Here is a 141,806-nt window from a genome sequence, read left to right on the forward strand (position 1 = left end):
GAACATGCAGCCTACCTCCTTGTGATTTCTACCAAGTAAATATACACTCTAGCTACACACTGGTCCCTTCCTTGAATAAAGTTTATTTGGCACGGAATTCTGCGTGTAGCCAACCGCCTCCCCTCGGGAGCGCTCTGGGTAGGCTATCGGGCTTAGCTTCTTCTAAAACTCTGGAGTGTAAGAGGAAGAACTGTGCTTTGGTTACAGCAGGAACGCAAGCTGACTTTCTCCTGTAAGGATGGGGTCTTAAGGTTTGACTTTAAAGAAGGAATGCGTTGCAGTTTTGGTTTCTCAGTGCCGCTCAGCCTAGGGCAATGAGGGAGATTTGCATGACATATAAGACTTGAGAGAACACATTTCTTGGAGTTGTTGGAGAGCTGAGGAAATCTAGCCCTTCCAAGGAAGAGTGTAATGTGTTGGCCTACACACAAAATACAAAGAGTGACTGGGAAAAGTTTCCGGGCCTGGTTGTTTCTTAGTAGCCCAGTGGAGCCTGCCGGTACTCGGTGTTCTTGCAGGGAATAGGGTGCCCACGCGAGGTCCTCGGGGTCTTGAAAAGCTTACTAACCTTAAAAGAAAACAGACCTGAAACTAATGCCTCAAGGAAACTGCTCCAACCTTAGCTTCGGCAGGGCTATTCCAGGCTTTACCTTTAGGAAAAGACTCACGACATGTTTCCTTTTATCTCTAGAGTGTCTCAGGAGAGGCTCCAATCAGGCTATGAAAACACCCTGTTCATGTAGAGAAAACTCGTTCCCTTTTGAGAGCCCTGCGTAGAGTGACTAGAGACCCGTCCTAAAATTGTTATTTACTTAGCTTCAAGGCAGCATGAATGGAGCATTCAAATTGGGAAAGCAAGGCTTGTGCCATAAGGTCCCCTTTTCCAGCGAACCCGCAGCCTACCTCCTTGTGATTTCTACCAACTAAATATACACTCTAGTTACACACTAGTCCCTTCCTTGAATAAAGTTTATTTGGCAGGGAGTCCTGCGTGTAACAACCGCCTCCCACAAGGAGCGCTCTAGGTATGATATCGGGCTTAGCTTCTTCTAAAACCCTGCAGTGTAAGAGGAACAACTGTGCTTTGTTTCCAGCAGGAACGCAAGCCGACTTTCCTCTGTAAGGATGGGGTCTTAAGGTATGACTTTGTAGAAGGAATGCGAAGCAGTATTGTTTTCTCAGTTCTTCAGCCTAGGGCAATGAGGCATATTTGCATGACATGTAGGAATTGAGAGAACACATTTCCTGGAGCTGTTGGAGAGCTGAGGAAATCTAGCTCTCCCAAGGAAGTTTGCAGTGTGTTGCCCTACACTCAGCATACACAGAGTGACTGGGAAAGGTTTTCGGGCCTGGAAGTGTCTTAGCAGCCTAGTGGAACCTGGCGATACTCGGTGTTCGTGCAGGGAATAGGGTGCCCACGCGAGGTCCTCCGTTTCCTGAAAAGCTCACTAACGTTAAAGAAAGCAGACCTAAAGCTAATGCCTCAAAGACTCTGCTCCAAGCTTCCACTTCGGCAGGGCTATTCTAGGCTTTACCTTGAGGAGAGGACTCACGTCAAGTTTCCTTTTAGCTCTAGAGTGTCTCAGGCGAGGCTCCTACCCAGTCTATGAAAGCACCCTGTTGATGTAGAGAACACTCGTTCCCTTCCCAGAGCCCTGCCTACAGACACTAGAGACCCGTCCTAAAATTGTAATTTAGGTAGCTTCAAGGCAGCTTGAATGGAGCATTCAAAAGTGGTAAGCAAGGCTTGTGCCATAAGTTCCCCGTTTCCAGCGAACATGCAGCCTACCTCCTTGTGATTTCTACCAAGTAAATATACACTCTAGCTACACACTGGTCCCTTCCTTGAATAAAGTTTATTTGGCACGGAATTCTGCGTGTAGCCAACCGCCTCCCCTCGGGAGCGCTCTGGGTAGGCTATCGGGCTCTGCTTCTTCTAAAACCCTGGAGTGTAAGAGGAAGAACTATTCTTTGGTTACAGCAGGAAAGCAAGCCGACTTTCTCCTGTAAGGATGGGGTCTTAAGGTTTGACTTTAAAGAAGGAATGCGTTGCAGTTGTGGTTTCTCAGTGCTGCTCAGCCTAGGGCAATGAGGGAGATTTGCATAACATATAGGAATTGAGAGAACACATTGCCTGGAGTTGTTGGAGAGCTGAGGAAATCTAGCTCTTCCAAGGAAGAGTGCAGTGTGTTGCCCTACACACAAAATACACAGTGACTGGGAAACGTTTCCGGGCCTGGATGTTTCTTAGTAGCCCAGTGGAGCCTGCTGGTACTCGGTGCTCTTGCAGGGAATAGGGTGCCCACGAGAGGTCCTCGGTGTCTTGACAAGCTTACTAACCTTAAAAGGAAACAGACCTAAAACAAATGCCACAAGGAAACTGCTTCAAGCTCAGCTTCGGCAGGGCTATTCAAGGCTTTACCTGGAGGAAAGAACTCACGTCAAGTTTCCTTTATCTCTAGGGCGTCTGAGGAGAGGCTCCCACCCAGGCTATGAAAGCACCCTGTTGATGCAGAGAACACTCGTTCCCTTCCCAGAGCCCTGCCTACAATGACTAAAGACTCGTCCTAAAACTGTTATTTAGGTAACTTCAAGGCAGCATGCATGGAGCATTCAAAATGGGAAAGCAAGGCTTGTGCCCTAAGGTCACCGTTTCCAGCGAACACGCGGCCTATCTACTTGTGATTTCTACCAAGTAAATATACACTCTAGCTACACACTGGTCCCTTCCTTGAATAAAGTTTATTTGGCACGGAGTTCTGCGTGTAGCCAACAGCCTCCCCCAAGGAGCGCTCTAGGTAGGCTATGTGGCTTAGCTTCTTCTAAAACCCTGCAGTGTAAGAGGAAGATCTGTGCTTTTGTTACAGCAGAAACGCAAGCTGACTTTCTCCTGTAAGGATGGGGTCTTAAGGTATGACTTTGTAGAAGGAATGCGAAGCAGTTTTGGTTTCTCAGAGCTGCTCAGCCTAGGGCAATGAGGCAGATTTGCATGATATGCAGGACGTGAGAGAACACATTTCCTGGGGCTGTTGGAGAGCTGAGGAAATCTAGCTCTTCCAAGGAAGAGTGCAGTGTGTTGGCCTACACACAAAATACACAGAGTGACTGGGAAATGTGTCCGGGCCTGGATGTTTCTTAGTAGCCCAGTGGAGACTGCCGGTACTCGGTGGTCTTCCAGGGAATAAGGTGCCCAGGCGAGGTCCTCGGTGTCCTGAAAAGCTTACTAACCTTAAAAGGAAACAGACCTGAAACTAATGCCTCAAGGACTCCGCTCCAAGCTTCCACTTCGGCAGGGCTATTCTAGGCTTTACCTTGAGGAAAGGACTCACGTCAAGTTTCCTTTTAGCTGTAGAGCGTCTGAGGAGAGGCTCCCACCCAGGCTATGAAAGCACCCTGTTGATGGAGAGAACACTCGTTCCCTTCCCAGAGCCTTGCCTACAGAGACTAGAGACCCGTCCTAAAATTGTTATTTAGGCAGCTTCAAGGCAGCTTGAATGGAGCATTCAAAATGGGTAAGCAAGGCTTGTGCCATACGTTCCCCGTTTCCAGCGAACATGCAGCCTACCTCCTTGTGATTTCTAGCAAGGAAATATACACTCTAGCTACACACTTGTCCCTTCCTTAAATAAAGTTTATTGCGCACGTAATTCTGCGTGTAGCCAACCGCCTCCCCCAGGGATCGCTCTGGGTAGGCTATCGGGCTCGGCTTCTTCTAAAACCCTGGAGTGTAAGAGGAAGAACTGTGCTGTGGTTACAGCAGAAACGCAAGCCGACTTTCGACTGTGAGGATGGGGTGTTAAGGTATGACTTTGTAGAAGGAATGCGAAGCAGTTTTGGTTTCTCAGAGCTGCTCAGCCTAGGGCAATGAGGCAGATTTGCATGATATGTAGGACGTGAGAGAACACATTTCCTGGAGCTGTTGGAGAGCTGAGGAAATCTAGCTCTTCCAAGGAAGAGTGCAGTGTGTTGGCCTACACACAAAATACACAGAGTGACTGGGAAAGGTGTCCGGGCCTGGATGTTTCTTAGTAGCCCAGTGGAGACTGCCGGTACTCGGTGGTCTTCCAGGGAATAAGGTGCCCAGGCGAGGTCCTCGGTGTCCTGAAAAGCTTACTAACCTTAAAAGGAAACAGACCTGAAACTAATGCCTCAAGGACTCCGCTCCAAGCTTCCACTTCGGCAGGGCTATTCTAGGCTTTACCTTGAGGAGAGGACTCACGTCAAGTTTCCTTTTAGCTCTAGAGTGTCTCAGGCGAGGCTCCTACCCAGTCTATGAAAGCACCCTGTTGATGTAGAGAACACTCGTTCCCTTCCCAGAGCCCTGCCTACAGACACTAGAGACCCGTCCTAAAATTGTAATTTAGGTAGCTTCAAGGCAGCTTGAATGGAGCATTCAAAAGTGGTAAGCAAGGCTTATGCCATAAGTTCCCCGTTTCCAGCGAACATGCAGCCTACCTCCTTGTGATTTCTACCAAGTAAATATACACTCTAGCTACACACTGGTCCCTTCCTTGAATAAAGTTTATTTGGCACGGAATTCTGCGTGTAGCCAACCGCCTCCCCTCGGGAGCGCTCTGGGTAGGCTATCGGGCTTAGCTTCTTCTAAAACTCTGGAGTGTAAGAGGAAGAACTGTGCTTTGGTTACAGCAGGAACGCAAGCTGACTTTCTCCTGTAAGGATGGGGTCTTAAGGTTTGACTTTAAAGAAGGAATGCGTTGCAGTTTTGGTTTCTCAGTGCCGCTCAGCCTAGGGCAATGAGGGAGATTTGCATGACATATAAGACTTGAGAGAACACATTTCTTGGAGTTGTTGGAGAGCTGAGGAAATCTAGCCCTTCCAAGGAAGAGTGTAATGTGTTGGCCTACACACAAAATACAAAGAGTGACTGGGAAAAGTTTCCGGGCCTGGTTGTTTCTTAGTAGCCCAGTGGAGCCTGCCGGTACTCGGTGTTCTTGCAGGGAATAGGGTGCCCACGCGAGGTCCTCGGGGTCTTGAAAAGCTTACTAACCTTAAAAGAAAACAGACCTGAAACTAATGCCTCAAGGAAACTGCTCCAACCTTAGCTTCGGCAGGGCTATTCCAGGCTTTACCTTTAGGAAAAGACTCACGACATGTTTCCTTTTATCTCTAGAGTGTCTCAGGAGAGGCTCCAATCAGGCTATGAAAACACCCTGTTCATGTAGAGAAAACTCGTTCCCTTTTGAGAGCCCTGCGTAGAGTGACTAGAGACCCGTCCTAAAATTGTTATTTACTTAGCTTCAAGGCAGCATGAATGGAGCATTCAAATTGGGAAAGCAAGGCTTGTGCCATAAGGTCCCCTTTTCCAGCGAACCCGCAGCCTACCTCCTTGTGATTTCTACCAACTAAATATACACTCTAGTTACACACTAGTCCCTTCCTTGAATAAAGTTTATTTGGCAGGGAGTCCTGCGTGTAACAACCGCCTCCCACAAGGAGCGCTCTAGGTATGATATCGGGCTTAGCTTCTTCTAAAACCCTGCAGTGTAAGAGGAACAACTGTGCTTTGTTTCCAGCAGGAACGCAAGCCGACTTTCCTCTGTAAGGATGGGGTCTTAAGGTATGACTTTGTAGAAGGAATGCGAAGCAGTATTGTTTTCTCAGTTCTTCAGCCTAGGGCAATGAGGCATATTTGCATGACATGTAGGAATTGAGAGAACACATTTCCTGGAGCTGTTGGAGAGCTGAGGAAATCTAGCTCTCCCAAGGAAGTTTGCAGTGTGTTGCCCTACACTCAGCATACACAGAGTGACTGGGAAAGGTTTTCGGGCCTGGAAGTGTCTTAGCAGCCTAGTGGAACCTGGCGATACTCGGTGTTCGTGCAGGGAATAGGGTGCCCACGCGAGGTCCTCCGTTTCCTGAAAAGCTCACTAACGTTAAAGAAAGCAGACCTAAAGCTAATGCCTCAAAGACTCTGCTCCAAGCTTCCACTTCGGCAGGGCTATTCTAGGCTTTACCTTGAGGAGAGGACTCACGTCAAGTTTCCTTTTAGCTCTAGAGTGTCTCAGGCGAGGCTCCTACCCAGTCTATGAAAGCACCCTGTTGATGTAGAGAACACTCGTTCCCTTCCCAGAGCCCTGCCTACAGACACTAGAGACCCGTCCTAAAATTGTAATTTAGGTAGCTTCAAGGCAGCTTGAATGGAGCATTCAAAAGTGGTAAGCAAGGCTTGTGCCATAAGTTCCCCGTTTCCAGCGAACATGCAGCCTACCTCCTTGTGATTTCTACCAAGTAAATATACACTCTAGCTACACACTGGTCCCTTCCTTGAATAAAGTTTATTTGGCACGGAATTCTGCGTGTAGCCAACCGCCTCCCCTCGGGAGCGCTCTGGGTAGGCTATCGGGCTCTGCTTCTTCTAAAACCCTGGAGTGTAAGAGGAAGAACTATTCTTTGGTTACAGCAGGAAAGCAAGCCGACTTTCTCCTGTAAGGATGGGGTCTTAAGGTTTGACTTTAAAGAAGGAATGCGTTGCAGTTGTGGTTTCTCAGTGCTGCTCAGCCTAGGGCAATGAGGGAGATTTGCATGACATATAGGAATTGAGAGAACACATTGCCTGGAGTTGTTGGAGAGCTGAGGAAATCTAGCTCTTCCAAGGAAGAGTGCAGTGTGTTGCCCTACACACAAAATACACAGTGACTGGGAAACGTTTCCGGGCCTGGATGTTTCTTAGTAGCCCAGTGGAGCCTGCTGGTACTCGGTGCTCTTGCAGGGAATAGGGTGCCCACGAGAGGTCCTCGGTGTCTTGACAAGCTTACTAACCTTAAAAGGAAACAGACCTAAAACAAATGCCACAAGGAAACTGCTTCAAGCTCAGCTTCGGCAGGGCTATTCAAGGCTTTACCTGGAGGAAAGAACTCACGTCAAGTTTCCTTTATCTCTAGGGCGTCTGAGGAGAGGCTCCCACCCAGGCTATGAAAGCACCCTGTTGATGCAGAGAACACTCGTTCCCTTCCCAGAGCCCTGCCTACAATGACTAAAGACTCGTCCTAAAACTGTTATTTAGGTAACTTCAAGGCAGCATGCATGGAGCATTCAAAATGGGAAAGCAAGGCTTGTGCCCTAAGGTCACCGTTTCCAGCGAACACGCGGCCTACCTACTTGTGATTTCTACCAAGTAAATATACACTCTAGCTACACACTGGTCCCTTCCTTGAATAAAGTTTATTTGGCACGGAGTTCTGCGTGTAGCCAACAGCCTCCCCCAAGGAGCGCTCTAGGTAGGCTATCTGGCTTAGCTTCTTCTAAAACCCTGCAGTGTAAGAGGAAGATCTGTGCTTTGGTTACAGCAGAAACGCAAGCTGACTTTCTCCTGTAAGGATGGGGTCTTAAGGTATGACTTTGTAGAAGGAATGCGAAGCAGTTTTGGTTTCTCAGAGCTGCTCAGCCTAGGGCAATGAGGCAGATTTGCATGATATGCAGGACGTGAGAGAACACATTTCCTGGGGCTGTTGGAGAGCTGAGGAAATCTAGCTCTTCCAAGGAAGAGTGCAGTGTGTTGGCCTACACACAAAATACACAGAGTGACTGGGAAAGGTGTCCGGGCCTGGATGTTTCTTAGTAGCCCAGTGGAGACTGCCGGTACTCGGTGGTCTTCCAGGGAATAAGGTGCCCAGGCGAGGTCCTCGGTGTCCTGAAAAGCTTACTAACCTTAAAAGGAAACAGACCTGAAACTAATGCCTCAAGGACTCCGCTCCAAGCTTCCACTTCGGCAGGGCTATTCTAGGCTTTACCTTGAGGAAAGGACTCACGTCAAGTTTCCTTTTAGCTGTAGAGCGTCTGAGGAGAGGCTCCCACCCAGGCTATGAAAGCACCCTGTTGATGTAGAGAACACTCGTTCCCTTCCCAGAGCCTTGCCTACAGAGACTAGAGACCCGTCCTAAAATTGTTATTTAGGCAGCTTCAAGGCAGCTTGAATGGAGCATTCAAAAGTGGTAAGCAAGGCTTGTGCCATAAGTTCCCCGTTTCCAGCGAACATGCAGCCTACTTCCTTGTGATTTCTACCAAGTAAATATACACTCTAGCTACACACTGGTCCCTTCCTTGAATAAAGTTTATTTGGCACGGAATTCTGCGTGTAGCCAACCGCCTCCCCTCGGGAGCGCTCTGGGTAGGCTATCGGGCTCTGCTTCTTCTAAAACCCTGGAGTGTAAGAGGAAGAACTGTGCTTTGGTTACAGCAGGAAAGCAAGCCGACTTTCTCCTGTAAGGATGGGGTCTTAAGGTTTGACTTTAAAGAAGGAATGCGTTGCAGTTTTGGTTTCTCAGTGCTGCTCAGCCTAGGGCAATGAGGGAGATTTGCATGACATATAGGAATTGAGAGAACACATTGCCTGGAGTTGTTGGAGAGCTGAGGAAATCTAGCTCTTCCAAGGAAGAGTGCAGTGTGTTGCCCTACACACAAAATACACAGTGACTGGGAAACGTTTCCGGGCCTGGATGTTTCTTAGTAGCCCAGTGGAGCCTGCTGGTACTCGGTGCTCTTGCAGGGAATAGGGTGCCCACGAGAGGTCCTCGGTGTCTTGACAAGCTTACTAACCTTAAAAGAAAACAGACCTAAAACAAATGCCACAAGGAAACTGCTTCAAGCTTAGCTTCGGCAGGGCTATTCAAGGCTTTACCTGGAGGAAAGAACTCACGTCAAGTTTCCTTTATCTCTAGGGCGTCTGAGGAGAGGCTCCCACCCAGGCTATGAAAGCACCCTGTTGATGCAGAGAACACTCGTTCCCTTCCCAGAGCCCTGCCTACAATGACTAAAGACTCGTCCTAAAACTGTTATTTAGGTAACTTCAAGGCAGCATGCATGGAGCATTCAAAATGGGAAAGCAAGGCTTGTGCCCTAAGGTCACCGTTTCCAGCGAACACGCGGCCTACCTACTTGTGATTTCTACCAAGTAAATATACACTCTAGCTACACACTGGTCCCTTCCTTGAATAAAGTTTATTTGGCACGGAGTTCTGCGTGTAGCCAACAGCCTCCCCCAAGGAGCGCTCTAGGTAGGCTATGTGGCTTAGCTTCTTCTAAAACCCTGCAGTGTAAGAGGAAGATCTGTGCTTTGGTTACAGCAGAAACGCAAGCTGACTTTCTCCTGTAAGGATGGGGTCTTAAGGTATGACTTTGTAGAAGGAATGCGAAGCAGTTTTGGTTTCTCAGAGCTGCTCAGCCTAGGGCAATGAGGCAGATTTGCATGATATGCAGGACGTGAGAGAACACATTTCCTGGGGCTGTTGGAGAGCTGAGGAAATCTAGCTCTTCCAAGGAAGAGTGCAGTGTGTTGGCCTACACACAAAATACACAGAGTGACTGGGAAAGGTGTCCGGGCCTGGATGTTTCTTAGTAGCCCAGTGGAGACTGCCGGTACTCGGTGGTCTTCCAGGGAATAAGGTGCCCAGGCGAGGTCCTCGGTGTCCTGAAAAGCTTACTAACCTTAAAAGGAAACAGACCTGAAACTAATGCCTCAAGGACTCCGCTCCAAGCTTCCACTTCGGCAGGGCTATTCTAGGCTTTACCTTGAGGAGAGGACTCACGTCAAGTTTCCTTTTAGCTCTAGAGTGTCTCAGGCGAGGCTCCTACCCAGTCTATGAAAGCACCCTGTTGATGTAGAGAACACTCGTTCCCTTCCCAGAGCCCTGCCTACAGACACTAGAGACCCGTCCTAAAATTGTAATTTAGGTAGCTTCAAGGCAGCTTGAATGGAGCATTCAAAAGTGGTAAGCAAGGCTTATGCCATAAGTTCCCCGTTTCCAGCGAACATGCAGCCTACCTCCTTGTGATTTCTACCAAGTAAATATACACTCTAGCTACACACTGGTCCCTTCCTTGAATAAAGTTTATTTGGCACGGAATTCTGCGTGTAGCCAACCGCCTCCCCTCGGGAGCGCTCTGGGTAGGCTATCGGGCTTAGCTTCTTCTAAAACTCTGGAGTGTAAGAGGAAGAACTGTGCTTTGGTTACAGCAGGAACGCAAGCTGACTTTCTCCTGTAAGGATGGGGTCTTAAGGTTTGACTTTAAAGAAGGAATGCGTTGCAGTTTTGGTTTCTCAGTGCCGCTCAGCCTAGGGCAATGAGGGAGATTTGCATGACATATAAGACTTGAGAGAACACATTTCTTGGAGTTGTTGGAGAGCTGAGGAAATCTAGCCCTTCCAAGGAAGAGTGTAATGTGTTGGCCTACACACAAAATACAAAGAGTGACTGGGAAAAGTTTCCGGGCCTGGTTGTTTCTTAGTAGCCCAGTGGAGCCTGCCGGTACTCGGTGTTCTTGCAGGGAATAGGGTGCCCACGCGAGGTCCTCGGGGTCTTGAAAAGCTTACTAACCTTAAAAGAAAACAGACCTAAAACAAATGCCACAAGGAAACTGCTTCAAGCTTAGCTTCGGCAGGGCTATTCAAGGCTTTACCTGGAGGAAAGAACTCACGTCAAGTTTCCTTTATCTCTAGGGCGTCTGAGGAGAGGCTCCCACCCAGGCTATGAAAGCACCCTGTTGATGCAGAGAACACTCGTTCCCTTCCCAGAGCCCTGCCTACAATGACTAAAGACTCGTCCTAAAACTGTTATTTAGGTAACTTCAAGGCAGCATGCATGGAGCATTCAAAATGGGAAAGCAAGGCTTGTGCCCTAAGGTCACCGTTTCCAGCGAACACGCGGCCTACCTACTTGTGATTTCTACCAAGTAAATATACACTCTAGCTACACACTGGTCCCTTCCTTGAATAAAGTTTATTTGGCACGGAGTTCTGCGTGTAGCCAACAGCCTCCCCCAAGGAGCGCTCTAGGTAGGCTATGTGGCTTAGCTTCTTCTAAAACCCTGCAGTGTAAGAGGAAGATCTGTGCTTTGGTTACAGCAGAAACGCAAGCTGACTTTCTCCTGTAAGGATGGGGTCTTAAGGTATGACTTTGTAGAAGGAATGCGAAGTAGTTTTGGTTTCTCAGAGCTGCTCAGCCTAGGGCAATGAGGCAGATTTGCATGATATGCAGGACGTGAGAGAACACATTTCCTGGGGCTGTTGGAGAGCTGAGGAAATCTAGCTCTTCCAAGGAAGAGTGCAGTGTGTTGGCCTACACACAAAATACACAGAGTGACTGGGAAAGGTGTCCGGGCCTGGATGTTTCTTAGTAGCCCAGTGGAGACTGCCGGTACTCGGTGGTCTTCCAGGGAATAAGGTGCCCAGGCGAGGTCCTCGGTGTCCTGAAAAGCTTACTAACCTTAAAAGGAAACAGACCTGAAACTAATGCCTCAAGGACTCCGCTCCAAGCTTCCACTTCGGCAGGGCTATTCTAGGCTTTACCTTGAGGAAAGGACTCACGTCAAGTTTCCTTTTAGCTGTAGAGCGTCTGAGGAGAGGCTCCCACCCAGGCTATGAAAGCACCCTGTTGACGGAGAGAACACTCGTTCCCTTCCCAGAGCCTTGCCTACAGAGACTAGAGACCCGTCCTAAAATTGTTATTTAGGCAGCTTCAAGGCAGCTTGAATGGAGCATTCAAAATGGGTAAGCAAGGCTTGTGCCATACGTTCCCCGTTTCCAGCGAACATGCAGCCTACCTCCTTTTGATTTCTAGCAAGGAAATATACACTCTAGCTACACACTTGTCCCTTCTTTAAATAAAGTTTATTGGGCACGTAATTCTGCGTGTAGCCAACCGCCTCCCCCAGGGATCGCTCTGGGTAGGCTATCGGGCTCGGCTTCTTCTAAAACCCTGGAGTGTAAGAGGAAGAACTGTGCTGTGGTTACAGCAGAAACGCAAGCCGACTTTCGACTGTGAGGATGGGGTGTTAAGGTATGACTTTGTAGAAGGAATGCGAAGCAGTTTTGGTTTCTCAGTGCCGGTCAGCCTAGGGCAATGAGGCAGATTTTCATGATATGTAGGACGTGAGAGAACACATTTCCTGGAGCTGTTGGAGAGCTGAGGAAATCTAGCTCTTCCAAGGAAGAGTGTAGTGTGTTGGCCTACACACAAAATACAAAGAGCGATTGGGAAAAGTTTCCGGGCCTGGATGTTTCTTAGTAGCCCAGTGGAGCCTGCCGGTACTGGGTGTTCTTGCAGGGAATAGGGTGCCCAGGCGAGGTCCTCAGGGCCTTGAAAAGCTTACTAACCTTAAAAGAAAACAGACCTGAAACTAATGCCTCAAGAACTCCGCTCCAAACTTCCACTTCGGCAGGGCTATTCTAGGCTTTACCTTGAGGAGAGGACTCACGTCAAGTTTCCTTTTAGCTCTAGAGTGTCTCAGGCGAGGCTCCTACCCAGTCTATGAAAGCACCCTGTTGATGTAGAGAACACTCGTTCCCTTCCCAGAGCCCTGCCTACAGACACTAGAGACCCGTCCTAAAATTGTAATTTAGGTAGCTTCAAGGCAGCTTGAATGGAGCATTCAAAAGTGGTAAGCAAGGCTTGTGCCATAAGTTCCCCGTTTCCAGCGAACATGCAGCCTACCTCCTTGTGATTTCTACCAAGTAAATATACACTCTAGCTACACACTGGTCCCTTCCTTGAATAAAGTTTATTTGGCACGGAATTCTGCGTGTAGCCAACCGCCTCCCCTCGGGAGCGCTCTGGGTAGGCTATCGGGCTCTGCTTCTTCTAAAACCCTGGAGTGTAAGAGGAAGAACTGTTCTTTGGTTACAGCAGGAAAGCAAGCCGACTTTCTCCTGTAAGGATGGGGTCTTAAGGTTTGACTTTAAAGAAGGAATGCGTTGCAGTTTTGGTTTCTCAGTGCTGCTCAGCCTAGGGCAATGAGGGAGATTTGCATGACATATAGGAATTGAGAGAACACATTGCCTGGAGTTGTTGGAGAGCTGAGGAAATCTAGCTCTTCCAAGGAAGAGTGCAGTGTGTTGCCCTACACACAAAATACACAGTGACTGGGAAACGTTTCCGGGCCTGGATGTTTCTTAGTAGCCCAGTGGAGCCTGCTGGTACTCGGTGCTCTTGCAGGGAATAGGGTGCCCACGAGAGGTCCTCGGTGTCTTGACAAGCTTACTAACCTTAAAAGGAAACAGACCTAAAACAAATGCCACAAGGAAACTGCTTCAAGCTCAGCTTCGGCAGGGCTATTCAAGGCTTTACCTGGAGGAAAGAACTCACGTCAAGTTTCCTTTATCTCTAGGGCGTCTGAGGAGAGGCTCCCACCCAGGCTATGAAAGCACCCTGTTGATGCAGAGAACACTCGTTCCCTTCCCAGAGCCCTGCCTACAATGACTAAAGACTCGTCCTAAAACTGTTATTTAGGTAACTTCAAGGCAGCATGCATGGAGCATTCAAAATGGGAAAGCAAGGCTTGTGCCCTAAGGTCACCGTTTCCAGCGAACACGCGGCCTACCTACTTGTGATTTCTACCAAGTAAATATACACTCTAGCTACACACTGGTCCCTTCCTTGAATAAAGTTTATTTGGCACGGAGTTCTGCGTGTAGCCAACAGCCTCCCCCAAAGAGCGCTCTAGGTAGGCTATGTGGCTTAGCTTCTTCTAAAACCCTGCTGTGTAAGAGGAAGATCTGTGCTTTGGTTACAGCAGAAACGCAAGCTGACTTTCTCCTGTAAGGATGGGGTCTTAAGGTATGACTTTGTAGAAGGAATGCGAAGCAGTTTTGGTTTCTCAGAGCTGCTCAGCCTAGGGCAATGAGGCACATTTGCATGATATGCAGGACGTGAGAGAACACATTTCCTGGGGCTGTTGGAGAGCTGAGGAAATCTAGCTCTTCCAAGGAAGAGTGCAGTGTGTTGGCCTACACACAAAATACACAGAGTGACTGGGAAAGGTGTCCGGGCCTGGATGTTTCTTAGTAGCCCAGTGGAGACTGCCGGTACTCGGTGGTCTTCCAGGGAATAAGGTGCCCAGGCGAGGTCCTCGGTGTCCTGAAAAGCTTACTAACCTTAAAAGGAAACAGACCTGAAACTAATGCCTCAAGGACTCCGCTCCAAGCTTCCACTTCGGCAGGGCTATTCTAGGCTTTACCTTGAGGAGAGGACTCACGTCAAGTTTCCTTTTAGCTCTAGAGTGTCTCAGGCGAGGCTCCTACCCAGTCTATGAAAGCACCCTGTTGATGTAGAGAACACTCGTTCCCTTCCCAGAGCCCTGCCTACAGACACTAGAGACCCGTCCTAAAATTGTAATTTAGGTAGCTTCAAGGCAGCTTGAATGGAGCATTCAAAAGTGGTAAGCAAGGCTTATGCCATAAGTTCCCCGTTTCCAGCGAACATGCAGCCTACCTCCTTGTGATTTCTACCAAGTAAATATACACTCTAGCTACACACTGGTCCCTTCCTTGAATAAAGTTTATTTGGCACGGAATTCTGCGTTTAGCCAACCGCCTCCCCTCGGGAGCGCTCTGGGTAGGCTATCGGGCTTAGCTTCTTCTAAAACTCTGGAGTGTAAGAGGAAGAACTGTTCTTTGGTTACAGCAGGAACGCAAGCTGACTTTCTCCTGTAAGGATGGGGTCTTAAGGTTTGACTTTAAAGAAGGAATGCGTTGCAGTTTTGGTTTCTCAGTGCCGCTCAGCCTAGGGCAATGAGGGAGATTTGCATGACATATAAGACTTGAGAGAACACATTTCTTGGAGTTGTTGGAGAGCTGAGGAAATCTAGCCCTTCCAAGGAAGAGTGTAATGTGTTGGCCTACACACAAAATACAAAGAGTGACTGGGAAAAGTTTCCGGGCCTGGTTGTTTCTTAGTAGCCCAGTGGAGCCTGCCGGTACTCGGTGTTCTTGCAGGGAATAGGGTGCCCACGCGAGGTCCTCGGGGTCTTGAAAAGCTTACTAACCTTAAAAGAAAACAGACCTGAAACTAATGCCTCAAGGAAACTGCTCCAACCTTAGCTTCGGCAGGGCTATTCCAGGCTTTACCTTTAGGAAAAGACTCACGACATGTTTCCTTTTATCTCTAGAGTGTCTCAGGAGAGGCTCCAATCAGGCTATGAAAACACCCTGTTCATGTAGAGAAAACTCGTTCCCTTTTGAGAGCCCTGCGTAGAGTGACTAGAGACCCGTCCTAAAATTGTTATTTACTTAGCTTCAAGGCAGCATGAATGGAGCATTCAAATTGGGAAAGCAAGGCTTGTGCCATAAGGTCCCCTTTTCCAGCGAACCCGCAGCCTACCTCCTTGTGATTTCTACCAACTAAATATACACTCTAGTTACACACTAGTCCCTTCCTTGAATAAAGTTTATTTGGCAGGGAGTCCTGCGTGTAACAACCGCCTCCCACAAGGAGCGCTCTAGGTATGATATCGGGCTTAGCTTCTTCTAAAACCCTGCAGTGTAAGAGGAACAACTGTGCTTTGTTTCCAGCAGGAACGCAAGCCGACTTTCCTCTGTAAGGATGGGGTCTTAAGGTATGACTTTGTAGAAGGAATGCGAAGCAGTATTGTTTTCTCAGTTCTTCAGCCTAGGGCAATGAGGCATATTTGCATGACATGTAGGAATTGAGAGAACACATTTCCTGGAGCTGTTGGAGAGCTGAGGAAATCTAGCTCTCCCAAGGAAGTTTGCAGTGTGTTGCCCTACACTCAGCATACACAGAGTGACTGGGAAAGGTTTTCGGGCCTGGAAGTGTCTTAGCAGCCTAGTGGAACCTGGCGATACTCGGTGTTCGTGCAGGGAATAGGGTGCCCACGCGAGGTCCTCCGTTTCCTGAAAAGCTCACTAACGTTAAAGAAAGCAGACCTAAAGCTAATGCCTCAAAGACTCTGCTCCAAGCTTCCACTTCGGCAGGGCTATTCTAGGCTTTACCTTGAGGAGAGGACTCACGTCAAGTTTCCTTTTAGCTCTAGAGTGTCTCAGGCGAGGCTCCTACCCAGTCTATGAAAGCACCCTGTTGATGTAGAGAACACTCGTTCCCTTCCCAGAGCCCTGCCTACAGACACTAGAGACCCGTCCTAAAATTGTAATTTAGGTAGCTTCAAGGCAGCTTGAATGGAGCATTCAAAAGTGGTAAGCAAGGCTTGTGCCATAAGTTCCCCGTTTCCAGCGAACATGCAGCCTACCTCCTTGTGATTTCTACCCAGTAAATATACACTCTAGCTACACACTGGTCCCTTCCTTGAATAAAGTTTATTTGGCACGGAATTCTGCGTGTAGCCAACCGCCTCCCCTCGGGAGCGCTCTGGGTAGGCTATCGGGCTCTGCTTCTTCTAAAACCCTGGAGTGTAAGAGGAAGAACTGTTCTTTGGTTACAGCAGGAAAGCAAGCCGACTTTCTCCTGTAAGGATGGGGTCTTAAGGTTTGACTTTAAAGAAGGAATGCGTTGCAGTTTTGGTTTCTCAGTGCTGCTCAGCCTAGGGCAATGAGGGAGATTTGCATGACATATAGGAATTGAGAGAACACATTGCCTGGAGTTGTTGGAGAGCTGAGGAAATCTAGCTCTTCCAAGGAAGAGTGCAGTGTGTTGCCCTACACACAAAATACACAGTGACTGGGAAACGTTTCCGGGCCTGGATGTTTCTTAGTAGCCCAGTGGAGCCTGCTGGTACTCGGTGCTCTTGCAGGGAATAGGGTGCCCACGAGAGGTCCTCGGTGTCTTGACAAGCTTACTAACCTTAAAAGGAAACAGACCTAAAACAAATGCCACAAGGAAACTGCTTCAAGCTCAGCTTCGGCAGGGCTATTCAAGGCTTTACCTGGAGGAAAGAACTCACGTCAAGTTTCCTTTATCTCTAGGGCGTCTGAGGAGAGGCTCCCACCCAGGCTATGAAAGCACCCTGTTGATGCAGAGAACACTCGTTCCCTTCCCAGAGCCCTGCCTACAATGACTAAAGACTCGTCCTAAAACTGTTATTTAGGTAACTTCAAGGCAGCATGCATGGAGCATTCAAAATGGGAAAGCAAGGCTTGTGCCCTAAGGTCACCGTTTCCAGCGAACACGCGGCCTACCTACTTGTGATTTCTACCAAGTAAATATACACTCTAGCTACACACTGGTCCCTTCCTTGAATAAAGTTTATTTGGCACGGAGTTCTGCGTGTAGCCAACAGCCTCCCCCAAGGAGCGCTCTAGGTAGGCTATGTGGCTTAGCTTCTTCTAAAACCCTGCAGTGTAAGAGGAAGATCTGTGCTTTGGTTACAGCAGAAATGCAAGCTGACTTTCTCCTGTAAGGATGGGGTCTTAAGGTATGACTTTGTAGAAGGAATGCGAAGCAGTTTTGGTTTCTCAGAGCTGCTCAGCCTAGGACAATGAGGCAGATTTGCATGATATGCAGGACGTGAGAGAACACATTTCCTGGGGCTGTTGGAGAGCTGAGGAAATCTAGCTCTTCCAAGGAAGAGTGCAGTGTGTTGGCCTACACACAAAATACACAGAGTGACTGGGAAAGGTGTCCGGGCCTGGATGTTTCTTAGTAGCCCAGTGGAGACTGCCGGTACTCGGTGGTCTTCCAGGGAATAAGGTGCCCACGCGAGGTCCTCGGTGTCCTGAAAAGCTTACTAACCTTAAAAGGAAACAGACCTGAAACTAATGCCTCAAGGACTCCGCTCCAAGCTTCCACTTCGGCAGGGCTATTCTAGGCTTTACCTTGAGCAAAGGACTCACGTCAAGTTTCCTTTTAGCTGTAGAGCGTCTGAGGAGAGGCTCCCACCCAGGCTATGAAAGCACCCTGTTGATGTAGAGAACACTCGTTCCCTTCCCAGAGCCTTGCCTACAGAGACTAGAGACCCGTCCTAAAATTGTTATTTAGGCAGCTTCAAGGCAGCTTGAATGGAGCATTCAAAATGGGTAAGCAAGGCTTGTGCCATACGTTCCCCGTTTCCAGCGAACATGCAGCCTACCTCCTTGTGATTTCTACCAAGGAAATATACACTCTAGCTACACACTGGTCCCTTCCTTAAATAAAGTTTATTTGGCACGTAATTCTGCGTGTAGCCAACCACCTCCCCCAGGGATCGCGCTGGGTAGGCTATCGGGCTCGGCTTCTTCTAAAACCCTGGAGTGTAAGAGGAAGAACTGTGCTGGGGTTACAGCAGAAACGCAAGCCGACTTTCTACTGTGAGGATGGGGTGTTAAGGTATGACTTTGTAGAAGGAATGCGAAGCAGTTTTGGTTTCTCAGAGCTGCTCAGCCTAGGGCAATGAGGCAGATTTGCATGATATGTAGGACGTGAGAGAACACATTTCCTGGAGCTGTTGGAGAGCTGAGGAAATCTAGCTCTTCCAAGGAAGAGTGCAGTGTGTTGGCCTACACACAAAATACACAGAGTGACTGGGAAAGGTGTCCGGGCCTGGATGTTTCTTAGTAGCCCAGTGGAGACTGCCGGTACTCGGTGGTCTTCCAGGGAATAAGGTGCCCAGGCGAGGTCCTCGGTGTCCTGAAAAGCTTACTAACCTTAAAAGGAAACAGACCTGAAACTAATGCCTCAAGGACTCCGCTCCAAGCTTCCACTTCGGCAGGGCTATTCTAGGCTTTACCTTGAGGAGAGGACTCACGTCAAGTTTCCTTTTAGCTCTAGAGTGTCTCAGGCGAGGCTCCTACCCAGTCTATGAAAGCACCCTGTTGATGTAGAGAACACTCGTTCCCTTCCCAGAGCCCTGCCTACAGACACTAGAGACCCGTCCTAAAATTGTAATTTAGGTAGCTTCAAGGCAGCTTGAATGGAGCATTCAAAAGTGGTAAGCAAGGCTTGTGCCATAAGTTCCCCGTTTCCAGCGAACATGCAGCCTACCTCCTTGTGATTTCTACCAAGTAAATATACACTCTAGCTACACACTGGTCCCTTCCTTGAATAAAGTTTATTTGGCACGGAATTCTGCGTGTAGCCAACCGCCTCCCCTCGGGAGCGCTCTGGGTAGGCTATCGGGCTTAGCTTCTTCTAAAACTCTGGAGTGTAAGAGGAAGAACTGTGCTTTGGTTACAGCAGGAACGCAAGCTGACTTTCTCCTGTAAGGATGGGGTCTTAAGGTTTGACTTTAAAGAAGGAATGCGTTGCAGTTTTGGTTTCTCAGTGCCGCTCAGCCTAGGGCAATGAGGGAGATTTGCATGACATATAAGACTTGAGAGAACACATTTCTTGGAGTTGTTGGAGAGCTGAGGAAATCTAGCCCTTCCAAGGAAGAGTGTAATGTGTTGGCCTACACACAAAATACAAAGAGTGACTGGGAAAAGTTTCCGGGCCTGGTTGTTTCTTAGTAGCCCAGTGGAGCCTGCCGGTACTCGGTGTTCTTGCAGGGAATAGGGTGCCCACGCGAGGTCCTCGGGGTCTTGAAAAGCTTACTAACCTTAAAAGAAAACAGACCTGAAACTAATGCCTCAAGGAAACTGCTCCAACCTTAGCTTCGGCAGGGCTATTCCAGGCTTTACCTTTAGGAAAAGACTCACGACATGTTTCCTTTTATCTCTAGAGTGTCTCAGGAGAGGCTCCAATCAGGCTATGAAAACACCCTGTTCATATAGAGAAAACTCGTTCCCTTTTGAGAGCCCTGCGTAGAGTGACTAGAGACCCGTCCTAAAATTGTTATTTACTTAGCTTCAAGGCAGCATGAATGGAGCATTCAAATTGGGAAAGCAAGGCTTGTGCCATAAGGTCCCCTTTTCCAGCGAACCCGCAGCCTACCTCCTTGTGATTTCTACCAACTAAATATACACTCTAGTTACACACTAGTCCCTTCCTTGAATAAAGTTTATTTGGCAGGGAGTCCTGCGTGTAACAACCGCCTCCCACAAGGAGCGCTCTAGGTATGATATCGGGCTTAGCTTCTTCTAAAACCCTGCAGTGTAAGAGGAACAACTGTGCTTTGTTTCCAGCAGGAACGCAAGCCGACTTTCCTCTGTAAGGATGGGGTCTTAAGGTATGACTTTGTAGAAGGAATGCGAAGCAGTATTGTTTTCTCAGTTCTTCAGCCTAGGGCAATGAGGCATATTTGCATGACATGTAGGAATTGAGAGAACACATTTCCTGGAGCTGTTGGAGAGCTGAGGAAATCTAGCTCTCCCAAGGAAGTTTGCAGTGTGTTGCCCTACACTCAGCATACACAGAGTGACTGGGAAAGGTTTTCGGGCCTGGAAGTGTCTTAGCAGCCTAGTGGAACCTGGCGATACTCGGTGTTCGTGCAGGGAATAGGGTGCCCACGCGAGGTCCTCCGTTTCCTGAAAAGCTCACTAACGTTAAAGAAAGCAGACCTAAAGCTAATGCCTCAAAGACTCTGCTCCAAGCTTCCACTTCGGCAGGGCTATTCTAGGCTTTACCTTGAGGAGAGGACTCACGTCAAGTTTCCTTTTAGCTCTAGAGTGTCTCAGGCGAGGCTCCTACCCAGTCTATGAAAGCACCCTGTTGATGTAGAGAACACTCGTTCCCTTCCCAGAGCCCTGCCTACAGACACTAGAGACCCGTCCTAAAATTGTAATTTAGGTAGCTTCAAGGCAGCTTGAATGGAGCATTCAAAAGTGGTAAGCAAGGCTTGTGCCATAAGTTCCCCGTTTCCAGCGAACATGCAGCCTACCTCCTTGTGATTGCTACCAAGTAAATATACACTCTAGCTACACACTGGTCCCTTCCTTGAATAAAGTTTATTTGGCACGGAATTCTGCGTGTAGCCAACCGCCTCCCCTCGGGAGCGCTCTGGGTAGGCTATCGGGCTCTGCTTCTTCTAAAACCCTGGAGTGTAAGAGGAAGAACTGTTCTTTGGTTACAGCAGGAAAGCAAGCCGACTTTCTCCTGTAAGGATGGGGTCTTAAGGTTTGACTTTAAAGAAGGAATGCGTTGCAGTTTTGGTTTCTCAGTGCTGCTCAGCCTAGGGCAATGAGGGAGATTTGCATGACATATAGGACTTGAGAGAACACATTTCCTGGAGTTGTTGGAGAGCTGAGGAAATCTAGCTCTTCCAAGGAAGAGTGCAGTGTGTTGCCCTACACACAAAATACACAGTGACTGGGAAACGTTTCCGGGCCTGGATGTTTCTTAGTAGCCCAGTGGAGCCTGCTGGTACTCGGTGCTCTTGCAGGGAATAGGGTGCCCACGAGAGGTCCTCGGTGTCTTGACAAGCTTACTAACCTTAAAAGGAAACAGACCTAAAACAAATGCCACAAGGAAACTGCTTCAAGCTTAGCTTCGGCAGGGCTATTCAAGGCTTTACCTGGAGGAAAGAACTCACGTCAAGTTTCCTTTATCTCTAGGGCGTCTGAGGAGAGGCTCCCACCCAGGCTATGAAAGCACCCTGTTGATGCAGAGAACACTCGTTCCCTTCCCAGAGCCCTGCCTACAATGACTAAAGACTTGTCCTAAAACTGTTATTTAGGTAACTTCAAGGCAGCATGCATGGAGCATTCAAAATGGGAAAGCAAGGCTTGTGCCCTAAGGTCACCGTTTCCAGCGAACACGCGGCCTACCTACTTGTGATTTCTACCAAGTAAATATACACTCTAGCTACACACTGGTCCCTTCCTTGAATAAAGTTTATTTGGCACGGAGTTCTGCGTGTAGCCAACAGCCTCCCCCAAGGAGCGCTCTAGGTAGGCTATGTGGCTTAGCTTCTTCTAAAACCCTGCAGTGTAAGAGGAAGATCTGTGCTTTGGTTACAGCAGAAACGCAAGCTGACTTTCTCCTGTAAGGATGGGGTCTTAAGGTATGACTTTGTAGAAGGAATGCGAAGCAGTTTTGGTTTCTCAGAGCTGCTCAGCCTAGGGCAATGAGGCAGATTTGCATGATATGCAGGACGTGAGAGAACACATTTCCTGGAGCTGTTGGAGAGCTGAGGAAATCTAGCTCTTCCAAGGAAGAGTGCAGTGTGTTGGCCTACACACAAAATACACAGAGTGACTGGGAAAGGTGTCCGGGCCTGGATGTTTCTTAGTAGCCCAGTGGAGACTGCCGGTACTCGGTGGTCTTCCAGGGAATAAGGTGCCCAGGCGAGGTCCTCGGTGTCCTGAAAAGCTTACTAACCTTAAAAGGAAACAGACCTGAAACTAATGCCTCAAGGACTCCGCTCCAAGCTTCCACTTCGGCAGGGCTATTCTAGGCTTTACCTTGAGCAAAGGACTCACGTCAAGTTTCCTTTTAGCTGTAGAGCGTCTGAGGAGAGGCTCCCACCCAGGCTATGAAAGCACCCTGTTGATGTAGAGAACACTCGTTCCCTTCCCAGAGCCTTGCCTACAGAGACTAGAGACCCGTCCTAAAATTGTTATTTAGGCAGCTTCAAGGCAGCTTGAATGGAGCATTCAAAATGGGTAAGCAAGGCTTGTGCCATACGTTCCCCGTTTCCAGCGAACATGCAGCCTACCTCCTTGTGATTTCTACCAAGGAAATATACACTCTAGCTACACACTGGTCCCTTCCTTAAATAAAGTTTATTTGGCACGTAATTCTGCGTGTAGCCAACCGCCTCCCCCAGGGATCGCGCTGGGTAGGCTATCGGGCTCGGCTTCTTCTAAAACCCTGGAGTGTAAGAGGAAGAACTGTGCTGGGGTTACAGGAGAAACGCAAGCCGACTTTCTACTGTGAGGATGGGGTGTTAAGGTATGACTTTGTAGAAGGAATGCGAAGCAGTTTTGGTTTCTCAGAGCTGCTCAGCCTAGGGCAATGAGGCAGATTTGCATGATATGTAGGACGTGAGAGAACACATTTCCTGGAGCTGTTGGAGAGCTGAGGAAATCTAGCTCTTCCAAGGAAGAGTGCAGTGTGTTGGCCTACACACAAAATACACAGAGTGACTGGGAAAGGTGTCCGGGCCTGGATGTTTCTTAGTAGCCCAGTGGAGACTGCCGGTACTCGGTGGTCTTCCAGGGAATAAGGTGCCCAGGCGAGGTCCTCGGTGTCCTGAAAAGCTTACTAACCTTAAAAGGAAACAGACCTGAAACTAATGCCTCAAGGACTCCGCTCCAAGCTTCCACTTCGGCAGGGCTATTCTAGGCTTTACCTTGAGGAGAGGACTCACGTCAAGTTTCCTTTTAGCTCTAGAGTGTCTCAGGCGAGGCTCCTACCCAGTCTATGAAAGCACCCTGTTGATGTAGAGAACACTCGTTCCCTTCCCAGAGCCCTGCCTACAGACACTAGAGACCCGTCCTAAAATTGTAATTTAGGTAGCTTCAAGGCAGCTTGAATGGAGCATTCAAAAGTGGTAAGCAAGGCTTGTGCCATAAGTTCCCCGTTTCCAGCGAACATGCAGCCTACCTCCTTGTGATTTCTACGAAGTAAATATACACTCTAGCTACACACTGGTCCCTTCCTTGAATAAAGTTTATTTGGCACGGAATTCTGCGTGTAGCCAACCGCCTCCCCTCGGGAGCGCTCTGGGTAGGCTATCGGGCTTAGCTTCTTCTAAAACTCTGGAGTGTAAGAGGAAGAACTGTGCTTTGGTTACAGCAGGAACGCAAGCTGACTTTCTCCTGTAAGGATGGGGTCTTAAGGTTTGACTTTAAAGAAGGAATGCGTTGCAGTTTTGGTTTCTGAGTGCCGCTCAGCCTAGGGCAATGAGGGAGATTTGCATGACATATAAGACTTGAGAGAACACATTTCTTGGAGTTGTTGGAGAGCTGAGGAAATCTAGCCCTTCCAAGGAAGAGTGTAATGTGTTGGCCTACACACAAAATACAAAGAGTGACTGGGAAAAGTTTCCGGGCCTGGTTGTTTCTTAGTAGCCCAGTGGAGCCTGCCGGTACTCGGTGTTCTTGCAGGGAATAGGGTGCCCACGCGAGGTCCTCGGGGTCTTGAAAAGCTTACTAACCTTAAAAGAAAACAGACCTGAAACTAATGCCTCAAGGAAACTGCTCCAACCTTAGCTTCAGCAGGGCTATTCCAGGCTTTACCTTTAGGAAAAGACTCACGACATGTTTCCTTTTATCTCTAGAGTGTCTCAGGAGAGGCTCCAATCAGGCTATGAAAACACCCTGTTCATGTAGAGAAAACTCGTTCCCTTTTGAGAGCCCTGCGTAGAGTGACTAGAGACCCGTCCTAAAATTGTTATTTACTTAGCTTCAAGGCAGCATGAATGGAGCATTCAAATTGGGAAAGCAAGGCTTGTGCCATAAGGTCCCCTTTTCCAGCGAACCCGCAGCCTACCTCCTTTTGATTTCTACCAACTAAATATACACTCTAGTTACACACTAGTCCCTTCCTTGAATAAAGTTTATTTGGCAGGGAGTCCTGCGTGTAACAACCGCCTCCCACAAGGAGCGCTCTAGGTATGATATCGGGCTTAGCTTCTTCTAAAACCCTGCAGTGTAAGAGGAACAACTGTGCTTTGTTTCCAGCAGGAACGCAAGCCGACTTTCCTCTGTAAGGATGGGGTCTTAAGGTATGACTTTGTAGAAGGAATGCGAAGCAGTATTGTTTTCTCAGTTCTTCAGCCTAGGGCAATGAGGCATATTTGCATGACATGTAGGAATTGAGAGAACACATTTCCTGGAGCTGTTGGAGAGCTGAGGAAATCTAGCTCTCCCAAGGAAGTTTGCAGTGTGTTGCCCTACACTCAGCATACACAGAGTGACTGGGAAAGGTTTTCGGGCCTGGAAGTGTCTTAGCAGCCTAGTGGAACCTGGCGGTACTCGGTGTTCGTGCAGGGAATAGGGTGCCCACGCGAGGTCCTCCGTTTCCTGAAAAGCTCACTAACGTTAAAGAAAGCAGACCTAAAGCTAATGCCTGAAAGACTCTGCCCCAAGCTTCCACATCGGCAGGGCTATTCTAGGCTTTACCTTGAGGAAAGGACTCACGTCAAGTTTCCTTTATGCTCTAGAGCGTCTCAGGCGAGGCTCCCATCCAGGTATGAAAGCACCCTGTTGATGTAGTGAACACTCGTTCCCTTCCCCGAGCCCTGCCGACAGACACTAGAGACCCGTCCTAAAACTGTTATTTAGGTAGGTTCAAGGCAGCAGGACTGGAACATTCAAAATGGGAAAGCAAGGCTTGTGCCATCAGGTCCCCTTTTCCAGCGAATACGCACCCTAAACCCTTGTGATTTCTACCAAGTAAATATACACTCTAGCTACACACTGGTCCCTTCCTTGAATAAAGTTTATTTCGCACGGAATTCTGCGTGTAGCCAACCGCCTCCGCCAGGGAGCGCTCTGCGTAGGCTATCGGGCTTAGCTTCTTCTAAAACCCTGGAGTGTAAGAGGAAGAACTGTGCTTTGGTTACAGCAGGAAAGCAAGCCAACTTTCTCCTGTAAGGATGGGGTCTTAAGGTTTGACTTTAAAGAAGGAATGCGTTGCAGTTTTGGTTTCTCAGTTCCGCTCAGCCTAGGGCAATGAGGGAGATTTGCATGACATATAGGAATTGAGAGATCACATTGCCTGGAGTTGTTGGAGAGCTGAGGAAATCTAGCTCTTCCAAGGAAGAGTGCAGTGTGTTGCCCTACACACAAAATACACAGTGACTGGGAAACGTTTCCGGGCCTGGATGTTTCTTAGTAGCCCAGTGGAGCCTGCTGGTACTCGGTGCTCTTGCAGGGAATAGGGTGCCCACGAGAGGTCCTCGGTGTCTTGACAAGCTTACTAACCTTAAAAGGAAACAGACCTAAAACAAATGCCACAAGGAAACTGCTTCAAGCTTAGCTTCGGCAGGGCTATTCAAGGCTTTACCTGGAGGAAAGAACTCACGTCAAGTTTCCTTTATCTCTAGGGCGTCTGAGGAGAGGCTCCCACCCAGGCTATGAAAGCACCCTGTTGATGCAGAGAACACTCGTTCCCTTCCCAGAGCCCTGCCTACAATGACTAAAGACTCGTCCTAAAACTGTTATTTAGGTAACTTCAAGGCAGCATGCATGGAGCATTCAAAATGGGAAAGCAAGGCTTGTGCCCTAAGGTCACCGTTTCCAGCGAACACGCGGCCTACCTACTTGTGATTTCTACCAAGTAAATATACACTCTAGCTACACACTGGTCCCTTCCTTGAATAAAGTTTATTTGGCACGGAGTTCTGCGTGTAGCCAACAGCCTCCTCCAAGGAGCGCTCTAGGTAGGCTATGTGGCTTAGCTTCTTCTAAAACCCTGCAGTGTAAGAGGAAGATCTGTGCTTTGGTTACAGCAGAAACGCAAGCTGACTTTCTCCTGTAAGGATGGGGTCTTAAGGTATGACTTTGTAGAAGGAATGCGAAGCAGTTTTGGTTTCTCAGAGCTGCTCAGCCTAGGGCAATGAGGCAGATTTGCATGATATGCAGGACGTGAGAGAACACATTTCCTGGGGCTGTTGGAGAGCTGAGGAAATCTAGCTCTTCCAAGGAAGAGTGCAGTGTGTTGGCCTACACACAAAATACACAGAGTGACTGGGAAAGGTGTCCGGGCCTGGATGTTTCTTAGTAGCCCAGTGGAGACTGCCGGTACTCGGTGGTCTTCCAGGGAATAAGGTGCCCAGGCGAGGTCCTCGGTGTCCTGAAAAGCTTACTAACCTTAAAAGGAAACAGACCTGAAACTAATGCCTCAAGGACTCCGCTCCAAGCTTCCACTTCGGCAGGGCTATTCTAGGCTTTACCTTGAGCAAAGGACTCACGTCAAGTTTCCTTTTAGCTGTAGAGCGTCTGAGGAGAGGCTCCCACCCAGGCTATGAAAGCACCCTGTTGATGTAGAGAACACTCGTTCCCTTCCCAGAGCCTTGCCTACAGAGACTAGAGACCCGTCCTAAAATTGTTATTTAGGCAGCTTCAAGGCAGCTTGAATGGAGCATTCAAAATGGGTAAGCAAGGCTTGTGCCATACGTTCCCCGTTTCCAGCGAACATGCAGCCTACCTCCTTGTGATTTCTACCAAGGAAATATACACTCTAGCTACACACTGGTCCCTTCCTTAAATAAAGTTTATTTGGCACGTAATTCTGCGTGTAGCCAACCGCCTCCCCCAGGGATCGCGCTGGGTAGGCTATCGGGCTCGGCTTCTTCTAAAACCCTGGAGTGTAAGAGGAAGAACTGTGCTGGGGTTACAGGAGAAACGCAAGCCGACTTTCTACTGTGAGGATGGGGTGTTAAGGTATGACTTTGTAGAAGGAATGCGAAGCAGTTTTGGTTTCTCAGAGCTGCTCAGCCTAGGGCAATGAGGCAGATTTGCATGATATGTAGGACGTGAGAGAACACATTTCCTGGAGCTGTTGGAGAGCTGAGGAAATCTAGCTCTTCCAAGGAAGAGTGCAGTGTGTTGGCCTACACACAAAATACACAGAGTGACTGGGAAAGGTGTCCGGGCCTGGATGTTTCTTAGTAGCCCAGTGGAGACTGCCGGTACTCGGTGGTCTTCCAGGGAATAAGGTGCCCAGGCGAGGTCCTCGGTGTCCTGAAAAGCTTACTAACCTTAAAAGGAAACAGACCTGAAACTAATGCCTCAAGGACTCCGCTCCAAGCTTCCACTTCGGCAGGGCTATTCTAGGCTTTACCTTGAGGAGAGGACTCACGTCAAGTTTCCTTTTAGCTCTAGAGTGTCTCAGGCGAGGCTCCTACCCAGTCTATGAAAGCACCCTGTTGATGTAGAGAACACTCGTTCCCTTCCCAGAGCCCTGCCTACAGACACTAGAGACCCGTCCTAAAATTGTAATTTAGGTAGCTTCAAGGCAGCTTGAATGGAGCATTCAAAAGTGGTAAGCAAGGCTTGTGCCATAAGTTCCCCGTTTCCAGCGAACATGCAGCCTACCTCCTTGTGATTTCTACGAAGTAAATATACACTCTAGCTACACACTGGTCCCTTCCTTGAATAAAGTTTATTTGGCACGGAATTCTGCGTGTAGCCAACCGCCTCCCCTCGGGAGCGCTCTGGGTAGGCTATCGGGCTTAGCTTCTTCTAAAACTCTGGAGTGTAAGAGGAAGAACTGTGCTTTGGTTACAGCAGGAACGCAAGCTGACTTTCTCCTGTAAGGATGGGGTCTTAAGGTTTGACTTTAAAGAAGGAATGCGTTGCAGTTTTGGTTTCTGAGTGCCGCTCAGCCTAGGGCAATGAGGGAGATTTGCATGACATATAAGACTTGAGAGAACACATTTCTTGGAGTTGTTGGAGAGCTGAGGAAATCTAGCCCTTCCAAGGAAGAGTGTAATGTGTTGGCCTACACACAAAATACAAAGAGTGACTGGGAAAAGTTTCCGGGCCTGGTTGTTTCTTAGTAGCCCAGTGGAGCCTGCCGGTACTCGGTGTTCTTGCAGGGAATAGGGTGCCCACGCGAGGTCCTCGGGGTCTTGAAAAGCTTACTAACCTTAAAAGAAAACAGACCTGAAACTAATGCCTCAAGGAAACTGCTCCAACCTTAGCTTCGGCAGGGCTATTCCAGGCTTTACCTTTAGGAAAAGACTCACGACATGTTTCCTTTTATCTCTAGAGTGTCTCAGGAGAGGCTCCAATCAGGCTATGAAAACACCCTGTTCATGTAGAGAAAACTCGTTCCCTTTTGAGAGCCCTGCGTAGAGTGACTAGAGACCCGTCCTAAAATTGTTATTTACTTAGCTTCAAGGCAGCATGAATGGAGCATTCAAATTGGGAAAGCAAGGCTTGTGCCATAAGGTCCCCTTTTCCAGCGAACCCGCAGCCTACCTCCTTGTGATTTCTACCAACTAAATATACACTCTAGTTACACACTAGTCCCTTCCTTGAATAAAGTTTATTTGGCAGGGAGTCCTGCGTGTAACAACCGCCTCCCACAAGGAGCGCTCTAGGTATGATATCGGGCTTAGCTTCTTCTAAAACCCTGCAGTGTAAGAGGAACAACTGTGCTTTGTTTCCAGCAGAAACGCAAGCCGACTTTCCTCTGTAAGGATGGGGTCTTAAGGTATGACTTTGTAGAAGGAATGCGAAGCAGTATTGTTTTCTCAGTTCTTCAGCCTAGGGCAATGAGGCATATTTGCATGACATGTAGGAATTGAGAGAACACATTTCCTGGAGCTGTTGGAGAGCTGAGGAAATCTAGCTCTCCCAAGGAAGTTTGCAGTGTGTTGCCCTACACTCAGCATACACAGAGTGACTGGGAAAGGTTTTCGGGCCTGGAAGTGTCTTAGCAGCCTAGTGGAACCTGGCGGTACTCGGTGTTCGTGCAGGGAATAGGGTGCCCACGCGAGGTCCTCCGTTTCCTGAAAAGCTCACTAACGTTAAAGAAAGCAGACCTAAAGCTAATGCCTGAAAGACTCTGCCCCAAGCTTCCACATCGGCAGGGCTATTCTAGGCTTTACCTTGAGGAAAGGACTCACGTCAAGTTTCCTTTATGCTCTAGAGCGTCTCAGGCGAGGCTCCCATCCAGGTATGAAAGCACCCTGTTGATGTAGTGAACACTCGTTCCCTTCCCCGAGCCCTGCCGACAGACACTAGAGACCCGTCCTAAAACTGTTATTTAGGTAGGTTCAAGGCAGCAGGACTGGAACATTCAAAATGGGAAAGCAAGGCTTGTGCCATCAGGTCCCCTTTTCCAGCGAATACGCACCCTAAACCCTTGTGATTTCTACCAAGTAAATATACACTCTAGCTACACACTGGTCCCTTCCTTGAATAAAGTTTATTTCGCACGGAATTCTGCGTGTAGCCAACCGCCTCCGCCAGGGAGCGCTCTGCGTAGGCTATCGGGCTTAGCTTCTTCTAAAACCCTGGAGTGTAAGAGGAAGAACTGTGCTTTGGTTACAGCAGGAAAGCAAGCCGACTTTCTCCTGTAAGGATGGGGTCTTAAGGTTTGACTTTAAAGAAGGAATGCGTTGCAGTTTTGGTTTCTCAGTTCCGCTCAGCCTAGGGCAATGAGGGAGATTTGCATGACATATAGGACTTGAGAGAACACATTTCCTGGAGTTGTTGGAGAGCTGAGGAAATCTAGCTCTTCCAAGGAAGAGTGCAGTGTGTTGCCCTACACACAAAATACACAGTGACTGGGAAATGTTTCCGGGCCTGGATGTTTCTTTGTAGCCCAGTGGAGCCTGCTGGTACTCGGTGCTCTTGCAGGGAATAGGGTGCCCACGAGAGGTCCTCGGTGTCTTGAAAAGCTTACTAACCTTAAAAGAAAACAGACCTAAAACAAATGCCTCAACGAAACTGCTGCAAGCTTAGTTAGCTTTGGCAGGGCTATTCAAGGCTTTACCTGGAGGAAAGAACTCACGTCAAGTTTCCTTTATCTCTAGGGCGTCTGAGGAGAGGCTCCCACCCAGGCTATGAAAGCACCCTGTTGATGCAGAGAACACTCGTTCCCTTCCCAGATCCCTGCCTACAATGACTAAAGACTCGTCCTAAAACTGTTATTTATGTAACGTCAAGGCAGCATGAATGGAGCATTCAAAATGGGAAAGCAAGGCTTGTGCCATAAGGTCCCCGTTTCCAGCGAAGACGCGGCCTACCTACTTGTGATTTCTACCAAGTAAATATACACTCTAGCTAAACACTGGTCCCTTCCTTGAATAAAGTTTATTTGGCACGGAGTTCTGCGTGTAGCCAACAGCCTCCCCCAAGGAGCGCTCTAGGTAGGCTATCGGGCTTAGCTTCTTCTAAAACCCTGAAGTGTAAGAGGAACAACTGTGCTTTGGTTACAGCAGGAACGCAAGCTGACTTTTTCCTGTAAGGATGGAGTCTTAAGGTATGACTTTGTAGAAGGAATGCGAAGCAGTATTGTTTTCTCAGTTCTTCAGCCTAGGGCAATGAGGCATATTTGCATGACATGTAGGAATTGAGAGAACACATTTCCTGGAGCTGTTGGAGAGCTGAGGAAATCTAGCTCTCCCAAGGAAGTTTGCAGTGTGTTGCCCTACACTCAGCATACACAGAGTGACTGGGAAAGGTTTTCGGACCTGGAAGTGTCTTAGCAGCCTAGTGGAACCTGGCGGTACTCGGTGTTCGTGCAGGGAATAGGGTGCCCACGCGAGGTTCTCCGTTTCCTGAAAAGCTCACTAACGTTAAAGAAAGCAAACCTAAAGCTAATGCCTCAAAGACTCTGCTCCAACCTTCCACATCGGCAGGGCTATTCTAGGCTTTACCTTGAGGAAAGGACTCACGTCAAGTTTCCTTTATGCTCTAGAGCGTCTCAGGCGAGGCTCCCATCCAGTCTATGAAAGCACCCTGTTGATGTAGTGAACACTCGTTCCCTTCCCCGAGCCCTGCCGACAGACACTAGAGACACGTCCTAAAATTGTAATTTAGGTAGCTTCAAGGCAGCTTGAATGGAGCATTCAAAATGGGTAAGCAAGGCTTGTGCCATAAGTTCCCCGTTTCCAGCGAACATGCAGCCTACCTCCTTGTGATTTCTACCAAGTAAATATACACTCTAGCTACACACTGGTACCTTCCTTGAATAAAGTTTATTTGGCACGGAATTCTGCGTGTAGCCAACCGCCACCCCCAGGGATCGCTCTGGGTAGGCTATCGGGCTTAGCTTCTTCTAATACCCTGGAGTGTAAGAGGAAGAACTGTGCTTTGGTTACAGCAGGAAAGCAAGCCGACTTTCTCCTGTAAGGATGGGGTCTTAAGGTTTGACTTTAAAGAAGGAATGCGTTGTAGTTTTGGTTTCTCAGTGCCGCTCAACCTAGGGCAATGAGAGAGATTTGCATGACATATAGGACTTGCTAGAACACATTTCCTGGAGTTATTGGAGAGCTGAGGAAATCTAGCTCTTCCAAGGAAGAGTGCAATGTGTTGACCTACACACAAAATACACAGAGTGACTGGGAAATGTTTCTGGGCCTGGATGTTTCTTAGTAGCCCAGTGGAGCCTGCTGGTACTCGGTGCTCTTGCAGGGAATAGGGTGCCCACGAGAGTTCCTCGTTGTCTTGAAAAGCTTACTAACCTTAAAAGAAAACAGACCTGAATCTAATGGCTCAAGGAAACTGCTCCAAACTTAGCTTCGGCAGGGCTATTCAAGGCTTTACCTTGAGGAAAGGACACAGGACATGTTTCCTTTTATCTCTAGAGCGCCTCAGGAGAGGCTCCCACCTAGGCTATGAAAGCACCCTGTTGATGTAGAGAACACTCGTTCCCTCCCAGAGCCCTGTCTACAGTAACTAGAGACCCGTCCTAAAACTGTTATTTACGTAGCTTCAAGGCAGCATGAATGGAGAATTCAAAATGGGTAAGCAAGGCTTGTGTCATAGTATCCCCGTTTCCAGTGAACACGCGGCCTACCTACTTGTGATTTCTACCAAGTAAATATACACTCTAGCTAAACACTGGGCCCTTCCTTGAATAAAGTTTATTTGGCACGGAGTTCTGCGTGTAGCCAACAGCCTCCCCCAAGGTGCGCTCTAGGTAGGCTATCGGGCTTAGCTTCTTCTAAAACCCTGAAGTGTAAGAGGAACAACTGTGCTTTGGTTACAGCAGGAACGCAAGCTGACTTTTTCCTGTAAGGAAGGAGTCTTAAGGTATGACTTTGTAGAAGGAATGCGAAACAGTTTTGGTTTCTCAGTGCCGCTCAGCCAAGGGCAATGAGGCAGATTTGCATTATATGTAGGACGTGAGAAAACACATTCCCTGAGCTGTTGGAGAGCTGAGGAAATCTAGCTCTTCCAAGGAAGAGTGCAGTGTGTTGGCCTACACACAAAATACACAGAGTGACTGGGGAAGGTTTCCGGGACTGGATGTTTCTTAGTAGCCCAGTGGAGCCTGCCGGTACTCGGTGGTCTTGCAGGGAATAGGGTGCCCACACGAGGTCCTCGTTGTCTTGAAAAGCTTACTAACCTTAAAAGAAAACAGACCTGAATCTAATGCCTCAAGGAAACTGCTCCAAACTTAGCTTCGACAGGGCTATTCAAGGCTTTACCTTGAGGAAAGGACACACGACATGTTTCCTTTTATCTCTAGAGCGCCTCAGGAGAGGCTCCCACCTAGGCTATGAAAGCACCCTGTTGATGTAGAGAACACTCGTTCCCTCCCAGAGCCCAGTCTACAGTAACTAGAGACCCGTCCTAAAACTGTTATTTACGTAGCTTCAAGGCAGCATGAATGGAGAATTCAAAATGGGTAAGCAAGGCTTGTGTCATAGTATCCCCGTTTCCAGCGAACATGCGGCCTACCTCCTTGTGATTTCTACCAAGTAAATATATACTCTAGGTACACACTGGTCCCTTCCTTGAATAAAGTTTATTTGGCACGGAGTTCTGCGTATAGCCAACCGCCTCCCCCAGGGAGCGCTCTAGGTAGGCTATTGGGCTTAGCTTTTCTAAAACCCTGCAGTGTAAGAGGAAGAACTGTGCTTTGTTTACAGCAGTTACGCAAGCCTACTTTCTCCTGTAAGGATGGGGTCTTAAGGTATGAATTTGTAGAAGGAATGCGAAGCAGTTTTGGTTTCTCAGTGCCGATCAGCCTAGGGCAATGAGGCAGATTTGCATGACATATAGGACTTGAGAGAACACATTTCCTGGAGTTGTTGGAGAGCTGAGGAAATCTAGCTCTTCCAAGGAAGAGTGCAGTGTGTTGGCCTACACACAAAATACACAGAGTGACTGGGAAAGGTTTCCGGGCCTGGATGTTTCTTAGTAGCCCAGTGGAGACTGCCGGTACTCGGTGGTCTTCCAGGGAATTAGGTGCCCACGCGAGGTCCTGGGTGTCTTGAAAAGCTTACTAACCTTAAAAGGAAACAGACCTGAAACTAATGCCTCAAGGACTCCGCTCCAAGCTTCCACTTCGGCAGGGCTATTCTAGGCTTTACCTTGAGGAAAGGACTCAGGTCAAGTTTCCTTTTAAGACTAAAGCGTCTGAGGAGAGGCTCCCACCCAGGCTATGTAAGCACCCTGTTGATGTAGAGAACACTCGTTCCCTTCCCAGAGCCCTGCCTACAGAGACTGGAGACCCGTCCTAAAATTGTTATTTAGGTAGCTTCAAGGCAGCTTGAACGGAGAATTCAAAATGGGTAAGCAAGGATTGTGCCATCAGGTCCCCTTTTCCAGCGAACCCGCAGCCTACCTCCTTGTGATTTCTACCAAGTAAATATACACTCTAGCTACACACTGGTCCCTTCCTTGAATAAAGTTTATTGGCACAGAGTACTGCGTGTAGCCAACCGCCTCCCCCAAGGAGCGCTCTAGGTATGCTATCGGGCTTAGCCTCTTCTAAAACCCTGCAGTGTAAAAGAAGAACTGAGCTTTGGTTACAGCAGGAACGCAAGCCGACTTTCTCCTGTAAGGATGTGGTCTTAAGGTATGACTTTGTAGAAGGAATGCGAAGCAGTTTTGGTTTCTCAGTGCTGCTCATCCTAGGGCAATGAGGCAGATTTGCATGACATATAGGACATGAAGAACACATTTCCTGTAGCTGTTGGAGAGCTGAGGAAATCTAGCTCTCCCAAGGAAGTTTGCAGTGTGTTGCCCTACACTCAGCATACACAGAGTGACTGGGAAAGGTTTTCGGGCCTGGAAGTGTCTTAGCAGCCTAGTGGAGCCTGCCGGTACTCGGTGTTCGTGCAGGGAATAGGGTGCCCACGCGATGTCCTCCGTTTCCTGAAAAGCTCACTAACGTTAAAGAAAGCAGACCTAAAGCGAATGCCTCAAGGACTCTGCTCCAAGCTTCCACATCGGCAGGGCTATTCTAGGCTTTACCTTGAGGAAAGGACTCACGTCAAGTGTCCTTTCAGCTCTAGAGCGTCTCAGGCGAGGCTCCCACCCAGGCTATGAAAGCACCCTGTTGATGTAGTGAACACTCGTTCCCTTCCCCGAGCCCTGCCGACAGACACTAGAGACCCGTCCTAAAACTGTTATTTAGGTAGGTTCAAGGCAGCAGGAATGGAACATTCAAAATGGGAAAGCAAGGCTTGTGCCATCAGGTCCCCGTTTCCAGCGAATACGCACCCTAACTCCTTGTGATTTCTACCAACTAAATATAGGCTCTAGCTACACACTGGTTCCTTCCTTGAATAAAGTTTATTTTGCATGGAATTCTGCGTGTAGCCAACCGCCTCCCCCAGGGAGCGCTCTGGATAGGCTATCGGGCTTAGCTTCTTCTAAAACCCTGGAGTGTAAGAGGAAGAACTGTGCTTTGGTTACAGCAGGAACCCAAGCCGACTTTCTCCTGTAAGGATGGGGTCTTAAGGTATGACTTTGTAGAAGGAATGCGAAGCAGTTTTGGTGTCTCAGTGCCGGTCAGCCTAGGGCAATGAGGCAGATTTGCATGACATATAGGACTTGAGAGAACACATTTCCTGGAGTTGTTGGAGAGCTGAGGAAATCTAGGTCTTCCAAGGAAGAGTGCAGTGTGTTGGCCTACACACAAAATACACAGTGACTGGGAAATGTTTCCGGGCCTGGATGTTTCTTAGTAGCCCAGTGGAGCCTGCTGGTACTCGGTGCTCTTGCAGGGAATAGGGTGCCCACGAGAGGTCCTCGGTGTCTTGAAAAGCTTACTAACCATAAAAGAAAACAGACCTAAAACAAATGCCTCAAAGAAACTGCTGCAAGCTTAGTTAGCTTTGGCAGGGCTATTCAAGGCTTTACCTGGAGGAAACAACTCACGTCAAGTATCCTTTATCTCTAGGGCGTCTGAGGAGAGGCTCCCACCCAGGCTATGAAAGCACCCTGTTGATGCAGAGAACACTCGTTCCCTTCCCAGAGCCCTGCCTACAATGACTAAAGACTCGTCCTAAAACTGTTATTTAGGTAACGTCAAGGCAGCATGAATGGAGCATTCAAATGGGAAAGAAAGGCTTGTGCCATAAGGTCCCCGTTTCCAGGGAACACGCGGCCTACCTACTTGTGATTTCTACCAAGTAAATATACACTCTAGCTAAACACTGGTCCCTTCCTTGAATAAAGTTTATTTGGCACGGAGTTCTGCGTGTAGCCAACAGCCTCCCCTAAGGAGCGCTCTAGGTAGGCTATCGGGCTTAGCATCTTCTATAACCCTGCAGTGTAAGAGGAAGAACTGTTCTTTGGTTACAGCAGGAACGCAAGCTGACTTTCTCCTGTAAGGATGGAGTCTTAAGGAATGACTTTGTAGAAGGAATGCGAAACAGTTTTGGTTTCTCAGTGCCGCTCAGCCTAGGGCAATGAGGCAGATTTGCATGATATGTAGGACGTGAGAAAACACATTTCCTGGAGCTGTTGGAGAGCTGAGGAAATCTAGCTCTTCCAAGGAAGAGTGCAGTGTGTTGGCCTACACACAAAATACACAGAGTGACTGGGGAAGGTTTCCGGGCCTGGATGTTTCTTAGTAGCCCAGTGGAGCCTGCCGGTACTCGGTGGTCTTGCAGGGAATAGGGTGCCCACACGAGGTCCTCGTTGTCTTGAAAAGCTTACTAACCTTAAAAGAAAACAGACCTGAATCTAATGCCTCAAGGAAACTGCTCCAAACTTAGCTTCGGCAGAGCTATTCAAGGCTTTACCTTGAGGAAAGGACACACGACATGTTTCCTTTTATCTCTAGAGCGCCTCAGGAGAGGCTCCCACCTAGGCCATGAAAGCACCCTGTTGATGTAGAGAACACTCGTTCCCTCCCAGAGCCCTGTCTACAATAACTAGAGACCCGTCCTAAAACTGTTATTTACGTAGCTTCAAGGCAGCATGAATGGAGAATTCAAAATGGGTAAGCAAGGCTTGTGTCATAGAATCCCCGTTTCCAGCGAACACGCGGCCTACCTCCTTGTGATTTCTACCAAGTAAATATATACTCTAGGTACACACTGCTCCCTTCCTTGAATAAAGTTTATTTGGCACGGAGTTCTGCGTATAGCCAACCGCCTCCCCCAGGGAGCGCTCTAGGTAGGCTATTGGGCTTAGCTTTTCTAAAACCCTGCAGTGTAAGAGGAAGAACTGTGCTTTGGTTACAGCAGGAACGCAAGCTTACTTTCTCCTGTAAGGATGGGGTCTTAAGGTATGACTTTGTAGAAGGAATGCGAAGCAGTTTTGGTTTCTCAGTGCCGATCAGCCTAGGGCAATGAGGCAGATTTACATGACATATAGGACTTGAGAGAACACATTTCCTGGAGTTGTTGGAGAGCTGAGGAAATCTAGCTCTTCCAAGGAAGAGTGCAGTGTGTTGGCCTACACACAATATACACAGAGTGACTGGGAAAGGTTTCCGGGCCTGGATGTTTCTTAGTAGCCCAGTGGAGACTGCCGGTACTCGGTGGTCATCCAGGGAATAAGGTGCCCACGCGAGGTCCTCGGTGTCTTGAAAAGCTTACTAACCTTAAAAGGAAACAGACCTGAAACTAATGCCTCAAGGACTCCGCTCCAAGCTTCCACTTCAGCAGGGCTATTCTAGGCTTTACCTTGAGGAAAGGACTCACGTCAAGTTTCCTTTTAGGTCTAAAGCGTCTGAGGAAAGGCTCCCACCCAGGCTATGAAAGCACCCTGTTGATGTAGAGAACACTCGTTCCCTTCCCAGAGCCCTGCCTACAGAGACTAGAGACCCGTCCTAAAACTGTTATTTAGGTAACTTCAAAGCAGCATGAATGGGGCATTCAAAATGGGAAAGCAAGGCTTGTGCCATAAGGTCCCCGTTTCCAGCGAACACGCGGCCTACCTCCTTGTGATTTCAACCAAGTAAATATACACTCTAGCTACACACTGGTCCCTTCCTTGAATAAAGTTTATTTGGCACGGAATTCTGCGTGTAGCCAACCGCCTCCCCCAGGGAGCGCTCTGGGTAGGCTATCGGGCTTAGCTTCTTCTAAAACTCTGGAGTGTAAGAGGAAGAACTGTGCTGTGGTTACAGCAGGAACGCAAGCCGACTTTCTCCTGTAAGGATGGGGTCTTAAGTTATGACTTTGTACCAGGAATGCGAAGCAGTTTTGGTTTCTCAGTGCCGCTCAGCCTAGGGCAATGAGGGAGATTTGCATGACATATAAGACTTGAGAGAACCCATTTCCTGGAGTTGTTGGAGAGCTGAGGAAATCTAGCTCTTCCAAGGAAGAGTGTAATGTGTTGGCCTACACACAAAATACAAAGAGTGACTGGGAAAAGTTTCCGGGCCTGGTTGTTTCTTAGTAGCCCAGTGGAGCCTGCCGGTACTCGGTGTTCTTGCAGGGAATAGGGTGCCCACGCGAGGTCCTCGGGGTCTTGAAAAGCTTACTAACCTTAAAAGAAAACAGACCTGAAACTAATGCCTCAAGGAAACTGCTCCAACCTTAGCTTCGGCAGGGCTATTCCAGGCTTTACCTTTAGGAAAAGACTCACGACATGTTTCCTTTTATCTCTAGAGTGTCTCAGGAGAGGATCCAACCAGGCTATGAAAACACCCTGTTCATGTAGAGAAGACTCGTTCCCTTTTCAGAGCCCTGCGTACAGTGACTAGAGACCCGTCCTAAAACTGTTATTTACTTAGCTTCAAGGCAGCATGAATGGAGCATTCAAATTGGGAAAGCAAGGCTTGTGCCATAAGGTCCCCTTTTCCAGCGAACCCGCAGCCTACCTCCTTGTGATTTCTACCAACTAAATATACACTCTAGCTACACACTAGTCCCTTCCTTGAATAAAGTTTATTTGGCAGGGAGTCCTGCGTGTAACAACCGCCTCCCCCAAGGAGCGCTCTAGGTATGATATCGGGCTTAGCTTCTTCTAAAACCCTGCAGTGTAAGAGGAAGAACTCTGCTTTGTTTCCAGCAGGAACGCAAGCCGACTTTCTCCTGTAAGGATGGGGTCTTAAGGTATGACTTTGTAGAAGGAATGCGAAGCAGTATTGGTTTCTCAGTTCTTCAGCCTAGGGCAATGAGGCATATTTGCATGACATGTAGGAATTGAGAGAACACATTTCCTGGAGCTGTTGGAGAGCTGAGGAAATCTAGCTCTCCCAAGGAAGTTTGCAGTGTGTTGCCCTACACTCAGCATACACAGAGTGACTGGGAAAGGTTTTCGGGCCTGGAAGTGTCTTAGCAGCCTAGTGGAACCTGGCGCTACTCGGTGTTCGTGCAGGGAATAGGGTGCCCACGCGAGGTCCTCCGTTTCCTGAAAAGCTCACTAACGTTAAAGAAAGCAGACCTAAAGCTAATGCCTCAAAGACTCTGCTCCAAGCTTCCACATCGGCAGGGCTATTCTAGGCTTTACCTTGAGGAAAGGACTCACGTCAAGTTTCCTTTATGCTCTAGAGCGTCTCAGGCGAGGCTCCCATCCAGTCTATGAAAGCACCCTGTTGATGTAGTGAACACTCGTTCCCTTCCCCGAACCCTGCCGACAGACACTAGAGACCCGTCCTAAAACTGTTATTTAGGTAGGTTCAAGGCAGCAGGAATGGAACATTCAAAATGGGAAAGCAAGGCTTGTGCCATCAGTTCCCCGTTTCCAGCGAATACGCACCCTAACTCCTTGTGATTTCTACCAACTAAATATAGACTCTAGCTACACACTGGTTCCTTCCTTGAATAAAGTTTATTTGGCATGGAATTCTGCGTGTAGCCAACCGCCTCCCCCAGGTATCGCGCTGGGTAGGCTATCGGGCTCGGCTTCTTCTAAAACCCTGTAGTGTAAGAGGAAGAACTGTGCTGGGGTTACAGCAGAAACGCAAGCCGACTTTCTACTGTGAGGATGGGGTGTTAAGGTATGACTTTGTAGAAGGAATGCGAAGCAGTTTTGGTTTCTCAGAGCTGCTCAGCCTAGGGCAATGAGGCAGATTTGCATGATATGTAGGACGTGAGAGAACACATTTCCTGGAGCTGTTGGAGAGCTGAGGAAATCTAGCTCTTCCAAGGAAGAGTGCAGTGTGTTGGCCTACACACAAAATACACAGAGTGACTGGGAAAGGTGTCCGGGCCTGGATGTTTCTTAGTAGCCCAGTGGAGACTGCCGGTACTCGGTGGTCTTCCAGGGAATAAGGTGCCCAGGCGAGGTCCTCGGTGTCCTGAAAAGCTTACTAACCTTAAAAGGAAACAGACCTGAAACTAATGCCTCAAGGACTCCGCTCCAAGCTTCCACTTCGGCAGGGCTATTCTAGGCTTTACCTTGAGGAAAGGACTCACGTCAAGTTTCCTTTTAGCTGTAGAGCGTCTGAGGAGAGGCTCCCACCCAGGCTATGAAAGCACCCTGTTGACGGAGAGAACACTCGTTCCCTTCCCAGAGCCTTGCCTACAGAGACTAGAGACCCGTCCTAAAATTGTTATTTAGGCAGCTTCAAGGCAGCTTGAATGGAGCATTCAAAATGGGTAAGCAAGGCTTGTGCCATACGTTCCCCGTTTCCAGCGAACATGCAGCCTACCTCCTTTTGATTTCTAGCAAGGAAATATACACTCTAGCTACACACTTGTCCCTTCTTTAAATAAAGTTTATTGGGCACGTAATTCTGCGTGTAGCCAACCGCCTCCCCCAGGGATCGCTCTGGGTAGGCTATCGGGCTCGGCTTCTTCTAAAACCCTGGAGTGTAAGAGGAAGAACTGTGCTGTGGTTACAGCAGAAACGCAAGCCGACTTTCGACTGTGAGGATGGGGTGTTAAGGTATGACTTTGTAGAAGGAATGCGAAGCAGTTTTGGTTTCTCAGTGCCGGTCAGCCTAGGGCAATGAGGCAGATTTTCATGATATGTAGGACGTGAGAGAACACATTTCCTGGAGCTGTTGGAGAGCTGAGGAAATCTAGCTCTTCCAAGGAAGAGTGTAGTGTGTTGGCCTACACACAAAATACAAAGAGCGATTGGGAAAAGTTTCCGGGCCTGGATGTTTCTTAGTAGCCCAGTGGAGCCTGCCGGTACTGGGTGTTCTTGCAGGGAATAGGGTGCCCAGGCGAGGTCCTCAGGGCCTTGAAAAGCTTACTAACCTTAAAAGAAAACAGACCTGAAACTAATGCCTCAAGAACTCCGCTCCAAACTTCCACTTCGGCAGGGCTATTCTAGGCTTTACCTTGAGGAGAGGACTCACGTCAAGTTTCCTTTTAGCTCTAGAGTGTCTCAGGCGAGGCTCCTACCCAGTCTATGAAAGCACCCTGTTGATGTAGAGAACACTCGTTCCCTTCCCAGAGCCCTGCCTACAGACACTAGAGACCCGTCCTAAAATTGTAATTTAGGTAGCTTCAAGGCAGCTTGAATGGAGCATTCAAAAGTGGTAAGCAAGGCTTGTGCCATAAGTTCCCCGTTTCCAGCGAACATGCAGCCTACCTCCTTGTGATTTCTACCAAGTAAATATACACTCTAGCTACACACTGGTCCCTTCCTTGAATAAAGTTTATTTGGCACGGAATTCTGCGTGTAGCCAACCGCCTCCCCTCGGGAGCGCTCTGGGTAGGCTATCGGGCTCTGCTTCTTCTAAAACCCTGGAGTGTAAGAGGAAGAACTGTTCTTTGGTTACAGCAGGAAAGCAAGCCGACTTTCTCCTGTAAGGATGGGGTCTTAAGGTTTGACTTTAAAGAAGGAATGCGTTGCAGTTTTGGTTTCTCAGTGCTGCTCAGCCTAGGGCAATGAGGGAGATTTGCATGACATATAGGAATTGAGAGAACACATTGCCTGGAGTTGTTGGAGAGCTGAGGAAATCTAGCTCTTCCAAGGAAGAGTGCAGTGTGTTGCCCTACACACAAAATACACAGTGACTGGGAAACGTTTCCGGGCCTGGATGTTTCTTAGTAGCCCAGTGGAGCCTGCTGGTACTCGGTGCTCTTGCAGGGAATAGGGTGCCCACGAGAGGTCCTCGGTGTCTTGACAAGCTTACTAACCTTAAAAGGAAACAGACCTAAAACAAATGCCACAAGGAAACTGCTTCAAGCTCAGCTTCGGCAGGGCTATTCAAGGCTTTACCTGGAGGAAAGAACTCACGTCAAGTTTCCTTTATCTCTAGGGCGTCTGAGGAGAGGCTCCCACCCAGGCTATGAAAGCACCCTGTTGATGCAGAGAACACTCGTTCCCTTCCCAGAGCCCTGCCTACAATGACTAAAGACTCGTCCTAAAACTGTTATTTAGGTAACTTCAAGGCAGCATGCATGGAGCATTCAAAATGGGAAAGCAAGGCTTGTGCCCTAAGGTCACCGTTTCCAGCGAACACGCGGCCTACCTACTTGTGATTTCTACCAAGTAAATATACACTCTAGCTACACACTGGTCCCTTCCTTGAATAAAGTTTATTTGGCACGGAGTTCTGCGTGTAGCCAACAGCCTCCCCCAAAGAGCGCTCTAGGTAGGCTATGTGGCTTAGCTTCTTCTAAAACCCTGCTGTGTAAGAGGAAGATCTGTGCTTTGGTTACAGCAGAAACGCAAGCTGACTTTCTCCTGTAAGGATGGGGTCTTAAGGTATGACTTTGTAGAAGGAATGCGAAGCAGTTTTGGTTTCTCAGAGCTGCTCAGCCTAGGGCAATGAGGCACATTTGCATGATATGCAGGACGTGAGAGAACACATTTCCTGGGGCTGTTGGAGAGCTGAGGAAATCTAGCTCTTCCAAGGAAGAGTGCAGTGTGTTGGCCTACACACAAAATACACAGAGTGACTGGGAAAGGTGTCCGGGCCTGGATGTTTCTTAGTAGCCCAGTGGAGACTGCCGGTACTCGGTGGTCTTCCAGGGAATAAGGTGCCCAGGCGAGGTCCTCGGTGTCCTGAAAAGCTTACTAACCTTAAAAGGAAACAGACCTGAAACTAATGCCTCAAGGACTCCGCTCCAAGCTTCCACTTCGGCAGGGCTATTCTAGGCTTTACCTTGAGGAGAGGACTCACGTCAAGTTTCCTTTTAGCTCTAGAGTGTCTCAGGCGAGGCTCCTACCCAGTCTATGAAAGCACCCTGTTGATGTAGAGAACACTCGTTCCCTTCCCAGAGCCCTGCCTACAGACACTAGAGACCCGTCCTAAAATTGTAATTTAGGTAGCTTCAAGGCAGCTTGAATGGAGCATTCAAAAGTGGTAAGCAAGGCTTATGCCATAAGTTCCCCGTTTCCAGCGAACATGCAGCCTACCTCCTTGTGATTTCTACCAAGTAAATATACACTCTAGCTACACACTGGTCCCTTCCTTGAATAAAGTTTATTTGGCACGGAATTCTGCGTTTAGCCAACCGCCTCCCCTCGGGAGCGCTCTGGGTAGGCTATCGGGCTTAGCTTCTTCTAAAACTCTGGAGTGTAAGAGGAAGAACTGTTCTTTGGTTACAGCAGGAACGCAAGCTGACTTTCTCCTGTAAGGATGGGGTCTTAAGGTTTGACTTTAAAGAAGGAATGCGTTGCAGTTTTGGTTTCTCAGTGCCGCTCAGCCTAGGGCAATGAGGGAGATTTGCATGACATATAAGACTTGAGAGAACACATTTCTTGGAGTTGTTGGAGAGCTGAGGAAATCTAGCCCTTCCAAGGAAGAGTGTAATGTGTTGGCCTACACACAAAATACAAAGAGTGACTGGGAAAAGTTTCCGGGCCTGGTTGTTTCTTAGTAGCCCAGTGGAGCCTGCCGGTACTCGGTGTTCTTGCAGGGAATAGGGTGCCCACGCGAGGTCCTCGGGGTCTTGAAAAGCTTACTAACCTTAAAAGAAAACAGACCTGAAACTAATGCCTCAAGGAAACTGCTCCAACCTTAGCTTCGGCAGGGCTATTCCAGGCTTTACCTTTAGGAAAAGACTCACGACATGTTTCCTTTTATCTCTAGAGTGTCTCAGGAGAGGCTCCAATCAGGCTATGAAAACACCCTGTTCATGTAGAGAAAACTCGTTCCCTTTTGAGAGCCCTGCGTAGAGTGACTAGAGACCCGTCCTAAAATTGTTATTTACTTAGCTTCAAGGCAGCATGAATGGAGCATTCAAATTGGGAAAGCAAGGCTTGTGCCATAAGGTCCCCTTTTCCAGCGAACCCGCAGCCTACCTCCTTGTGATTTCTACCAACTAAATATACACTCTAGTTACACACTAGTCCCTTCCTTGAATAAAGTTTATTTGGCAGGGAGTCCTGCGTGTAACAACCGCCTCCCACAAGGAGCGCTCTAGGTATGATATCGGGCTTAGCTTCTTCTAAAACCCTGCAGTGTAAGAGGAACAACTGTGCTTTGTTTCCAGCAGGAACGCAAGCCGACTTTCCTCTGTAAGGATGGGGTCTTAAGGTATGACTTTGTAGAAGGAATGCGAAGCAGTATTGTTTTCTCAGTTCTTCAGCCTAGGGCAATGAGGCATATTTGCATGACATGTAGGAATTGAGAGAACACATTTCCTGGAGCTGTTGGAGAGCTGAGGAAATCTAGCTCTCCCAAGGAAGTTTGCAGTGTGTTGCCCTACACTCAGCATACACAGAGTGACTGGGAAAGGTTTTCGGGCCTGGAAGTGTCTTAGCAGCCTAGTGGAACCTGGCGATACTCGGTGTTCGTGCAGGGAATAGGGTGCCCACGCGAGGTCCTCCGTTTCCTGAAAAGCTCACTAACGTTAAAGAAAGCAGACCTAAAGCTAATGCCTCAAAGACTCTGCTCCAAGCTTCCACTTCGGCAGGGCTATTCTAGGCTTTACCTTGAGGAGAGGACTCACGTCAAGTTTCCTTTTAGCTCTAGAGTGTCTCAGGCGAGGCTCCTACCCAGTCTATGAAAGCACCCTGTTGATGTAGAGAACACTCGTTCCCTTCCCAGAGCCCTGCCTACAGACACTAGAGACCCGTCCTAAAATTGTAATTTAGGTAGCTTCAAGGCAGCTTGAATGGAGCATTCAAAAGTGGTAAGCAAGGCTTGTGCCATAAGTTCCCCGTTTCCAGCGAACATGCAGCCTACCTCCTTGTGATTTCTACCCAGTAAATATACACTCTAGCTACACACTGGTCCCTTCCTTGAATAAAGTTTATTTGGCACGGAATTCTGCGTGTAGCCAACCGCCTCCCCTCGGGAGCGCTCTGGGTAGGCTATCGGGCTCTGCTTCTTCTAAAACCCTGGAGTGTAAGAGGAAGAACTGTTCTTTGGTTACAGCAGGAAAGCAAGCCGACTTTCTCCTGTAAGGATGGGGTCTTAAGGTTTGACTTTAAAGAAGGAATGCGTTGCAGTTTTGGTTTCTCAGTGCTGCTCAGCCTAGGGCAATGAGGGAGATTTGCATGACATATAGGAATTGAGAGAACACATTGCCTGGAGTTGTTGGAGAGCTGAGGAAATCTAGCTCTTCCAAGGAAGAGTGCAGTGTGTTGCCCTACACACAAAATACACAGTGACTGGGAAACGTTTCCGGGCCTGGATGTTTCTTAGTAGCCCAGTGGAGCCTGCTGGTACTCGGTGCTCTTGCAGGGAATAGGGTGCCCACGAGAGGTCCTCGGTGTCTTGACAAGCTTACTAACCTTAAAAGGAAACAGACCTAAAACAAATGCCACAAGGAAACTGCTTCAAGCTCAGCTTCGGCAGGGCTATTCAAGGCTTTACCTGGAGGAAAGAACTCACGTCAAGTTTCCTTTATCTCTAGGGCGTCTGAGGAGAGGCTCCCACCCAGGCTATGAAAGCACCCTGTTGATGCAGAGAACACTCGTTCCCTTCCCAGAGCCCTGCCTACAATGACTAAAGACTCGTCCTAAAACTGTTATTTAGGTAACTTCAAGGCAGCATGCATGGAGCATTCAAAATGGGAAAGCAAGGCTTGTGCCCTAAGGTCACCGTTTCCAGCGAACACGCGGCCTACCTACTTGTGATTTCTACCAAGTAAATATACACTCTAGCTACACACTGGTCCCTTCCTTGAATAAAGTTTATTTGGCACGGAGTTCTGCGTGTAGCCAACAGCCTCCCCCAAGGAGCGCTCTAGGTAGGCTATGTGGCTTAGCTTCTTCTAAAACCCTGCAGTGTAAGAGGAAGATCTGTGCTTTGGTTACAGCAGAAATGCAAGCTGACTTTCTCCTGTAAGGATGGGGTCTTAAGGTATGACTTTGTAGAAGGAATGCGAAGCAGTTTTGGTTTCTCAGAGCTGCTCAGCCTAGGACAATGAGGCAGATTTGCATGATATGCAGGACGTGAGAGAACACATTTCCTGGGGCTGTTGGAGAGCTGAGGAAATCTAGCTCTTCCAAGGAAGAGTGCAGTGTGTTGGCCTACACACAAAATACACAGAGTGACTGGGAAAGGTGTCCGGGCCTGGATGTTTCTTAGTAGCCCAGTGGAGACTGCCGGTACTCGGTGGTCTTCCAGGGAATAAGGTGCCCACGCGAGGTCCTCGGTGTCCTGAAAAGCTTACTAACCTTAAAAGGAAACAGACCTGAAACTAATGCCTCAAGGACTCCGCTCCAAGCTTCCACTTCGGCAGGGCTATTCTAGGCTTTACCTTGAGCAAAGGACTCACGTCAAGTTTCCTTTTAGCTGTAGAGCGTCTGAGGAGAGGCTCCCACCCAGGCTATGAAAGCACCCTGTTGATGTAGAGAACACTCGTTCCCTTCCCAGAGCCTTGCCTACAGAGACTAGAGACCCGTCCTAAAATTGTTATTTAGGCAGCTTCAAGGCAGCTTGAATGGAGCATTCAAAATGGGTAAGCAAGGCTTGTGCCATACGTTCCCCGTTTCCAGCGAACATGCAGCCTACCTCCTTGTGATTTCTACCAAGGAAATATACACTCTAGCTACACACTGGTCCCTTCCTTAAATAAAGTTTATTTGGCACGTAATTCTGCGTGTAGCCAACCACCTCCCCCAGGGATCGCGCTGGGTAGGCTATCGGGCTCGGCTTCTTCTAAAACCCTGGAGTGTAAGAGGAAGAACTGTGCTGGGGTTACAGCAGAAACGCAAGCCGACTTTCTACTGTGAGGATGGGGTGTTAAGGTATGACTTTGTAGAAGGAATGCGAAGCAGTTTTGGTTTCTCAGAGCTGCTCAGCCTAGGGCAATGAGGCAGATTTGCATGATATGTAGGACGTGAGAGAACACATTTCCTGGAGCTGTTGGAGAGCTGAGGAAATCTAGCTCTTCCAAGGAAGAGTGCAGTGTGTTGGCCTACACACAAAATACACAGAGTGACTGGGAAAGGTGTCCGGGCCTGGATGTTTCTTAGTAGCCCAGTGGAGACTGCCGGTACTCGGTGGTCTTCCAGGGAATAAGGTGCCCAGGCGAGGTCCTCGGTGTCCTGAAAAGCTTACTAACCTTAAAAGGAAACAGACCTGAAACTAATGCCTCAAGGACTCCGCTCCAAGCTTCCACTTCGGCAGGGCTATTCTAGGCTTTACCTTGAGGAGAGGACTCACGTCAAGTTTCCTTTTAGCTCTAGAGTGTCTCAGGCGAGGCTCCTACCCAGTCTATGAAAGCACCCTGTTGATGTAGAGAACACTCGTTCCCTTCCCAGAGCCCTGCCTACAGACACTAGAGACCCGTCCTAAAATTGTAATTTAGGTAGCTTCAAGGCAGCTTGAATGGAGCATTCAAAAGTGGTAAGCAAGGCTTGTGCCATAAGTTCCCCGTTTCCAGCGAACATGCAGCCTACCTCCTTGTGATTTCTACCAAGTAAATATACACTCTAGCTACACACTGGTCCCTTCCTTGAATAAAGTTTATTTGGCACGGAATTCTGCGTGTAGCCAACCGCCTCCCCTCGGGAGCGCTCTGGGTAGGCTATCGGGCTTAGCTTCTTCTAAAACTCTGGAGTGTAAGAGGAAGAACTGTGCTTTGGTTACAGCAGGAACGCAAGCTGACTTTCTCCTGTAAGGATGGGGTCTTAAGGTTTGACTTTAAAGAAGGAATGCGTTGCAGTTTTGGTTTCTCAGTGCCGCTCAGCCTAGGGCAATGAGGGAGATTTGCATGACATATAAGACTTGAGAGAACACATTTCTTGGAGTTGTTGGAGAGCTGAGGAAATCTAGCCCTTCCAAGGAAGAGTGTAATGTGTTGGCCTACACACAAAATACAAAGAGTGACTGGGAAAAGTTTCCGGGCCTGGTTGTTTCTTAGTAGCCCAGTGGAGCCTGCCGGTACTCGGTGTTCTTGCAGGGAATAGGGTGCCCACGCGAGGTCCTCGGGGTCTTGAAAAGCTTACTAACCTTAAAAGAAAACAGACCTGAAACTAATGCCTCAAGGAAACTGCTCCAACCTTAGCTTCGGCAGGGCTATTCCAGGCTTTACCTTTAGGAAAAGACTCACGACATGTTTCCTTTTATCTCTAGAGTGTCTCAGGAGAGGCTCCAATCAGGCTATGAAAACACCCTGTTCATATAGAGAAAACTCGTTCCCTTTTGAGAGCCCTGCGTAGAGTGACTAGAGACCCGTCCTAAAATTGTTATTTACTTAGCTTCAAGGCAGCATGAATGGAGCATTCAAATTGGGAAAGCAAGGCTTGTGCCATAAGGTCCCCTTTTCCAGCGAACCCGCAGCCTACCTCCTTGTGATTTCTACCAACTAAATATACACTCTAGTTACACACTAGTCCCTTCCTTGAATAAAGTTTATTTGGCAGGGAGTCCTGCGTGTAACAACCGCCTCCCACAAGGAGCGCTCTAGGTATGATATCGGGCTTAGCTTCTTCTAAAACCCTGCAGTGTAAGAGGAACAACTGTGCTTTGTTTCCAGCAGGAACGCAAGCCGACTTTCCTCTGTAAGGATGGGGTCTTAAGGTATGACTTTGTAGAAGGAATGCGAAGCAGTATTGTTTTCTCAGTTCTTCAGCCTAGGGCAATGAGGCATATTTGCATGACATGTAGGAATTGAGAGAACACATTTCCTGGAGCTGTTGGAGAGCTGAGGAAATCTAGCTCTCCCAAGGAAGTTTGCAGTGTGTTGCCCTACACTCAGCATACACAGAGTGACTGGGAAAGGTTTTCGGGCCTGGAAGTGTCTTAGCAGCCTAGTGGAACCTGGCGATACTCGGTGTTCGTGCAGGGAATAGGGTGCCCACGCGAGGTCCTCCGTTTCCTGAAAAGCTCACTAACGTTAAAGAAAGCAGACCTAAAGCTAATGCCTCAAAGACTCTGCTCCAAGCTTCCACTTCGGCAGGGCTATTCTAGGCTTTACCTTGAGGAGAGGACTCACGTCAAGTTTCCTTTTAGCTCTAGAGTGTCTCAGGCGAGGCTCCTACCCAGTCTATGAAAGCACCCTGTTGATGTAGAGAACACTCGTTCCCTTCCCAGAGCCCTGCCTACAGACACTAGAGACCCGTCCTAAAATTGTAATTTAGGTAGCTTCAAGGCAGCTTGAATGGAGCATTCAAAAGTGGTAAGCAAGGCTTGTGCCATAAGTTCCCCGTTTCCAGCGAACATGCAGCCTACCTCCTTGTGATTGCTACCAAGTAAATATACACTCTAGCTACACACTGGTCCCTTCCTTGAATAAAGTTTATTTGGCACGGAATTCTGCGTGTAGCCAACCGCCTCCCCTCGGGAGCGCTCTGGGTAGGCTATCGGGCTCTGCTTCTTCTAAAACCCTGGAGTGTAAGAGGAAGAACTGTTCTTTGGTTACAGCAGGAAAGCAAGCCGACTTTCTCCTGTAAGGATGGGGTCTTAAGGTTTGACTTTAAAGAAGGAATGCGTTGCAGTTTTGGTTTCTCAGTGCTGCTCAGCCTAGGGCAATGAGGGAGATTTGCATGACATATAGGACTTGAGAGAACACATTTCCTGGAGTTGTTGGAGAGCTGAGGAAATCTAGCTCTTCCAAGGAAGAGTGCAGTGTGTTGCCCTACACACAAAATACACAGTGACTGGGAAACGTTTCCGGGCCTGGATGTTTCTTAGTAGCCCAGTGGAGCCTGCTGGTACTCGGTGCTCTTGCAGGGAATAGGGTGCCCACGAGAGGTCCTCGGTGTCTTGACAAGCTTACTAACCTTAAAAGGAAACAGACCTAAAACAAATGCCACAAGGAAACTGCTTCAAGCTTAGCTTCGGCAGGGCTATTCAAGGCTTTACCTGGAGGAAAGAACTCACGTCAAGTTTCCTTTATCTCTAGGGCGTCTGAGGAGAGGCTCCCACCCAGGCTATGAAAGCACCCTGTTGATGCAGAGAACACTCGTTCCCTTCCCAGAGCCCTGCCTACAATGACTAAAGACTTGTCCTAAAACTGTTATTTAGGTAACTTCAAGGCAGCATGCATGGAGCATTCAAAATGGGAAAGCAAGGCTTGTGCCCTAAGGTCACCGTTTCCAGCGAACACGCGGCCTACCTACTTGTGATTTCTACCAAGTAAATATACACTCTAGCTACACACTGGTCCCTTCCTTGAATAAAGTTTATTTGGCACGGAGTTCTGCGTGTAGCCAACAGCCTCCCCCAAGGAGCGCTCTAGGTAGGCTATGTGGCTTAGCTTCTTCTAAAACCCTGCAGTGTAAGAGGAAGATCTGTGCTTTGGTTACAGCAGAAACGCAAGCTGACTTTCTCCTGTAAGGATGGGGTCTTAAGGTATGACTTTGTAGAAGGAATGCGAAGCAGTTTTGGTTTCTCAGAGCTGCTCAGCCTAGGGCAATGAGGCAGATTTGCATGATATGCAGGACGTGAGAGAACACATTTCCTGGAGCTGTTGGAGAGCTGAGGAAATCTAGCTCTTCCAAGGAAGAGTGCAGTGTGTTGGCCTACACACAAAATACACAGAGTGACTGGGAAAGGTGTCCGGGCCTGGATGTTTCTTAGTAGCCCAGTGGAGACTGCCGGTACTCGGTGGTCTTCCAGGGAATAAGGTGCCCAGGCGAGGTCCTCGGTGTCCTGAAAAGCTTACTAACCTTAAAAGGAAACAGACCTGAAACTAATGCCTCAAGGACTCCGCTCCAAGCTTCCACTTCGGCAGGGCTATTCTAGGCTTTACCTTGAGCAAAGGACTCACGTCAAGTTTCCTTTTAGCTGTAGAGCGTCTGAGGAGAGGCTCCCACCCAGGCTATGAAAGCACCCTGTTGATGTAGAGAACACTCGTTCCCTTCCCAGAGCCTTGCCTACAGAGACTAGAGACCCGTCCTAAAATTGTTATTTAGGCAGCTTCAAGGCAGCTTGAATGGAGCATTCAAAATGGGTAAGCAAGGCTTGTGCCATACGTTCCCCGTTTCCAGCGAACATGCAGCCTACCTCCTTGTGATTTCTACCAAGGAAATATACACTCTAGCTACACACTGGTCCCTTCCTTAAATAAAGTTTATTTGGCACGTAATTCTGCGTGTAGCCAACCGCCTCCCCCAGGGATCGCGCTGGGTAGGCTATCGGGCTCGGCTTCTTCTAAAACCCTGGAGTGTAAGAGGAAGAACTGTGCTGGGGTTACAGGAGAAACGCAAGCCGACTTTCTACTGTGAGGATGGGGTGTTAAGGTATGACTTTGTAGAAGGAATGCGAAGCAGTTTTGGTTTCTCAGAGCTGCTCAGCCTAGGGCAATGAGGCAGATTTGCATGATATGTAGGACGTGAGAGAACACATTTCCTGGAGCTGTTGGAGAGCTGAGGAAATCTAGCTCTTCCAAGGAAGAGTGCAGTGTGTTGGCCTACACACAAAATACACAGAGTGACTGGGAAAGGTGTCCGGGCCTGGATGTTTCTTAGTAGCCCAGTGGAGACTGCCGGTACTCGGTGGTCTTCCAGGGAATAAGGTGCCCAGGCGAGGTCCTCGGTGTCCTGAAAAGCTTACTAACCTTAAAAGGAAACAGACCTGAAACTAATGCCTCAAGGACTCCGCTCCAAGCTTCCACTTCGGCAGGGCTATTCTAGGCTTTACCTTGAGGAGAGGACTCACGTCAAGTTTCCTTTTAGCTCTAGAGTGTCTCAGGCGAGGCTCCTACCCAGTCTATGAAAGCACCCTGTTGATGTAGAGAACACTCGTTCCCTTCCCAGAGCCCTGCCTACAGACACTAGAGACCCGTCCTAAAATTGTAATTTAGGTAGCTTCAAGGCAGCTTGAATGGAGCATTCAAAAGTGGTAAGCAAGGCTTGTGCCATAAGTTCCCCGTTTCCAGCGAACATGCAGCCTACCTCCTTGTGATTTCTACGAAGTAAATATACACTCTAGCTACACACTGGTCCCTTCCTTGAATAAAGTTTATTTGGCACGGAATTCTGCGTGTAGCCAACCGCCTCCCCTCGGGAGCGCTCTGGGTAGGCTATCGGGCTTAGCTTCTTCTAAAACTCTGGAGTGTAAGAGGAAGAACTGTGCTTTGGTTACAGCAGGAACGCAAGCTGACTTTCTCCTGTAAGGATGGGGTCTTAAGGTTTGACTTTAAAGAAGGAATGCGTTGCAGTTTTGGTTTCTGAGTGCCGCTCAGCCTAGGGCAATGAGGGAGATTTGCATGACATATAAGACTTGAGAGAACACATTTCTTGGAGTTGTTGGAGAGCTGAGGAAATCTAGCCCTTCCAAGGAAGAGTGTAATGTGTTGGCCTACACACAAAATACAAAGAGTGACTGGGAAAAGTTTCCGGGCCTGGTTGTTTCTTAGTAGCCCAGTGGAGCCTGCCGGTACTCGGTGTTCTTGCAGGGAATAGGGTGCCCACGCGAGGTCCTCGGGGTCTTGAAAAGCTTACTAACCTTAAAAGAAAACAGACCTGAAACTAATGCCTCAAGGAAACTGCTCCAACCTTAGCTTCAGCAGGGCTATTCCAGGCTTTACCTTTAGGAAAAGACTCACGACATGTTTCCTTTTATCTCTAGAGTGTCTCAGGAGAGGCTCCAATCAGGCTATGAAAACACCCTGTTCATGTAGAGAAAACTCGTTCCCTTTTGAGAGCCCTGCGTAGAGTGACTAGAGACCCGTCCTAAAATTGTTATTTACTTAGCTTCAAGGCAGCATGAATGGAGCATTCAAATTGGGAAAGCAAGGCTTGTGCCATAAGGTCCCCTTTTCCAGCGAACCCGCAGCCTACCTCCTTTTGATTTCTACCAACTAAATATACACTCTAGTTACACACTAGTCCCTTCCTTGAATAAAGTTTATTTGGCAGGGAGTCCTGCGTGTAACAACCGCCTCCCACAAGGAGCGCTCTAGGTATGATATCGGGCTTAGCTTCTTCTAAAACCCTGCAGTGTAAGAGGAACAACTGTGCTTTGTTTCCAGCAGGAACGCAAGCCGACTTTCCTCTGTAAGGATGGGGTCTTAAGGTATGACTTTGTAGAAGGAATGCGAAGCAGTATTGTTTTCTCAGTTCTTCAGCCTAGGGCAATGAGGCATATTTGCATGACATGTAGGAATTGAGAGAACACATTTCCTGGAGCTGTTGGAGAGCTGAGGAAATCTAGCTCTCCCAAGGAAGTTTGCAGTGTGTTGCCCTACACTCAGCATACACAGAGTGACTGGGAAAGGTTTTCGGGCCTGGAAGTGTCTTAGCAGCCTAGTGGAACCTGGCGGTACTCGGTGTTCGTGCAGGGAATAGGGTGCCCACGCGAGGTCCTCCGTTTCCTGAAAAGCTCACTAACGTTAAAGAAAGCAGACCTAAAGCTAATGCCTGAAAGACTCTGCCCCAAGCTTCCACATCGGCAGGGCTATTCTAGGCTTTACCTTGAGGAAAGGACTCACGTCAAGTTTCCTTTATGCTCTAGAGCGTCTCAGGCGAGGCTCCCATCCAGGTATGAAAGCACCCTGTTGATGTAGTGAACACTCGTTCCCTTCCCCGAGCCCTGCCGACAGACACTAGAGACCCGTCCTAAAACTGTTATTTAGGTAGGTTCAAGGCAGCAGGACTGGAACATTCAAAATGGGAAAGCAAGGCTTGTGCCATCAGGTCCCCTTTTCCAGCGAATACGCACCCTAAACCCTTGTGATTTCTACCAAGTAAATATACACTCTAGCTACACACTGGTCCCTTCCTTGAATAAAGTTTATTTCGCACGGAATTCTGCGTGTAGCCAACCGCCTCCGCCAGGGAGCGCTCTGCGTAGGCTATCGGGCTTAGCTTCTTCTAAAACCCTGGAGTGTAAGAGGAAGAACTGTGCTTTGGTTACAGCAGGAAAGCAAGCCAACTTTCTCCTGTAAGGATGGGGTCTTAAGGTTTGACTTTAAAGAAGGAATGCGTTGCAGTTTTGGTTTCTCAGTTCCGCTCAGCCTAGGGCAATGAGGGAGATTTGCATGACATATAGGAATTGAGAGATCACATTGCCTGGAGTTGTTGGAGAGCTGAGGAAATCTAGCTCTTCCAAGGAAGAGTGCAGTGTGTTGCCCTACACACAAAATACACAGTGACTGGGAAACGTTTCCGGGCCTGGATGTTTCTTAGTAGCCCAGTGGAGCCTGCTGGTACTCGGTGCTCTTGCAGGGAATAGGGTGCCCACGAGAGGTCCTCGGTGTCTTGACAAGCTTACTAACCTTAAAAGGAAACAGACCTAAAACAAATGCCACAAGGAAACTGCTTCAAGCTTAGCTTCGGCAGGGCTATTCAAGGCTTTACCTGGAGGAAAGAACTCACGTCAAGTTTCCTTTATCTCTAGGGCGTCTGAGGAGAGGCTCCCACCCAGGCTATGAAAGCACCCTGTTGATGCAGAGAACACTCGTTCCCTTCCCAGAGCCCTGCCTACAATGACTAAAGACTCGTCCTAAAACTGTTATTTAGGTAACTTCAAGGCAGCATGCATGGAGCATTCAAAATGGGAAAGCAAGGCTTGTGCCCTAAGGTCACCGTTTCCAGCGAACACGCGGCCTACCTACTTGTGATTTCTACCAAGTAAATATACACTCTAGCTACACACTGGTCCCTTCCTTGAATAAAGTTTATTTGGCACGGAGTTCTGCGTGTAGCCAACAGCCTCCTCCAAGGAGCGCTCTAGGTAGGCTATGTGGCTTAGCTTCTTCTAAAACCCTGCAGTGTAAGAGGAAGATCTGTGCTTTGGTTACAGCAGAAACGCAAGCTGACTTTCTCCTGTAAGGATGGGGTCTTAAGGTATGACTTTGTAGAAGGAATGCGAAGCAGTTTTGGTTTCTCAGAGCTGCTCAGCCTAGGGCAATGAGGCAGATTTGCATGATATGCAGGACGTGAGAGAACACATTTCCTGGGGCTGTTGGAGAGCTGAGGAAATCTAGCTCTTCCAAGGAAGAGTGCAGTGTGTTGGCCTACACACAAAATACACAGAGTGACTGGGAAAGGTGTCCGGGCCTGGATGTTTCTTAGTAGCCCAGTGGAGACTGCCGGTACTCGGTGGTCTTCCAGGGAATAAGGTGCCCAGGCGAGGTCCTCGGTGTCCTGAAAAGCTTACTAACCTTAAAAGGAAACAGACCTGAAACTAATGCCTCAAGGACTCCGCTCCAAGCTTCCACTTCGGCAGGGCTATTCTAGGCTTTACCTTGAGCAAAGGACTCACGTCAAGTTTCCTTTTAGCTGTAGAGCGTCTGAGGAGAGGCTCCCACCCAGGCTATGAAAGCACCCTGTTGATGTAGAGAACACTCGTTCCCTTCCCAGAGCCTTGCCTACAGAGACTAGAGACCCGTCCTAAAATTGTTATTTAGGCAGCTTCAAGGCAGCTTGAATGGAGCATTCAAAATGGGTAAGCAAGGCTTGTGCCATACGTTCCCCGTTTCCAGCGAACATGCAGCCTACCTCCTTGTGATTTCTACCAAGGAAATATACACTCTAGCTACACACTGGTCCCTTCCTTAAATAAAGTTTATTTGGCACGTAATTCTGCGTGTAGCCAACCGCCTCCCCCAGGGATCGCGCTGGGTAGGCTATCGGGCTCGGCTTCTTCTAAAACCCTGGAGTGTAAGAGGAAGAACTGTGCTGGGGTTACAGGAGAAACGCAAGCCGACTTTCTACTGTGAGGATGGGGTGTTAAGGTATGACTTTGTAGAAGGAATGCGAAGCAGTTTTGGTTTCTCAGAGCTGCTCAGCCTAGGGCAATGAGGCAGATTTGCATGATATGTAGGACGTGAGAGAACACATTTCCTGGAGCTGTTGGAGAGCTGAGGAAATCTAGCTCTTCCAAGGAAGAGTGCAGTGTGTTGGCCTACACACAAAATACACAGAGTGACTGGGAAAGGTGTCCGGGCCTGGATGTTTCTTAGTAGCCCAGTGGAGACTGCCGGTACTCGGTGGTCTTCCAGGGAATAAGGTGCCCAGGCGAGGTCCTCGGTGTCCTGAAAAGCTTACTAACCTTAAAAGGAAACAGACCTGAAACTAATGCCTCAAGGACTCCGCTCCAAGCTTCCACTTCGGCAGGGCTATTCTAGGCTTTACCTTGAGGAGAGGACTCACGTCAAGTTTCCTTTTAGCTCTAGAGTGTCTCAGGCGAGGCTCCTACCCAGTCTATGAAAGCACCCTGTTGATGTAGAGAACACTCGTTCCCTTCCCAGAGCCCTGCCTACAGACACTAGAGACCCGTCCTAAAATTGTAATTTAGGTAGCTTCAAGGCAGCTTGAATGGAGCATTCAAAAGTGGTAAGCAAGGCTTGTGCCATAAGTTCCCCGTTTCCAGCGAACATGCAGCCTACCTCCTTGTGATTTCTACGAAGTAAATATACACTCTAGCTACACACTGGTCCCTTCCTTGAATAAAGTTTATTTGGCACGGAATTCTGCGTGTAGCCAACCGCCTCCCCTCGGGAGCGCTCTGGGTAGGCTATCGGGCTTAGCTTCTTCTAAAACTCTGGAGTGTAAGAGGAAGAACTGTGCTTTGGTTACAGCAGGAACGCAAGCTGACTTTCTCCTGTAAGGATGGGGTCTTAAGGTTTGACTTTAAAGAAGGAATGCGTTGCAGTTTTGGTTTCTGAGTGCCGCTCAGCCTAGGGCAATGAGGGAGATTTGCATGACATATAAGACTTGAGAGAACACATTTCTTGGAGTTGTTGGAGAGCTGAGGAAATCTAGCCCTTCCAAGGAAGAGTGTAATGTGTTGGCCTACACACAAAATACAAAGAGTGACTGGGAAAAGTTTCCGGGCCTGGTTGTTTCTTAGTAGCCCAGTGGAGCCTGCCGGTACTCGGTGTTCTTGCAGGGAATAGGGTGCCCACGCGAGGTCCTCGGGGTCTTGAAAAGCTTACTAACCTTAAAAGAAAACAGACCTGAAACTAATGCCTCAAGGAAACTGCTCCAACCTTAGCTTCGGCAGGGCTATTCCAGGCTTTACCTTTAGGAAAAGACTCACGACATGTTTCCTTTTATCTCTAGAGTGTCTCAGGAGAGGCTCCAATCAGGCTATGAAAACACCCTGTTCATGTAGAGAAAACTCGTTCCCTTTTGAGAGCCCTGCGTAGAGTGACTAGAGACCCGTCCTAAAATTGTTATTTACTTAGCTTCAAGGCAGCATGAATGGAGCATTCAAATTGGGAAAGCAAGGCTTGTGCCATAAGGTCCCCTTTTCCAGCGAACCCGCAGCCTACCTCCTTGTGATTTCTACCAACTAAATATACACTCTAGTTACACACTAGTCCCTTCCTTGAATAAAGTTTATTTGGCAGGGAGTCCTGCGTGTAACAACCGCCTCCCACAAGGAGCGCTCTAGGTATGATATCGGGCTTAGCTTCTTCTAAAACCCTGCAGTGTAAGAGGAACAACTGTGCTTTGTTTCCAGCAGAAACGCAAGCCGACTTTCCTCTGTAAGGATGGGGTCTTAAGGTATGACTTTGTAGAAGGAATGCGAAGCAGTATTGTTTTCTCAGTTCTTCAGCCTAGGGCAATGAGGCATATTTGCATGACATGTAGGAATTGAGAGAACACATTTCCTGGAGCTGTTGGAGAGCTGAGGAAATCTAGCTCTCCCAAGGAAGTTTGCAGTGTGTTGCCCTACACTCAGCATACACAGAGTGACTGGGAAAGGTTTTCGGGCCTGGAAGTGTCTTAGCAGCCTAGTGGAACCTGGCGGTACTCGGTGTTCGTGCAGGGAATAGGGTGCCCACGCGAGGTCCTCCGTTTCCTGAAAAGCTCACTAACGTTAAAGAAAGCAGACCTAAAGCTAATGCCTGAAAGACTCTGCCCCAAGCTTCCACATCGGCAGGGCTATTCTAGGCTTTACCTTGAGGAAAGGACTCACGTCAAGTTTCCTTTATGCTCTAGAGCGTCTCAGGCGAGGCTCCCATCCAGGTATGAAAGCACCCTGTTGATGTAGTGAACACTCGTTCCCTTCCCCGAGCCCTGCCGACAGACACTAGAGACCCGTCCTAAAACTGTTATTTAGGTAGGTTCAAGGCAGCAGGACTGGAACATTCAAAATGGGAAAGCAAGGCTTGTGCCATCAGGTCCCCTTTTCCAGCGAATACGCACCCTAAACCCTTGTGATTTCTACCAAGTAAATATACACTCTAGCTACACACTGGTCCCTTCCTTGAATAAAGTTTATTTCGCACGGAATTCTGCGTGTAGCCAACCGCCTCCGCCAGGGAGCGCTCTGCGTAGGCTATCGGGCTTAGCTTCTTCTAAAACCCTGGAGTGTAAGAGGAAGAACTGTGCTTTGGTTACAGCAGGAAAGCAAGCCGACTTTCTCCTGTAAGGATGGGGTCTTAAGGTTTGACTTTAAAGAAGGAATGCGTTGCAGTTTTGGTTTCTCAGTTCCGCTCAGCCTAGGGCAATGAGGGAGATTTGCATGACATATAGGACTTGAGAGAACACATTTCCTGGAGTTGTTGGAGAGCTGAGGAAATCTAGCTCTTCCAAGGAAGAGTGCAGTGTGTTGCCCTACACACAAAATACACAGTGACTGGGAAATGTTTCCGGGCCTGGATGTTTCTTTGTAGCCCAGTGGAGCCTGCTGGTACTCGGTGCTCTTGCAGGGAATAGGGTGCCCACGAGAGGTCCTCGGTGTCTTGAAAAGCTTACTAACCTTAAAAGAAAACAGACCTAAAACAAATGCCTCAACGAAACTGCTGCAAGCTTAGTTAGCTTTGGCAGGGCTATTCAAGGCTTTACCTGGAGGAAAGAACTCACGTCAAGTTTCCTTTATCTCTAGGGCGTCTGAGGAGAGGCTCCCACCCAGGCTATGAAAGCACCCTGTTGATGCAGAGAACACTCGTTCCCTTCCCAGATCCCTGCCTACAATGACTAAAGACTCGTCCTAAAACTGTTATTTATGTAACGTCAAGGCAGCATGAATGGAGCATTCAAAATGGGAAAGCAAGGCTTGTGCCATAAGGTCCCCGTTTCCAGCGAAGACGCGGCCTACCTACTTGTGATTTCTACCAAGTAAATATACACTCTAGCTAAACACTGGTCCCTTCCTTGAATAAAGTTTATTTGGCACGGAGTTCTGCGTGTAGCCAACAGCCTCCCCCAAGGAGCGCTCTAGGTAGGCTATCGGGCTTAGCTTCTTCTAAAACCCTGAAGTGTAAGAGGAACAACTGTGCTTTGGTTACAGCAGGAACGCAAGCTGACTTTTTCCTGTAAGGATGGAGTCTTAAGGTATGACTTTGTAGAAGGAATGCGAAGCAGTATTGTTTTCTCAGTTCTTCAGCCTAGGGCAATGAGGCATATTTGCATGACATGTAGGAATTGAGAGAACACATTTCCTGGAGCTGTTGGAGAGCTGAGGAAATCTAGCTCTCCCAAGGAAGTTTGCAGTGTGTTGCCCTACACTCAGCATACACAGAGTGACTGGGAAAGGTTTTCGGACCTGGAAGTGTCTTAGCAGCCTAGTGGAACCTGGCGGTACTCGGTGTTCGTGCAGGGAATAGGGTGCCCACGCGAGGTTCTCCGTTTCCTGAAAAGCTCACTAACGTTAAAGAAAGCAAACCTAAAGCTAATGCCTCAAAGACTCTGCTCCAACCTTCCACATCGGCAGGGCTATTCTAGGCTTTACCTTGAGGAAAGGACTCACGTCAAGTTTCCTTTATGCTCTAGAGCGTCTCAGGCGAGGCTCCCATCCAGTCTATGAAAGCACCCTGTTGATGTAGTGAACACTCGTTCCCTTCCCCGAGCCCTGCCGACAGACACTAGAGACACGTCCTAAAATTGTAATTTAGGTAGCTTCAAGGCAGCTTGAATGGAGCATTCAAAATGGGTAAGCAAGGCTTGTGCCATAAGTTCCCCGTTTCCAGCGAACATGCAGCCTACCTCCTTGTGATTTCTACCAAGTAAATATACACTCTAGCTACACACTGGTACCTTCCTTGAATAAAGTTTATTTGGCACGGAATTCTGCGTGTAGCCAACCGCCACCCCCAGGGATCGCTCTGGGTAGGCTATCGGGCTTAGCTTCTTCTAATACCCTGGAGTGTAAGAGGAAGAACTGTGCTTTGGTTACAGCAGGAAAGCAAGCCGACTTTCTCCTGTAAGGATGGGGTCTTAAGGTTTGACTTTAAAGAAGGAATGCGTTGTAGTTTTGGTTTCTCAGTGCCGCTCAACCTAGGGCAATGAGAGAGATTTGCATGACATATAGGACTTGCTAGAACACATTTCCTGGAGTTATTGGAGAGCTGAGGAAATCTAGCTCTTCCAAGGAAGAGTGCAATGTGTTGACCTACACACAAAATACACAGAGTGACTGGGAAATGTTTCTGGGCCTGGATGTTTCTTAGTAGCCCAGTGGAGCCTGCTGGTACTCGGTGCTCTTGCAGGGAATAGGGTGCCCACGAGAGTTCCTCGTTGTCTTGAAAAGCTTACTAACCTTAAAAGAAAACAGACCTGAATCTAATGGCTCAAGGAAACTGCTCCAAACTTAGCTTCGGCAGGGCTATTCAAGGCTTTACCTTGAGGAAAGGACACAGGACATGTTTCCTTTTATCTCTAGAGCGCCTCAGGAGAGGCTCCCACCTAGGCTATGAAAGCACCCTGTTGATGTAGAGAACACTCGTTCCCTCCCAGAGCCCTGTCTACAGTAACTAGAGACCCGTCCTAAAACTGTTATTTACGTAGCTTCAAGGCAGCATGAATGGAGAATTCAAAATGGGTAAGCAAGGCTTGTGTCATAGTATCCCCGTTTCCAGTGAACACGCGGCCTACCTACTTGTGATTTCTACCAAGTAAATATACACTCTAGCTAAACACTGGGCCCTTCCTTGAATAAAGTTTATTTGGCACGGAGTTCTGCGTGTAGCCAACAGCCTCCCCCAAGGTGCGCTCTAGGTAGGCTATCGGGCTTAGCTTCTTCTAAAACCCTGAAGTGTAAGAGGAACAACTGTGCTTTGGTTACAGCAGGAACGCAAGCTGACTTTTTCCTGTAAGGAAGGAGTCTTAAGGTATGACTTTGTAGAAGGAATGCGAAACAGTTTTGGTTTCTCAGTGCCGCTCAGCCAAGGGCAATGAGGCAGATTTGCATTATATGTAGGACGTGAGAAAACACATTCCCTGAGCTGTTGGAGAGCTGAGGAAATCTAGCTCTTCCAAGGAAGAGTGCAGTGTGTTGGCCTACACACAAAATACACAGAGTGACTGGGGAAGGTTTCCGGGACTGGATGTTTCTTAGTAGCCCAGTGGAGCCTGCCGGTACTCGGTGGTCTTGCAGGGAATAGGGTGCCCACACGAGGTCCTCGTTGTCTTGAAAAGCTTACTAACCTTAAAAGAAAACAGACCTGAATCTAATGCCTCAAGGAAACTGCTCCAAACTTAGCTTCGACAGGGCTATTCAAGGCTTTACCTTGAGGAAAGGACACACGACATGTTTCCTTTTATCTCTAGAGCGCCTCAGGAGAGGCTCCCACCTAGGCTATGAAAGCACCCTGTTGATGTAGAGAACACTCGTTCCCTCCCAGAGCCCAGTCTACAGTAACTAGAGACCCGTCCTAAAACTGTTATTTACGTAGCTTCAAGGCAGCATGAATGGAGAATTCAAAATGGGTAAGCAAGGCTTGTGTCATAGTATCCCCGTTTCCAGCGAACATGCGGCCTACCTCCTTGTGATTTCTACCAAGTAAATATATACTCTAGGTACACACTGGTCCCTTCCTTGAATAAAGTTTATTTGGCACGGAGTTCTGCGTATAGCCAACCGCCTCCCCCAGGGAGCGCTCTAGGTAGGCTATTGGGCTTAGCTTTTCTAAAACCCTGCAGTGTAAGAGGAAGAACTGTGCTTTGTTTACAGCAGTTACGCAAGCCTACTTTCTCCTGTAAGGATGGGGTCTTAAGGTATGAATTTGTAGAAGGAATGCGAAGCAGTTTTGGTTTCTCAGTGCCGATCAGCCTAGGGCAATGAGGCAGATTTGCATGACATATAGGACTTGAGAGAACACATTTCCTGGAGTTGTTGGAGAGCTGAGGAAATCTAGCTCTTCCAAGGAAGAGTGCAGTGTGTTGGCCTACACACAAAATACACAGAGTGACTGGGAAAGGTTTCCGGGCCTGGATGTTTCTTAGTAGCCCAGTGGAGACTGCCGGTACTCGGTGGTCTTCCAGGGAATTAGGTGCCCACGCGAGGTCCTGGGTGTCTTGAAAAGCTTACTAACCTTAAAAGGAAACAGACCTGAAACTAATGCCTCAAGGACTCCGCTCCAAGCTTCCACTTCGGCAGGGCTATTCTAGGCTTTACCTTGAGGAAAGGACTCAGGTCAAGTTTCCTTTTAAGACTAAAGCGTCTGAGGAGAGGCTCCCACCCAGGCTATGTAAGCACCCTGTTGATGTAGAGAACACTCGTTCCCTTCCCAGAGCCCTGCCTACAGAGACTGGAGACCCGTCCTAAAATTGTTATTTAGGTAGCTTCAAGGCAGCTTGAACGGAGAATTCAAAATGGGTAAGCAAGGATTGTGCCATCAGGTCCCCTTTTCCAGCGAACCCGCAGCCTACCTCCTTGTGATTTCTACCAAGTAAATATACACTCTAGCTACACACTGGTCCCTTCCTTGAATAAAGTTTATTGGCACAGAGTACTGCGTGTAGCCAACCGCCTCCCCCAAGGAGCGCTCTAGGTATGCTATCGGGCTTAGCCTCTTCTAAAACCCTGCAGTGTAAAAGAAGAACTGAGCTTTGGTTACAGCAGGAACGCAAGCCGACTTTCTCCTGTAAGGATGTGGTCTTAAGGTATGACTTTGTAGAAGGAATGCGAAGCAGTTTTGGTTTCTCAGTGCTGCTCATCCTAGGGCAATGAGGCAGATTTGCATGACATATAGGACATGAAGAACACATTTCCTGTAGCTGTTGGAGAGCTGAGGAAATCTAGCTCTCCCAAGGAAGTTTGCAGTGTGTTGCCCTACACTCAGCATACACAGAGTGACTGGGAAAGGTTTTCGGGCCTGGAAGTGTCTTAGCAGCCTAGTGGAGCCTGCCGGTACTCGGTGTTCGTGCAGGGAATAGGGTGCCCACGCGATGTCCTCCGTTTCCTGAAAAGCTCACTAACGTTAAAGAAAGCAGACCTAAAGCGAATGCCTCAAGGACTCTGCTCCAAGCTTCCACATCGGCAGGGCTATTCTAGGCTTTACCTTGAGGAAAGGACTCACGTCAAGTGTCCTTTCAGCTCTAGAGCGTCTCAGGCGAGGCTCCCACCCAGGCTATGAAAGCACCCTGTTGATGTAGTGAACACTCGTTCCCTTCCCCGAGCCCTGCCGACAGACACTAGAGACCCGTCCTAAAACTGTTATTTAGGTAGGTTCAAGGCAGCAGGAATGGAACATTCAAAATGGGAAAGCAAGGCTTGTGCCATCAGGTCCCCGTTTCCAGCGAATACGCACCCTAACTCCTTGTGATTTCTACCAACTAAATATAGGCTCTAGCTACACACTGGTTCCTTCCTTGAATAAAGTTTATTTTGCATGGAATTCTGCGTGTAGCCAACCGCCTCCCCCAGGGAGCGCTCTGGATAGGCTATCGGGCTTAGCTTCTTCTAAAACCCTGGAGTGTAAGAGGAAGAACTGTGCTTTGGTTACAGCAGGAACCCAAGCCGACTTTCTCCTGTAAGGATGGGGTCTTAAGGTATGACTTTGTAGAAGGAATGCGAAGCAGTTTTGGTGTCTCAGTGCCGGTCAGCCTAGGGCAATGAGGCAGATTTGCATGACATATAGGACTTGAGAGAACACATTTCCTGGAGTTGTTGGAGAGCTGAGGAAATCTAGGTCTTCCAAGGAAGAGTGCAGTGTGTTGGCCTACACACAAAATACACAGTGACTGGGAAATGTTTCCGGGCCTGGATGTTTCTTAGTAGCCCAGTGGAGCCTGCTGGTACTCGGTGCTCTTGCAGGGAATAGGGTGCCCACGAGAGGTCCTCGGTGTCTTGAAAAGCTTACTAACCATAAAAGAAAACAGACCTAAAACAAATGCCTCAAAGAAACTGCTGCAAGCTTAGTTAGCTTTGGCAGGGCTATTCAAGGCTTTACCTGGAGGAAACAACTCACGTCAAGTATCCTTTATCTCTAGGGCGTCTGAGGAGAGGCTCCCACCCAGGCTATGAAAGCACCCTGTTGATGCAGAGAACACTCGTTCCCTTCCCAGAGCCCTGCCTACAATGACTAAAGACTCGTCCTAAAACTGTTATTTAGGTAACGTCAAGGCAGCATGAATGGAGCATTCAAATGGGAAAGAAAGGCTTGTGCCATAAGGTCCCCGTTTCCAGGGAACACGCGGCCTACCTACTTGTGATTTCTACCAAGTAAATATACACTCTAGCTAAACACTGGTCCCTTCCTTGAATAAAGTTTATTTGGCACGGAGTTCTGCGTGTAGCCAACAGCCTCCCCTAAGGAGCGCTCTAGGTAGGCTATCGGGCTTAGCATCTTCTATAACCCTGCAGTGTAAGAGGAAGAACTGTTCTTTGGTTACAGCAGGAACGCAAGCTGACTTTCTCCTGTAAGGATGGAGTCTTAAGGAATGACTTTGTAGAAGGAATGCGAAACAGTTTTGGTTTCTCAGTGCCGCTCAGCCTAGGGCAATGAGGCAGATTTGCATGATATGTAGGACGTGAGAAAACACATTTCCTGGAGCTGTTGGAGAGCTGAGGAAATCTAGCTCTTCCAAGGAAGAGTGCAGTGTGTTGGCCTACACACAAAATACACAGAGTGACTGGGGAAGGTTTCCGGGCCTGGATGTTTCTTAGTAGCCCAGTGGAGCCTGCCGGTACTCGGTGGTCTTGCAGGGAATAGGGTGCCCACACGAGGTCCTCGTTGTCTTGAAAAGCTTACTAACCTTAAAAGAAAACAGACCTGAATCTAATGCCTCAAGGAAACTGCTCCAAACTTAGCTTCGGCAGAGCTATTCAAGGCTTTACCTTGAGGAAAGGACACACGACATGTTTCCTTTTATCTCTAGAGCGCCTCAGGAGAGGCTCCCACCTAGGCCATGAAAGCACCCTGTTGATGTAGAGAACACTCGTTCCCTCCCAGAGCCCTGTCTACAATAACTAGAGACCCGTCCTAAAACTGTTATTTACGTAGCTTCAAGGCAGCATGAATGGAGAATTCAAAATGGGTAAGCAAGGCTTGTGTCATAGAATCCCCGTTTCCAGCGAACACGCGGCCTACCTCCTTGTGATTTCTACCAAGTAAATATATACTCTAGGTACACACTGCTCCCTTCCTTGAATAAAGTTTATTTGGCACGGAGTTCTGCGTATAGCCAACCGCCTCCCCCAGGGAGCGCTCTAGGTAGGCTATTGGGCTTAGCTTTTCTAAAACCCTGCAGTGTAAGAGGAAGAACTGTGCTTTGGTTACAGCAGGAACGCAAGCTTACTTTCTCCTGTAAGGATGGGGTCTTAAGGTATGACTTTGTAGAAGGAATGCGAAGCAGTTTTGGTTTCTCAGTGCCGATCAGCCTAGGGCAATGAGGCAGATTTACATGACATATAGGACTTGAGAGAACACATTTCCTGGAGTTGTTGGAGAGCTGAGGAAATCTAGCTCTTCCAAGGAAGAGTGCAGTGTGTTGGCCTACACACAATATACACAGAGTGACTGGGAAAGGTTTCCGGGCCTGGATGTTTCTTAGTAGCCCAGTGGAGACTGCCGGTACTCGGTGGTCATCCAGGGAATAAGGTGCCCACGCGAGGTCCTCGGTGTCTTGAAAAGCTTACTAACCTTAAAAGGAAACAGACCTGAAACTAATGCCTCAAGGACTCCGCTCCAAGCTTCCACTTCAGCAGGGCTATTCTAGGCTTTACCTTGAGGAAAGGACTCACGTCAAGTTTCCTTTTAGGTCTAAAGCGTCTGAGGAAAGGCTCCCACCCAGGCTATGAAAGCACCCTGTTGATGTAGAGAACACTCGTTCCCTTCCCAGAGCCCTGCCTACAGAGACTAGAGACCCGTCCTAAAACTGTTATTTAGGTAACTTCAAAGCAGCATGAATGGGGCATTCAAAATGGGAAAGCAAGGCTTGTGCCATAAGGTCCCCGTTTCCAGCGAACACGCGGCCTACCTCCTTGTGATTTCAACCAAGTAAATATACACTCTAGCTACACACTGGTCCCTTCCTTGAATAAAGTTTATTTGGCACGGAATTCTGCGTGTAGCCAACCGCCTCCCCCAGGGAGCGCTCTGGGTAGGCTATCGGGCTTAGCTTCTTCTAAAACTCTGGAGTGTAAGAGGAAGAACTGTGCTGTGGTTACAGCAGGAACGCAAGCCGACTTTCTCCTGTAAGGATGGGGTCTTAAGTTATGACTTTGTACCAGGAATGCGAAGCAGTTTTGGTTTCTCAGTGCCGCTCAGCCTAGGGCAATGAGGGAGATTTGCATGACATATAAGACTTGAGAGAACCCATTTCCTGGAGTTGTTGGAGAGCTGAGGAAATCTAGCTCTTCCAAGGAAGAGTGTAATGTGTTGGCCTACACACAAAATACAAAGAGTGACTGGGAAAAGTTTCCGGGCCTGGTTGTTTCTTAGTAGCCCAGTGGAGCCTGCCGGTACTCGGTGTTCTTGCAGGGAATAGGGTGCCCACGCGAGGTCCTCGGGGTCTTGAAAAGCTTACTAACCTTAAAAGAAAACAGACCTGAAACTAATGCCTCAAGGAAACTGCTCCAACCTTAGCTTCGGCAGGGCTATTCCAGGCTTTACCTTTAGGAAAAGACTCACGACATGTTTCCTTTTATCTCTAGAGTGTCTCAGGAGAGGATCCAACCAGGCTATGAAAACACCCTGTTCATGTAGAGAAGACTCGTTCCCTTTTCAGAGCCCTGCGTACAGTGACTAGAGACCCGTCCTAAAACTGTTATTTACTTAGCTTCAAGGCAGCATGAATGGAGCATTCAAATTGGGAAAGCAAGGCTTGTGCCATAAGGTCCCCTTTTCCAGCGAACCCGCAGCCTACCTCCTTGTGATTTCTACCAACTAAATATACACTCTAGCTACACACTAGTCCCTTCCTTGAATAAAGTTTATTTGGCAGGGAGTCCTGCGTGTAACAACCGCCTCCCCCAAGGAGCGCTCTAGGTATGATATCGGGCTTAGCTTCTTCTAAAACCCTGCAGTGTAAGAGGAAGAACTCTGCTTTGTTTCCAGCAGGAACGCAAGCCGACTTTCTCCTGTAAGGATGGGGTCTTAAGGTATGACTTTGTAGAAGGAATGCGAAGCAGTATTGGTTTCTCAGTTCTTCAGCCTAGGGCAATGAGGCATATTTGCATGACATGTAGGAATTGAGAGAACACATTTCCTGGAGCTGTTGGAGAGCTGAGGAAATCTAGCTCTCCCAAGGAAGTTTGCAGTGTGTTGCCCTACACTCAGCATACACAGAGTGACTGGGAAAGGTTTTCGGGCCTGGAAGTGTCTTAGCAGCCTAGTGGAACCTGGCGCTACTCGGTGTTCGTGCAGGGAATAGGGTGCCCACGCGAGGTCCTCCGTTTCCTGAAAAGCTCACTAACGTTAAAGAAAGCAGACCTAAAGCTAATGCCTCAAAGACTCTGCTCCAAGCTTCCACATCGGCAGGGCTATTCTAGGCTTTACCTTGAGGAAAGGACTCACGTCAAGTTTCCTTTATGCTCTAGAGCGTCTCAGGCGAGGCTCCCATCCAGTCTATGAAAGCACCCTGTTGATGTAGTGAACACTCGTTCCCTTCCCCGAACCCTGCCGACAGACACTAGAGACCCGTCCTAAAACTGTTATTTAGGTAGGTTCAAGGCAGCAGGAATGGAACATTCAAAATGGGAAAGCAAGGCTTGTGCCATCAGGTCCCCGTTTCCAGCGAATACGCACCCTAACTCCTTGTGATTTCTACCAACTAAATATAGACTCTAGCTACACACTGGTTCCTTCCTTGAATAAAGTTTATTTTGCATGGAATTCTGCGTGTAGCCAACCGCCTCCCCCAGGGAGCGCTCTGGATAGGCTATCGGGCTTAGCTTCTTCTAAAACCCTGGAGTGTAAGAGGAAGAACTGTGCTTTGGTTACAGCAGGAACGCAAGCCGACTTTCTCCTGTAAGGATGGGGTCTTAAGGTATGACTTTGTAGAAGGAATGCGAAGCAGTTTTGGTGTCTCAGTGCCGGTCAGCCTAGGGCAATGAGGCAGATTTGCATGACATATAGGACTTGAGAGAACACATTTCCTGGAGTTGTTGGAGAGCTGAGGAAATCTAGCTCTTCCAAGGAAGAGTGCAGTGTGTTGGCCTACACACAAAATACACAGAGTGACTGGGAAAGGTTTTCGGGCCTGGAAGTGTCTTAGCAGCCTAGGGGAGCCTGCCGGTACTCGGTGTTCGTGCAGGGAATAGGGTGCCCACGCGATGTCCTCCGTTTCTTGAAAAGCTCACTAACGATAAAGAAAGCAGACCTAAAGCTAAACCTCAAGGACTCTGCTCCAAGCTTCCACATCGGCAGGGCTATTCTAGGCTTTACCTTGAGGAAAGGACTCACATCAAGTTTCCTTTCAGCTCTAGAGCGTCTCAGGCGAGGCTCCCACCCAGGCTATGAAAGCACCCTGTTGATGTAGAAAACACTCGTTACCTTTCCAGAGCCCTTCCAAGGAAGAGTGCAATGTGTTGGCCTACACACAAAATACACAGAGTGACTGGGAAAGGTTTCCGGGCCTGGATGTTTCTTAGTAGCCCAGTGGAGACTGCCGGTACTCGGTGGTCTTCCAGGGAATAAGGTGCCCACGCGAGGTCCTCGGTGTCTTGAAAAGCTTACTAACCTTAAAAGGAAACAGACCTGAAACTAATGCCTCAAGGACTCCGCTCCAAGCTTCCACTTCGGCAGGGCTATTCTAGGCTTTACCTTGAGGAAAGGACTCACGACATGTTTCCTTTTATCTCTAGAGTGTCTCAGGAGAGGCTCCAATCAGGCTATGAAAACACCCTGTTCATGTAGAGAAGACTCGTTCCCTTTTCAGAGCCCTGCGTACAGTGACTAGAGACCCGTTCTAAACTGTTATTTACTTAGCTTCAAGGCAGCATGAATGGAGCATTCAAAATGGGAAAGCAAGGCTTGTGCCATAAGTTCCCCTTTTCCAGCGAACCCGCAGCCTACCTCCTTGTGATTTCTACCAACTAAATATACACTCTAGCTACACACTAGTCCCTTCCTTGAATAAAGTTTATTTGGCACGGAGTCCTGCTTGTAACAACCGCCTCCCCCAAGGAGCGCTCTAGGTATGATATCGGGCTTATCTTCTTCTAAAACCCTGCAGTGTAAGAGGAAGAACTCTGCTTTGTTTCCAGCAGGAACGCAAGCCGACTTTCTCCTGTAAGGATGGGGTCTTAAGGTATGACTTTGTAGAAGGAATGCGAAGCAGTATTGGTTTCTCAGTTCTTCAGCCTAGGGCAATGAGGCATATTTGCATGACATGTAGGAATTGAGAGAACACATTTCCTGGAGCTGTTGGAGAGCTGAGGAAATCTAGCTCTCCCAAGGAAGTTTGCAGTGTGTTGCCCTACACTCAGCATACACAGAGTGACTGGGAAAGGTTTTCGGGCCTGGAAGTGTCTTAGCAGCCTAGTGGAACCTGGCGCTACTCGGTGTTCGTGCAGGGAATAGGGTGCCCACGCGAGGTCCTCCGTTTCCTGAAAAGCTCACTAACGTTAAAGAAAGCAGACCTAAAGCTAATGCCTCAAAGACTCTGCTCCAAGCTTCCACATCGGCAGGGCTATTCTAGGCTTTACCTTGAGGAAAGGACTCACGTCAAGTTTCCTTTATGCTCTAGAGCGTCTCAGGCGAGGCTCCCATCCAGTCTATGAAAGCACCCAGTTGATGTAGTGAACATTCTTTCCCTTCCCCGAACCCTGCAGACAGACACTAGAGACCCGTCCTAAAACTGTTATTTAGGTAGGTTCAAGGCAGCAGGAATGGAACATTCAAAATGGGAAAGCAAGGCTTGTGCCATCAGGTCCCCGTTTCCAGCGAATACGCACCCTAACTCCTTGTGATTTCTACCAACTAAATATAGACTCTAGCTACACACTGGTTCCTTCCTTGAATAAAGTTTATTTTGCATGGAATTCTGCGTGTAGCCAACCGCCTCCCCCAGGGAGCGCTCTGGATAGGTTATCGGGCTTAGCTTCTTCTAAAACCCTGGAGTGTAAGAGGAAGAACTGTGCTTTGGTTACAGCAGGATCGCAAGCCGACTTTCTCCTGTAAGGATGGGGTCTTAAGGTATGACTTTGTAGAAGGAATGCGAAGCAGTTTTGGTGTCTCAGTGCCGGTCAGCCTAGGGCAATGAGGCAGATTTGCATGACATATAGGACTTGAGAGAACACATTTCCTGGAGTTGTTGGAGAGCTGAGGAAATCTAGCTCTTCCATGGAAGAGTGCAGTGTGTTGGCCTACACACAAAATACACATAGTGACTGGGAAAGGTTTTCGGGCCTGGAAGTGTCTTAGCAGCCTAGTGGAGCCTGCCGGTACTCGGTGTTCGTGCAGGGAATAGGGTGCCCACGCGATGTCCTCCGTTTCTTGAAAAGCTCACTAACGATAAAGAAAGCAGACCTAAAGCTAAACCTCAAGGACTCTGCTCCAAGCTTCCACATCGGCAGGGCTATTCTAGGCTTTACCTTGAGGAAAGGACTCACGTCAAGTTTCCTTTCAGCTCTAGAGCGTCTCAGGCGAGGCTCCCACCCAGGCTATGAAAGCACCCTGTTGATGTAGAAAACACTCGTTACCTTTCCAGAGCCCTTCCAAGGAAGAGTGCAATGTGTTGGCCTACACACAAAATACACAGAGTGACTGGGAAAGGTTTCCGGGCCTGGATGTTTCTTAGTAGCCCAGTGGAGACTGCCGGTACTCGGTGGTCTTCCAGGGAATAAGGTGCCCACGCGAGGTCCTCTGTGTCTTGAAAAGCTTACTAACATTAAAAGGAAACAGACCTGAAACTAATGCCTCAAGGACTCCGCTCCAAGCTTCCACTTCGGCAGGGCTATTCTAGGCTTTACCTTGAGGAGAGGACTCACGTCAAGTTTCCTTTTACCTCTAGAGCGTCTCAGGCGAGGCTCCCACCCAGGCTATGAAAGCAACCTTTTGATGTGGAGAACACTCGTTCCCTTCCCAGAGCCCTGCCTACAGACACTAGAGACCCGTCCTAAAATTGTAATTTATGTAGCTTCAAGGCAGCTTGAATGGAGCATTCAAAATGGGTAAGCAAGGCTTGTGCCATAAGTTCCCCGTTTCCAGCGAACATGCAGCCTACCTCCTTGTGATTTCTACCAAGTAAATATACACTCTATCTACACACTGGTCCCTTCCTTGAATAAAGTTTATTTGGCACGGAATTCTGCGTGTAGCCAACCGCCTCCCCCAGGGAGCGCTCTGGGTAGGCTATCGGGCTTAGCTTCTTCTAAAACCCTGGAGTGTAAGAGGAAGAACTGTGCTTTGGTTACAGCAGGAAAGCAAGACGACTTTCTCGTGTAAGGATGGGGTCTTAAGGTTTGACTTTAAAGAAGGAATGCGTTGCAGTTTTGGTTTCTCAGTTCCGCTCAGCCTAGGGAAATGAGGGAGATTTGCATGACATATAGGACTTGAGAGAACACATTTCCTGGAGTTGTTGGAGAGCTGAGGAAATCTAGCTCTTCCAAGGAAGAGTGCAGTGTGTTGCCCTACACACAAAATACACAGTGACTGCGAAATGTTTCCGGGCCTGGATGTTTCTTAGTAGCCCAGTGGAGCCTGCTGGTACTCGGTGCTCTTGCAGGGAATAGGGTGCCCACGAGAGGTCCTCGGTGTCTTGAAAAGCTTACTAACCTTAAAAGAAAACAGACCTAAAACAAATGCCTCAAGGAAACTGCTGCAAGCTTAGTTAGCTTCGGCAGGGCTATTCAAGGCTTTACCTGGAGGAAAGAACTCACGTCAAGTTTCCTTTATCTCTAGGGCGTCTGAGGAGAGGCTCCCACCCAGGCTATGAAAGCACCCTGTTGATGCAGAGAACACTCGTTCCCTTCCCAGAGCCCTGCCTACAATGACTAAAGACTCGTCCTAAAACTGTTATTTAGGTAACGTCAAGGCAGCATGAATTGAGCATTCAAAATGGGAAAGCAAGGCTTGTGCCATAAGGTCCCCGTTTCCAGCGAACACGCGGCCTACCTACTTGTGATTTCTACCAAGTAAATATATACTCTAGCTAAACACTGGTCCCTTCCTTGAATAAAATTTATTTGGCACGGAGTTCTGCGTGTAGACAACAGCCTCCCCCAAGGAGCGCTCTAGGTAGGCTATCGGGCTTAGCTTCTTCTAAAACCCTGCAGTGTAAGAGGAAGAACTGTGCTTTGGTTACAGCAGGAACGCAAGCTGACTTTCTCCTGTAAGGATGGAGTCTTAAGGTATGACTTTGTAGAAGGAATGCGAAGCAGTATTGTTTTCTCAGTTCTTCAGCCTAGGGCAATGAGGCATATTTGCATGACATGTAGGAATTGAGAGAACACATTTCCTGGAGCTGTTGGAGAGCAGAGGAAATCTAGCTCTTCCAAGGAAGAGTGCAGTGTGTTGGCCTACACACAAAGTACACAGAGTGACTGGGGAAGGTTTCCGGGCCTGGATGTTTCTTAGTAGCCCAGTGGAGCCTGCCGGTACTCGGTGGTCTTGCAGGGAATAGGGTGCCCACACGAGGTCCTCGTTGTCTTGAAAAGCTTACTAACCTTAAAAGAAAACAGACCTGAAACTAATGCCTCAAGGAAACTGCTCCAAACTTAGCTTCGGCAGGGCTATTCAAGGCTTTACCTTGAGGAAAGGACACACGACATGTTTCCTTTTATCTCTAGAGCGCCTCAGGAGAGGCTCCCACCTAGGCTATGAAAGCACCCTGTTGATGTAGAGAACACTCGTTCCCTCCCAGAGCCCTGTCTACAGTAACTAGAGACCCGTCCTAAAACTGTTATTTACGTAGCTTCAAGGCAGCATGAATGGAGAATTCAAAATGGGTAAGCAAGGCTTGTGTCATAGTATCCCCGTTTCCAGGGAACATGTGGCCTACCTCCTTGTGATTTCTACCAAGTAAATATATACTCTAGGTACACACTGGTTCCTTCCTTGAATAAAGTTTATTTGGCACGTAATTCTGCCTGTAGCCAACCGCCTCCCCCAGGGAGCGCTCTAGGTAGGCTATTGGGCTTAGCTTTTCTAAAACCCTGCAGTGTAAGAGGAAGAACTGTGCTTTGGTTACAGCAGGAACGCAAGCCTACTTTCTCCTGTAAGGATGGGGTCTTAAGGTATGACTTTGTAGAAGGAATGCGAAGCAGTTTTGGTTTCTCAGAGCTGCTCAGCCTAGGGCAATGAGGCAGATTTGCATGATATGTAGGACGTGAGAGAACACATTTCCTGGAGCTGTTGGAGAGCTGAGGAAATCTAGCTCTTCCAAGGAAGAGTGCAGTGTGTTGGCCTACACACAAAATACACAGAGTGACTGGGAAAGGTGTCCGGGCCTGGATGTTTCTTAGTAGCCCAGTGGAGACTGCCGGTACTCGGTGGTCTTCCAGGGAATAAGGTGCCCAGGCGACGTCCTCGGTGTCCTGAAAAGCTTACTAACCTTAAAAGGAAACAGACCTGAAACTAATGCCTCAAGGACTCCGCTCCAAGCTTCCACTTCGGCAGGGCTATTCTAGGCTTTACCTTGAGGAGAGGACTCACGTCAAGTTTCCTTTTAGCTCTAGAGTGTCTCAGGCGAGGCTCCTACCCAGTCTATGAAAGCACCCTGTTGATGTAGAGAACACTCGTTCCCTTCCCAGAGCCCTGCCTACAGACACTAGAGACCCGTCCTAAAATTGTAATTTAGGTAGCTTCAAGGCAGCTTGAATGGAGCATTCAAAAGTGGTAAGCAAGGCTTGTGCCATAAGTTCCCCGTTTCCAGCGAACATGCAGCCTACCTCCTTGTGATTTCTACCAAGTAAATATACACTCTAGCTACACACTGGTCCCTTCCTTGAATAAAGTTTATTTGGCACGGAATTCTGCGTGTAGCCAACCGCCTCCCCTCGGGAGCGCTCTGGGTAGGCTATCGGGCTTAGCTTCTTCTAAAACTCTGGAGTGTAAGAGGAAGAACTGTGCTTTGGTTACAGCAGGAACGCAAGCTGACTTTCTCCTGTAAGGATGGGGTCTTAAGGTTTGACTTTAAAGAAGGAATGCATTGCAGTTTTGGTTTCTGAGTGCCGCTCAGCCTAGGGCAATGAGGGAGATTTGCATGACATATAAGACTTGAGAGAACACATTTCTTGGAGTTGTTGGAGAGCTGAGGAAATCTAGCCCTTCCAAGGAAGAGTGTAATGTGTTGTCCTACACACAAAATACAAAGAGTGACTGGGAAAAGTTTCCGGGCCTGGTTGTTTCTTAGTAGCCCAGTGGAGCCTGCCGGTACTCGGTGTTCTTGCAGGGAATAGGGTGCCCACGCGAGGTCCTCGGGGTCTTGAAAAGCTTACTAACCTTAAAAGAAAACAGACCTGAAACTAATGCCTCAAGGAAACTGCTCCAACCTTAGCTTCGGCAGGGCTATTCCAGGCTTTACCTTTAGGAAAAGACTCACGACATGTTTCCTTTTATCTCTAGAGTGTCTCAGGAGAGGCTCCAATCAGGCTATGAAAACACCCTGTTCATGTAGAGAAAACTCGTTCCCTTTTGAGAGCCCTGCGTAGAGTGACTAGAGACCCGTCCTAAAATTGTTATTTACTTAGCTTCAAGGCAGCATGAATGGAGCATTCAAATTGGGAAAGCAAGGCTTGTGCCATAAGGTCCCCTTTTCCAGCGAACCCGCAGCCTACCTCCTTGTGATTTCTACCAACTAAATATACACTCTAGTTACACACTAGTCCCTTCCTTGAATAAAGTTTATTTGGCAGGGAGTCCTGCGTGTAACAACCGCCTCCCACAAGGAGCGCTCTAGGTATGATATCGGGCTTAGCTTCTTCTAAAACCCTGCAGTGTAAGAGGAACAACTGTGCTTTGTTTCCAGCAGGAACACAAGCCGACTTTCCTCTGTAAGGATGGGGTCTTAAGGTATGACTTTGTAGAAGGAATGCGAAGCAGTATTGTTTTCTCAGTTCTTCAGCCTAGGGCAATGAGGCATATTTGCATGACATGTAGGAATTGAGAGAACACATTTCCTGGAGCTGTTGGAGAGCTGAGGAAATCTAGCTCTCCCAAGGAAGTTTGCAGTGTGTTGCCCTACACTCAGCATACACAGAGTGACTGGGAAAGGTTTTCGGGCCTGGAAGTGTCTTAGCAGCCTAGTGGAACCTGGCGGTACTCGGTGTTCGTGCAGGGAATAGGGTGCCCACGCGAGGTCCTCCGTTTCCTGAAAAGCTCACTAACGTTAAAGAAAGCAGACCTAAAGCTAATGCCTGAAAGACTCTGCCCCAAGCTTCCACATCGGCAGGGCTATTCTAGGCTTTACCTTGAGGAAAGGACTCACGTCAAGTTTCCTTTATGCTCTAGAGCGTCTCAGGCGAGGCTCCCATCCAGGTATGAAAGCACCCTGTTGATGTAGTGAACACTCGTTCCCTTCCCCGAGCCCTGCCGACAGACACTAGAGACCCGTCCTAAAACTGTTATTTAGGTAGGTTCAAGGCAGCAGGACTGGAACATTCAAAATGGGAAAGCAAGGCTTGTGCCATCAGGTCCCCTTTTCCAGCGAATACGCACCCTAAACCCTTGTGATTTCTACCAAGTAAATATACACTCTAGCTACACACTGGTCCCTTCCTTGAATAAAGTTTATTTCGCACGGAATTCTGCGTGTAGCCAACCGCCTCCGCCAGGGAGCGCTCTGCGTAGGCTATCGGGCTTAGCTTCTTCTAAAACCCTGGAGTGTAAGAGGAAGAACTGTGCTTTGGTTACAGCAGGAAAGCAAGCCGACTTTCTCCTGTAAGGATGGGGTCTTAAGGTTTGACTTTAAAGAAGGAATGCGTTGCAGTTTTGGTTTCTCAGTTCCGCTCAGCCTAGGGAAATGAGGGAGATTTGCATGACATATAGGAATTGAGAGAACACATTGCCTGGAGTTGTTGGAGAGCTGAGGAAATCTAGCTCTTCCAAGGAAGAGTGCAGTGTGTTGCCCTACACACAAAATACACAGTGACTGGGAAATGTTTCTGGGCCTGGATGTTTCTTAGTAGCCCAGTGGAGCCTGCTGGTACTCGGTGCTCTTGCAGGGAATAGGGTGCCCACGAGAGTTCCTCGTTGTCTTGAAAAGCTTACTAACCTTAAAAGAAAACAGACCTGAATCTAATGGCTCAAGGAAACTGCTCCAAACTTAGCTTCGGCAGGGCTATTCAAGGCTTTACCTTGAGGAAAGGACACAGGACATGTTTCCTTTTATCTCTAGAGCGCCTCAGGAGAGGCACCCACCTAGGCTATGAAAGCACCCTGTTGATGTAGAGAACACTCGTTCCCTCCCAGAGCCCTGTCTACAGTAACTAGAGACCCGTCCTAAAACTGTTATTTACGTAGCTTCAAGGCAGCATGAATGGAGAATTCAAAATGGGTAAGCAAGGCTTGTGTCATAGTATCCCCGTTTCCAGCGAACATGCGGCCTACCTCCTTGTGATTTCTACCAAGTAAATATATACTCTAGGTACACACTGGTCCCTTCCTTGAATAAAGTTTATTTGGCACGGAGTTCTGCGTATAGCCAACCGCCTCCCCCAGGGAGCGCTCTAGGTAGGCTATTGGGCTTAGCTTTTCTAAAACCCTGCAGTGTAAGAGAAAGAACTGTGCTTTGGTTACAGCAGGTACGCAAGCCTACTTTCTCCTGTAAGGATGGGGTCTTAAGGAATGAATTTGTAGAAGGAATGCGAAGCAGTTTTGGTTTCTCAGGGCCAATCAGCCTAGGGCAATGAGGCAGATTTGCATGACATATACGACTTGAGAGAACACATTTCCTGGAGTTGTTGGAGAGCTGAGGAAATCTAGCTCTTCCAAGGAAGAGTGCAGTGTCTTGGCCTACCCACAAAATACACAGAGTGAATGGGAAAGGTTTCCGGGCCTGGATGTTTCTTAGTAGCCCAGTGGAGACTGCCGGTACTCGGTGGTCTTCCAGGGAATAAGGTGCCCACGCGAGGTCCTCGGTGTCTTGAAAAGCTTACTAACCTTAAAAGGAAACAGACCTGAAACTAATGCCTCAAGGACTCTGCTCCAAGCTTCCACTTCGGCAGGGCTATTCTAGGCTTTACCTTGAGGAAAGGACTCAGGTCAAGTTTCCTTTTAACTCTAAAGCGTCTGAGGAGAGGCTCCCACCCAGGCTATGTAAGCACCCTGTTGATGTAGAGAACACTCGTTCCCTTCCCAGAGCCCTGCCTTCAGAGACTGGAGACCCGTCCTTAAATTGTTATTTAGGTAGCTTCAAGGCAGCTTGAATGGAGAATTCAAAATGGGTAAGCAAGGATTGTGCCATCAGGTCTCCTTTTCCAGCGAACCCGCAGCCTACCTCCTTGTGATTTCTACCAAGTAAATATACACTCTAGCTACACACTGGTCCCTTCCTTGAATAAAGTTTATTTGGCACAGAGTTCTGCGTGTAGCCAAACGCCTCCCCCAAGGATCGCTCTACGTATGCTATCGGGCTTAGCCTCTTCTAAAACCCTGCAGTGTAAAAGAAGAGCTGTGCTTTGGTTACAGCAGGAACGCAAGCCGACTTTCTCCTGTAAGGATGTGGTCTTAAGGTATGACTTTGTAGAAGGAATGCGAAGCAGTTTTGGTTTCTCAGTGCTGCTCATCCTAGGGCAATGAGGCAGATTTGCATGACATATAGGACGTGAAGAACACATTTCCTGTAGCTGTTGGAGAGCTGAAGAAATCTAGCTCTCCCAAGGAAGTTTGCAGTGTGTTGCCCTACACTCAGCATACACAGAGTGACTGGGAAAGGTTTCCGGGCCTGGATGTTTCTTAGTAGCCCAGTGGAGACTGCCGGTACTCGGTGGTCTTCCAGGGAATAAGGTGCCCACGCGAGGTCCTCGGTGTCTTGAAAAGCTTACTAACCTTAAAAGGAAACAGACCTGAAACTAATGCCTCACGGACTCCGCTCCAACCTTCCACTTCGGCAGGGCTATTCTGGGCTTTACCTTGAGGAAAGGACTCACGTCAAGTTTCCTTTTAGCTCTAGAGCGTCTCAGGCGAGGCTCCCACCAAGGCTATGAAAGCACCCTGTTGATGTAGAGAACACTCGTTCCCTTCCCAGAGCCCTGCCTACAATGACTAAAGACTCGTCCTAAAACTGTTATTTAGGTAACTTCAAGGCAGCATGAATGGAGCATTCAAAATGGGAAAGCAAGGCTTGTGCCATAAGGTTCCCGTTTCCAGTGAACACGCGGCCTACCTACTTGTGATTTCTACCAAGTAAATATACACTCTAGCTAAACACTGGGCCCTTCCTTGAATAAAGTTTATTTGGCACGGAGTTCTGCGTGTAGCCAACAGCCTCCCCCAAGGTGCGCTCTAGGTAGGCTATCGGGCTTAGCTTCTTCTAAAACCCTGAAGTGTAAGAGGAACAACTGTGCTTTGGTTACAGCAGGAACGCAAGCTGACTTTTTCCTGTAAGGATGGAGTCTTAAGGTATGACTTTGTAGAAGGAATGCGAAACAGTTTTGGTTTCTCAGTGCCGCTCAGCCAAGGGCAATGAGGCAGATTTGCATTATATGTAGGACGTGAGAAAACACATTTCCTGGAGCTGTTGGAGAGCTGAGGAAATCTAGCTCTTCCAAGGAAGAGTGCAGTGTGTTGGCCTACACACAAAATACACAGAGTGACTGGGGAAGGTTTCCGGGACTGGATGTTTCTTAGTAGCCCAGTGGAGCCTGCCGGTACTCGGTGGTCTTGCAGGGAATAGGGTGCCCACACGAGGTCCTCGTTGTCTTGAAATGCTTACTAACCTTAAAAGAAAACAGACCTGAATCTAATGCCTCAAGGAAACTGCTCCAAACTTAGCTTCGACAGGGCTATTCAAGGCTTTACCTTGAGGAAAGGACACACGACATGTTTCCTTTTATCTCTAGAGCGCCTCAGGAGAGGCTCCCACCTAGGCTATGAAAGCACCCTGTTGATGTAGAGAACACTCGTTCCCTCCCAGAGCCCAGTCTACAGTAACTAGAGACCCGTCCTAAAACTGTTATTTACGTAGCTTCAAGGCAGCATGAATGGAGAATTCAAAATGGGTAAGCAAGGCTTGTGTCATAGTATCCCCGTTTCCAGCGAACATGCGGCCTACCTCCTTGTGATTTCTACCAAGTAAATATATACTCTAGGTACACACTGGTCCCTTCCTTGAATAAAGTTTATTTGGCACGGAGTTCTGCGTATAGGCAACCGCCTCTCCCAGGGAGCGCTCTAGGTAGGCTATTGGGCTTAGCTTTTCTAAAACCCTGCAGTGTAAGAGGAAGAACTGTGCTTTGTTTACAGCAGTTACGCAAGCCTACTTTCTCCTGTAAGGATGGGGTCTTAAGGTATGAATTTGTAGAAGGAATGCGAAGCAGTTTTGGTTTCTCAGTGCCGATCAGCCTAGGGCAATGAGGCAGATTTGCATGACATATAGGACTTGAGAGAACACATTTCCTGGAGTTGTTGGAGAGCTGAGGAAATCTAGCTCTTCCAAGGAAGAGTGCAGTGTGTTGGCCTACACACAAAATACACAGAGTGACTGGGAAAGGTTTCCGGGCCTGGATGTTTCTTAGTAGCCCAGTGGAGACTGCCGGTACTCGGTGGTCTTCCAGGGAATTAGGTGCCCACGTGAGGTCCTGGGTGTCTTGAAAAGCTTACTAACGTTAAAAGGAAACAGACCTGAAACTAATGCCTCAAGGACTCCGATCCAAGCTTCCACTTCGGCAGGGCTATTCTAGGCTTTACCTTGAGGAAAGGACTCAGGTCAAGTTTCCTTTTAAGACTAAAGCGTCTGAGGAGAGGCTCCCACCCAGGCTATGTAAGCACCCTGTTGATGTAGAGAACACTCGTTCCCTTCCCAGAGCCCTGCCTACAGAGACTGGAGACCCGTCCTAAAATTGTTATTTAGGTAGCTTCAAGGCAGCTTGAACGGAGAATTCAAAATGGGTAAGCAAGGATTGTGCCATCATGTCCCCTTTCCAGCGAACCCGCAGCCTACCTCCTTGTGATTTCTACCAAGTAAATATACACTCTAGCTACACACTGGTCCCTTCCTTGAATAAAGTTTATTGGCACAGAGTTCTGCGTGTAGCCAACCGCCTCCCCCAAGGAGCGCTCTAGGTATGCTATCGGGCTTAGCCTCTTCTAAAACCCTGCAGTGTAAAAGAAGAACTGAGCTTTGGTTACAGCAGGAACGCAAGCCGACTTTCTCCTGTAAGGATGTGGTCTTAAGGTATGACTTTGTAGAAGGAATGCGAAGCAGTTTTGGTTTCTCAGTGCTGCTCATCCTAGGGCAATGAGGCAGATTTGCATGACATATAGGACATGAAGAACACATTTCCTGTAGCTGTTGGAGAGCTGAGGAAATCTAGCTCTCCCAAGGAAGTTTGCAGTGTGTTGCCCTACACTCAGCATACACAGAGTGACTGGGAAAGGTTTTCGGGCCTGGAAGTGTCTTAGCAGCCTAGTGGAGCCTGCGGTACTCGGTGTTCGTGCAGGGAATAGGGTGCCCACGCGATGTCCTCCGTTTCCTGAAAAGCTCACTAACGTTAAAGAAAGCAGACCTAAAGCGAATGCCTCAAGGACTCTGCTCCAAGCTTCCACATCGGCAGGGCTATTCTAGGCTTTACCTTGAGGAAAGGACTCACGTCAAGTGTCCTTTCAGCTCTAGAGCGTCTCAGGCGAGGCTCCCACCCAGGCTATGAAAGCACCCTGTTGATGTAGTGAACACTCGTTCCCTTCCCCGAGCCCTGCCGACAGACACTAGAGACCCGTCCTAAAACTGTTATTTAGGTAGGTTCAAGGCAGCAGGAATGGAACATTCAAAATGGGAAAGCAAGGCTTGTGCCATCAGGTCCCCGTTTCCAGCGAATACGCACCCTAACTCCTTGTGATTTCTACCAACTAAATATAGACTCTAGCTACACACTGGTTCCTTCCTTGAATAAAGTTTATTTTGCATGGAATTCTGCGTGTAGCCAACCGCCTCCCCCAGGGAGCGCTCTGGATAGGCTATCGGGCTTAGCTTCTTCTAAAACCCTGGAGTGTAAGAGGAAGAACTGTGCTTTGGTTACAGCAGGAACGCAAGCCGACTTTCTCCTGTAAGGATGGGGTCTTAAGGTATGACTTTGTAGAAGGAATGCGAAGCAGTTTTGGTGTCTCAGTGCCGGTCAGCCTAGGGCAATGAGGCAGATTTGCATGACATATAGGACTTGAGAGAACACATTTCCTGGAGTTGTTGGAGAGCTGAGGAAATCTAGCTCTTCCAAGGAAGAGTGCAGTGTGTTGGCCTACACACAAAATACACAGTGACTGGGAAATGTTTCCGGGCCTGGATGTTTCTTAGTAGCCCAGTGGAGCCTGCTGGTACTCGGTGCTCTTGCAGGGAATAGGGTGCCCACGAGAGGTCCTCGGTGTCTTGAAAAGCTTACTAACCATAAAAGAAAACAGACCTAAAACAAATGCCTCAAAGAAACTGCTGCAAGCTTAGTTAGCTGTGGCAGGGCTATTCAAGGCTTTACCTGGAGGAAAGAACTCACGTCAAGTATCCTTTATCTCTAGGGCGTCTGAGGAGAGGCTCCCACCCAGGCTATGAAAGCACCCTGTTGATGCAGAGAACACTCGTTCCCTTCCCAGAGCCCTGCCTACAATGACTAAACACTCGTCCTAAAACTGTTATTTAGGTAACGTCAAGGCAGCATGAATGGAGCATTCAAATGGGAAAGAAAGGCTTGTGCCATAAGGTCCCCGTTTCCAGGGAACACGCGGCCTACCTACTTGTGATTTCTACCAAGTAAATATACACTCTAGCTAAACACTGGTCCCTTCCTTGAATAAAGTTTATTTGGCACGGAGTTCTGCGTGTAGCCAACAGCCTCCCCTAAGGAGCGCTCTAGGTAGGCTATTGGGCTTAGCATCTTCTATAACCCTGCAGTGTAAGAGGAAGAACTGTGCTTTGGTTACAGCAGGAACGCAAGCTGACTTTCTCCTGTAAGGATGGAGTCTTAAGGAATGACTTTGTAGAAGGAATGCGAAACAGTTTTGGTTTCTCAGTGCCGCTCAGCCTAGGGCAATGAGGCAGATTTGCATGATATGTAGGACGTGAGAAAACACATTTCCTGGAGCTGTTGGAGAGCTGAGGAAATCTAGCTCTTCCAAGGAAGAGTGCAGTGTGTTGGCCTACACACAAAATACACAGAGTGACTGGGGAAGGTTTCCGGGCCTGGATGTTTCTTAGTAGCCCAGTGGAGCCTGCCGGTACTCGGTGGTCTTGCAGGGAATAGGGTGCCCACACGAGGTCCTCGTTGTCTTGAAAAGCTTACTAACCTTAAAAGAAAACAGACCTGAATCTAATGCCTCAAGGAAACTGCTCCAAACTTAGCTTCGGCAGAGCTATTCAAGGCTTTACCTTGAGGAAAGGACACACGACATGTTTCCTTTTATCTCTAGAGCGCCTCAGGAGAGGCTCCCACCTAGGCCATGAAAGCACCCTGTTGATGTAGAGAACACTCGTTCCCTCCCAGAGCCCTGTCTACAGTAACTAGAGACCCGTCCTAAAACTGTTATTTACGTAGCTTCAAGGCAGCATGAATGGAGAATTCAAAATGGGTAAGCAAGGCTTGTGTCATAGAATCCCCGTTTCCAGCGAACACGCGGCCTACCTCCTTGTGATTTCTACCAAGTAAATATATACTCTAGGTACACACTGGTCCCTTCCTTGAATAAAGTTTATTTGGCACGGAGTTCTGCGTATAGGCAACCGCCTCTCCCAGGGAGCGCTCTAGGTAGGCTATTGGGCTTAGCTTTTCTAAAACCCTGCAGTGTAAGAGGAAGCACTGTGCTTTGGTTACAGCAGGAACGCAAGCCTACTTTCTCCTGTAAGGATGGGGTCTTAAGGTATGACTTTGTAGAAGGAATGCGAAGCAGTTTTGGTTTCTCAGTGCCGATCAGCCTAGGGCAATGAGGCAGATTTACATGACATATAGGACTTGAGAGAACACATTTCCTGGAGTTGTTGGAGAGCTGAGGAAATCTAGCTCTTCCAAGGAAGAGTGCAATGTGTTGACCTACACACAAAATACACAGAGTGACTGGGAAAGGTTTCCGGGCCTGGATGTTTCTTAGTAGCCCAGTGGAGACTGCCGGTACTCGGTGGTCATCCAGGGAATAAGGTGCCCACGCGAGGTCCTCGGTGTCTTGAAAAGCTTACTAACCTTAAAAGGAAACAGACCTGAAACTAATGCCTCAAGGACTCCGCTCCAAGCTTCCACTTCAGCAGGGCTATTCTAGGCTTTACCTTGAGGAAAGGACTCACGTCAAGTTTCCTTTTAGGTCTAAAGCGTCTGAGGAGAGGCTCCCACCCAGGCTATGAAAGCACCCTGTTGATGTAGAGAACACTCGTTCCCTTCCCAGAGCCCTGCCTACAGAGACTAGAGACCCGTCCTAAAACTGTTATTTAGGTAACTTCAAAGCAGCATGAATGGGGCATTCAAAATGGGAAAGCAAGGCTTGTGCCATAAGGTCCCCGTTTCCAGCGAACACGCGGCCTACCTCCTTGTGATTTCAACCAAGTAAATATACACTCCAGCTACACACTGGTCCCTTCCTTGAATAAAGTTTATTTGGCACGGAATTCTGCGTGTAGCCAACCGCCTCCCCCAGGGAGCGCTCTGGGTAGGCTATCGGGCTTAGCTTCTTCTAAAACTCTGGAGTGTAAGAGGAAGAACTGTGCTTTGGTTACAGCAGGAACGCAAGCCGACTTTCTCCTGTAAGGATGGGGTCTTAAGTTATGACTTTGTACCAGGAATGCGAAGCAGTTTTTGTTTCTCAGTGCCGCTCAGCCTAGGGCAATGAGGGAGATTTGCATGACATATAAGACTTGAGAGAACACATTTCCTGGAGTTGTTGGAGAGCTGAGGAAATCTAGCTCTTCCAAGGAAGAGTGTAATGTGTTGGCCTACACACAAAATACAAAGAGTGACTGGGAAAAGTTTCCGGGCCTGGTTGTTTCTTAGTAGCCCAGTGGAGCCTGCCGGTACTCGGTGTTCTTGCAGGGAATAGGGTGCCCACGCGAGGTCCTCGGGGTCTTGAAAAGCTTACTGACCTTAAAAGAAAACAGACCTGAAACTAATGCCTCAAGGAAACTGCTCCAACCTTAGCTTCGGCAGGGCTATTCCAGGCTTTACCTTTAGGAAAAGACTCACGACATGTTTCCTTTTATCTCTAGAGTGTCTCAGGAGAGGATCCAACCAGGCTATGAAAACACCCTGTTCATGTAGAGAAGACTCGTTCCCTTTTCAGAGCCCTGCGTACAGTGACTAGAGACCCGTCCTAAAACTGTTATTTACTTAGCTTCAAGGCAGCATGAATGGAGCATTCAAATTGGGAAAGCAAGGCTTGTGCCATAAGGTCCCCTTTTCCAGCGAACCCGCAGCCTACCTCCTTGTGATTTCTACCAACTAAATATACACTCTAGCTACACACTAGTCCCTTCCTTGAATAAAGTTTATTTGGCAGGGAGTCCTGCGTGTAACAACCGCCTCCCCCAAGGAGCGCTCTAGGTATGATATCGGGCTTAGCTTCTTCTAAAACCCTGCAGTGCAAGAGGAAGAACTGTGCTTTGTTTCCAGCAGGAACGCAAGCCGACTTTCTCCTGTAAGGATGGGGTCTTAAGGTATGACTTTGTAGAAGGAATGCGAAGCAGTATTGGTTTCTCAGTTCTTCAGCCTAGGGCAATGAGGCATATTTGCATGACATGTAGGAATTGAGAGAACACATTTCCTGGAGCTGTTGGAGAGCTGAGGAAATCTAGCTCTCCCAAGGAAGTTTGCAGTGTGTTGCCCTACACTCAGCATACACAGAGTGACTGGGAAAGGTTTTCGGGCCTGGAAGTGTCTTAGCAGCCTAGTGGAACCTGGCGCTACTCGGTGTTCGTGCAGGGAATAGGGTGCCCACGCGAGGTCCTCCGTTTCCTGAAAAGCTCACTAACGTTAAAGAAAGCAGACCTAAAGCTAATGCCTCAAAGACTCTGCTCCAAGCTTCCACATCGGCAGGGCTATTCTAGGCTTTACCTTGAGGAAAGGACTCACGTCAAGTTTCCTTTATGCTCTAGAGCGTCTCAGGCGAGGCTCCCATCCAGTCTATGAAAGCACCCTGTTGATGTAGTGAACACTCGTTCTCTTCCCCGAACCCTGCCGACAGACACTAGAGACCCGTTCTAAAACTGTTATTTAGGTAGGTTCAAGGCAGCAGGAATGGAACATTCAAAATGGGAAAGCAAGGCTTGTGCCATCAGGTCCCCGTTTCCAGCGAATACGCACCCTAACTCCTTGTGATTTCTACCAACTAAATATAGACTCTAGCTACACACTGGTTCCTTCCTTGAATAAAGTTTATTTTGCATGGAATTCTGCGTGTAGCCAACCGCCTCCCCCAGGGAGCGCTCTGGATAGGCTATCGGGCTTAGCTTCTTCTAAAACCCTGGAGTGTAAGAGGAAGAACTGTGCTTTGGTTACAGCAGGAACGCAAGCCGACTTTCTCCTGTAAGGATGGGGTCTTAAGGTATGACTTTGTAGAAGGAATGCGAAGCAGTTTTGGTGTCTCAGTGCCGGTCAGCCTAGGGCAATGAGGCAGATTTGCATGACATATAGGACTTGAGAGAACACATTTCCTGGAGTTGTTGGAGAGCTGAGGAAATCTAGGTCTTCCAAGGAAGAGTGCAGTGTGTTGGCCTACACACAAAATACACAGAGTGACTGGGAAAGGTTTTCGGGCCTGGAAGTGTCTTAGCAGCCTAGTGGAGCCTGCCGGTACTCGGTGTTCGTGCAGGGAATAGGGTGCCCACGCGATGTCCTCCGTTTCTTGAAAAGCTCACTAACGATAAAGAAAGCAGACCTAAAGCTAAACCTCAAGGACTCTGCTCCAAGCTTCCACATCGGCAGGGCTATTCTAGGCTTTACCTTGAGGAAAGGACTCACATCAAGTTTCCTTTCAGCTCTAGAGCGTCTCAGGCGAGGCTCCCACCCAGGCTATGAAAGCACCCTGTTGATGTAGAAAACACTCGTTACCTTTCCAGAGCCCTTCCAAGGAAGAGTGCAATGTGTTGGCCTACACACAAAATACACAGAGTGACTGGGAAAGGTTTCCGGGCCTGGATGTTTCTTAGTAGCCCAGTGGAGACTGCCGGTACTCGGTGGTCTTCCAGGGAATAAGGTGCCCACGCGAGGTCCTCGGTGTCTTGAAAAGCTTACTAACCTTAAAAGGAAACAGACCTGAAACTAATGCCTCAAGGACTCCGCTCCAAGCTTCCACTTCGGCAGGGCTATTCTAGGCTTTACCTTGAGGAAAGGACTCACGACATGTTTCCTTTTATCTCTAGAGTGTCTCAGGAGAGGCTCCAATCAGGCTATGAAAACACCCTGTTCATGTAGAGAAGACTCGTTCCCTTTTCAGAGCCCTGCGTACAGTGACTAGAGACCCGTTCTAAACTGTTATTTACTTAGCTTCAAGGCAGCATGAATGGAGCATTCAAAATGGGAAAGCAAGGCTTGTGCCATAAGTTCCCCTTTTCCAGCGAACCCGCAGCCTACCTCCTTGTGATTTCTACCAACTAAATATACACTCTAGCTACACACTAGTCCCTTCCTTGAATAAAGTTTATTTGGCACGGAGTCCTGCTTGTAACAACCGCCTCCCCCAAGGAGCGCTCTAGGTATGATATCGGGCTTATCTTCTTCTAAAACCCTGCAGTGTAAGAGGAAGAACTCTGCTTTGTTTCCAGCAGGAACGCAAGCCGACTTTCTCCTGTAAGGATGGGGTCTTAAGGTATGACTTTGTAGAAGGAATGCGAAGCAGTATTGGTTTCTCAGTTCTTCAGCCTAGGGCAATGAGGCATATTTGCATGACATGTAGGAATTGAGAGAACACATTTCCTGGAGCTGTTGGAGAGCTGAGGAAATCTAGCTCTCCCAAGGAAGTTTGCAGTGTGTTGCCCTACACTCAGCATACACAGAGTGACTGGGAAAGGTTTTCGGGCCTGGAAGTGTCTTAGCAGCCTAGTGGAACCTGGCGCTACTCGGTGTTCGTGCAGGGAATAGGGTGCCCACGCGAGGTCCTCCGTTTCCTGAAAAGCTCACTAACGTTAAAGAAAGCAGACCTAAAGCTAATGCCTCAAAGACTCTGCTCCAAGCTTCCACATCGGCAGGGCTATTCTAGGCTTTACCTTGAGGAAAGGACTCACGTCAAGTTTCCTTTATGCTCTAGAGCGTCTCAGGCGAGGCTCCCATCCAGTCTATGAAAGCACCCAGTTGATGTAGTGAACACTCTTTCCCTTCCCCGAACCCTGCAGACAGACACTAGAGACCCGTCCTAAAACTGTTATTTAGGTAGGTTCAAGGCAGCAGGAATGGAACATTCAAAATGGGAAAGCAAGGCTTGTGCCATCAGGTCCCCGTTTCCAGCGAATACGCACCCTAACTCCTTGTGATTTCTACCAACTAAATATAGACTCTAGCTACACACTGGTTCCTTCCTTGAATAAAGTTTATTTTGCATGGAATTCTGCGTGTAGCCAACCGCCTCCCCCAGGGAGCGCTCTGGATAGGTTATCGGGCTTAGCTTCTTCTAAAACCCTGGAGTGTAAGAGGAAGAACTGTGCTTTGGTTACAGCAGGATCGCAAGCCGACTTTCTCCTGTAAGGATGGGGTCTTAAGGTATGACTTTGTAGAAGGAATGCGAAGCAGTTTTGGTGTCTCAGTGCCGGTCAGCCTAGGGCAATGAGGCAGATTTGCATGACATATAGGACTTGAGAGAACACATTTCCTGGAGTTGTTGGAGAGCTGAGGAAATCTAGCTCTTCCATGGAAGAGTGCAGTGTGTTGGCCTACACACAAAATACACATAGTGACTGGGAAAGGTTTTCGGGCCTGGAAGTGTCTTAGCAGCCTAGTGGAGCCTGCCGGTACTCGGTGTTCGTGCAGGGAATAGGGTGCCCACGCGATGTCCTCCGTTTCTTGAAAAGCTCACTAACGATAAAGAAAGCAGACCTAAAGCTAAAACTCAAGGACTCTGCTCCAAGCTTCCACATCGGCAGGGCTATTCTAGGCTTTACCTTGAGGAAAGGACTCACGTCAAGTTTCCTTTCAGCTCTAGAGCGTCTCAGGCGAGGCTCCCACCCAGGTTATGAAAGCACCCTGTTGATGTAGAAAACACTCGTTACCTTTCCAGAGCCCTTCCAAGGAAGAGTGCAATGTGTTGGCCTACACACAAAATACACAGAGTGACTGGGAAAGGTTTCCGGGCCTGGATGTTTCTTAGTAGCCCAGTGGAGACTGCCGGTACTCGGTGGTCTTCCAGGGAATAAGGTGCCCACGCGAGGTCCTCTGTGTCTTGAAAAGCTTACTAACATTAAAAGGAAACAGACCTGAAACTAATGCCTCAAGGACTCCGCTCCAAGCTTCCACTTCGGCAGGGCTATTCTAGGCTTTACCTTGAGGAGAGGACTCACGTCAAGTTTCCTTTTACCTCTAGAGCGTCTCAGGCGAGGCTCCCACCCAGGCTATGAAAGCAACCTTTTGATGTGGAGAACACTCGTTCCCTTCCCAGAGCCCTGCCTACAGACACTAGAGACCCGTCCTAAAATTGTAATTTATGTAGCTTCAAGGCAGCTTGAATGGAGCATTCAAAATGGGTAAGCAAGGCTTGTGCCATAAGTTCCCCGTTTCCAGCGAACATGCAGCCTACCTCCTTGTGATTTCTACCAAGTAAATATACACTCTATCTACACACTGGTCCCTTCCTTGAATAAAGTTTATTTGGCACGGAATTCTGCGTGTAGCCAACCGCCTCCCCCAGGGAGCGCTCTGGGTAGGCTATCGGGCTTAGCTTCTTCTAAAACCCTGGAGTGTAAGAGGAAGAACTGTGCTTTGGTTACAGCAGGAAAGCAAGACGACTTTCTCGTGTAAGGATGGGGTCTTAAGGTTTGACTTTAAAGAAGGAATGCGTTGCAGTTTTGGTTTCTCAGTTCCGCTCAGCCTAGGGAAATGAGGGAGATTTGCATGATATATAGGACTTGAGAGAACACATTTCCTGGAGTTGTTGGAGAGCTGAGGAAATCTAGCTCTTCCAAGGAAGAGTGCAGTGTGTTGCCCTACACACAAAATACACAGTGACTGCGAAATGTTTCCGGGCCTGGATGTTTCTTAGTAGCCCAGTGGAGCCTGCTGGTACTCGGTGCTCTTGCAGGGAATAGGGTGCCCACGAGAGGTCCTCGGTGTCTTGAAAAGCTTACTAACCTTAAAAGAAAACAGACCTAAAACAAATGCCTCAAGGAAACTGCTGCAAGCTTAGTTAGCTTCGGCAGGGCTATTCAAGGCTTTACCTGGAGGAAAGAACTCACGTCAAGTTTCCTTTATCTCTAGGGCGTCTGAGGAGAGGCTCCCACCCAGGCTATGAAAGCACCCTGTTGATACAGAGAACACTCGTTCCCTTCCCAGAGCCCTGCCTACAATGACTAAAGACTCGTCCTAAAACTGTTATTTAGGTAACGTCAAGGCAGCATGAATTGAGCATTCAAAATGGGAAAGCAAGGCTTGTGCCATAAGGTCCCCATTTCCAGCGAACACGCGGCCTACCTACTTGTGATTTCTACCAAGTAAATATATACTCTAGCTAAACACTGGTCCCTTCCTTGAATAAAATTTATTTGGCACGGAGTTCTGCGTGTAGCCAACAGCCTCCCCCAAGGAGCGCTCTAGGTAGGCTATCGGGCTTAGCTTCTTCTAAAACCCTGCAGTGTAAGAGGAAGAACTGTGCTTTGGTTACAGCAGGAACGCAAGCTGACTTTCTCCTGTAAGGATGGAGTCTTAAGGTATGACTTTGTAGAAGGAATGCGAAACAGTTTTGGTTTCTCAGTGCCGCTCAGCCTAGGGCAATGAGGCAGATTTGCATGATATGTAGGACGTGAGAGAACACATTTCCTGGAGCTGTTGGAGAGCTGAGGAAATCTAGCTCTTCCAAGGAAGAGTGCAGTGTGTTGGCCTACACACAAAGTACACAGAGTGACTGGGGAAGGTTTCCGGGCCTGGATGTTTCTTAGTAGCCCAGTGGAGCCTGCCGGTACTCGGTGGTCTTGCAGGGAATAGGGTGCCCACACGAGGTCCTCGTTGTCTTGAAAAGCTTACTAACCTTAAAAGAAAACAGACCTGAAACTAATGCCTCAAGGAAACTGCTCCAAACTTAGCTTCGGCAGGGCTATTCAAGGCTTTACCTTGAGGAAAGGACACACGACATGTTTCCTTTTATCTCTAGAGCGCCTCAGGAGAGGCTCCCACCTAGGCTATGAAAGCACCCTGTTGATGTAGAGAACACTCGTTCCCTCCCAGAGCCCTGTCTACAGTAACTAGAGACCCGTCCTAAAACTGTTATTTACGTAGCTTCAAGGCAGCATGAATGGAGAATTCAAAATGGGTAAGCAAGGCTTGTATCATAGTATCCCCGTTTCCAGCGAACATGTGGCCTACCTCCTTGTGATTTCTACCAAGTAAATATATACTCTAGGTACACACTGGTTCCTTCCTTGAATAAAGTTTATTTGGCACGTAATTCTGCCTATAGCCAACCGCCTCCCCCAGGGAGCGCTCTAGGTAGGCTATTGGGCTTAGCTTTTCTAAAACCCTGCAGTGTAAGAGGAAGAACTGTGCTTTGGTTACAGCAGGAACGCAAGCCTACTTTCTCCTGTAAGGATGGGGTCTTAAGGTATGACTTTGTAGAAGGAATGCGAAGCAGTTTTGGTTTCTCAGTGCCGATCAGCCTAGGGCAATGAGGCAGATTTGCATGACATATAGGACTTGAGAGAACACATTTCCTGGAGTTGTTGGAGAGCTGAGGAAATCTAGCTCTTCCAAGGAAGAGTGCAGTGTGTTGGCCTACACACAAAATACACAGAGTGACTGGGAAAGGTTTCCGGGCCTGGATGTTTCTTAGTAGCCCAGTGGAGACTGCCGGTACTCGGTGGTCTTCCAGGGAATTAGGTGCCCACGCGAGGTCCTCGGGGTCTTGAAAAGCTTACTAACCTTAAAAGAAAACAGACCTGAAACTAATGCCTCAAGGAAACTGCTCCAACCTTAGCTTCGGCAGGGCTATTCCAGGCTTTACCTTTAGGAAAAGACTCACGACATGTTTCCTTTTATCTCTAGAGTGTCTCAGGAGAGGATCCAACCAGGCTATGAAAACACCCTGTTCATGTAGAGAAGACTCGTTCCCTTTTCAGAGCCCTGCGTACAGTGACTAGAGACCCGTCCTAAAACTGTTATTTACTTAGCTTCAAGGCAGCATGAATGGAGCATTCAAATTGGGAAAGCAAGGCTTGTGCCATAAGGTCCCCTTTTCCAGCGAACCCGCAGCCTACCTCCTTGTGATTTCTACCAACTAAATATACACTCTAGCTACACACTAGTCCCTTCCTTGAATAAAGTTTATTTGGCAGGGAGTCCTGCGTGTAACAACCGCCTCCCCCAAGGAGCGCTCTAGGTATGATATCGGGCTTATCTTCTTCTAAAACCCTGCAGTGTAAGAGGAAGAACTGTGCTTTGTTTCCAGCAGGAACGCAAGCCGACTTTCTCCTGTAAGGATGGGGTCTTAAGGTATGACTTTGTAGAAGGAATGCGAAGCAGTATTGGTTTCTCAGTTCTTCAGCCTAGGGCAATGAGGCATATTTGCATGACATGTAGGAATTCAGAGAACACATTTCCTGGAGCTTTTGGAGAGCTGAGGAAATCTAGCTCTCCCAAGGAAGTTTGCAGTGTGTTGCCCTACACTCAGCATACGCAGAGTGACTGGGAAAGGTTTTCGGGCCTGGAAGTGTCTTAGCAGCCTAGTGGAACCTGGCGCTACTCGGTGTTCGTGCAGGGAATAGGGTGCCCACGCGAGGTCCTCCGTTTCCTGAAAAGCTCACTAACGTTAAAGAAAGCAGACCTAAAGCTAATGCCTCAAAGACTCTGCTCCAAGCTTCCACATCGGCAGGGCTATTCTAGGCTTTACCTTGAGGAAAGGACTCACGTCAAGTTTCCTTTATGCTCTAGAGCGTCTCAGGCGAGGCTCCCATCCAGTCTATGAAAGCACCCTGTTGATGTAGTGAACACTCGTTCCCTTCCCCGAACCCTGCCGACAGACACTAGAGACCCGTCCTAAAACTGTTATTTAGGTAGGTTCAAGGCAGCAGGAATGGAACATTCAAAATGGGAAAGCAAGGCTTGTGCCATCAGTTCCCCGTTTCCAGCGAATACGCACCCTAACTCCTTGTGATTTCTACCAACTAAATATAGACTCTAGCTACACACTGGTTCCTTCCTTGAATAAAGTTTATTTGGCATGGAATTCTGCGTGTAGCCAACCGCCTCCCCCAGGGATCGCGCTGGGTAGGCTATCGGGCTCGGCTTCTTCTAAAACCCTGGAGTGTAAGAGGAAGAACTGTGCTGGGGTTACAGCAGAAACGCAAGCCGACTTTCTACTGTGAGGATGGGGTGTTAAGGTATGACTTTGTAGAAGGAATGCGAAGCAGTTTTGGTTTCTCAGAGCTGCTCAGCCTAGGGCAATGAGGCAGATTTGCATGATATGTAGGACGTGAGAGAACACATTTCCTGGAGCTGTTGGAGAGCTGAGGAAATCTAGCTCTTCCAAGGAAGAGTGCAGTGTGTTGGCCTACACACAAAATACACAGAGTGACTGGGAAAGGTGTCCGGGCCTGGATGTTTCTTAGTAGCCCAGTGGAGACTGCCGGTACTCGGTGGTCTTCCAGGGAATAAGGTGCCCAGGCGAGGTCCTCGGTGTCCTGAAAAGCTTACTAACCTTAAAAGGAAACAGACCTGAAACTAATGCCTCAAGGACTCCGCTCCAAGCTTCCACTTCGGCAGGGCTATTCTAGGCTTTACCTTGAGGAAAGGACTCAGGTCAAGTTTCCTTTTAAGACTAAAGCGTCTGAGGAGAGGCTCCCACCCAGGCTATGTAAGCACCCTGTTGATGTAGAGAACACTCGTTCCCTTCCCAGAGCCCTGCCTACAGAGACTGGAGACCCGTCCTAAAACTGTTATTTAGGTAGCTTCAAGGCAGCTTGAATGGAGAATTCAAAATGGGTAAGCAAGGCTTGTGCCATAAGTTCCCCGTTTCCAGCGAACGTGCAGCCTACCTCCTTGTGATTTCTACCAAGTAAATATACACTCTAGCTACACACTGGTCCCTTCCTTGAATAAAGTTTATTGGCACAGAGTTCTGCGTGTAGCCAACCGCCTCCCCCAAGGAGCGCTCTAGGTATGCTATCGGGCTTAGCCTCTTCTAAAACCCTGCAGTGTAAAGAAGAACTGAGCTTTGGTTACAGCAGGAACGCAAGCCGACTTTCTCCTGTAAGGATGTGGTCTTAAGGTATGACTTTGTAGAAGGAATGCGAAGCAGTTTTGGTTTCTCAGTGCTGCTCATCCTAGGGCAATGAGGCAGATTTGCATGACATATAGGACATGAAGAACACATTTCCTGTAGCTGTTGGAGAGCTGAGGAAATCTAGCTCTCCCAAGGAAGTTTGCAGTGTGTTGCCCTACACTCAGCATACACAGAGTGACTGGGAAAGGTTTTCGGGCCTGGAAGTGTCTTAGCAGCCTAGTGGAGCCTGCCGGTACTCGGTGTTCGTGCAGGGAATAGGGTGCCCACGCGATGTCCTCCGTTTCCTGAAAAGCTCACTAACGTTAAAGAAAGCAGACCTAAAGCGAATGCCTCAAGGACTCTGCTCCAAGCTTCCACATCGGCAGGGCTATTCTAGGCTTTACCTTGAGGAAAGGACTCACGTCAAGTGTCCTTTCAGCTCTAGAGCGTCTCAGGCGAGGCTCCCACCCAGGCTATGAAAGCACCCTGTTGATGTAGTGAACACTCGTTCCCTTCCCCGAGCCCTACCGACAGACACTAGAGACCCGTCCTAAAACTGTTATTTAGGTAGGTTCAAGGCAGCAGGAATGGAACATTCAAAATGGGAAAGCAAGGCTTGTGCCATCAGGTCCCCGTTTCCAGCGAATACGCACCCTAACTCCTTGTGATTTCTACCAACTAAATATAGACTCTAGCTACACACTGGTTCCTTCCTTGAATAAAGTTTATTTTGCATGGAATTCTGCGTGTAGCCAACCGCCTCCCCCAGGGAGCGCTCTGGATAGGCTATCGGGCTTAGCTTCTTCTAAAACCCTGGAGTGTAAGAGGAAGAACTGTGCTTTGGTTACAGCAGGAACGCAAGCTGACTTTCTCCTGTAAGGATGGGGTCTTAAGGTATGACTTTGTAGAAGGAATGCGAAGCAGTTTTGGTGTCTCAGTGCCGGTCAGCCTAGGGCAATGAGGCAGATTTGCATGACATATAGGACTTGAGAGAACACATTTCCTGGAGTTGTTGGAGAGCTGAGGAAATCTAGGTCTTCCAAGGAAGAGTGCAGTGTGTTGGCCTACACACAAAATACACAGTGACTGGGAAATGTTTCCGGGCCTGGATGTTTCTTAGTAGCCCAGTGGAGCCTGCTGGTACTCGGTGCTCTTGCAGGGAATAGGGTGCCCACGAGAGGTCCTCGGTGTCTTGAAAAGCTTACTAACCATAAAAGAAAACAGACCTAAAACAAATGCCTCAAAGAAACTGCTGCAAGCTTAGTTAGCTGTGGCAGGGCTATTCAAGGCTTTACCTGGAGGAAACAACTCACGTCAAGTATCCTTTATCTCTAGGGCGTCTGAGGAGAGGCTCCCACCCAGGCTATGAAAGCACCCTGTTGATGCAGAGAACACTCGTTCCCTTCCCAGAGCCCTGCCTGCAATGACTAAAGACTCGTCCTAAAACTGTTATTTAGGTAACGTCAAGGCAGCATGAATGGAGCATTCAAATGGGAAAGAAAGGCTTGTGCCATAAGGTCCCCGTTTCCAGGGAACACGCGGCCTACCTACTTGTGATTTCTACCAAGTAAATATACACTCTAGCTAAACACTGGTCCCTTCCTTGAATAAAGTTTATTTGGCACGGAGTTCTGCGTGTAGCCAACAGCCTCCCCTAAGGAGCGCTCTAGGTAGGCTATCGGGCTTAGCATCTTCTATAACCCTGCAGTGTAAGAGGAAGAACTGTGCTTTGGTTACAGCAGGAACGCAAGCTGACTTTCTCCTGTAAGGATGGAGTCTTAAGGAATGACTTTGTAGAAGGAATGCGAAACAGTTTTGGTTTCTCAGTGCCGCTCAGCCTAGGGCAATGAGGCAGATTTGCATGATATGTAGGACGTGAGAAAACACATTTCCTGGAGCTGTTGGAGAGCTGAGGAAATCTAGCTCTTCCAAGGAAGAGTGCAGTGTGTTGGCCTACACACAAAATACACAGAGTGACTGGGGAAGGTTTCCGGGCCTGGATGTTTCTTAGTAGCCCAGTGGAGCCTGCCGGTACTCGGTGGTCTTGCAGGGAATAGGGTGCCCACACGAGGTCCTCGTTGTCTTGAAAAGCTTACTAACCTTAAAAGAAAACAGACCTGAATCTAATGCCTCAAGGAAACTGCTCCAAACTTAGCTTCGGCAGAGCTATTCAAGGCTTTACCTTGAGGAAAGGACACACGACATGTTTCCTTTTATCTCTAGAGCGCCTCAGGAGAGGCTCCCACCTAGGCCATGAAAGCACCCTGTTGATGTAGAGAACACTCGTTCCCTCCCAGAGCCCTGTCTACAGTAACTAGAGACCCGTCCTAAAACTGTTATTTACGTAGCTTCAAGGCAGCATGAATGGAGAATTCAAAATGGGTAAGCAAGGCTTGTGTCATAGAATCCCCGTTTCCAGCGAACACGCGGCCTACCTCCTTGTGATTTCTACCAAGTAAATATATACTCTAGGTACACACTGCTCCCTTCCTTGAATAAAGTTTATTTGGCACGGAGTTCTGCGTATAGCCAACCGCCTCCCCCAGGGAGCGCTCTAGGTAGGCTATTGGGCTTAGCTTTTCTAAAACCCTGCAGTGTAAGAGGAAGAACTGTGCTTTGGTTACAGCAGGAACGCAAGCCTACTTTCTCCTGTAAGGATGGGGTCTTAAGGTATGACTTTGTAGAAGGAATGCGAAGCAGTTTTGGTTTCTCAGTGCCGATCAGCCTAGGGCAATGAGGCAGATTTACATGACATATAGGACTTGAGAGAACACATTTCCTGGAGTTGTTGGAGAGCTGAGGAAATCTAGCTCTTCCAAGGAAGAGTGCAGTGTGTTGGCCTACACACAAAATACACAGAGTGACTGGGAAAGGTTTCCGGGCCTGGATGTTTCTTAGTAGCCCAGTGGAGACTGCCGGTACTCGGTGGTCATCCAGGGAATAAGGTGCCCACGCGAGGTCCTCGGTGTCTTGAAAAGCTTACTAACCTTAAAAGGAAACAGACCTGAAACTAATGCCTCAAGGACTCCGCTCCAAGCTTCCACTTCAGCAGGGCTATTCTAGGCTTTACGTTGAGGAAAGGACTCACGTCAAGTTTCCTTTTAGGTCTAAAGCGTCTGAGGAGAGTCTCCCACCCAGGCTATGAAAGCACCCTGTTGATGTAGAGAACACTCGTTCCCTTCCCAGAGCCCTGCCTACAGAGACTAGAGACCCGTCCTAAAACTGTTATTTAGGTAACTTCAAAGCAGCATGAATGGGGCATTCAAAATGGGAAAGCAAGGCTTGTGCCATAAGGTCCCCGTTTCCAGCGAACACGCGGCCTACCTCCTTGTGATTTCAACCAAGTAAATATACACTCTAGCTACACACTGGTCCCTTCCTTGAATAAAGTTTATTTGGCAAGGAATTCTGCGTGTAGCCAACCGCCTCCCCCAGGGAGCGCTCTGGGTAGGCTATCGGGCTTAGCTTCTTCTAAAACTCTGGAGTGTAAGAGGAAGAACTGTGCTTTGGTTACAGCAGGAACGCAAGCCGACTTTCTCCTGTAAGGATGGGGTCTTAAGTTATGACTTTGTACCAGGAATGCGAAGCAGTTTTGGTTTCTCAGTGCCGCTCAGCCTAGGGCAATGAGGGAGATTTGCATGACATATAAGACTTGAGAGAACACATTTCCTGGAGTTGTTGGAGAGCTGAGGAAATCTAGCTCTTCCAAGGAAGAGTGTAATGTGTTGGCCTACACACAAAATACAAAGAGTGACTGGGAAAAGTTTCCGGGCCTGGTTGTTTCTTAGTAGCCCAGTGGAGCCTGCCGGTACTCGGTGTTCTTGCAGGGAATAGGGTGCCCACGCGAGGTCCTCGGGGTCTTGAAAAGCTTACTAACCTTAAAAGAAAACAGACCTGAAACTAATGCCTCAAGGAAACTGCTCCAACCTTAGCTTCGGCAGGGCTATTCCAGGCTTTACCTTTAGGAAAAGACTCACGACATGTTTCCTTTTATCTCTAGAGTGTCTCAGGAGAGGATCCAACCAGGCTATGAAAACACCCTGTTCATGTAGAGAAGACTCGTTCCCTTTTCAGAGCCCTGCGTACAGTGACTAGAGACCCGTCCTAAAACTGTTATTTACTTAGCTTCAAGGCAGCATGAATGGAGCATTCAAATTGGGAAAGCAAGGCTTGTGCCATAAGGTCCCCTTTTCCAGCGAACCCGCAGCCTACCTCCTTGTGATTTCTACCAACTAAATATACACTCTAGCTACACACTAGTCCCTTCCTTGAATAAAGTTTATTTGGCAGGGAGTCCTGCGTGTAACAACCGCCTCCCCCAAGGAGCGCTCTAGGTATGATATCGGGCTTATCTTCTTCTAAAACCCTGCAGTGTAAGAGGAAGAACTGTGCTTTGTTTCCAGCAGGAACGCAAGCCGACTTTCTCCTGTAAGGATGGGGTCTTAAGGTATGACTTTGTAGAAGGAATGCGAAGCAGTATTGGTTTCTCAGTTCTTCAGCCTAGGGCAATGAGGCATATTTGCATGACATGTAGGAATTCAGAGAACACATTTCCTGGAGCTGTTGGAGAGCTGAGGAAATCTAGCTCTCCCAAGGAAGTTTGCAGTGTGTTGCCCTACACTCAGCATACGCAGAGTGACTGGGAAAGGTTTTCGGGCCTGGAAGTGTCTTAGCAGCCTAGTGGAACCTGGCGCTACTCGGTGTTCGTGCAGGGAATAGGGTGCCCACGCGAGGTCCTCCGTTTCCTGAAAAGCTCACTAACGTTAAAGAAAGCAGACCTAAAGCTAATGCCTCAAAGACTCTGCTCCAAGCTTCCACATCGGCAGGGCTATTCTAGGCTTTACCTTGAGGAAAGGACTCACGTCAAGTTTCCTTTATGCTCTAGAGCGTCTCAGGCGAGGCTCCCATCCAGTCTATGAAAGCACCCTGTTGATGTAGTGAACACTCGTTCCCTTCCCCGAACCCTGCCGACAGACACTAGAGACCCGTCCTAAAACTGTTATTTAGGTAGGTTCAAGGCAGCAGGAATGGAACATTCAAAATGGGAAAGCAAGGCTTGTGCCATCAGTTCCCCGTTTCCAGCGAATACGCACCCTAACTCCTTGTGATTTCTACCAACTAAATATAGACTCTAGCTACACACTGGTTCCTTCCTTGAATAAAGTTTATTTGGCATGGAATTCTGCGTGTAGCCAACCGCCTCCCCCAGGGATCGCGCTGGGTAGGCTATCGGGCTCGGCTTCTTCTAAAACCCTGTAGTGTAAGAGGAAGAACTGTGCTGGGGTTACAGCAGAAACGCAAGCCGACTTTCTACTGTGAGGATGGGGTGTTAAGGTATGACTTTGTAGAAGGAATGCGAAGCAGTTTTGGTTTCTCAGAGCTGCTCAGCCTAGGGCAATGAGGCAGATTTGCATGATATGTAGGACGTGAGAGAACACATTTCCTGGAGCTGTTGGAGAGCTGAGGAAATCTAGCTCTTCCAAGGAAGAGTGCAGTGTGTTGGCCTACACACAAAATACACAGAGTGACTGGGAAAGGTGTCCGGGCCTGGATGTTTCTTAGTAGCCCAGTGGAGACTGCCGGTACTCGGTGGTCTTCCAGGGAATAAGGTGCCCAGGCGAGGTCCTCGGTGTCCTGAAAAGCTTACTAACCTTAAAAGGAAACAGACCTGAAACTAATGCCTCAAGGACTCCGCTCCAAGCTTCCACTTCGGCAGGGCTATTCTAGGCTTTACCTTGAGGAGAGGACTCACGTCAAGTTTCCTTTTAGCTCTAGAGTGTCTCAGGCGAGGCTCCCACCCAGGCTATGTAAGCACCCTGTTGATGTAGAGAACACTCGTTCCCTTCCCAGAGCCCTGCCTACAGACACTAGAGACCCGTCCTAAAATTGTAATTTAGGTAGCTTCAAGGCAGCTTGAATGGAGAATTCAAAATGGGTAAGCAAGGATTGTGCCATCAGGTCCCCTTTTCCAGCGAACCCGCAGCCTACCTCCTTGTGATTTCTACCAAGTAAATATACACTCTAGCTACACACTGGTCCCTTCCTTGAATAAAGTTTATTTGGCACAGAGTTCTGCGTGTAGCCAACAGCCTCCCCCAAGGAGCGCTCTAGGTATGCTATCGGGCTTAGCCTCTTCTAAAACCCTGCAGTGTAAAAGAAGAACTGTGCTTTGGTTACAGCAGGAACGCAAGCCGACTTTCTCCTGTAAGGATGTGGTCTTAAAGTATGACTTTGTAGAAGGAATGCGAAGCAGTTTTGGTTTCTCAGTGCTGCTCATCCTAGGGCAATGAGGCAGATTTGCATGACATATAGGACGTGAAGAACACATTTCCTGTAGCTGTTGGAGAGCTGAAGAAATCTAGCTCTCCCAAGGAAGTTTGCAGTGTGTTGCCCTACACTCAGCATACACAGAGTGACTGGGAAAGGTTTCCGGGCCTGGATGTTTCTTAGTAGCCCAGTGGAGACTGCCGGTACTCGGTGGTCTTCCAGGGAATAAGGTGCCCACGCGAGGTCCTCGGTGTCTTGAAAAGCTTACTAACCTTAAAAGGAAACAGACCTGAAACTAATGCCTCACGGACTCCGCTCCAACCTTCCACTTCGGCAGGGCTATTCTGGGCTTTACCTTGAGGAAAGGACTCACGTCAAGTTTCCTTTTAGCTCTAGAGCGTCTCAGGCGAGGCTCCCACCAAGGCTATGAAAGCACCCTGTTGATGTAGAGAACACTCGTTCCCTTCCCAGAGCCCTGCCTACAATGACTAAAGACTCGTCCTAAAACTGTTATTTAGGTAACTTCAAGGCAGCATGAATGGAGCATTCAAAATGGGAAAGCAAGGCTTGTGCCATAAGGTTCCCGTTTCCAGTGAACACGCGGCCTACCTACTTGTGATTTCTACCAAGTAAATATACACTCTAGCTAAACACTGGGCCCTTCCTTGAATAAAGTTTATTTGGCACGGAGTTCTGCGTGTAGCCAACAGCCTCCCCCAAGGTGCGCTCTAGGTAGGCTATCGGGCTTAGCTTCTTCTAAAACCCTGAAGTGTAAGAGGAACAACTGTGCTTTGGTTACAGCAGGAACGCAAGCTGACTTTTTCCTGTAAGGATGGAGTCTTAAGGTATGACTTTGTAGAAGGAATGCGAAACAGTTTTGGTTTCTCAGTGCCGCTCAGCCAAGGGCAATGAGGGAGATTTGCATGACATATAAGACTTGAGAGAACACATTTCTTGGAGTTGTTGGAGAGCTGAGGAAATCTAGCCCTTCCAAGGAAGAGTGTAATGTGTTGGCCTACACACAAAATACAAAGAGTGACTGGGAAAAGTTTCCGGGCCTGGTTGTTTCTTAGTAGCCCAGTGGAGCCTGCCGGTACTCGGTGTTCTTGCAGGGAATAGGGTGCCCACGCGAGGTCCTCGGGGTCTTGAAAAGCTTACTAACCTTAAAAGAAAACAGACCTGAAACTAATGCCTCAAGGAAACTGCTCCAACCTTAGCTTCGGCAAGGCTATTCCAGGATTTACCTTTAGGAAAAGACTCACGACATGTTTCCTTTTATCTCTAGAGTGTCTCAGGAGAGGCTCCAATCAGGCTATGAAAACACCCTGTTCATGTAGAGAAAACTCGTTCCCTTTTGAGAGCCCTGCGTAGAGTGACTAGAGACCCGTCCTAAAATTGTTATTTACTTAGCTTCAAGGCAGCATGAATGGAGCATTCAAATTGGGAAAGCAAGGCTTGTGCCATAAGGTCCCCTTTTCCAGCGAACCCGCAGCCTACCTCCTTGTGATTTCTACCAACTAAATATACACTCTAGTTGCACACTAGTCCCTTCCTTGAATAAAGTTTATTTGGCAGGGAGTCCTGCGTGTAACAACCGCCTCCCACAAGGAGCGCTCTAGGTATGATATCGGGCTTAGCTTCTTCTAAAACCCTGCAGTGTAAGAGGAACAACTGTGCTTTGTTTCCAGCAGGAACACAAGCCGACTTTCCTCTGTAAGGATGGGGTCTTAAGGTATGACTTTGTAGAAGGAATGCGAAGCAGTATTGTTTTCTCAGTTCTTCAGCCTAGGGCAATGAGGCATATTTGCATGACATGTAGGAATTGAGAGAACACATTTCCTGGAGCTGTTGGAGAGCTGAGGAAATCTAGCTCTCCCAAGGAAGTTTGCAGTGTGTTGCCCTACACTCAGCATACACAGAGTGACTGGGAAAGGTTTTCGGGCCTGGAAGTGTCTTAGCAGCCTAGTGGAACCTGGCGGTACTCGGTGTTCGTGCAGGGAATAGGGTGCCCACGCGAGGTCCTCCGTTTCCTGAAAAGCTCACTAACGTTAAAGAAAGCAGACCTAAAGCTAATGCCTGAAAGACTCTGCCCCAAGCTTCCACATCGGCAGGGCTATTCTAGGCTTTACCTTGAGGAAAGGACTCACGTCAAGTTTCCTTTATGCTCTAGAGCGTCTCAGGCGAGGCTCCCATCCAGGTATGAAAGCACCCTGTTGATGTAGTGAACACTCGTTCCCTTCCCCGAGCCCTGCCGACAGACACTAGAGACCCGTCCTAAAACTGTTATTTAGGTAGGTTCAAGGCAGCAGGACTGGAACATTCAAAATGGGAAAGCAAGGCTTGTGCCATCAGGTCCCCTTTTCCAGCGAATACGCACCCTAAACCGTTGTGATTTCTACCAAGTAAATATACACTGTAGCTACACAGTGGTCCCTTCCTTGAATAAAGTTTATTTCGCACGGAATTCTGCGTGTAGCCAACCGCCTCCGCCAGGGAGCGCTCTGCGTAGGCTATCGGGCTTAGCTTCTTCTAAAACCCTGGAGTGTAAGAGGAAGAACTGTGCTTTGGTTACAGCAGGAAAGCAAGCCGACTTTCTCCTGTAAGGATGGGGTCTTAAGGTTTGACTTTAAAGAAGGAATGCGTTGCAGTTTTGGTTTCTCAGTTCCGCTCAGCCTAGGGAAATGAGGGAGATTTGCATGACATATAGGACTTGAGAGAACACATTTCCTGGAGTTGTTGGAGAGCTGAGGAAATCTAGCTCTTCCAAGGAAGAGTGCAGTGTGTTGCCCTACACACAAAATACACAGTGACTGGGAAATGTTTCCGGGCCTGGATGTTTCTTTGTAGCCCAGTGGAGCCTGCTGGTACTCGGTGCTCTTGCAGGGAATAGGGTGCCCACGAGAGGTCCTCGGTGTCTTGAAAAGCTTACTAACCTTAAAAGAAAACAGACCTAAAACAAATGCCTCAACGAAACTGCTGCAAGCTTAGTTAGCTTTGGCAGGGCTATTCAAGGCTTTACCTGGAGGAAAGAACTCACGTCAAGTTTCCTTTATCTCTAGGGCGTCTGAGGAGAGGCTCCCACCCAGGCTATGAAAGCACCCTGTTGATGCAGAGAACACTCGTTCCCTTCCCAGAGCCCTGCCTACAATGACTAAAGACTCGTCCTAAAACTGTTATTTAGGTAACGTCAAGGCAGCATGAATGGAGCATTCAAAATGGGAAAGCAAGGCTTGTGCCATAAGGTCCCCGTTTCCAGCGAAGACGCGGCCTACCTACTTGTGATTTCTACCAAGTAAATATACACTCTAGCTAAACACTGGTCCCTTCCTTGAATAAAGTTTATTTGGCACGGAGTTCTGCGTGTAGCCAACAGCCTCCCCCAAGGAGCGCTCTAGGTAGGCTATCGGGCTTAGCTTCTTCTAAAACCCTGAAGTGTAAGAGGAACAACTGTGCTTTGGTTACAGCAGGAACGCAAGCTGACTTTTTCCTGTAAGGATGGAGTCTTAAGGTATGACTTTGTAGAAGGAATGCGAAGCAGTATTGTTTTCTCAGTTCTTCAGCCTAGGGCAATGAGGCATATTTGCATGACATGTAGGAATTGAGAGAACACATTTCCTGGAGCTGTTGGAGAGCTGAGGAAATCTAGCTCTCCCAAGGAAGTTTGCAGTGTGTTGCCCTACACTCAGCATACACAGAGTGACTGGGAAAGGTTTTCGGACCTGGAAGTGTCTTAGCAGCCTAGTGGAACCTGGCGGTACTCGGTGTTCGTGCAGGGAATAGGGTGCCCACGCGAGGTTCTCCGTTTCCTGAAAAGCTCACTAACGTTAAAGAAAGCAGACCTAAAGCTAATGCCTCAAAGACTCTGCTCCAACCTTCCACATCGGCAGGGCTATTCTAGGCTTTACCTTGAGGAAAGGACTCACGTCAAGTTTCCTTTATGCTCTAGAGCGTCTCAGGCGAGGCTCCCATCCAGTCTATGAAAGCACCCTGTTGATGTAGTGAACACTCGTTCCCTTCCCCGAGCCCTGCCGACAGACACTAGAGACACGTCCTAAAATTGTAATTTAGGTAGCTTCAAGGCAGCTTGAATGGAGCATTCAAAATGGGTAAGCAAGGCTTGTGCCATAAGTTCCCCGTTTCCAGCGAACATGCAGCCTACCTCCTTGTGATTTCTACCAAGTAAATATACACTCTAGCTACACACTGGTACCTTCCTTGAATAAAGTTTATTTGGCACGGAATTCTGCGTGTAGCCAACCGCCACCCCCAGGGATCGCTCTGGGTAGGCTATCGGGCTTAGCTTCTTCTAAAACCCTGGAGTGTAAGAGGAAGAACTGTGCTTTGGTTACAGCAGGAAAGCAAGCCGACTTTCTCCTGTAAGGATGGGGTCTTAAGGTTTGAGTTTAAAGAAGGAATGCGTTGTAGTTTTGGTTTCTCAGTGCCGCTCAACCTAGGGCAATGAGAGAGATTTGCATGACATATAGGACTTGCTAGAACACATTTCCTGGAGTTATTGGAGAGCTGAGGAAATCTAGCTCTTCCAAGGAAGAGTGCAATGTGTTGACCTACACACAAAATACACAGAGTGACTGGGAAACGTTTCCGGGCCTGGATGTTTCTTAGTAGCCCAGTGGAGCCTGCTGGTACTCGGTGCTCTTGCAGGGAATAGGGTGCCCACGAGAGTTCCTCGTTGTCTTGAAAAACTTACTAACCTTAAAAGAAAACAGACCTAAAACAAATGCCACAAGGAAACTGCTTCAAGCTCAGCTTCGGCAGGGCTAGTCAAGGCTTTACCTGGAGGAAAGAACTCACGTCAAGTTTCCTTTATCTCTAGGGCGTCTGAGGAGAGGCTCCCACCCAGGCTATGAAAGCACCCTGTTGATGTAGAGAACACTCGTTCCCTTCCCAGAGCCCTGCCTACAGAGACTAGAGACCCGTCCTAAAACTGTTATTTAGGTAACTTCAAAGCAGCATGAATGGGGCATTCAAAATGGGAAAGCAAGGCTTGTGCCATAAGGTCCCCGTTTCCAGCGAACACGCGGCCTACCTCCTTGTGATTTCAAACAAGTAAATATACACTCTAGCTACACACTGGTCCCTTCCTTGAATAAAGTTTATTTGGCACGGAATTCTGCGTGTAGCCAACCGCCTCCCCCAGGGAGTGCTCTGGGTAGGCTATCGGGCTCTGCTTCTTCTAAAACTCTGGAGTGTAAGAGGAAGAACTGTGCTGTGGTTACAGCAGGAACGCAAGCCGACTTTCTCCTGTAAGGATGGGGTCTTAAGTTATGACTTTGTACCAGGAATGCGAAGCAGTTTTGGTTTCTCAGTGCCGCTCAGCCTAGGGCAATGAGGGAGATTTGCATGACATATAAGACTTGAGAGAACACATTTCCTGGAGTTGTTGGAGAGCTGAGGAAATCTAGCTCTTCCAAGGAAGAGTGTAATGTGTTGGCCTACACACAAAATACAAAGAGTGACTGGGAAAAGTTTCCGGGCCTGGTTGTTTCTTAGTAGCCCAGTGGAGCCTGCCGGTACTCGGTGTTCTTGCAGGGAATAGGGTGCCCACGCGAGGTCCTCGGGGTCTTGAAAAGCTTACTAACCTTAAAAGAAAACAGACCTGAAACTAATGCCTCAAGGAAACTGCTCCAACCTTAGCTTCGGCAGGGCTATTCCAGGCTTTACCTTTAGGAAAAGACTCACGACATGTTTCCTTTTATCTCTAGAGTGTCTCAGGAGAGGATCCAACCAGGCTATGAAAACACCCTGTTCATGTAGAGAAGACTCGTTCCCTTTTCAGAGCCCTGCGTACAGTGACTAGAGACCCGTCCTAAAACTGTTATTTACTTAGCTTCAAGGCAGCATGAATGGAGCATTCAAATTGGGAAAGCAAGGCTTGTGCCATAAGGTCCCCTTTTCCAGCGAACCCGCAGCCTACCTCCTTGTGATTTCTACCAACTAAATATACACTCTAGCTACACACTAGTCCCTTCCTTGAATAAAGTTTATTTGGCAGGGAGTCCTGCGTGTAACAACCGCCTCCCCCAAGGAGCGCTCTAGGTATGATATCGGGCTTAGCTTCTTCTAAAACCCTGCAGTGTAAGAGGAAGAACTGTGCTTTGTTTCCAGCAGGAACGCAAGCCGACTTTCTCCTGTAAGGATGGGGTCTTAAGGTATGACTTTGTAGAAGGAATGCGAAGCAGTATTGGTTTCTCAGTTCTTCAGCCTAGGGCAATGAGGCATATTTGCATGACATGTAGGAATTGAGAGAACACATTTCCTGGAGCTGTTGGAGAGCTGAGGAAATCTAGCTCTCCCAAGGAAGTTTGCAGTGTGTTGCCCTACACTCAGCATACACAGAGTGACTGGGAAAGGTTTTCGGGCCTGGAAGTGTCTTAGCAGCCTAGTGGAACCTGGCGCTACTCGGTGTTCGTGCAGGGAATAGGGTGCCCACGCGAGGTCCTCCGTTTCCTGAAAAGCTCACTAACGTTAAAGAAAGCAGACTTAAAGCTAATGCCTCAAAGACTCTGCTCCAAGCTTCCACATCGGCAGGGCTATTCTAGGCTTTACCTTGAGGAAAGGACTCACGTCAAGTTTCCTTTATGCTCTAGAGCGTCTCAGGCGAGGCTCCCATCCAGTCTATGAAAGCACCCTGTTGATGTAGTGAACACTCGTTCCCTTCCCCGAACCCTGCCGACAGACACTAGAGACCCGTCCTAAAACTGTTATTTAGGTAGGTTCAAGGCAGCAGGAATGGAACATTCAAAATGGGAAAGCAAGGCTTGTGCCATCAGGTCCCCGTTTCCAGCGAATACGCACCCTAACTCCTTGTGATTTCTACCAACTAAATATAGACTCTAGCTACACACTGGTTCCTTCCTTGAATAAAGTTTATTTTGCATGGAATTCTGCGTGTAGCCAACCGCCTCCCCCAGGGAGCGCTCTGGATAGGCTATCGGGCTTAGCTTCTTCTAAAACCCTGGAGTGTAAGAGGAAGAACTGTGCTTTGGTTACAGCAGGAACGCAAGCCGACTTTCTCCTGTAAGGATGGGGTCTTAAGGTATGACTTTGTAGAAGGAATGCGAAGCAGTTTTGGTGTCTCAGTGCCGGTCAGCCTAGGGCAATGAGGCAGATTTGCATGACATATAGGACTTGAGAGAACACATTTCCTGGAGTTGTTGGAGAGCTGAGGAAATCTAGCTCTTCCAAGGAAGAGTGCAGTGTGTTGGCCTACACACAAAATACACAGAGTGACTGGGAAAGGTTTTCGGGCCTGGAAGTGTCTTAGCAGCCTAGGGGAGCCTGCCGGTACTCGGTGTTCGTGCAGGGAATAGGGTGCCCACGCGATGTCCTCCGTTTCTTGAAAAGCTCACTAACGATAAAGAAAGCAGACCTAAAGCTAAACCTCAAGGACTCTGCTCCAAGCTTCCACATCGGCAGGGCTATTCTAGGCTTTACCTTGAGGAAAGGACTCACATCAAGTTTCCTTTCAGCTCTAGAGCGTCTCAGGCGAGGCTCCCACCCAGGCTATGAAAGCACCCTGTTGATGTAGAAAACACTCGTTACCTTTCCAGAGCCCTTCCAAGGAAGAGTGCAATGTGTTGGCCTACACACAAAATACACAGAGTGACTGGGAAAGGTTTCCGGGCCTGGATGTTTCTTAGTAGCCCAGTGGAGACTGCCGGTACTCGGTGGTCTTCCAGGGAATAAGGTGCCCACGCGAGGTCCTCGGTGTCTTGAAAAGCTTACTAACCTTAAAAGGAAACAGACCTGAAACTAATGCCTCAAGGACTCCGCTCCAAGCTTCCACTTCGGCAGGGCTATTCTAGGCTTTACCTTGAGGAAAGGACTCACGACATGTTTCCTTTTATCTCTAGAGTGTCTCAGGAGAGGCTCCAATCAGGCTATGAAAACACCCTGTTCATGTAGAGAAGACTCGTTCCCTTTTCAGAGCCCTGCGTACAGTGACTAGAGACCCGTTCTAAACTGTTATTTACTTAGCTTCAAGGCAGCATGAATGGAGCATTCAAAATGGGAAAGCAAGGCTTGTGCCATAAGTTCCCCTTTTCCAGCGAACCCGCAGCCTACCTCCTTGTGATTTCTACCAACTAAATATACACTCTAGCTACACACTAGTCCCTTCCTTGAATAAAGTTTATTTGGCACGGAGTCCTGCTTGTAACAACCGCCTCCCCCAAGGAGCGCTCTAGGTATGATATCGGGCTTATCTTCTTCTAAAACCCTGCAGTGTAAGAGGAAGAACTCTGCTTTGTTTCCAGCAGGAACGCAAGCCGACTTTCTCCTGTAAGGATGGGGTCTTAAGGTATGACTTTGTAGAAGGAATGCGAAGCAGTATTGGTTTCTCAGTTCTTCAGCCTAGGGCAATGAGGCATATTTGCATGACATGTAGGAATTGAGAGAACACATTTCCTGGAGCTGTTGGAGAGCTGAGGAAATCTAGCTCTCCCAAGGAAGTTTGCAGTGTGTTGCCCTACACTCAGCATACACAGAGTGACTGGGAAAGGTTTTCGGGCCTGGAAGTGTCTTAGCAGCCTAGTGGAACCTGGCGCTACTCGGTGTTCGTGCAGGGAATAGGGTGCCCACGCGAGGTCCTCCGTTTCCTGAAAAGCTCACTAACGTTAAAGAAAGCAGACCTAAAGCTAATGCCTCAAAGACTCTGCTCCAAGCTTCCACATCGGCAGGGCTATTCTAGGCTTTACCTTGAGGAAAGGACTCACGTCAAGTTTCCTTTATGCTCTAGAGCGTCTCAGGCGAGGCTCCCATCCAGTCTATGAAAGCACCCAGTTGATGTAGTGAACACTCTTTCCCTTCCCCGAACCCTGCAGACAGACACTAGAGACCCGTCCTAAAACTGTTATTTAGGTAGGTTCAAGGCAGCAGGAATGGAACATTCAAAATGGGAAAGCAAGGCTTGTGCCATCAGGTCCCCGTTTCCAGCGAATACGCACCCTAACTCCTTGTGATTTCTACCAACTAAATATACACTCTAGCTACACACTGGTTCCTTCCTTGAATAAAGTTTATTTTGCATGGAATTCTGCGTGTAGCCAACCGCCTCCCCCAGGGAGCGCTCTGGATAGGCTATCGGGCTTAGCTTCTTCTAAAACCCTGGAGTGTAAGAGGAAGAACTGTGCTTTGGTTACAGCAGGATCGCAAGCCGACTTTCTCCTGTAAGGATGGCGTCTTAAGGTATGACTTTGTAGAAGGAATGCGAAGCAGTTTTGGTGTCTCAGTGCCGGTCAGCCTAGGGCAATGAGGCAGATTTGCATGACATATAGGACTTGAGAGAACACATTTCCTGGAGTTGTTGGAGAGCTGAGGAAATCTAGCTCTTCCAAGGAAGAGTGCAGTGTGTTGGCCTACACACAAAATACACAGAGTGACTGGGAAAGGTTTTCGGGCCTGGAAGTGTCTTAGCAGCCTAGTGGAGCCTGCCGGTACTCGGTGTTCGTGCAGGGAATAGGGTGCCCACGCGATGTCCTCCGTTTCTTGAAAAGCTCACTAACGATAAAGAAAGCAGACCTAAAGCTAAACCTCAAGGACTCTGCTCGAAGCTTCCACATCGGCAGGGCTATTCTAGGCTTTGCCTTGAGGAAAGGACTCACGTCAAGTTTCCTTTATGTCTAGGGCGTCTGAGGAGAGGCTCCCACCCAGGCTATGAAAGCACCCTGTTGATGCAGAGAACACTCGTTCCCTTCCCAGAGCCCTGCCTACAATGACTAAAGACTCGTCCTAAAACTGTTATTTAGGTAACTTCAAGGCAGCATGATTGGAGCACTCAAAATGGGAAAGCAAGGCTTGTGCCATAAGGTCCCCGTTTCCAGCGAACACGCGGCCTACCTACTTGTGATTTCTACCAAGTAAATATATACTCTAGCTAAACACTGGTCCCTTCCTTGAATAAAATTTATTTGGCACGGAGTTCTGCGTGTGGCCAACAGCCTCCCCCAAGGAGCGCTCTAGGTAGGCTATCGGGCTTAGCTTCTTCTAAAACCCTGCAGTGTAAGAGGAAGAACTGTGCTTTGGTTACAGCAGGAACGCAAGCTGACTTTCTCCTGTAAGGATGGAGTCTTAAGGTATGACTTTGTAGAAGGAATGCGAAACAGTTTTGGTTTCTCAGTGCCGCTCAGCCTAGGGCAATGAGGCAGATTTGCATGATATGTAGGACGTGAGAGAACACATTTCCTGGAGCTGTTGGAGAGCAGAGGAAATCTAGCTCTTCCAAGGAAGAGTGCAGTGTATTGGCCTACACACAAAGTACACAGAGTGACTGGGGAAGGTTTCCGGGCCTGGATGTTTCTTAGTAGCCCAGTGGAGCCTGCCGGTACTCGGTGGTCTTGCAGGGAATAGGGTGCCCACACGAGGTCCTCGTTGTCTTGAAAAGCTTACTAACCTTAAAAGAAAACAGACCTGAAACTAATGCCTCAAGGAAACTGCTCCAAACTTAGCTTCGGCAGGGCTATTCAAGGCTTTACCTTGAGGAAAGGACACACGACATGTTTCCTTTTATCTCTAGAACGCCTCAGGAGAGGCTCCCACCTAGGCTATGAAAGCACCCTGTTGATGTAGAGAACACTCGTTCCCTCCCAGAGCCCTGTCTACAGTAACTAGAGACCCGTCCTAAAACTGTTATTTACGTAGCTTCAAGGCAGCATGAATGGAGAATTCAAAATGGGTAAGCAAGGCTTGTGTCATAGTATCCCCGTTTCCAGCGAACATGTGGCCTACCTCCTTGTGATTTCTACCAAGTAAATATATACTCTAGGTACACACTGGTTCCTTCCTTGAATAAAGTTTATTTGGCACGTAATTCTGCCTGTAGCCAACCGCCTCCCCCAGCGATCACTCTGGGTAGGGTATCGGGCTTAGCTTCTTCTAAAACCCTGGAGTGTAAGAGGAAGAACTGTGCTGTGGTTACAGCAGAAACGCAAGCCGACTTTCTACTGTAAGGATGGGGTGTTAAGGTATGACTTTGTAGACGGAATGCGAAGCAGTATTGTTTTCTCAGTTCTTCAGCCTAGGGCAATGAGGCATATTTGCCTGACATGTAGGAATTGAGAGAACACATTTCCTGGAGCTGTTGGAGAGCTGAGGAAATCTAGCTCTCCCAAGGAAGTTTGCAGTGTGTTGCCCTACACTCAGCATACACAGAGTGACTGGGAAAGGTTTTCGGGCCTGGAAGTGTCTTAGCAGCCTTGTGGAACCTGGTGCTACTCGGTGTTCGTGCAGGGAATAGGGTGCCCACGCGAGGTCCTCCGTTTCCTGAAAAGCTCACTAACGTTAAAGAAAGCAGACCTAAAGCTAATGCCTCAAAGACTCTGCTCCAAGCTTCCACATCGGCAGGGCTATTCTAGGCTTTACCTTGAGGAAAGGACTCACGTCAAGTTTCCTTTATGCTCTAGAGCGTCTCAGGCGAGGCTCCCATCCAGGTATGAAAGCACCCTGTTGATGTAGTGAACACTCGTTCCCTTCCCCGAGCCCTGCCGACAGACACTAGAGACCCGTCCTAAAACTGTTATTTAGGTAGGTTCAAGGCAGCAGGAATGGAACATTCAAAATGGGAAAGCAAGGCTTGTGCCATCAGGTCCCCGTTTCCAGCGAATACGCACCCTAAACCCTTGTGATTTCTGCCAAGTAAATATACACTCTAGCAACACACTGGTCCCTTCCTTGAATAAAATTTATTTGGCACGGAATTCTGCGTGTAGCCAACCGCCTCCCCCAGGGAGCGCTCTGGGTAGGCTATCGGGCTTAGCTTCTTCTAAAACCCTGGAGTGTAAGAGGAAGAACTGTGCTTTGGTTACAGCAGGAAAGCAAGCCGACTTTCTCCTGTAAGGATGGGGTCTTAAGGTTTGACTTTAAAGAAGGAATGCGTTGCAGTTTTGGTTTCTCAGTGCCGCTCAGCCTAGGGCAATGAGGGAGATTTGCATGACATATAGGACTTGAGAGAACACATTTCCTGGAGTTGTTGGAGAGCTGAGGAAATCTAGCTCTTCCAAGGAAGAGTGCAGTGTGTTGCCCTACACACAAAATACACAGTGACTGGGAAATGTTTCCGGGCCTGGATGTTTCTTAGTAGCCCAGTGGAGCCTGCTGGTACTCGGTGCTCTTGCAGGGATTAGGGTGCCCACGAGAGGTCCTCGGTGTCTTGACAAGCTTACTAACCTTAAAAGGAAACAGACCTAAAACAAATGCCACAAGGAAACTGCTTCAAGCTTAGCTTCGGCAGGGCTATTCAAGGCTTTACCTGGAGGAAAGAACTCACGTCAAGTTTCCTTTATCTCTAGGGCGTCTGAGGAGAGGCTCCCACCCAGGCTATGAAAGCACCCTGTTGATGCAGAGAACACTCGTTCCCTTCCCAGAGCCCTGCCTACAATGACTAAAGACTCGTCCTAAAACTGTTATTTAGGTAACTTCAAGGCAGCATGCATGGAGCATTCAAAATGGGAAAGCAAGGCTTGTGCCCTAAGGTCACCGTTTCCAGCGAACACGCGGCCTACCTACTTGTGATTTCTACCAAGTAAATATACACTCTAGCTACACACTGGTCCCTTCCTTGAATAAAGTTTATTTGGCACGGAGTTCTGCGTGTAGCCAACAGCCTCCCCCAAGGAGCGCTCTAGGTAGGCTATGTGGCTTAGCTTCTTCTAAAACCCTGCAGTGTAAGAGGAAGATCTGTGCTTTGGTTACAGCAGAAACGCAAGCTGACTTTCTCCTGTAAGGATGGGGTCTTAAGGTATGACTTTGTAGAAGGAATGCGAAGCAGTTTTGGTTTCTCAGAGCTGCTCAGCCTAGGGCAATGAGGCAGATTTGCATGATATGCAGGACGTGAGAGAACACATTTCCTGGGGCTGTTGGAGAGCTGAGGAAATCTAGCTCTTCCAAGGAAGAGTGCAGTGTGTTGGCCTACACACAAAATACACAGAGTGACTGGGAAAGGTGTCCGGGCCTGGATGTTTCTTAGTAGCCCAGTGGAGACTGCCGGTACTCGGTGGTCTTCCAGGGAATAAGGTGCCCAGGCGAGGTCCTCGGTGTCCTGAAAAGCTTACTAACCTTAAAAGGAAACAGACCTGAAACTAATGCCTCAAGGACTCCGCTCCAAGCTTCCACTTCGGCAGGGCTATTCTAGGCTTTACCTTGAGCAAAGGACTCACGTCAAGTTTCCTTTTAGCTGTAGAGCGTCTGAGGAGAGGCTCCCACCCAGGCTATGAAAGCACCCTGTTGATGTAGAGAACACTCGTTCCCTTCCCAGAGCCTTGCCTACAGAGACTAGAGACCCGTCCTAAAATTGTTATTTAGGCAGCTTCAAGGCAGCTTGAATGGAGCATTCAAAATGGGTAAGCAAGGCTTGTGCCATACGTTCCCCGTTTCCAGCGAACATGCAGCCTACCTCCTTGTGATTTCTACCAAGGAAATATACACTCTAGCTACACACTGGTCCCTTCCTTAAATAAAGTTTATTTGGCACGTAATTCTGCGTGTAGCCAACCGCCTCCCCCAGGGATCGCGCTGGGTAGGCTATCGGGCTCGGCTTCTTCTAAAACCCTGGAGTGTAAGAGGAAGAACTGTGCTGTGGTTACAGCAGAAACGCAAGCCGACTTTCGACTGTGAGGATGGGGTGTTAAGGTATGACTTTGTAGAAGGAATGCGAAGCAGTTTTGGTTTCTCAGAGCTGCTCAGCCTAGGGCAATGAGGCAGATTTGCATGATATGTAGGACGTGAGAGAACACATTTCCTGGAGCTGTTGGAGAGCTGAGGAAATCTAGCTCTTCCAAGGAAGAGTGCAGTGTGTTGGCCTACACACAAAATACACAGAGTGACTGGGAAAGGTGTCCGGGCCTGGATGTTTCTTAGTAGCCCAGTGGAGACTGCCGGTACTCGGTGGTCTTCCAGGGAATAAGGTGCCCAGGCGAGGTCCTCGGTGTCCTGAAAAGCTTACTAACCTTAAAAGGAAACAGACCTGAAACTAATGCCTCAAGGACTCCGCTCCAAGCTTCCACTTCGGCAGGGCTATTCTAGGCTTTACCTTGAGGAGAGGACTCACGTCAAGTTTCCTTTTAGCTCTAGAGTGTCTCAGGCGAGGCTCCTACCCAGTCTATGAAAGCACCCTGTTGATGTAGAGAACACTCGTTCCCTTCCCAGAGCCCTGCCTACAGACACTAGAGACCCGTCCTAAAATTGTAATTTAGGTAGCTTCAAGGCAGCTTGAATGGAGCATTCAAAAGTGGTAAGCAAGGCTTGTGCCATAAGTTCCCCGTTTCCAGCGAACATGCAGCCTACCTCCTTGTGATTTCTACGAAGTAAATATACACTCTAGCTACACACTGGTCCCTTCCTTGAATAAAGTTTATTTGGCACGGAATTCTGCGTGTAGCCAACCGCCTCCCCTCGGGAGCGCTCTGGGTAGGCTATCGGGCTTAGCTTCTTCTAAAACTCTGGAGTGTAAGAGGAAGAACTGTGCTTTGGTTACAGCAGGAACGCAAGCTGACTTTCTCCTGTAAGGATGGGGTCTTAAGGTTTGACTTTAAAGAAGGAATGCGTTGCAGTTTTGGTTTCTGAGTGCCGCTCAGCCTAGGGCAATGAGGGAGATTTGCATGACATATAAGACTTGAGAGAACACATTTCTTGGAGTTGTTGGAGAGCTGAGGAAATCTAGCCCTTCCAAGGAAGAGTGTAATGTGTTGGCCTACACACAAAATACAAAGAGTGACTGGGAAAAGTTTCCGGGCCTGGTTGTTTCTTAGTAGCCCAGTGGAGCCTGCTGGTACTCGGTGTTCTTGCAGGGAATAGGGTGCCCACGCGAGGTCCTCGGGGTCTTGAAAAGCTTACTAACCTTAAAAGAAAACAGACCTGAAACTAATGCCTCAAGGAAACTGCTCCAACCTTAGCTTCGGCAGGGCTATTCCAGGCTTTACCTTTAGGAAAAGACTCACGACATGTTTCCTTTTATCTCTAGAGTGTCTCAGGAGAGGCTCCAATCAGGCTATGAAAACACCCTGTTCATGTAGAGAAAACTCGTTCCCTTTTGAGAGCCCTGCGTAGAGTGACTAGAGACCCGTCCTAAAATTGTTATTTACTTAGCTTCAAGGCAGCATGAATGGAGCATTCAAATTGGGAAAGCAAGGCTTGTGCCATAAGGTCCCCTTTTCCAGCGAACCCGCAGCCTACCTCCTTGTGATTTCTACCAACTAAATATACACTCTAGTTACACACTAGTCCCTTCCTTGAATAAAGTTTATTTGGCAGGGAGTCCTGCGTGTAACAACCGCCTCCCACAAGGAGCGCTCTAGGTATGATATCGGGCTTAGCTTCTTCTAAAACCCTGCAGTGTAAGAGGAACAACTGTGCTTTGTTTCCAGCAGAAACGCAAGCCGACTTTCCTCTGTAAGGATGGGGTCTTAAGGTATGACTTTGTAGAAGGAATGCGAAGCAGTATTGTTTTCTCAGTTCTTCAGCCTAGGGCAATGAGGCATATTTGCATGACATGTAGGAATTGAGAGAACACATTTCCTGGAGCTGTTGGAGAGCTGAGGAAATCTAGCTCTCCCAAGGAAGTTTGCAGTGTGTTGCCCTACACTCAGCATACACAGAGTGACTGGGAAAGGTTTTCGGGCCTGGAAGTGTCTTAGCAGCCTAGTGGAACCTGGCGGTACTCGGTGTTCGTGCAGGGAATAGGGTGCCCACGCGAGGTCCTCCGTTTCCTGAAAAGCTCACTAACGTTAAAGAAAGCAGACCTAAAGCTAATGCCTGAAAGACTCTGCCCCAAGCTTCCACATCGGCAGGGCTATTCTAGGCTTTACCTTGAGGAAAGGACTCACGTCAAGTTTCCTTTATGCTCTAGAGCGTCTCAGGCGAGGCTCCCATCCAGGTATGAAAGCACCCTGTTGATGTAGTGAACACTCGTTCCCTTCCCCGAGCCCTGCCGACAGACACTAGAGACCCGTCCTAAAACTGTTATTTAGGTAGGTTCAAGGCAGCAGGACTGGAACATTCAAAATGGGAAAGCAAGGCTTGTGCCATCAGGTCCCCTTTTCCAGCGAATACGCACCCTAAACCCTTGTGATTTCTACCAAGTAAATATACACTCTAGCTACACACTGGTCCCTTCCTTGAATAAAGTTTATTTCGCACGGAATTCTGCGTGTAGCCAACCGCCTCCGCCAGGGAGCGCTCTGCGTAGGCTATCGGGCTTAGCTTCTTCTAAAACCCTGGAGTGTAAGAGGAAGAACTGTGCTTTGGTTACAGCAGGAAAGCAAGCCGACTTTCTCCTGTAAGGATGGGGTCTTAAGGTTTGACTTTAAAGAAGGAATGCGTTGCAGTTTTGGTTTCTCAGTTCCGCTCAGCCTAGGGCAATGAGGGAGATTTGCATGACATATAGGACTTGAGAGAACACATTTCCTGGAGTTGTTGGAGAGCTGAGGAAATCTAGCTCTTCCAAGGAAGAGTGCAGTGTGTTGCCCTACACACAAAATACACAGTGACTGGGAAATGTTTCCGGGCCTGGATGTTTCTTTGTAGCCCAGTGGAGCCTGCTGGTACTCGGTGCTCTTGCAGGGAATAGGGTGCCCACGAGAGGTCCTCGGTGTCTTGAAAAGCTTACTAACCTTAAAAGAAAACAGACCTAAAACAAATGCCTCAACGAAACTGCTGCAAGCTTAGTTAGCTTTGGCAGGGCTATTCAAGGCTTTACCTGGAGGAAAGAACTCACGTCAAGTTTCCTTTATCTCTAGGGCGTCTGAGGAGAGGCTCCCACCCAGGCTATGAAAGCACCCTGTTGATGCAGAGAACACTCGTTCCCTTCCCAGAGCCCTGCCTACAATGACTAAAGACTCGTCCTAAAACTGTTATTTATGTAACGTCAAGGCAGCATGAATGGAGCATTCAAAATGGGAAAGCAAGGCTTGTGCCATAAGGTCCCCGTTTCCAGCGAAGACGCGGCCTACCTACTTGTGATTTCTACCAAGTAAATATACACTCTAGCTAAACACTGGTCCCTTCCTTGAATAAAGTTTATTTGGCACGGAGTTCTGCGTGTAGCCAACAGCCTCCCCCAAGGAGCGCTCTAGGTAGGCTATCGGGCTTAGCTTCTTCTAAAACCCTGAAGTGTAAGAGGAACAACTGTGCTTTGGTTACAGCAGGAACGCAAGCTGACTTTTTCCTGTAAGGATGGAGTCTTAAGGTATGACTTTGTAGAAGGAATGCGAAGCAGTATTGTTTTCTCAGTTCTTCAGCCTAGGGCAATGAGGCATATTTGCATGACATGTAGGAATTGAGAGAACACATTTCCTGGAGCTGTTGGAGAGCTGAGGAAATCTAGCTCTCCCAAGGAAGTTTGCAGTGTGTTGCCCTACACTCAGCATACACAGAGTGACTGGGAAAGGTTTTCGGACCTGGAAGTGTCTTAGCAGCCTAGTGGAACCTGGCGGTACTCGGTGTTCGTGCAGGGAATAGGGTGCCCACGCGAGGTTCTCCGTTTCCTGAAAAGCTCACTAACGTTAAAGAAAGCAAACCTAAAGCTAATGCCTCAAAGACTCTGCTCCAACCTTCCACATCGGCAGGGCTATTCTAGGCTTTACCTTGAGGAAAGGACTCACGTCAAGTTTCCTTTATGCTCTAGAGCGTCTCAGGCGAGGCTCCCATCCAGTCTATGAAAGCACCCTGTTGATGTAGTGAACACTCGTTCCCTTCCCCGAGCCCTGCCGACAGACACTAGAGACACGTCCTAAAATTGTAATTTAGGTAGCTTCAAGGCAGTTTGAATGGAGCATTCAAAATGGGTAAGCAAGGCTTGTGCCATAAGTTCCCCGTTTCCAGCGAACATGCAGCCTACCTCCTTGTGATTTCTACCAAGTAAATATACACTCTAGCTACACACTGGTACCTTCATTGAATAAAGTTTATTTGGCACGGAATTCTGCGTGTAGCCAACCGCCACCCCCAGGGATCGCTCTGGGTAGGCTATCGGGCTTAGCTTCTTCTAATACCCTGGAGTGTAAGAGGAAGAACTGTGCTTTGGTTACAGCAGGAAAGCAAGCCGACTTTCTCCTGTAAGGATGGGGTCTTAAGGTTTGACTTTAAAGAAGGAATGCGTTGTAGTTTTGGTTTCTCAGTGCCGCTCAACCTAGGGCAATGAGAGAGATTTGCATGACATATAGGACTTGCTAGAACACATTTCCTGGAGTTATTGGAGAGCTGAGGAAATCTAGCTCTTCCAAGGAAGAGTGCAATGTGTTGACCTACACACAAAATACACAGAGTGACTGGGAAATGTTTCTGGGCCTGGATGTTTCTTAGTAGCCCAGTGGAGCCTGCTGGTACTCGGTGCTCTTGCAGGGAATAGGGTGCCCACGAGAGTTCCTCGTTGTCTTGAAAAGCTTACTAACCTTAAAAGAAAACAGACCTGAATCTAATGGCTCAAGGAAACTGCTCCAAACTTAGCTTCGGCAGGGCTATTCAAGGCTTTACCTTGAGGAAAGGACACAGGACATGTTTCCTTTTATCTCTAGAGCGCCTCAGGAGAGGCTCCCACCTAGGCTATGAAAGCACCCTGTTGATGTAGAGAACACTCGTTCCCTCCCAGAGCCCTGTCTACAGTAACTAGAGACCCGTCCTAAAACTGTTATTTACGTAGCTTCAAGGCAGCATGAATGGAGAATTCAAAATGGGTAAGCAAGGCTTGTGTCATAGTATCCCCGTTTCCAGTGAACACGCGGCCTACCTACTTGTGATTTCTACCAAGTAAATATACACTCTAGCTAAACACTGGGCCCTTCCTTGAATAAAGTTTATTTGGCACGGAGTTCTGCGTGTAGCCAACAGCCTCCCCCAAGGTGCGCTCTAGGTAGGCTATCGGGCTTAGCTTCTTCTAAAACCCTGAAGTGTAAGAGGAACAACTGTGCTTTGGTTACAGCAGGAACGCAAGCTGACTTTTTCCTGTAAGGATGGAGTCTTAAGGTATGACTTTGTAGAAGGAATGCGAAACAGTTTTGGTTTCTCAGTGCCGCTCAGCCAAGGGCAATGAGGCAGATTTGCATTATATGTAGGACGTGAGAAAACACATTCCCTGAGCTGTTGGAGAGCTGAGGAAATCTAGCTCTTCCAAGGAAGAGTGCAGTGTGTTGGCCTACACACAAAATACACAGAGTGACTGGGGAAGGTTTCCGGGACTGGATGTTTCTTAGTAGCCCAGTGGAGCCTGCCGGTACTCGGTGGTCTTGCAGGGAATAGGGTGCCCACACGAGGTCCTCGTTGTCTTGAAAAGCTTACTAACCTTAAAAGAAAACAGACCTGAATCTAATGCCTCAAGGAAACTGCTCCAAACTTAGCTTCGACAGGGCTATTCAAGGCTTTACCTTGAGGAAAGGACACACGACATGTTTCCTTTTATCTCTAGAGCGCCTCAGGAGAGGCTCCCACCTAGGCTATGAAAGCACCCTGTTGATGTAGAGAACACTCGTTCCCTCCCAGAGCCCAGTCTACAGTAACTAGAGACCCGTCCTAAAACTGTTATTTACGTAGCTTCAAGGCAGCATGAATGGAGAATTCAAAATGGGTAAGCAAGGCTTGTGTCATAGTATCCCCGTTTCCAGCGAACATGCGGCCTACCTCCTTGTGATTTCTACCAAGTAAATATATACTCTAGGTACACACTGGTCCCTTCCTTGAATAAAGTTTATTTGGCACGGAGTTCTGCGTATAGCCAACCGCCTCCCCCAGGGAGCGCTCTAGGTAGGCTATTGGGCTTAGCTTTTCTAAAACCCTGCAGTGTAAGAGGAAGAACTGTGCTTTGTTTACAGCAGTTTCGCAAGCCTACTTTCTCCTGTAAGGATGGGGTCTTAAGGTATGAATTTGTAGAAGGAATGCGAAGCAGTTTTGGTTTCTCAGTGCCGATCAGCCTAGGGCAATGAGGCAGATTTGCATGACATATAGGACTTGAGAGAACACATTTCCTGGAGTTGTTGGAGAGCTGAGGAAATCTAGCTCTTCCAAGGAAGAGTGCAGTGTGTTGGCCTACACACAAAATACACAGAGTGACTGGGAAAGGTTTCCGGGCCTGGATGTTTCTTAGTAGCCCAGTGGAGACTGCCGGTACTCGGTGGTCTTCCAGGGAATTAGGTGCCCACGCGAGGTCCTGGGTGTCTTGAAAAGCTTACTAACCTTAAAAGGAAACAGACCTGAAACTAATGCCTCAAGGACTCCGCTCCAAGCTTCCACTTCGGCAGGGCTATTCTAGGCTTTACCTTGAGGAAAGGACTCAGGTCAAGTTTCCTTTTAAGACTAAAGCGTCTGAGGAGAGGCTCCCACCCAGGCTATGTAAGCACCCTGTTGATGTAGAGAACACTCGTTCCCTTCCCAGAGCCCTGCCTACAGAGACTGGAGACCCGTCCTAAAATTGTTATTTAGGTAGCTTCAAGGCAGCTTGAACGGAGAATTCAAAATGGGTAAGCAAGGATTGTGCCATCAGGTCCCCTTTTCCAGCGAACCCGCAGCCTACCTCCTTGTGATTTCTACCAAGTAAATATACACTCTAGCTACACACTGGTCCCTTCCTTGAATAAAGTTTATTGGCACAGAGTACTGCGTGTAGCCAACCGCCTCCCCCAAGGAGCGCTCTAGGTATGCTATCGGGCTTAGCCTCTTCTAAAACCCTGCAGTGTAAAAGAAGAACTGAGCTTTGGTTACAGCAGGAACGCAAGCCGACTTTCTCCTGTAAGGATGTGGTCTTAAGGTATGACTTTGTAGAAGGAATGCGAAGCAGTTTTGGTTTCTCAGTGCTGCTCATCCTAGGGCAATGAGGCAGATTTGCATGACATATAGGACATGAAGAACACATTTCCTGTAGCTGTTGGAGAGCTGAGGAAATCTAGCTCTCCCAAGGAAGTTTGCAGTGTGTTGCCCTACACTCAGCATACACAGAGTGACTGGGAAAGGTTTTCGGGCCTGGAAGTGTCTTAGCAGCCTAGTGGAGCCTGCCGGTACTCGGTGTTCGTGCAGGGAATAGGGTGCCCACGCGATGTCCTCCGTTTCCTGAAAAGCTCACTAACGTTAAAGAAAGCAGACCTAAAGCGAATGCCTCAAGGACTCTGCTCCAAGCTTCCACATCGGCAGGGCTATTCTAGGCTTTACCTTGAGGAAAGGACTCACGTCAAGTGTCCTTTCAGCTCTAGAGCGTCTCAGGCGAGGCTCCCACCCAGGCTATGAAAGCACCCTGTTGATGTAGTGAACACTCGTTCCCTTCCCCGAGCCCTGCCGACAGACACTAGAGACCCGTCCTAAAACTGTTATTTAGGTAGGTTCAAGGCAGCAGGAATGGAACATTCAAAATGGGAAAGCAAGGCTTGTGCCATCAGGTCCCCGTTTCCAGCGAATACGCACCCTAACTCCTTGTGATTTCTACCAACTAAATATAGGCTCTAGCTACACACTGGTTCCTTCCTTGAATAAAGTTTATTTTGCATGGAATTCTGCGTGTAGCCAACCGCCTCCCCCAGGGAGCGCTCTGGATAGGCTATCGGGCTTAGCTTCTTCTAAAACCCTGGAGTGTAAGAGGAAGAACTGTGCTTTGGTTACAGCAGGAACGCAAGCCGACTTTCTCCTGTAAGGATGGGGTCTTAAGGTATGACTTTGTAGAAGGAATGCGAAGCAGTTTTGGTGTCTCAGTGCCGGTCAGCCTAGGGCAATGAGGCAGATTTGCATGACATATAGGACTTGAGAGAACACATTTCCTGGAGTTGTTGGAGAGCTGAGGAAATCTAGGTCTTCCAAGGAAGAGTGCAGTGTGTTGGCCTACACACAAAATACACAGTGACTGGGAAATGTTTCCGGGCCTGGATGTTTCTTAGTAGCCCAGTGGAGCCTGCTGGTACTCGGTGCTCTTGCAGGGAATAGGGTGCCCACGAGAGGTCCTCGGTGTCTTGAAAAGCTTACTAACCATAAAAGAAAACAGACCTAAAACAAATGCCTCAAAGAAACTGCTGCAAGCTTAGTTAGCTTTGGCAGGGCTATTCAAGGCTTTACCTGGAGGAAACAACTCACGTCAAGTATCCTTTATCTCTAGGGCGTCTGAGGAGAGGCTCCCACCCAGGCTATGAAAGCACCCTGTTGATGCAGAGAACACTCGTTCCCTTCCCAGAGCCCTGCCTACAATGACTAAAGACTCGTCCTAAAACTGTTATTTAGGTAACGTCAAGGCAGCATGAATGGAGCATTCAAATGGGAAAGAAAGGCTTGTGCCATAAGGTCCCCGTTTCCAGGGAACACGCGGCCTACCTACTTGTGATTTCTACCAAGTAAATATACACTCTAGCTAAACACTGGTCCCTTCCTTGAATAAAGTTTATTTGGCACGGAGTTCTGCGTGTAGCCAACAGCCTCCCCTAAGGAGCGCTCTAGGTAGGCTATCGGGCTTAGCATCTTCTATAACCCTGCAGTGTAAGAGGAAGAACTGTGCTTTGGTTACAGCAGGAATGCAAGCTGACTTTCTCCTGTAAGGATGGAGTCTTAAGGAATGACTTTGTAGAAGGAATGCGAAACAGTTTTGGTTTCTCAGTGCCGCTCAGCCTAGGGCAATGAGGCAGATTTGCATGATATGTAGGACGTGAGAAAACACATTTCCTGGAGCTGTTGGAGAGCTGAGGAAATCTAGCTCTTCCAAGGAAGAGTGCAGTGTGTTGGCCTACACACAAAATACACAGAGTGACTGGGGAAGGTTTCCGGGCCTGGATGTTTCTTAGTAGCCCAGTGGAGCCTGCCGGTACTCGGTGGTCTTGCAGGGAATAGGGTGCCCACACGAGGTCCTCGTTGTCTTGAAAAGCTTACTAACCTTAAAAGAAAACAGACCTGAATCTAATGCCTCAAGGAAACTGCTCCAAACTTAGCTTCGGCAGAGCTATTCAAGGCTTTACCTTGAGGAAAGGACACACGACATGTTTCCTTTTATCTCTAGAGCGCCTCAGGAGAGGCTCCCACCTAGGCCATGAAAGCACCCTGTTGATGTAGAGAACACTCGTTCCCTCCCAGAGCCCTGTCTACAGTAACTAGAGACCCGTCCTAAAACTGTTATTTACGTAGCTTCAAGGCAGCATGAATGGAGAATTCAAAATGGGTAAGCAAGGCTTGTGTCATAGAATCCCCGTTTCCAGCGAACACGCGGCCTACCTCCTTGTGATTTCTACCAAGTAAATATATACTCTAGGTACACACTGCTCCCTTCCTTGAATAAAGTTTATTTGGCACGGAGTTCTGCGTATAGCCAACCGCCTCCCCCAGGGAGCGCTCTAGGTAGGCTATTGGGCTTAGCTTTTCTAAAACCCTGCAGTGTAAGAGGAAGAACTGTGCTTTGGTTACAGCAGGAACGCAAGCCTACTTTCTCCTGTAAGGATGGGGTCTTAAGGTATGACTTTGTAGAAGGAATGCGAAGCAGTTTTGGTTTCTCAGTGCCGATCAGCCTAGGGCAATGAGGCAGATTTACATGACATATAGGACTTGAGAGAACACATTTCCTGGAGTTGTTGGAGAGCTGAGGAAATCTAGCTCTTCCAAGGAAGAGTGCAGTGTGTTGGCCTACACACAATATACACAGAGTGACTGGGAAAGGTTTCCGGGCCTGGATGTTTCTTAGTAGCCCAGTGGAGACTGCCGGTACTCGGTGGTCATCCAGGGAATAAGGTGCCCACGCGAGGTCCTCGGTGTCTTGAAAAGCTTACTAACCTTAAAAGGAAACAGACCTGAAACTAATGCCTCAAGGACTCCGCTCCAAGCTTCCACTTCAGCAGGGCTATTCTAGGCTTTACCTTGAGGAAAGGACTCACGTCAAGTTTCCTTTTAGGTCTAAAGCGTCTGAGGAAAGGCTCCCACCCAGGCTATGAAAGCACCCTGTTGATGTAGAGAACACTCGTTCCCTTCCCAGAGCCCTGCCTACAGAGACTAGAGACCCGTCCTAAAACTGTTATTTAGGTAACTTCAAAGCAGCATGAATGGGGCATTCAAAATGGGAAAGCAAGGCTTGTGCCATAAGGTCCCCGTTTCCAGCGAACACGCGGCCTACCTCCTTGTGATTTCAACCAAGTAAATATACACTCTAGCTACACACTGGTCCCTTCCTTGAATAAAGTTTATTTGGCACGGAATTCTGCGTGTAGCCAACCGCCTCCCCCAGGGAGCGCTCTGGGTAGGCTATCGGGCTTAGCTTCTTCTAAAACTCTGGAGTGTAAGAGGAAGAACTGTGCTGTGGTTACAGCAGGAACGCAAGCCGACTTTCTCCTGTAAGGATGGGGTCTTAAGTTATGACTTTGTACCAGGAATGCGAAGCAGTTTTGGTTTCTCAGTGCCGCTCAGCCTAGGGCAATGAGGGAGATTTGCATGACATATAAGACTTGAGAGAACACATTTCCTGGAGTTGTTGGAGAGCTGAGGAAATCTAGCTCTTCCAAGGAAGAGTGTAATGTGTTGGCCTACACACAAAATACAAAGAGTGACTGGGAAAAGTTTCCGGGCCTGGTTGTTTCTTAGTAGCCCAGTGGAGCCTGCCGGTACTCGGTGTTCTTGCAGGGCATAGGGTGCCCACGCGAGGTCCTCGGGGTCTTGAAAAGCTTACTAACCTTAAAAGAAAACAGACCTGAAACTAATGCCTCAAGGAAACTGCTCCAACCTTAGCTTCGGCAGGGCTATTCCAGGCTTTACCTTTAGGAAAAGACTCACGACATGTTTCCTTTTATCTCTAGAGTGTCTCAGGAGAGGATCCAACCAGGCTATGAAAACACCCTGTTCATGTAGAGAAGACTCGTTCCCTTTTCAGAGCCCTGCGTACAGTGACTAGAGACCCGTTCTAAACTGTTATTTACTTAGCTTCAAGGCAGCATGAATGGAGCATTCAAAATGGGAAAGCAAGGCTTGTGCCATAAGTTCCCCTTTTCCAGCGAACCCGCAGCCTACCTCCTTGTGATTTCTACCAACTAAATATACACTCTAGCTACACACTAGTCCCTTCCTTGAATAAAGTTTATTTGGCACGGAGTCCTGCTTGTAACAACCGCCTCCCCCAAGGAGCGCTCTAGGTATGATATCGGGCTTATCTTCTTCTAAAACCCTGCAGTGTAAGAGGAAGAACTCTGCTTTGTTTCCAGCAGGAACGCAAGCCGACTTTCTCCTGTAAGGATGGGGTCTTAAGGTATGACTTTGTAGAAGGAATGCGAAGCAGTATTGGTTTCTCAGTTCTTCAGCCTAGGGCAATGAGGCATATTTGCATGACATGTAGGAATTGAGAGAACACATTTCCTGGAGCTGTTGGAGAGCTGAGGAAATCTAGCTCTCCCAAGGAAGTTTGCAGTGTGTTGCCCTACACTCAGCATACACAGAGTGACTGGGAAAGGTTTTCGGGCCTGGAAGTGTCTTAGCAGCCTAGTGGAACCTGGCGCTACTCGGTGTTCGTGCAGGGAATAGGGTGCCCACGCGAGGTCCTCCGTTTCCTGAAAAGCTCACTAACGTTAAAGAAAGCAGACCTAAAGCTAATGCCTCAAAGACTCTGCTCCAAGCTTCCACATCGGCAGGGCTATTCTAGGCTTTACCTTGAGGAAAGGACTCACGTCAAGTTTCCTTTATGCTCTAGAGCGTCTCAGGCGAGGCTCCCATCCAGTCTATGAAAGCACCCAGTTGATGTAGTGAACATTCTTTCCCTTCCCCGAACCCTGCAGACAGACACTAGAGACCCGTCCTAAAACTGTTATTTAGGTAGGTTCAAGGCAGCAGGAATGGAACATTCAAAATGGGAAAGCAAGGCTTGTGCCATCAGGTCCCCGTTTCCAGCGAATACGCACCCTAACTCCTTGTGATTTCTACCAACTAAATATAGACTCTAGCTACACACTGGTTCCTTCCTTGAATAAAGTTTATTTTGCATGGAATTCTGCGTGTAGCCAACCGCCTCCCCCAGGGAGCGCTCTGGATAGGTTATCGGGCTTAGCTTCTTCTAAAACCCTGGAGTGTAAGAGGAAGAACTGTGCTTTGGTTACAGCAGGATCGCAAGCCGACTTTCTCCTGTAAGGATGGGGTCTTAAGGTATGACTTTGTAGAAGGAATGCGAAGCAGTTTTGGTGTCTCAGTGCCGGTCAGCCTAGGGCAATGAGGCAGATTTGCATGACATATAGGACTTGAGAGAACACATTTCCTGGAGTTGTTGGAGAGCTGAGGAAATCTAGCTCTTCCATGGAAGAGTGCAGTGTGTTGGCCTACACACAAAATACACATAGTGACTGGGAAAGGTTTTCGGGCCTGGAAGTGTCTTAGCAGCCTAGTGGAGCCTGCCGGTACTCGGTGTTCGTGCAGGGAATAGGGTGCCCACGCGATGTCCTCCGTTTCTTGAAAAGCTCACTAACGATAAAGAAAGCAGACCTAAAGCTAAACCTCAAGGACTCTGCTCCAAGCTTCCACATCGGCAGGGCTATTCTAGGCTTTACCTTGAGGAAAGGACTCACGTCAAGTTTCCTTTCAGCTCTAGAGCGTCTCAGGCGAGGCTCCCACCCAGGCTATGAAAGCACCCTGTTGATGTAGAAAACACTCGTTACCTTTCCAGAGCCCTTCCAAGGAAGAGTGCAATGTGTTGGCCTACACACAAAATACACAGAGTGACTGGGAAAGGTTTCCGGGCCTGGATGTTTCTTAGTAGCCCAGTGGAGACTGCCGGTACTCGGTGGTCTTCCAGGGAATAAGGTGCCCACGCGAGGTCCTCTGTGTCTTGAAAAGCTTACTAACATTAAAAGGAAACAGACCTGAAACTAATGCCTCAAGGACTCCGCTCCAAGCTTCCACTTCGGCAGGGCTATTCTAGGCTTTACCTTGAGGAGAGGACTCACGTCAAGTTTCCTTTTACCTCTAGAGCGTCTCAGGCGAGGCTCCCACCCAGGCTATGAAAGCAACCTTTTGATGTGGAGAACACTCGTTCCCTTCCCAGAGCCCTGCCTACAGACACTAGAGACCCGTCCTAAAATTGTAATTTATGTAGCTTCAAGGCAGCTTGAATGGAGCATTCAAAATGGGTAAGCAAGGCTTGTGCCATAAGTTCCCCGTTTCCAGCGAACATGCAGCCTACCTCCTTGTGATTTCTACCAAGTAAATATACACTCTATCTACACACTGGTCCCTTCCTTGAATAAAGTTTATTTGGCACGGAATTCTGCGTGTAGCCAACCGCCTCCCCCAGGGAGCGCTCTGGGTAGGCTATCGGGCTTAGCTTCTTCTAAAACCCTGGAGTGTAAGAGGAAGAACTGTGCTTTGGTTACAGCAGGAAAGCAAGACGACTTTCTCGTGTAAGGATGGGGTCTTAAGGTTTGACTTTAAAGAAGGAATGCGTTGCAGTTTTGGTTTCTCAGTTCCGCTCAGCCTAGGGAAATGAGGGAGATTTGCATGACATATAGGACTTGAGAGAACACATTTCCTGGAGTTGTTGGAGAGCTGAGGAAATCTAGCTCTTCCAAGGAAGAGTGCAGTGTGTTGGCCTACACACAAAATACACAGAGTGACTGGGAAAGGTTTTCGGGCCTGGAAGTGTCTTAGCAGCCTAGGGGAGCCTGCCGGTACTCGGTGTTCGTGCAGGGAATAGGGTGCCCACGCGATGTCCTCCGTTTCTTGAAAAGCTCATTAACGATAAAGAAAGCAGACCTAAAGCTAAACCTCAAGGACTCTGCTCCAAGCTTCCACATCGGCAGGGCTATTCTAGGCTTTACCTTGAGGAAAGGACTCACATCAAGTTTCCTTTCAGCTCTAGAGCGTCTCAGGCGAGGCTCCCACCCAGGCTATGAAAGCACCCTGTTGATGTAGAAAACACTCGTTACCTTTCCAGAGCCCTTCCAAGGAAGAGTGCAATGTGTTGGCCTACACACAAAATACACAGAGTGACTGGGAAAGGTTTCCGGGCCTGGATGTTTCTTAGTAGCCCAGTGGAGACTGCCGGTACTCGGTGGTCTTCCAGGGAATAAGGTGCCCACGCGAGGTCCTCGGTGTCTTGAAAAGCTTACTAACCTTAAAAGGAAACAGACCTGAAACTAATGCCTCAAGGACTCCGCTCCAAGCTTCCACTTCGGCAGGGCTATTCTAGGCTTTACCTTGAGGAAAGGACTCACGACATGTTTCCTTTTATCTCTAGAGTGTCTCAGGAGAGGCTCCAATCAGGCTATGAAAACACCCTGTTCATGTAGAGAAGACTCGTTCCCTTTTCAGAGCCCTGCGTACAGTGACTAGAGACCCGTTCTAAACTGTTATTTACTTAGCTTCAAGGCAGCATGAATGGAGCATTCAAAATGGGAAAGCAAGGCTTGTGCCATAAGTTCCCCTTTTCCAGCGAACCCGCAGCCTACCTCCTTGTGATTTCTACCAACTAAATATACACTCTAGCTACACACTAGTCCCTTCCTTGAATAAAGTTTATTTGGCACGGAGTCCTGCTTGTAACAACCGCCTCCCCCAAGGAGCGCTCTAGGTATGATATCGGGCTTATCTTCTTCTAAAACCCTGCAGTGTAAGAGGAAGAACTCTGCTTTGTTTCCAGCAGGAACGCAAGCCGACTTTCTCCTGTAAGGATGGGGTCTTAAGGTATGACTTTGTAGAAGGAATGCGAAGCAGTATTGGTTTCTCAGTTCTTCAGCCTAGGGCAATGAGGCATATTTGCATGACATGTAGGAATTGAGAGAACACATTTCCTGGAGCTGTTGGAGAGCTGAGGAAATCTAGCTCTCCCAAGGAAGTTTGCAGTGTGTTGCCCTACACTCAGCATACACAGAGTGACTGGGAAAGGTTTTCGGGCCTGGAAGTGTCTTAGCAGCCTAGTGGAACCTGGCGCTACTCGGTGTTCGTGCAGGGAATAGGGTGCCCACGCGAGGTCCTCCGTTTCCTGAAAAGCTCACTAACGTTAAAGAAAGCAGACCTAAAGCTAATGCCTCAAAGACTCTGCTCCAAGCTTCCACATCGGCAGGGCTATTCTAGGCTTTACCTTGAGGAAAGGACTCACGTCAAGTTTCCTTTATGCTCTAGAGCGTCTCAGGCGAGGCTCCCATCCAGTCTATGAAAGCACCCAGTTGATGTAGTGAACACTCTTTCCCTTCCCCGAACCCTGCAGACAGACACTAGAGACCCGTCCTAAAACTGTTATTTAGGTAGGTTCAAGGCAGCAGGAATGGAACATTCAAAATGGGAAAGCAAGGCTTGTGCCATCAGGTCCCCGTTTCCAGCGAATACGCACCCTAACTCCTTGTGATTTCTACCAACTAAATATACACTCTAGCTACACACTGGTTCCTTCCTTGAATAAAGTTTATTTTGCATGGAATTCTGCGTGTAGCCAACCGCCTCCCCCAGGGAGCGCTCTGGATAGGCTATCGGGCTTAGCTTCTTCTAAAACCCTGGAGTGTAAGAGGAAGAACTGTGCTTTGGTTACAGCAGGATCGCAAGCCGACTTTCTCCTGTAAGGATGGCGTCTTAAGGTATGACTTTGTAGAAGGAATGCGAAGCAGTTTTGGTGTCTCAGTGCCGGTCAGCCTAGGGCAATGAGGCAGATTTGCATGACATATAGGACTTGAGAGAACACATTTCCTGGAGTTGTTGGAGAGCTGAGGAAATCTAGCTCTTCCAAGGAAGAGTGCAGTGTGTTGGCCTACACACAAAATACACAGAGTGACTGGGAAAGGTTTTCGGGCCTGGAAGTGTCTTAGCAGCCTAGTGGAGCCTGCCGGTACTCGGTGTTCGTGCAGGGAATAGGGTGCCCACGCGATGTCCTCCGTTTCTTGAAAAGCTCACTAACGATAAAGAAAGCAGACCTAAAGCTAAACCTCAAGGACTCTGCTCGAAGCTTCCACATCGGCAGGGCTATTCTAGGCTTTGCCTTGAGGAAAGGACTCACGTCAAGTTTCCTTTATGTCTAGGGCGTCTGAGGAGAGGCTCCCACCCAGGCTATGAAAGCACCCTGTTGATGCAGAGAACACTCGTTCCCTTCCCAGAGCCCTGCCTACAATGACTAAAGACTCGTCCTAAAACTGTTATTTAGGTAACTTCAAGGCAGCATGATTGGAGCACTCAAAATGGGAAAGCAAGGCTTGTGCCATAAGGTCCCCGTTTCCAGCGAACACGCGGCCTACCTACTTGTGATTTCTACCAAGTAAATATATACTCTAGCTAAACACTGGTCCCTTCCTTGAATAAAATTTATTTGGCACGGAGTTCTGCGTGTAGCCAACAGCCTCCCCCAAGGAGCGCTCTAGGTAGGCTATCGGGCTTAGCTTCTTCTAAAACCCTGCAGTGTAAGAGGAAGAACTGTGCTTTGGTTACAGCAGGAACGCAAGCTGACTTTCTCCTGTAAGGATGGAGTCTTAAGGTATGACTTTGTAGAAGGAATGCGAAACAGTTTTGGTTTCTCAGTGCCGCTCAGCCTAGGGCAATGAGGCAGATTTGCATGATATGTAGGACGTGAGAGAACACATTTCCTGGAGCTGTTGGAGAGCAGAGGAAATCTAGCTCTTCCAAGGAAGAGTGCAGTGTATTGGCCTACACACAAAGTACACAGAGTGACTGGGGAAGGTTTCCGTGCCTGGATGTTTCTTAGTAGCCCAGTGGAGCCTGCCGGTACTCGGTGGTCTTGCAGGGAATAGGGTGCCCACACGAGGTCCTCGTTGTCTTGAAAAGCTTACTAACCTTAAAAGAAAACAGACCTGAAACTAATGCCTCAAGGAAACTGCTCCAAACTTAGCTTCGGCAGGGCTATTCAAGGCTTTACCTTGAGGAAAGGACACACGACATGTTTCCTTTTATCTCTAGAGCGCCTCAGGAGAGGCTCCCACCTAGGCTATGAAAGCACCCTGTTGATGTAGAGAACACTCGTTCCCTCCCAGAGCCCTGTCTACAGTAACTAGAGACCCGTCCTAAAACTGTTATTTACGTAGCTTCAAGGCAGCATGAATGGAGAATTCAAAATGGGTAAGCAAGGCTTGTGTCATAGTATCCCCGTTTCCAGCGAACATGTGGCCTACCTCCTTGTGATTTCTACCAAGTAAATATATACTCTAGGTACACACTGGTTCCTTCCTTGAATAAAGTTTATTTGGCACGTAATTCTGCCTGTAGCCAACCGCCTCCCCCAGCGATCACTCTGGGTAGGGTATCGGGCTTAGCTTCTTCTAAAACCCTGGAGTGTAAGAGGAAGAACTGTGCTGTGGTTACAGCAGAAACGCAAGCCGACTTTCTACTGTAAGGATGGGGTGTTAAGGTATGACTTTGTAGACGGAATGCGAAGCAGTATTGTTTTCTCAGTTCTTCAGCCTAGGGCAATGAGGCATATTTGCCTGACATGTAGGAATTGAGAGAACACATTTCCTGGAGCTGTTGGAGAGCTGAGGAAATCTAGCTCTCCCAAGGAAGTTTGCAGTGTGTTGCCCTACACTCAGCATACACAGAGTGAATGGGAAAGGTTTTCGGGCCTGGAAGTGTCTTAGCAGCCTTGTGGAACCTGGTGCTACTCGGTGTTCGTGCAGGGAATAGGGTGCCCACGCGAGGTCCTCCGTTTCCTGAAAAGCTCACTAACGTTAAAGAAAGCAGACCTAAAGCTAATGCCTCAAAGACTCTGCTCCAAGCTTCCACATCGGCAGGGCTATTCTAGGCTTTACCTTGAGGAAAGGACTCACGTCAAGTTTCCTTTATGCTCTAGAGCGTCTCAGGCGAGGCTCCCATCCAGGTATGAAAGCACCCTGTTGATGTAGTGAACACTCGTTCCCTTCCCCGAGCCCTGCCGACAGACACTAGAGACCCGTCCTAAAACTGTTATTTAGGTAGGTTCAAGGCAGCAGGAATGGAACATTCAAAATGGGAAAGCAAGGCTTGTGCCATCAGGTCCCCGTTTCCAGCGAATACGCACCCTAAACCCTTGTGATTTCTGCCAAGTAAATATACACTCTAGCAACACACTGGTCCCTTCCTTGAATAAAATTTATTTGGCACGGAATTCTGCGTGTAGCCAACCGCCTCCCCCAGGGAGCGCTCTGGGTAGGCTATCGGGCTTAGCTTCTTCTAAAACCCTGGAGTGTAAGAGGAAGAACTGTGCTTTGGTTACAGCAGGAAAGCAAGCCGACTTTCTCCTGTAAGGATGGGGTCTTAAGGTTTGACTTTAAAGAAGGAATGCGTTGCAGTTTTGGTTTCTCAGTGCCGCTCAGCCTAGGGCAATGAGGGAGATTTGCATGACATATAGGACTTGAGAGAACACATTTCCTGGAGTTGTTGGAGAGCTGAGGAAATCTAGCTCTTCCAAGGAAGAGTGCAGTGTGTTGCCCTACACACAAAATACACAGTGACTGGGAAATGTTTCCGGGCCTGGATGTTTCTTAGTAGCCCAGTGGAGCCTGCTGGTACTCGGTGCTCTTGCAGGGATTAGGGTGCCCACGAGAGGTCCTCGGTGTCTTGACAAGCTTACTAACCTTAAAAGGAAACAGACCTAAAACAAATGCCACAAGGAAACTGCTTCAAGCTTAGCTTCGGCAGGGCTATTCAAGGCTTTACCTGGAGGAAAGAACTCACGTCAAGTTTCCTTTATCTCTAGGGCGTCTGAGGAGAGGCTCCCACCCAGGCTATGAAAGCACCCTGTTGATGCAGAGAACACTCGTTCCCTTCCCAGAGCCCTGCCTACAATGACTAAAGACTCGTCCTAAAACTGTTATTTAGGTAACTTCAAGGCAGCATGCATGGAGCATTCAAAATGGGAAAGCAAGGCTTGTGCCCTAAGGTCACCGTTTCCAGCGAACACGCGGCCTACCTACTTGTGATTTCTACCAAGTAAATATACACTCTAGCTACACACTGGTCCCTTCCTTGAATAAAGTTTATTTGGCACGGAGTTCTGCGTGTAGCCAACAGCCTCCCCCAAGGAGCGCTCTAGGTAGGCTATGTGGCTTAGCTTCTTCTAAAACCCTGCAGTGTAAGAGGAAGATCTGTGCTTTGGTTACAGCAGAAACGCAAGCTGACTTTCTCCTGTAAGGATGGGGTCTTAAGGTATGACTTTGTAGAAGGAATGCGAAGCAGTTTTGGTTTCTCAGAGCTGCTCAGCCTAGGGCAATGAGGCAGATTTGCATGATATGCAGGACGTGAGAGAACACATTTCCTGGGGCTGTTGGAGAGCTGAGGAAATCTAGCTCTTCCAAGGAAGAGTGCAGTGTGTTGGCCTACACACAAAATACACAGAGTGACTGGGAAAGGTGTCCGGGCCTGGATGTTTCTTAGTAGCCCAGTGGAGACTGCCGGTACTCGGTGGTCTTCCAGGGAATAAGGTGCCCAGGCGAGGTCCTCGGTGTCCTGAAAAGCTTACTAACCTTAAAAGGAAACAGACCTGAAACTAATGCCTCAAGGACTCCGCTCCAAGCTTCCACTTCGGCAGGGCTATTCTAGGCTTTACCTTGAGCAAAGGACTCACGTCAAGTTTCCTTTTAGCTGTAGAGCGTCTGAGGAGAGGCTCCCACCCAGGCTATGAAAGCACCCTGTTGATGTAGAGAACACTCGTTCCCTTCCCAGAGCCTTGCCTACAGAGACTAGAGACCCGTCCTAAAATTGTTATTTAGGCAGCTTCAAGGCAGCTTGAATGGAGCATTCAAAATGGGTAAGCAAGGCTTGTGCCATACGTTCCCCGTTTCCAGCGAACATGCAGCCTACCTCCTTGTGATTTCTACCAAGGAAATATACACTCTAGCTACACACTGGTCCCTTCCTTAAATAAAGTTTATTTGGCACGTAATTCTGCGTGTAGCCAACCGCCTCCCCCAGGGATCGCGCTGGGTAGGCTATCGGGCTCGGCTTCTTCTAAAACCCTGGAGTGTAAGAGGAAGAACTGTGCTGGGGTTACAGGAGAAACGCAAGCCGACTTTCTACTGTGAGGATGGGGTGTTAAGGTATGACTTTGTAGAAGGAATGCGAAGCAGTTTTGGTTTCTCAGAGCTGCTCAGCCTAGGGCAATGAGGCAGATTTGCATGATATGTAGGACGTGAGAGAACACATTTCCTGGAGCTGTTGGAGAGCTGAGGAAATCTAGCTCTTCCAAGGAAGAGTGCAGTGTGTTGGCCTACACACAAAATACACAGAGTGACTGGGAAAGGTGTCCGGGCCTGGATGTTTCTTAGTAGCCCAGTGGAGACTGCCGGTACTCGGTGGTCTTCCAGGGAATAAGGTGCCCAGGCGAGGTCCTCGGTGTCCTGAAAAGCTTACTAACCTTAAAAGGAAACAGACCTGAAACTAATGCCTCAAGGACTCCGCTCCAAGCTTCCACTTCGGCAGGGCTATTCTAGGCTTTACCTTGAGGAGAGGACTCACGTCAAGTTTCCTTTTAGCTCTAGAGTGTCTCAGGCGAGGCTCCTACCCAGTCTATGAAAGCACCCTGTTGATGTAGAGAACACTCGTTCCCTTCCCAGAGCCCTGCCTACAGACACTAGAGACCCGTCCTAAAATTGTAATTTAGGTAGCTTCAAGGCAGCTTGAATGGAGCATTCAAAAGTGGTAAGCAAGGCTTGTGCCATAAGTTCCCCGTTTCCAGCGAACATGCAGCCTACCTCCTTGTGATTTCTACGAAGTAAATATACACTCTAGCTACACACTGGTCCCTTCCTTGAATAAAGTTTATTTGGCACGGAATTCTGCGTGTAGCCAACCGCCTCCCCTCGGGAGCGCTCTGGGTAGGCTATCGGGCTTAGCTTCTTCTAAAACTCTGGAGTGTAAGAGGAAGAACTGTGCTTTGGTTACAGCAGGAACGCAAGCTGACTTTCTCCTGTAAGGATGGGGTCTTAAGGTTTGACTTTAAAGAAGGAATGCGTTGCAGTTTTGGTTTCTGAGTGCCGCTCAGCCTAGGGCAATGAGGGAGATTTGCATGACATATAAGACTTGAGAGAACACATTTCTTGGAGTTGTTGGAGAGCTGAGGAAATCTAGCCCTTCCAAGGAAGAGTGTAATGTGTTGGCCTACACACAAAATACAAAGAGTGACTGGGAAAAGTTTCCGGGCCTGGTTGTTTCTTAGTAGCCCAGTGGAGCCTGCCGGTACTCGGTGTTCTTGCAGGGAATAGGGTGCCCACGCGAGGTCCTCGGGGTCTTGAAAAGCTTACTAACCTTAAAAGAAAACAGACCTGAAACTAATGCCTCAAGGAAACTGCTCCAACCTTAGCTTCGGCAGGGCTATTCCAGGCTTTACCTTTAGGAAAAGACTCACGACATGTTTCCTTTTATCTCTAGAGTGTCTCAGGAGAGGCTCCAATCAGGCTATGAAAACACCCTGTTCATGTAGAGAAAACTCGTTCCCTTTTGAGAGCCCTGCGTAGAGTGACTAGAGACCCGTCCTAAAATTGTTATTTACTTAGCTTCAAGGCAGCATGAATGGAGCATTCAAATTGGGAAAGCAAGGCTTGTGCCATAAGGTCCCCTTTTCCAGCGAACCCGCAGCCTACCTCCTTGTGATTTCTACCAACTAAATATACACTCTAGTTACACACTAGTCCCTTCCTTGAATAAAGTTTATTTGGCAGGGAGTCCTGCGTGTAACAACCGCCTCCCACAAGGAGCGCTCTAGGTATGATATCGGGCTTAGCTTCTTCTAAAACCCTGCAGTGTAAGAGGAACAACTGTGCTTTGTTTCCAGCAGGAACGCAAGCCGACTTTCCTCTGTAAGGATGGGGTCTTAAGGTATGACTTTGTAGAAGGAATGCGAAGCAGTATTGTTTTCTCAGTTCTTCAGCCTAGGGCAATGAGGCATATTTGCATGACATGTAGGAATTGAGAGAACACATTTCCTGGAGCTGTTGGAGAGCTGAGGAAATCTAGCTCTCCCAAGGAAGTTTGCAGTGTGTTGCCCTACACTCAGCATACACAGAGTGACTGGGAAAGGTTTTCGGGCCTGGAAGTGTCTTAGCAGCCTAGTGGAACCTGGCGGTACTCGGTGTTCGTGCAGGGAATAGGGTGCCCACGCGAGGTCCTCCGTTTCCTGAAAAGCTCACTAACGTTAAAGAAAGCAGACCTAAAGCTAATGCCTGAAAGACTCTGCCCCAAGCTTCCACATCGGCAGGGCTATTCTAGGCTTTACCTTGAGGAAAGGACTCACGTCAAGTTTCCTTTATGCTCTAGAGCGTCTCAGGCGAGGCTCCCATCCAGGTATGAAAGCACCCTGTTGATGTAGTGAACACTCGTTCCCTTCCCCGAGCCCTGCCGACAGACACTAGAGACCCGTCCTAAAACTGTTATTTAGGTAGGTTCAAGGCAGCAGGACTGGAACATTCAAAATGGGAAAGCAAGGCTTGTGCCATCAGGTCCCCTTTTCCAGCGAATACGCACCCTAAACCCTTGTGATTTCTACCAAGTAAATATACACTCTAGCTACACACTGGTCCCTTCCTTGAATAAAGTTTATTTCGCACGGAATTCTGCGTGTAGCCAACCGCCTCCGCCAGGGAGCGCTCTGCGTAGGCTATCGGGCTTAGCTTCTTCTAAAACCCTGGAGTGTAAGAGGAAGAACTGTGCTTTGGTTACAGCAGGAAAGCAAGCCGACTTTCTCCTGTAAGGATGGGGTCTTAAGGTTTGACTTTAAAGAAGGAATGCGTTGCAGTTTTGGTTTCTCAGTTCCGCTCAGCCTAGGGCAATGAGGGAGATTTGCATGACATATAGGAATTGAGAGATCACATTGCCTGGAGTTGTTGGAGAGCTGAGGAAATCTAGCTCTTCCAAGGAAGAGTGCAGTGTGTTGCCCTACACACAAAATACACAGTGACTGGGAAACGTTTCCGGGCCTGGATGTTTCTTAGTAGCCCAGTGGAGCCTGCTGGTACTCGGTGCTCTTGCAGGGAATAGGGTGCCCACGAGAGGTCCTCGGTGTCTTGACAAGCTTACTAACCTTAAAAGGAAACAGACCTAAAACAAATGCCACAAGGAAACTGCTTCAAGCTTAGCTTCGGCAGGGCTATTCAAGGCTTTACCTGGAGGAAAGAACTCACGTCAAGTTTCCTTTATCTCTAGGGCGTCTGAGGAGAGGCTCCCACCCAGGCTATGAAAGCACCCTGTTGATGCAGAGAACACTCGTTCCCTTCCCAGAGCCCTGCCTACAATGACTAAAGACTCGTCCTAAAACTGTTATTTAGGTAACTTCAAGGCAGCATGCATGGAGCATTCAAAATGGGAAAGCAAGGCTTGTGCCCTAAGGTCACCGTTTCCAGCGAACACGCGGCCTACCTACTTGTGATTTCTACCAAGTAAATATACACTCTAGCTACACACTGGTCCCTTCCTTGAATAAAGTTTATTTGGCACGGAGTTCTGCGTGTAGCCAACAGCCTCCCCCAAGGAGCGCTCTAGGTAGGCTATGTGGCTTAGCTTCTTCTAAAACCCTGCAGTGTAAGAGGAAGATCTGTGCTTTGGTTACAGCAGAAACGCAAGCTGACTTTCTCCTGTAAGGATGGGGTCTTAAGGTATGACTTTGTAGAAGGAATGCGAAGCAGTTTTGGTTTCTCAGAGCTGCTCAGCCTAGGGCAATGAGGCAGATTTGCATGATATGCAGGACGTGAGAGAACACATTTCCTGGGGCTGTTGGAGAGCTGAGGAAATCTAGCTCTTCCAAGGAAGAGTGCAGTGTGTTGGCCTACACACAAAATACACAGAGTGACTGGGAAAGGTGTCCGGGCCTGGATGTTTCTTAGTAGCCCAGTGGAGACTGCCGGTACTCGGTGGTCTTCCAGGGAATAAGGTGCCCAGGCGAGGTCCTCGGTGTCCTGAAAAGCTTACTAACCTTAAAAGGAAACAGACCTGAAACTAATGCCTCAAGGACTCCGCTCCAAGCTTCCACTTCGGCAGGGCTATTCTAGGCTTTACCTTGAGCAAAGGACTCACGTCAAGTTTCCTTTTAGCTGTAGAGCGTCTGAGGAGAGGCTCCCACCCAGGCTATGAAAGCACCCTGTTGATGTAGAGAACACTCGTTCCCTTCCCAGAGCCTTGCCTACAGAGACTAGAGACCCGTCCTAAAATTGTTATTTAGGCAGCTTCAAGGCAGCTTGAATGGAGCATTCAAAATGGGTAAGCAAGGCTTGTGCCATACGTTCCCCGTTTCCAGCGAACATGCAGCCTACCTCCTTGTGATTTCTACCAAGGAAATATACACTCTAGCTACACACTGGTCCCTTCCTTAAATAAAGTTTATTTGGCACGTAATTCTGCGTGTAGCCAACCGCCTCCCCCAGGGATCGCGCTGGGTAGGCTATCGGGCTCGGCTTCTTCTAAAACCCTGGAGTGTAAGAGGAAGAACTGTGCTGTGGTTACAGCAGAAACGCAAGCCGACTTTCGACTGTGAGGATGGGGTGTTAAGGTATGACTTTGTAGAAGGAATGCGAAGCAGTTTTGGTTTCTCAGAGCTGCTCAGCCTAGGGCAATGAGGCAGATTTGCATGATATGTAGGACGTGAGAGAACACATTTCCTGGAGCTGTTGGAGAGCTGAGGAAATCTAGCTCTTCCAAGGAAGAGTGCAGTGTGTTGGCCTACACACAAAATACACAGAGTGACTGGGAAAGGTGTCCGGGCCTGGATGTTTCTTAGTAGCCCAGTGGAGACTGCCGGTACTCGGTGGTCTTCCAGGGAATAAGGTGCCCAGGCGAGGTCCTCGGTGTCCTGAAAAGCTTACTAACCTTAAAAGGAAACAGACCTGAAACTAATGCCTCAAGGACTCCGCTCCAAGCTTCCACTTCGGCAGGGCTATTCTAGGCTTTACCTTGAGGAGAGGACTCACGTCAAGTTTCCTTTTAGCTCTAGAGTGTCTCAGGCGAGGCTCCTACCCAGTCTATGAAAGCACCCTGTTGATGTAGAGAACACTCGTTCCCTTCCCAGAGCCCTGCCTACAGACACTAGAGACCCGTCCTAAAATTGTAATTTAGGTAGCTTCAAGGCAGCTTGAATGGAGCATTCAAAAGTGGTAAGCAAGGCTTGTGCCATAAGTTCCCCGTTTCCAGCGAACATGCAGCCTACCTCCTTGTGATTTCTACGAAGTAAATATACACTCTAGCTACACACTGGTCCCTTCCTTGAATAAAGTTTATTTGGCACGGAATTCTGCGTGTAGCCAACCGCCTCCCCTCGGGAGCGCTCTGGGTAGGCTATCGGGCTTAGCTTCTTCTAAAACTCTGGAGTGTAAGAGGAAGAACTGTGCTTTGGTTACAGCAGGAACGCAAGCTGACTTTCTCCTGTAAGGATGGGGTCTTAAGGTTTGACTTTAAAGAAGGAATGCGTTGCAGTTTTGGTTTCTGAGTGCCGCTCAGCCTAGGGCAATGAGGGAGATTTGCATGACATATAAGACTTGAGAGAACACATTTCTTGGAGTTGTTGGAGAGCTGAGGAAATCTAGCCCTTCCAAGGAAGAGTGTAATGTGTTGGCCTACACACAAAATACAAAGAGTGACTGGGAAAAGTTTCCGGGCCTGGTTGTTTCTTAGTAGCCCAGTGGAGCCTGCTGGTACTCGGTGTTCTTGCAGGGAATAGGGTGCCCACGCGAGGTCCTCGGGGTCTTGAAAAGCTTACTAACCTTAAAAGAAAACAGACCTGAAACTAATGCCTCAAGGAAACTGCTCCAACCTTAGCTTCGGCAGGGCTATTCCAGGCTTTACCTTTAGGAAAAGACTCACGACATGTTTCCTTTTATCTCTAGAGTGTCTCAGGAGAGGCTCCAATCAGGCTATGAAAACACCCTGTTCATGTAGAGAAAACTCGTTCCCTTTTGAGAGCCCTGCGTAGAGTGACTAGAGACCCGTCCTAAAATTGTTATTTACTTAGCTTCAAGGCAGCATGAATGGAGCATTCAAATTGGGAAAGCAAGGCTTGTGCCATAAGGTCCCCTTTTCCAGCGAACCCGCAGCCTACCTCCTTGTGATTTCTACCAACTAAATATACACTCTAGTTACACACTAGTCCCTTCCTTGAATAAAGTTTATTTGGCAGGGAGTCCTGCGTGTAACAACCGCCTCCCACAAGGAGCGCTCTAGGTATGATATCGGGCTTAGCTTCTTCTAAAACCCTGCAGTGTAAGAGGAACAACTGTGCTTTGTTTCCAGCAGAAACGCAAGCCGACTTTCCTCTGTAAGGATGGGGTCTTAAGGTATGACTTTGTAGAAGGAATGCGAAGCAGTATTGTTTTCTCAGTTCTTCAGCCTAGGGCAATGAGGCATATTTGCATGACATGTAGGAATTGAGAGAACACATTTCCTGGAGCTGTTGGAGAGCTGAGGAAATCTAGCTCTCCCAAGGAAGTTTGCAGTGTGTTGCCCTACACTCAGCATACACAGAGTGACTGGGAAAGGTTTTCGGGCCTGGAAGTGTCTTAGCAGCCTAGTGGAACCTGGCGGTACTCGGTGTTCGTGCAGGGAATAGGGTGCCCACGCGAGGTCCTCCGTTTCCTGAAAAGCTCACTAACGTTAAAGAAAGCAGACCTAAAGCTAATGCCTGAAAGACTCTGCCCCAAGCTTCCACATCGGCAGGGCTATTCTAGGCTTTACCTTGAGGAAAGGACTCACGTCAAGTTTCCTTTATGCTCTAGAGCGTCTCAGGCGAGGCTCCCATCCAGGTATGAAAGCACCCTGTTGATGTAGTGAACACTCGTTCCCTTCCCCGAGCCCTGCCGACAGACACTAGAGACCCGTCCTAAAACTGTTATTTAGGTAGGTTCAAGGCAGCAGGACTGGAACATTCAAAATGGGAAAGCAAGGCTTGTGCCATCAGGTCCCCTTTTCCAGCGAATACGCACCCTAAACCCTTGTGATTTCTACCAAGTAAATATACACTCTAGCTACACACTGGTCCCTTCCTTGAATAAAGTTTATTTCGCACGGAATTCTGCGTGTAGCCAACCGCCTCCGCCAGGGAGCGCTCTGCGTAGGCTATCGGGCTTAGCTTCTTCTAAAACCCTGGAGTGTAAGAGGAAGAACTGTGCTTTGGTTACAGCAGGAAAGCAAGCCGACTTTCTCCTGTAAGGATGGGGTCTTAAGGTTTGACTTTAAAGAAGGAATGCGTTGCAGTTTTGGTTTCTCAGTTCCGCTCAGCCTAGGGCAATGAGGGAGATTTGCATGACATATAGGACTTGAGAGAACACATTTCCTGGAGTTGTTGGAGAGCTGAGGAAATCTAGCTCTTCCAAGGAAGAGTGCAGTGTGTTGCCCTACACACAAAATACACAGTGACTGGGAAATGTTTCCGGGCCTGGATGTTTCTTTGTAGCCCAGTGGAGCCTGCTGGTACTCGGTGCTCTTGCAGGGAATAGGGTGCCCACGAGAGGTCCTCGGTGTCTTGAAAAGCTTACTAACCTTAAAAGAAAACAGACCTAAAACAAATGCCTCAACGAAACTGCTGCAAGCTTAGTTAGCTTTGGCAGGGCTATTCAAGGCTTTACCTGGAGGAAAGAACTCACGTCAAGTTTCCTTTATCTCTAGGGCGTCTGAGGAGAGGCTCCCACCCAGGCTATGAAAGCACCCTGTTGATGCAGAGAACACTCGTTCCCTTCCCAGAGCCCTGCCTACAATGACTAAAGACTCGTCCTAAAACTGTTATTTATGTAACGTCAAGGCAGCATGAATGGAGCATTCAAAATGGGAAAGCAAGGCTTGTGCCATAAGGTCCCCGTTTCCAGCGAAGACGCGGCCTACCTACTTGTGATTTCTACCAAGTAAATATACACTCTAGCTAAACACTGGTCCCTTCCTTGAATAAAGTTTATTTGGCACGGAGTTCTGCGTGTAGCCAACAGCCTCCCCGAAGGAGCGCTCTAGGTAGGCTATCGGGCTTAGCTTCTTCTAAAACCCTGAAGTGTAAGAGGAACAACTGTGCTTTGGTTACAGCAGGAACGCAAGCTGACTTTTTCCTGTAAGGATGGAGTCTTAAGGTATGACTTTGTAGAAGGAATGCGAAGCAGTATTGTTTTCTCAGTTCTTCAGCCTAGGGCAATGAGGCATATTTGCATGACATGTAGGAATTGAGAGAACACATTTCCTGGAGCTGTTGGAGAGCTGAGGAAATCTAGCTCTCCCAAGGAAGTTTGCAGTGTGTTGCCCTACACTCAGCATACACAGAGTGACTGGGAAAGGTTTTCGGACCTGGAAGTGTCTTAGCAGCCTAGTGGAACCTGGCGGTACTCGGTGTTCGTGCAGGGAATAGGGTGCCCACGCGAGGTTCTCCGTTTCCTGAAAAGCTCACTAACGTTAAAGAAAGCAAACCTAAAGCTAATGCCTCAAAGACTCTGCTCCAACCTTCCACATCGGCAGGGCTATTCTAGGCTTTACCTTGAGGAAAGGACTCACGTCAA

The 141,806-nt window shown here is 48.4% G+C and overlaps 1 long non-coding RNA gene across 1 annotated transcript; it reads right to left on the reverse strand.

Annotated features, from left to right (window-relative positions):
* Positions 1-45,773: 45,773 nt before the first annotated feature.
* LOC309653890 lies at positions 45,774-107,018 on the reverse strand. The gene is made up of 3 exons (XR_014259595.1): positions 106,924-107,018; positions 104,173-104,262; positions 45,774-45,844 (listed from the first exon to the last, which is right to left on the reverse strand). It is a non-coding gene; the product is annotated as an uncharacterized lncRNA (long non-coding RNA).
* Positions 107,019-141,806: the final 34,788 nt, after the last annotated feature.

This window comes from Balaenoptera physalus (genome assembly GCF_965194825.1).
Source record: "Balaenoptera physalus genome assembly, contig: HAP1_SCAFFOLD_1401, whole genome shotgun sequence".
Lineage (NCBI taxonomy): Eukaryota > Metazoa > Chordata > Mammalia > Artiodactyla > Balaenopteridae > Balaenoptera > Balaenoptera physalus.